Source organism: Hibiscus syriacus, unplaced genomic scaffold, assembly GCF_006381635.1.
Source record: "Hibiscus syriacus cultivar Baekdansim isolate YM2019G1 unplaced genomic scaffold, ASM638163v2 tig00117056_pilon, whole genome shotgun sequence".
In the NCBI taxonomy this organism is placed as follows: Eukaryota; Viridiplantae; Streptophyta; class Magnoliopsida; order Malvales; family Malvaceae; genus Hibiscus; species Hibiscus syriacus.
This window is the reverse complement of record NW_024063539.1, coordinates 3,965,345-4,109,523: the sequence shown is the minus strand read 5'-3', so window position 1 is coordinate 4,109,523 and position 144,179 is coordinate 3,965,345. Positions and strand designations below refer to the sequence as shown.

At 34.4% G+C, this 144,179-nt stretch overlaps 9 protein-coding genes, 1 long non-coding RNA gene and 6 pseudogenes across 13 annotated transcripts in view; 9 read left to right on the top strand and 7 right to left on the bottom strand.

The window, feature by feature from the left end:
* The window catches only part of LOC120198236, a 6,759-nt pseudogene extending 790 nt beyond the window's left edge, over positions 1 to 5,969 (top strand).
* Positions 5,970 to 43,970: 38,001 nt separating this feature from the next.
* Positions 43,971 to 45,471, bottom strand: LOC120198234 (exocyst complex component SEC3A-like). Its single transcript, XM_039199591.1, has 6 exons — positions 45,278 to 45,471; positions 45,078 to 45,186; positions 44,876 to 44,944; positions 44,559 to 44,624; positions 44,389 to 44,478; positions 43,971 to 44,152 (listed from the first exon to the last, which is right to left on the bottom strand). The coding sequence occupies exons 1-6, from the start codon at positions 45,469 to 45,471 to the stop codon at positions 44,042 to 44,044; spliced, it is 639 nt and encodes a 212-aa protein (XP_039055522.1). The 3' UTR covers positions 43,971 to 44,041.
* A 92-nt stretch (positions 45,472 to 45,563) lies between these two features.
* Positions 45,564 to 48,924, top strand: LOC120198233 (annotated as a pseudogene).
* Positions 48,925 to 55,064: 6,140 nt separating this feature from the next.
* Positions 55,065 to 60,110, top strand: LOC120198232 (annotated as a pseudogene).
* Positions 60,111 to 69,856: 9,746 nt separating this feature from the next.
* Positions 69,857 to 73,865, bottom strand: LOC120198231 (pollen-specific leucine-rich repeat extensin-like protein 3). Its single transcript, XM_039199590.1, has 2 exons — positions 73,842 to 73,865; positions 69,857 to 71,281 (listed from the first exon to the last, which is right to left on the bottom strand). Exons 1-2 carry the CDS (start codon positions 73,863 to 73,865, stop codon positions 69,857 to 69,859), a joined length of 1,449 nt encoding a protein of 482 aa, XP_039055521.1.
* Positions 73,866 to 77,076: 3,211 nt separating this feature from the next.
* On the top strand, positions 77,077 to 116,266 carry LOC120198377 (annotated as a pseudogene).
* LOC120198378 (exocyst complex component SEC3A-like) lies at positions 93,324 to 96,641 on the bottom strand. 2 transcript variants are annotated; one of them, XM_039199732.1, is made up of 13 exons: positions 96,509 to 96,641; positions 96,128 to 96,256; positions 95,972 to 96,052; positions 95,819 to 95,893; positions 95,544 to 95,717; positions 95,298 to 95,457; positions 95,137 to 95,201; positions 94,693 to 94,863; positions 94,527 to 94,606; positions 94,242 to 94,323; positions 93,797 to 93,894; positions 93,597 to 93,705; positions 93,324 to 93,463 (listed from the first exon to the last, which is right to left on the bottom strand). In XM_039199732.1, the coding sequence occupies exons 1-13, from the start codon at positions 96,515 to 96,517 to the stop codon at positions 93,329 to 93,331; spliced, it is 1,368 nt and encodes a 455-aa protein (XP_039055663.1). In that variant the 5' UTR covers positions 96,518 to 96,641; the 3' UTR covers positions 93,324 to 93,328. The 2 variants fall into 2 exon arrangements, with proteins under 2 accessions (XP_039055663.1, XP_039055664.1); XM_039199733.1 differs by lacking the exon at positions 96,509 to 96,641 and having other exon boundaries at positions 96,000 to 96,052; positions 96,128 to 96,214.
* Positions 97,039 to 101,379, bottom strand: LOC120198384 (exocyst complex component SEC3A-like). Of its 2 annotated transcripts, none has more exons than XM_039199737.1 (7): positions 100,997 to 101,379; positions 100,650 to 100,720; positions 99,748 to 99,828; positions 99,025 to 99,098; positions 98,751 to 98,853; positions 97,588 to 97,705; positions 97,039 to 97,143 (listed from the first exon to the last, which is right to left on the bottom strand). In XM_039199737.1, the coding sequence occupies exons 1-6, from the start codon at positions 101,229 to 101,231 to the stop codon at positions 97,685 to 97,687; spliced, it is 585 nt and encodes a 194-aa protein (XP_039055668.1). In that variant the 5' UTR covers positions 101,232 to 101,379; the 3' UTR covers positions 97,039 to 97,143; positions 97,588 to 97,684. The 2 variants fall into 2 exon arrangements, with proteins under 2 accessions (XP_039055668.1, XP_039055667.1); XM_039199736.1 differs by lacking the exon at positions 97,039 to 97,143 and adding an exon at positions 98,277 to 98,422 and having other exon boundaries at positions 100,997 to 101,378.
* Positions 103,543 to 104,234, top strand: LOC120198382 (annotated as a pseudogene).
* On the bottom strand, positions 106,009 to 107,138 carry LOC120198230. The gene has a single exon (XM_039199589.1). The coding sequence runs from the start codon at positions 107,071 to 107,073 to the stop codon at positions 106,009 to 106,011; it is 1,065 nt and encodes a 354-aa protein (XP_039055520.1). The 5' UTR covers positions 107,074 to 107,138.
* Positions 107,628 to 113,149, bottom strand: LOC120198376. 2 transcript variants are annotated; one of them, XM_039199730.1, is made up of 10 exons: positions 112,294 to 113,149; positions 111,025 to 112,167; positions 109,746 to 110,894; positions 109,571 to 109,612; positions 109,208 to 109,284; positions 108,887 to 108,971; positions 108,675 to 108,758; positions 108,446 to 108,547; positions 108,219 to 108,317; positions 107,628 to 108,059 (listed from the first exon to the last, which is right to left on the bottom strand). In XM_039199730.1, exons 1-10 carry the CDS (start codon positions 113,050 to 113,052, stop codon positions 107,949 to 107,951), a joined length of 3,651 nt encoding a protein of 1,216 aa, XP_039055661.1. In that variant the 5' UTR covers positions 113,053 to 113,149; the 3' UTR covers positions 107,628 to 107,948. The 2 variants fall into 2 exon arrangements, with proteins under 2 accessions (XP_039055661.1, XP_039055662.1); XM_039199731.1 differs by having other exon boundaries at positions 111,025 to 112,184; positions 112,294 to 112,416.
* LOC120198385 lies at positions 115,199 to 116,164 on the bottom strand. The gene is made up of 3 exons (XR_005523364.1): positions 115,823 to 116,164; positions 115,648 to 115,734; positions 115,199 to 115,559 (listed from the first exon to the last, which is right to left on the bottom strand). It is a non-coding gene; the product is annotated as an uncharacterized LOC120198385 (long non-coding RNA).
* A 6,970-nt stretch (positions 116,267 to 123,236) lies between the features above and the next one.
* Positions 123,237 to 126,344, top strand: LOC120198380 (annotated as a pseudogene).
* Positions 126,345 to 126,771: 427 nt separating this feature from the next.
* Positions 126,772 to 128,615, top strand: LOC120198383 (B3 domain-containing protein At5g42700). The gene is made up of 7 exons (XM_039199735.1): positions 126,772 to 126,844; positions 126,876 to 127,054; positions 127,147 to 127,242; positions 127,320 to 127,351; positions 127,452 to 127,614; positions 128,153 to 128,359; positions 128,515 to 128,615. Exons 2-7 carry the CDS (start codon positions 126,908 to 126,910, stop codon positions 128,554 to 128,556), a joined length of 687 nt encoding a protein of 228 aa, XP_039055666.1. The 5' UTR covers positions 126,772 to 126,844; positions 126,876 to 126,907; the 3' UTR covers positions 128,557 to 128,615.
* A 2,456-nt stretch (positions 128,616 to 131,071) lies between these two features.
* Positions 131,072 to 132,176, top strand: LOC120198381 (BRI1 kinase inhibitor 1-like). The gene is made up of 2 exons (XM_039199734.1): positions 131,072 to 132,090; positions 132,133 to 132,176. Exon 1 carries the CDS (start codon positions 131,173 to 131,175, stop codon positions 132,082 to 132,084), a length of 912 nt encoding a protein of 303 aa, XP_039055665.1. The 5' UTR covers positions 131,072 to 131,172; the 3' UTR covers positions 132,085 to 132,090; positions 132,133 to 132,176.
* An 8,205-nt stretch (positions 132,177 to 140,381) lies between these two features.
* LOC120197926 (protein TIC 22, chloroplastic-like) overlaps positions 140,382 to 144,179 on the top strand; it is an 11,716-nt gene continuing 7,918 nt past the window's right edge. Inside the window, exons 1-7 of the mRNA XM_039199325.1 lie at positions 140,382 to 140,793; positions 140,869 to 140,931; positions 141,068 to 141,142; positions 141,505 to 141,555; positions 141,893 to 141,952; positions 142,061 to 142,132; positions 142,424 to 142,459. Of these exons, the coding sequence (XP_039055256.1) occupies positions 140,416 to 140,793; positions 140,869 to 140,931; positions 141,068 to 141,142; positions 141,505 to 141,555; positions 141,893 to 141,952; positions 142,061 to 142,132; positions 142,424 to 142,459 (735 nt within the window). The 5' untranslated portion in view covers positions 140,382 to 140,415. The remainder of the gene's footprint in view (positions 140,794 to 140,868; positions 140,932 to 141,067; positions 141,143 to 141,504; positions 141,556 to 141,892; positions 141,953 to 142,060; positions 142,133 to 142,423; positions 142,460 to 144,179) is intronic.

Genomic DNA, 144,179 nt, shown 5'->3' with positions numbered 1-144,179 from the left:
TAAATTTTAAATGAAATTCAAAGTTTTTTTACAAGTTTAAAAATTAAAAGTGAAGAGTACAGGGAAAAGGTGAGTTATTCAAATTTATTTTTGGTGGGAGACGGTGTTTGGCAAATGGCAGCTTTCAATTTAAATAATTCAAACTGGATAGTTATTGCAACATGTGTCTACAGTGCATCGGAAAAGCAAAGGCACATATTTCTATTTAATACTTTTTATATTTTAATAAAATATGTCTAAAAATATTTTAAAAATTATTAAATAAAACACTGTTCTTTTTAACACATAAGAAAAAAGTAGTGTCACTTCAATTATATATTTTAAAACGTAAGAACATTTATTGTTCCTAGATTTTATGTTTTTTCTATTTATGGCCATAAGTTTGATTACTTTTCAATTTAATCCTATAATTTTAATTTTCTTGTTTAAATTATTTTATTACCCTTTATGTTGCAATAATTAAATAATGGTATTTATTATTATTTTATTTCATATGAATATATTTAATAATAGTATTTACTTATTTCAATATTAAGAAATTGCAATCTTAACGTAACTGGATGTCCTTTTCTGATATTTTTAAATAAATAAATATCATATTTTTATAAATTATATATATTAATCTATTTTTTTAGAAAAATGTTTTAATATTTATTTATTTTTAATATTAAGAAAAGGATAGTCTTAAAGCAACTAGATGTCCTATTCTGGTATTTAAAAAAAATAAATATCTTATTTATAAATATAAAATTAATATATTTTCTTAAAGTTATACTAATAAATTTAAAATAATATGATTATAAATTAAATATATTGTTGAATTCTTAAATTTCCAATAATAGAGACAAATTATAATTAATGAGTATCAATTTTGGGCGTTATAGGGGTGCTAATTCTTCCCTAAACGTAATCGACCACGAATCTCTTTTTACTAAAGTCTTTGGTTATATGCAGATCCGTTTTATCTTTTAAATTATGTTTTATTCAAAAAAATATTTTAAAAGATTGTTTTTAGGTATTTGACCTACCTAACCAAAAAAAAGGTCAATGGCTACTCCCAAAACATTTTAAATCAAAATTATTTATTTCTTCACATTATTTTTCCCGCCAAGTAAAAATTCGTGCCCGAGCGAAAATGGTTACGACAGTTATGTATTTGAGGAATTATTGGAAGTTAAATTAAAGATCAAGGGCGTTCGAATAGAATTTTTATGGTCGATCATTATGGCACGAAAATCGAGGTAATACTTTACTAGCTCTTTATGCTTTATGGAACATGTTGATATTGGTAAATGCATGAATAAGATAATGTTGCTCACTTTTGTGGATTTATTAATTTCTACACTTGATATGAATACGGTAAAAAGGTTTAGTAATTGATTATGGTTCAAATGACTTTTATAAGAGATTGAGAGATTGTTAGAATTAAATTACAAGTTTTTTTTATTAGTGATAAAAGAATCAACCCTAGATTTGTAACTTATATTTTATATCAACAAAGGTTAAATACTAAAGATACTCGGATGAGAAATTATGAGAATACTCTGGTTGGGTAAAATTACAAAAATACCCTTATGTTGTAAAATGACAAAAATTGTCCCTGGGAGTTGATTAATAACTCTGAAAAGACTTATTGATCTGATAAAACTATAGATGTGTATAAGAAATGCTAGTTTTTCTTGGAAAATTTGGATAACCGATTTTTAACCCCGTGAGGGTTTGTGCAAGATACTAGAAGTCTGTTAAGAAATCATTTCAAGATAAGAGAATGTTCAGGAAAACAATTAACTATATGATCTATAAATTATAGTTATTTTTCGTTAAGAGTTAATACCGAAACTATTTGGTTAAGAAATTATGAAAATGCCCTTGAAATGTAAAAATAGTCCGAGTTGACCTTGAATGAGAAAGTACTTTGAGGGTTCGTACTTAACTCGATGAAGTACAAATTTAATTGTTTAGATCCTGTCTTTGTATAGAAAATTCCTGATAATCTGTTGGTAACTTTTGAGAAGACAATTGACCTGAAAATCTCCGAGTTAAGAATAAATTATCGAGGGTGCTCTTTTGTCAGAATTTTTCGAAAGGTCTGGAAAATATGATACGTTTGAATTAAATAATAAGATCAGATGGATGGAAAGGATTGAAATACATCAGATCTGTCAGAATAGTTCGTTGGGACTGACATAAATGATAAGTTTGAATTTAATAATAAGATCGGACGGAATGAATTATTGCACTACAATGGATCTGTAAAATGACCAGAATACCCTTAGAATGAAAATGACTAAGAATATCACAAAGCTCTATAATGAGTGGATATCCTTGAGCTCTGTAATGATTGAAATAAATTGAATACCAAAATGACCAAAATACCCTTATGGCCTATACTAAGTAAATGTCTTGGATTAATTAAGGAATCCAAATAAGCATAGGTTTTGGACTACCTTTAAAAGTTATGGAACACAACTTAAGTGAGCCGATAAACCTTAATGATAAGTCAGTACCTGAACGATATAGATATTACTTGAATGCGTGTTCGTCTTCTCAAGTTTGACTCGATGATAATTTTGGAAGTATACAGCTAAACTCTAGATCACATTCAGTACTAAGAATTGGATATTTGTTCGAAAAATCAACCACGAAGACCGAACTGAACGAATATACAATATGTATCTGAAATTCAGGAACGTTTGATTTACTCTGGAAAATTTGAAGTAACTGGAATGGACTTGACTGTTAAATGAACTAAGTAACCTTAATGACTGAAAATTTAGTAAATGATTGGATGAGGCTGAGAACACGAATGAACTTGCATGATGTACGGTCCCTATGAGTTATGAACCAAGAATCGAATACGTCGACAATTCTTGATATAGTTGAAACATGGAAATGAAATAAAGACCAATAGAATATCTGTTCATCTCCTTAAGATCTATTCGGTGATAATTCTGAAGGTGATCAATGAACAAGAATTATTAGTATTAAAGAGTGAATACACTGGAAGGGCAGTGAATGGACTTGTCGACATGCAATAGTCTGAGAGTTGTATAACTCGAGTTGTTTAATAATCCGATAGATCAACATAAATTGTAAATGTCTTGAATCTTCGTTTCTACATTTTCATCTCAACTCACTTCAGTCATGTCTGAGCACGCAAGTAACGCAGAAGGGAAAAATTATGAATGGGCTGAAATCCTATGAATTCAAAGTATATTCTTGAATACCCCTGATTGTTTGGGTAATGGAATAACTCTCAGTAAATATGAATCTTGAATTATTCTGTATAAAGGATTCCTGAACACTTTCTTGATGCACATGAATCATAACGGAATTCTAAAGTATCAACCTTAGATATTTGATTAGATAAATTAGTGATTGACTCTCTTCAATAGGACCTTGTTCCTGAAATCCAATCAAATTGCACAAGTTTCATGTTATCCATATTGATAACTACAAAATTCCTCTGAAAAATACCTGGATTCTCTAGTGTGTTCCCTATGTACTACATAATTATTTTATCTGTTTTGAAATACGGTACATTTAAATCTATGGTTTACTATTTATTGATACACCGACTTACTGGTGTTGATTTATGAACTATGACTGATATATGATTATTAGTTTTCACTGATATATGATAACAATGATTACGAACCTAATGTGACTCTACCTTAGGTTGGCTCAATTTTGCTGTGTGCTTAGGGTAAGCCCTACGAACCTAAGGATACGAGCCCCAAAGCCTATCCTTAGGTGGCTTCCTTTTTGCTTTGAGCTTAAGGTAAGCTCTATGGTCGCAGTTCTAGGGAATTGCGGATAGTGTACAGGAGAAAAATTTAAACTACGAGTTTCAAAAGTTAAACTGCATTATGATTTTATGATGATTTACTGAACTATTACTTGTTTGTTGTACCTATTATATTTTATCGTACTGCTGGAACACACTAGACATCCTATTCGACTTTCTGAAATTGTGATACTATGAATGTTTCCTGTGAACTGAGATCTTCATAGCTTCTATTTGATGAACTATCAGTGGAACCCCAAATTATCTTGAAAATTTGTATATGTTTGACTCAATAAGGAAATCATATGGCTTTATATTTATCTGCATGTCCTATAGCATAATCTGGTAGTTCTGTATTACTGAGCTTTATGAAGCTCACTCTATTACTCATAATTGTAGGTTAAAAGAATTGTACCAGTGTAGCTATTGACTTTAGTAAGGGGGTTCTTCCGACGTTATTTACAGAGTATGGTACATGTGATTAGGGGGCATGTAATTGTATTTTGTTTTATATTTGAGTCTGAAAGTCTATTTTATTTCTGCATACTGATAAATCATTTTATAAGTTACATGTTTTAAATAAAATTTTTAAATTTTCCGCTATTTTTACGGTGGGTCGCTCCGGTGGCCCTAATGTGACACTCCGAATCAGATCGAGTTATTCGTATCGGTCTGAGGGTATAACATTTAGTGGTATCAGAGCTGAAATTCGTGGTCTGTGAGCGGCCATCTCCACCTCCTAAGAGGCACCAAACCTTCCCACATAGTCCTCAATGAAATGGTCGACAAATATGGTCCAATCTTCACCATCAAGATGGGTGTTCAAAGAGTTCTGATCGTCAGCCACCATGAAACTGCCAAAGAGTGTTTAACCATCAAAGACAAAGCCTTTTATACTCGTCCATCAACGCTCACGTTGAGTTACAACCACGCCATGTTCGGTTTCGACCCTTATGCAGATCAATGGCGTCAAATGCGTAAAATCACCACCATCGAGCTCCTCTCGAACTACCGCATCGAGTAACTCAGACATGTCCAAGAATCTGAAATCAATACATCGCTGAAAGAGCTATATCAACTTTGGGACGGGAAGAAAGATGGATCAGATAACGTTTTGGTGGACATGAAGAATTTGTTTGAGAATACAACTCTGAACATGATTCTGAGGTTAATCGTAGGGAAACGTATTCTGAGTTCGGGTAAAGATGTTGAGAGTGAGAAATGGAAGAAATCACTGAAAGATTTCTTCAACTTGAGTGGGAAATTTGTTATATCCTATGCATTACCTTATTTAAGATGGTTGGATATCGAGAGAGACGAGAGGTTGATTAAGAACTAGACGAAGTTGTACAAGGATGATTACAAGATCACAAATGAAAGAGATCATCAGATTCATCGAACAACAACAACAACTAAGATTTCATGGATGTTATGCTTTCAATGGGCGTTGAGACAGAGAAACATGAAGTCGATACCATCAACAAAGCCACCTACCTAGTACGTGTATAACTATAGTAAGAATTAAAGTATTCATCAAAAATATGTCATCTGGTTTTCCTTTCATATTGTAGGGTCTAATAATAACAGCTTCTGATACAACAACGGTGACACTGACACGGGCGTTGTCTTTGCTACTCAACAACAAGGTTGAACTCAAAAGGTTACAACAAGAAGTAGACATCCATGTGGGAAAAGATAGGCTCGTCTACCTTAAAGTAATTATCAAGGAAACACTGCGTTTATATCCCGTCGGACTACTTTCGGTGCCTTATAAATCCATGGAAGGCTGCACGGTTAGTGGCTACCATATTCCTGCAGGGACCCGACTGTTGGTCAACCTTTCTAAAGTTCATCGTGATCCACGAGTGTGGTCCGATCCTTGTGACTTTCGACCCCAAATGTTCCTAACAACCCACAAAGATAAGGATTTTAAATGGGGAAATATGGAGCTGATCCTATTCTCGAGTGGTCGTAGAATGTGTCCCGGTGTTTCGTTAGCAGTTCAAGTATTGGAGTTGGTAGTGGCTAGTGTGGTGCAAGGGTTTGAGCTGAAGACGCCATTGGGTGAAGCGGTTGATATGACCGAAGGCATTGGATTGACCAACTTGAAAGCCACTCCACTTCAACTACTCATAACTCCACGCCTTCCTTCTTCTTGATATTGCCTTTTTTTAATGATTTTTATTATGATATCGAAGCATTTTAAAGCATTTTAAGTTATTAAACCCAAAAGAAAAAAATTATGTATATAAGAATTTACCTGAATTCCAACCATTTTTGCTAATACTAGTTGGCATCACATAAATGAGTTTAATAACTTTTGTAATATATGATAATATCGATAGTGTTGTGTTTTTTTGTTAATGTCGCGACCGTCTTTTGGGTGGACCCGGAATTGAGCTTCGACTTGAATTAATTGGGTTAGAGTCGCCATCGATCATTTTAAAAAAATATTTTGGTGGATCATACACCTTCTAACCTGATCTGTATTTCACCAGAAACGAGTCGGGTTCGGGAGTCGGTTACGGTCAAGGAAGGATTATCACCCATGAACTGCCCTTTCGGTACCAATTAATTTGTCGGCTGTCTTTAATTACGAAAAATTGAAATTGAAATTGAAATTAAAATTTAAAAAAAAAACTCGATTCAAATTGATTACCTTTGATTGGTTGGAATTCTTCTAAAAAGGGCCAAAAAGAATGTTAGATTACAAAAATAAAAAGAAATAAAAAAATATGAAAAAATAATTTTTCAATTAAATATACAATCAAGTTTAAAGAAAAAAATAAACAATGAAAAAAATAAATTTTTAAAGAAATAAATAAAATAAAAAATAATAAAAAGATAAATAAATGTTAAATTTAAAAAAAGAGAAGAAAAACGTTTATAAAAGATTAACAATTTTATATTCAAAAACAAAAAAAAAACAAAAAGTTTTAAAAAGAAAAAATTGAAAAGTTGAATAAAGAAAAAGTTAAATAGTTAAAAAAGTAAAAAAAACGTGGAGCATAAAGCTCACGAAAAAATATATTTATTATATATATATATATAAATAAAAAAATGTTTAACAATTATAATAAAAAGAAATAAACTAATATATATATATATAAACATATATAAATAAATATTAATGTTAAATTACATAAACAAAAGAAATAAATACATATATATACATATAATAATAATAAAAATAGAAAAAAGATAATAAAAAATATAAATATATTAGATTAAATAAAATAAATAAAAGAAAGAGAAAAAAAAAGAAATTAATTGCAAAAAAAAAATGTATATACAAAGGATTAAAACGATCTAACATAAAAAGTATATAATTAAATTATAAATACAATAAAGAACAATGACCTATGCTTAAATAAAACTATAAATTAAAGATAAATAGGGACGAAAATACAACTAAAAAAACATAAGAGATTAAAACAAAATATATTAAAAGTTTCCTTCATGACTGAAATAAAATGATACAAACAAAGAAGGACTCTGAATATAATTTACCCATAATCGAAAATGATGCACTGGTCCTTCTCGATACGACGCCGTTTTGATGGCGCAATATAAGGCTGGAAAACTCGCCAAAAACACACCCCAACTCTCATTTTTGCTTCTCTTCTGTTTGAGTGAAAGAGAGAAATTGAGGGAGTTCCAGAGAACTCTCAAAATCGGTGAGCAACCAACCGCCTTATTGGCCACCACTGACCAGCGGCGACTGCCGTTCGTCGGCGCCAGAGGAGGAAACAAATGATATCACCCAAAGAATTTTTTAGCCTTATGTCCATATCTGAGCTTCGTTTGACCTGAAACGGGTTCAAACAACGTAAATCTACAAAGGAACCTCTCGGTTCCTTCGATTCCAACGACCCTTGGAGTTTCGGCTTTGAACGAAAGGTAAGGTTTTTTCCTCGTTTATTATTTGGCTCTCTCTTTGATATTTTCAACCCCAAATGCTCTTTACTCTATTTTTCCTATTTTTCGTGGTTCGACCCCCCTTCGAATGCCCTCTTGCATGTGTATTTATAGTGCTCCAAAAACCCCTTTTCTGTTTGATTTAGAATCATATTTTGACTAAAAATGCTCTTTTATTTTCAGTTTTAGAGTTCCATATGCATTAAACTTCTTTGGTTGTTTGTTTATTTTCATGTCATTGGGGTCGTGGACTCGTTGGGAAACTCAGTCACTTGGTTTGTACGACGCAAGGAGAGGCGGTTGAAGGAGAGAAGAGAAAGCTAGGGTTTCGAACAAACCCTAATTTACATCGGGTTATGGGGCCGGTTCGGGTTCTGCTGGGCCACTACTGTAATGGCCCTGTAAAGAGGAAATGTATTATTTTAAATGAAATGTATAATATAATATATATAATATGTATTTGGACGAAAATCAGTATCCGCAACTGCATCTCTTTATTCTTTTTCGTGGAACGAAAAATAGGACAAAGATAAAAGGACACAAATTTTTATTTGGTGGAGTTGAAAATTGAATCTGATATTTAAATTAAGAATAACTCCCTGTCAAATTAATTTGTTGATGGTTCCTCCGTCGCGAAGATGAGTATATCTTGAAATTATATGGAATTGAAGTCATAGTTCGAAATTTGAATCGGAATGTGACTTCTCGTTGCCAAATTATAGTCAACTTCAGTCTTCTTCTCGATTTAAAGACCTTGGTTAAAAAATTCGACTGGAAAATAGTTCCTTAACTCCATCATGTGGTAGATAGTTTCTCGAAATTGAACTCAGAAATCTTCGTTGACAGATAACTTTTCTCAACTTAAGTTGTGCTGCCGGAAAACGATTTCTTGTCATTAAGGCATGGCTAACCCATGTCTTCTTCTCGACTTGAAAACCTCGACTACAACCGAAAAGTAGTGTGAATGATGTGTCATAGATATAAATGGAATCGAACTCGACAATTTTGTTGACAGACAGCCCTTCTTGCCTTAAGCTATGCTGTAAATTTGATTTGCCTCTAACTTGAATGTAATCAAACTCGAAGGTCTTTTTATGGCAGATATCCCTTCTCGCCTTGAGCTATGCTGTAAATGATATGCCTTTGAGCTGAGTGTAATCGAACTTGAAGGTTTTTTGTTGGTATATAGCCCTTCTCGCCTTGAGTTATGCTGCAAATGATGTGCTTTTGAGCTGAGTGTAATCGAACTCGAAGGTATTTGGCACATAGCCCTTCTTGCTTTGAGCTATATTGCAAATGATGTGCCTTTGAGCTGAGTGTAATCGAACTCGAAGGTCTTTGGCAGATAACCCTTCTTACCTTGAGCTATGCTACAAATGATGTGCCTTTGAGCTGAGTGTAATTGAACTCGAAGGTCTTTTATTGGCAGATAGCCCTTCTTTGAGTTGGATATCCTTCGTCGTGAAGTTGAAATCCAATCTAGAGATGGATGCTTCTTATGGGCACGACATCCTTCGTCGTGAAGTTGAAATCGTGGATGACCTCTTCGTTGTGAAGTTGAGCCTTGAATTGTATATCCTTTATCGTGAAGTTGAAATCCAATCTTGTGTAAGTAGGCATGATATCCTTCGTCGTGAAGTTGAAATCGTGGATGGCCCATTCGTTGTGAAGTTGAGCTTTGAATTGGATATCCTTCGTCATGAAGTTAAAATCTAATATTGTGTAAGTGTGCATGATATCCTTTGTCGTGAATTTGAAATCGTGGATGACCCATTCGTTGTGAAGTTGAGCCTTGAATTAGATATCCTTCGTCATGAAGTTGAAATCCAATCTTTGGTTATGGGCACGATATCCTTCGTCGTGAAGTTAAAATCGTGGATGACTCATTCGTTGTGAAGTTGAGCGTTAAATTGGATATCATTCGTTGTGAAGTTGAAATCCAATCTTTGGTTGTGGGCACGATATCATTCGTCGTGAAGTTGAAATCATGGATGGCTCATTCGTTGTGAAGTTGAGCTTTAAATTGGATATCCTTCGTCGTGAAGTTGAAATCCAATCTTTGGTTGTGGGCACGATATCCTTCATCATGAAGTTGAAATCGTGGATGGCCCATTCGTTGTGAAGTTGAGCCTTGAATTGGATATCCTTCGTCGTGAAGTTGAAATCCAATCTTTGGTTGTGGGCACGATATCCTTCATCGTGAAATTGAAATCATGGATGGCTCATTCGTCGTGAAGTTGAGCTTTGAATTGGATATCCTTCATCGTGAAGTTGAAATCCAATCTTTGGTTGTGGGCACGATTTCCTTCGTCGTGAAGTTAAAATCGTGGATAGCTCCTTCGTTATGAAGTTGAGCTTTGAATTGGATATCCTTTGTCGTGAAGTTAAAATCCAATCCAGAGTTATATTGTTTCGAGTTAAATATCCTTCGTTGTGAAGTTGAAATTGACTCTGAATGAAACTGGAAAGTTGTTTGTTGAGTTCAATATCCTTCGCTGTGAAGTTGAAATTGACTCTGAATGAAACTGAAAAGTTGTTTGTTGAGTCCAATATCCTTCGCTGTGAAATTGAATTGACTCTGAATGAAATTGAAAAGTTGTTTGTTGAGTCCAATATCATTCGTTGTGAAGTTGAAATTGACTCTAAAAGCTGCAAAAAATTATGTATGCAAAAAATGTTGAATGTAATGCTCTTAAGTATGTCTAAGATGTATGCAATATGAATTAGCTCTTGTTTTATCTCCTGGGTGGAGTCTCATGCTTTGTCTACCGATCTGGTCCTTGGAATCGATCATGCTCCATTTCTTCTTGGGTTTCAACTTCAAGGACATTTCATATTTGAGACTTTCCTGTTTGAAAATATTTTTATCCTTTCTCTTCTTTTAGGAGGGAAAAATATATGAGTATATAAAAATTTTATAAAATATTGCTCCTTAATTTAGGCTCGCAATTGAATCAAATCATAAACATGAGTTCAAAGAATATCAAATGAATCAATAGCTCTTTGAAAAATATTCAAGTTGATGAATTGGTTTTAGGTTAACTTCCTATTTTCTAAGGTTTCAGCCATAAAAATGTCATTTCTCGGTCATTGCAACATGCCTTTTTTTTTTGCTTGGCATCTTAATTGGATGTTGACAAAATGACACAACTAGCATGATCAATTACTAGACCTTCAATTTCGGTCCTCTGAAATCTTCCATTTGTTCAAGCTTTGTAGGCTCTTCTAACAAAGACAATGCAAAAATATCGGTCTAAAAATGAAATTCTTGAGTGCTTGTGTGAAATTGACTATAACAGGTGTTCCTGAACCCCCTTAGTCCATTTTATCAAAACTCCTTATTTAGATAATTTTGCCATTGTCTGGCTAGCTAGATCGATAAAACTGGGGCATTTAACCAATTGCTCTAGAGGGACAACTTAATGTTATAATCACCTTTATCAGGCTAGCTGAATCTTATCCATAAAGCTGAGGTGTTTAACCAATTGCCTTAGAGGGACAACTCAAGCTTTATTGTATAGATATTATAATCACCTTTACCAGGCTAGTTGAATCTTATCCATAAATCCAGAGTGTTTAACCAATTGCTCTAGAAGGATAACTCAATCTTTATTGTATGTATATAATATTATAATATGGGTATACAGATCCAATTTCTTAAGTTTGTTAAGGAGAACCTATTATAGTCTATGTGTTATTGAAAGTCAAGAAATCTCATCTTTAGAGTTCAATTTCCAAGCAACTAGCCTGAATTAGATTCACCTACTCGACTATTCCATCTGTAAAGATCATGATCATCATTGAACGTCTTAAACAAAAAGTATAATAATTGTCATATTCAAAAGATGCCCCATGTTGTTCGCACCTATGCACGTCTAAATACTCAACCTTATGAAGGGAGAAGGCTATATTGGTTATTTGCAAGAGAAATGTACGATGTTTGAGCGTATCTTCTGGGTAAGGTCAAAGTCCTATGTTTTATTAATCGGGTACTTTGTCAAATATCAGTAACTTTGAATCATTTACAGAGTTTTTTTAATTCAGCTGATATTCAAAGAATTTCAAGTTGTAAATTTGATTCAATGTTTAGCATAAATTCATTGAAACATTATTAAAAAGTAAAATATGAGAGTTTGAAAGCAAGTTACAAAAAAGTATATGAGAAAGTTAAAAAAACAAAAGCAAACAGGATGCTGTAAAATCGAATAAGGTCTCATTAGGATTCCCTATTAGTTGGATTAGGGCCTTCATCTGCACTTGCTCCTCATTTTTAAATTATTTCACTTGGCATGGCTTCTTTTGAAATACCCTCAGAAGTGCAAATTTTTCTTCGGGAGTGTCTTAGGCTCGAGGCGGTATGTCCAATATTCGTTCCTTTCGATAAGACACACTTCTGTTAGTTAATGCGAATGTAAAGAAATGAACAAAATGAAAAATATGTTTAAATACATGTTGCATGAAATGTTCGAGACATTGATCCAAAAATGTGTCTGTTATTATAAATAATTCTTATTGGGGACAAAAGTGTTACATCTTAGGAGACAAAAAACATTTTGAAGGTATAGACCTCGAACAACTTCTGACATGTTGATTCGTCTTCCGCCTTTTTTCTGACACTGATTGAATACACTGTTGAACCGTTCTGATTTCTCTGGTTAAACTGTGCAAGTGACGAGCTGTTTGCTCCAAAAAGTCTCGAATGATCGCATCTCCGGCTTTTACTCTCTGCTGAGCCTGTTCCTAACGAAAGCGCCATTGGATCCTTCCATCGATAGGAACTATCTGAAGTTTATTTACTTGCTTCTTGAATTTGTCAACAATGGTCTCCAGTTTCAGCTATCGCTTTGTCATCTCGTTCTTGTTATCTTTTAAGAGACTCTCCAGGTCAACAACTTTTTCTTGTCTTGCCCCTGCAACCTTTGCCAACCCGAAAAGTTAACTTTTGGTGTGCACAGTATAAATCTCGGTCCATTCTGGTTATTTTCTGACTATAGCTGGACTTTTGAGCTTTTCATCTATTATATTATAACCCCTTTGTCCATTAATACAGATTATTTACGTTTAACGAACACGTTTTTGGTGTATTGACACCTCTTTTGAATGATGCAAAAAAAAGGAATAGAACAAAAATGTGAAAAGAGTTAGTGAGATAAATCAAAACAATAATGAAAATAAAAGTCCTACCCCACATGATATCTACCCCGCATGTTTATTATTCCTACCCGGACATGATCTTTATCCCGCAAGTTGATTTTGAACAAGTCCTAACCACATATTTTTCTAGTTCACATGCTTCGAACTTGAAATAAAGAAGAAAATAATATCAAGGCTGCCTAGGGTTTGAAATGAGGTTTTGGGGTGGGCTCTAATTCCCTATAGTCTCTCAGTTTAGGTTCTAAAAAGGTACTTGAGTTCTCCTTGCTGGTGCCCCCTTGGGCTTGTCAAACCTTTAGCCCTATGCCCATTATAAGCTTATGTGGACTAAGTTAAACTCGAGAGAAAATATTCCCTTATGCCCGTACGGTGAATAAATTCACACGAAGACATAAGGTATATGAATCCTGAAGGTTACTTGTTAGGCCCGCACGGAGAATAAATTCTCACGAATGCATCACTTTCACCCTCACTTAAAAAGGGTTTAAAGCTCTGGTATAGAGCTTGAGATGAAAATTTTGAAAATTTGAAATCATTGAAAAAAACGTCAGTACAACTATTTATTTGAAAAATAATCAAAGATGAATAATTAGAATCGAATAAATAAATTAAAATTTAAACTTGTAATTTTCGCTAAAAAGATTACCGAAAATTAATTTCTGGTCTGACTTACTTACCTATCCCCAGCGGAGTCGCCAAGCTATCGTGACCATCTTTCAAGTGGGCCCGTAATTGGGCTTCGACTTGAATTAATTGGGTTAGAGTCGCCACCGATCATTTAAAAAAATATTTAGGTGGATTGGACACCATCTTACCTGATCTACATTTCACCAGAAATGTGTCGGGTTCGGGAGTCGGTTACGGTCAAGGAATGATTAGCACCCTTGAAACGCCATTTCGGTACCAATTAATTTGTTGGTTGTCTTTAATTGCGAAAAATTGAAATTTAAATTAAAATTTAAAAAAATTGATTCAAATTGATAACCTTTGATTGGTTGGGATTCCTCTAAAAAGGGCAAAAAAGAATGTTAGATTACAAAAATAAAAATAAATAAATATGAAAAAACAGTTTTTTAATTAAATATACAATCAAGTTTAAAGAAAAAAAAGAAACAATGAAAAAATAATTTTTTAAAGAAATAAATAAAATAATAAAATAATAAAAAGAGAAAAAAAATGTTAAATTTCAAAGAAAAAAAGGAAGAAAAACGTTTAGAAAAGAATAACAATTTTATATTTAAAAATAAAAAAAGTCAAAAAAATTAAAAAGAAAAAGTTGAAAAGTTGAATAAAGAGAAAGTGAAAAAGTTAAAAAAGAAAAGAAAAGGTGGAACATAAAGCCCATGAAAAAATATATTTATTATTATATATATGTTGAGTTAATCGATCGATGGAGTTGGCCAAGAAGGGGGTGAATTGGAAAATAAAACTTTGGTGGAAGCTTTGCAGAAAATTGAAAAGATTTGCACAACGATTTAGAGTAGTGCGACTTTCTCAACCAAAGTCTACGTCCACTACCTTAGCTATTCACACTAAGGATTTTCCACAAATTCACTAATTTGTCTTTCTTTTGAGGACAAAGAGTAACCTTACAAATCCCTCAAGAATTATACCTCAAATTCTTGAGCACACTCTTTTTCAAAGAGAAATACACAAATTTGCAAACATACAAGGAAAACCTCACAAGGTAGATTGTTTGCACAATTCTAGAACAAAGAAAGAACACTCAAGGATAAATACAATAGAGCACAAATGGTGTTCTTGAAAGCACAATGAATATTGAATGAAAAATAGGCTTGAAGTGCTCAAACAATGAGTTTGATGCTTTCTCTTTGATTCTCTCTCAATTCTTGATAATTGTTGTTTCTTGTTTTTTTATCAATGGCTTCTAAGCTTGTTTAAATACACCTTCAAATGATTCTGAACGTTGGGGATGATTAGTGGAGTCAATAGAGCCGTTTTAGTGTGAAATCAATTAATAAAACAGCTTGGAGCATGGGGGAATCGGTTCCCTAAGTGTAAAATTCAAATATTTTGACCTTGAACAGGGGGAATCGGTACCCCCTTGGGGGGGAATCAGTTCCCTCCGAGCATTCTATTTTTCTCGGAGCCAAACCATTCAGGGGGAATCGGTACCCCCTTGGGGGGGAATCGGTTCCACCTGAGCAATCTGAAATTTTTGGCTTTAAAATGGTTCGAAATATTTTGTAAAATTATTTTAAAATTATTTTAAGTTTAAAACTTAATTTTACACTTGAGTAAGGATTAAAAATGACATTTGAAAGATTTAGGGTAATATTTTGATATTCGAATAATTATATCGAATATACTTAGAAAATTTTTTGGAAAATCTTAAAAATCATTTATCTTAATTTGTTATATCGAAATATCAAAATGTTTTCAACAATCTCCCCCTTTTTGATATAACAAAACATTTTAGTAATTTTAAGAGTTTGAAATCAAGTTTTAAAATTACTCCCCCTTACTCTAACACTTCTTCCCTTTAAAACACTTTAACATTTCTCCCCCTTTTTGTTAAATCAAAAAGACCTTTAAAAGATTTTAAACAAGTTTTTGAAAAAAATTTAGCCAATTGATTATAAATAAATATAGCGTAAGCTGCTAAGATCACAATCAAGAGAAACGTTAGCCATTAGTTCCATAATTCAATATTCATAAATAATGTGAAATGACAAAAATTGGTCATAATGCAACTAATATATAAATGATGCAAAAATAAACATTAAGGTTAAAATGAAAGTTAAAACCAAACCAAATATATAAGCATGTAAGTTCAAATATCCAATTATCCAACAAATTCAAACATCCAAAATAAAACAATCCATGAACATCAAAATGTTTCACAATTCAAAGTTCTGAGTTCGGGATGATAAATCTATTGGCCCGTTTCCTTATCCTTTTTCCATCTTGCTTTCTTCAAGAAAGTAAGATTGATTTGGTTTTAAAGAGGGATAGGAATATTAGAAGAGACCCTAAGACCGAGTTTGATAAATAAACTACTGTAATGGCCCTGTAAAGACGAAATGTATTATTTTAAATGAAATGTATAATATAATATATATAATATGTATTTGGACGAAAATCAGTATCCGCAACTGCCTCTCTTTATTCTTTTTCGTGGAACGAAAAATAGGACAAAGATAAAAGGACACAAATTTTCATTTGGTGGAGTTGAAAATTGAATCTGATATTTCAATTAAGAATAACTCCCCGTCAAATTAAGTTGTTGGTGGTTCCTCCGTCGCGAAGATGAGTATATCTTGAAATGATATGGAATTGAAGTCATAGTTCGGAATTTGAATCGGAATGTGACTTCTCGTTGCCAAATTATAGTCAACTTCAGTCTTCTTCTCGATTTAAAGACCTTGGTTAAAAAATTCGACTGGAAAATAGTTCCTTAACTCCATCATGTGGTAGATAGTTTCTCGAAATTGAACTCAGAAATCTTCGTTGACATATAACTTTTCTCAACTTAAGTTGTGCTGCCGGAAAATGATTTCTTGTCATTAAGGCATGGCTAACCCATGTCTTCTTCTCGACTTGAAAACCTCGACTACAACCGAAAAGTAGTGTGATTGATGTGTCATAGATCTAAATGGAATCGAACTCGACAATTTTGTTGACAGACAGCCCTTCTTGCCTTAAGCTATGCTGTAAATTTGATTTGCCTCTAACTTGAATGTAATCGAACTCGAAGGTCTTTTTATGGCAGATATCCCTTCTCGCCTTGAGCTATGCTGTAAATGATATGCCTTTGAGCTGAGTGTAATCGAACTTGAAGGTTTTTTGTTGGTAGATAGCCCTTCTCGCCTTGAGTTATGCTGCAAATGATGTGCTTTTGAGCTGAGTGTAATCGAACTCGAAGGTCTTTGGCACATAGCCCTTCTTGCTTTGAGCTATACTGCAAATGATGTGCCTTTGAGCTGAGTGTAATCGAACTTGAAGGTCTTTGGCAGATAGCCCTTCTTACCTTGAGCTATGCTGCAATTGATGTGCCTTTGAGCTGAGTGTAATTGAACTAGAAGGTCTTTTATTGGCAGATAGCCCTTCCTTAAGTTGGATATCCTTCGTCGTGAAGTTGAAATCCAATCTAGAGATGGATGCTGCTTATGGGCACGACATCCTTCGTCGTGAAGTTGAAATCGTGGATGACCTCTTCGTTATGAAGTTGAGCCTTGAATTGTATATCCTTTATCGTGAAGTTGAAATCCAATCTTGTGTAAGTAGGCATGATATCCTTCGTCGTGAAGTTGAAATCGTGGATGGCCCATTCGTTGTGAAGTTGAGCTTTGAATTGGATATCCTTCGTCATGAAGTTAAAATCTAATATTGTGTAAGTGTGCATGATATCCTTTGTCGTGAATTTGAAATCGTGGATGACCCATTCGTTGTGAAGTTGAGCCTTGAATTAGATATCCTTCATCATTAAGTTGAAATCCAATCTTTGGTTATGTGCACGATATCCTTCGTCGTGAAGTTAAAATTGTGGATGACTCATTCGTTGTGAAGTTGAACGTTAAATTGGATATCATTCGTTGTGAATTTGAAATCCAATATTTAGTTGTGGGCACAATATCATTCGTCGTGAAGTTGAAATCATGGATGGCTCATTCGTTGTGAAGTTGAGCTTTAAATTGGATATCCTTCGTCGTGAAGTTGAAATCCAATCTTTGGTTGTGGGCATGATATCTTTCATCGTGAAGTTGAAATCGTGGATGGCCCATTCGTTGTGAAGTTGAACCTTGAATTGGATATCCTTCGTCGTGAAGTTGAAATCCAATCTTTGGTTGTGGGCACGATATCCTTCGTCGTGAAATTGAAATCATGGATGGCTCATTCGTCGTGAAGTTGAGCTTTGAATTGGATATCCTTCATCGTGAAGTTGAAATCCAATCTTTGGTTGTGGGCACGATTTCCATCGTCGTGAAGTTAAAATCGTGGATAGCTCCTTCGTTATGAAGTTGAGCTTTGAATTGGATATCCTTTGTCGTGAAGTTGAAATCCAATCCAGAGTTATATTGTTTCGAGTTAAATATCCTTCGCTGTGAAGTTGAAATTGACTCTGAATGAAACTGGAAAGTTGTTTGTTGAGTTCAATATCCTTCGCTGTGAAGTTGAAATTGACTCTGAATGAAACTGAAAAGTTGTTTGTTGAGTCCAATATCCTTCGTTGTGAAATTGAAATTGACTCTGAATGAAATTGAAAAGTTGTTTGTTGAGTCCAATATCCTTCGCTATGAAGTTGAAATTGACTCTGAATGAAATTGAAAAGTTGTTTGTTGAGTCCAATATCATTCGTTGTGAAGTTGAAATTGACTCTAAAAGCTGTAAAAAATTATGTATGCAAAAAATGTTGAATGTGATGCTCTTAAGTATGTCTAAGATGTATGCAATATGAATTAGCTCTTGTTTTATCTCCTGGGTGGAGTCTCATGCTTTGTCTACCGATCTGGTCCTTGGAATCGATCATGCTCCATTTCTTCTTGGGTTTCAACTTCAAGGACCTTTCATATTTGAGACTTTCCTGTTTGAAAATATTTTTATCCTTTCTCTTCTTTTAGGAGTGAAAAATATATGAGTATATAAAAATTTTATAAAATATTGCTCCTTAATTTAGGCTCGCAATTGAATCAAATCATAAACATGAGTTCAAAGAATATCAAATGAATCAATAGCTCTTTCAATGCTTTCAGAGTTATAGCTCTTTGACAAATATTCAAGTTGATGAATTTGTTTTAGGTTAACTTCCTATTTTCTAAGGTTTCAGCCATAAAAATGTCATTTCTCGGTCATTGCAACATGCCTTTTTTTTGCTTGGCATCTTAATTGGATGCTGACAAAATGACACAACTAGCATGATCAATTACTAGACCTTCAATTTCGATCCTCTGAAATCTTCCATTTGTTCAAGCTTTGTAGGCTCTTCTAACAAAGGCAATGCAAAAATATTGGTCTAAAAATGAAATTCTTGAGTGCTTGTGTGAAATTGACTATAACAGGTGTTCCTGAACCCCTTTAGTCCATTTTATCGAAACTCCTTATTTAGATAATTTTGCCATTGTCTGGCTAGCTAGATCGATAAAGCTGGGGCATTTAACCAATTGCTCTAGAGGGACAACTTAATGTTATAATCACCTTTATCAGGCTAGCTGAATCTTATCCATAAAGCCGAGGCGTTTAACCAATTGCCTTAGAGGGACAACTCAAGCTTTATTGTATAGATATTATAATCACCTTTACCAGGCTAGTTGAATCTTATCCATAAATCCAGGGTGTTTAACCAATTGCTCTAGAAGGACAACTCAATCTTTATTGTATATATATAATATTATAATATGGGTATACGGATCCAATTTCTTAAGTTTGTCAAGAAGAACCTATTATAGTCTATGTGTTATTGAAAGTCAAGAAATCTCATCTTTAGAGTTCAATTTCCAAGCAACTAGCCTGAATTAGATTCACCTACTCGACTATTCCATCTGCAAAGATCATGATCATCATTGAATGTCTTAAACAAAAAGTATAATAATTGTCATATGCAAAAGATGCCCCATGTTGTTCGCACTTATGCACGTCTAAATACTCAACCTTATGAAGGGAGAAGGCTATATTGGTTATTTGCAAGAGAAATGTACGATGTTTGAGCGTATCTTCTGGGTAAGGTCAAAGTCCTTTGTTTTATTAATTAGGTTACTTTGTCAAATATCTGTAACTCTGAATCATTTACAGAGTTTTTTTAATTCAGCTGATATTCAAAGAATTTCAAGTTGTAAATTTGATTCAATGTTTAGCATAAATTCATTGAAACATTATTAAAAAGTAAAATATGAGAGTTTGAAAGCAAGTTACAAAAAAGTATATGAGAAAGTTAAAAAAACAAAATCAAACAGGATGCTGTAAAATGGAATAAGGTCTCATTAGGATTCCCCATTAGTTAGATTAGGGCCTTCATCTGCACTTGCTCCTCATTTTTAAATTATTTCACTTGGCATGGCTTCTTTTGAAATACCCACAGAAGTGCAAATTTTTCTTCGGGAGTGTCTTATGCTCGAGGCGGTATGTCTAATATTCGTTCCTTTCGATGAGACACACTTCTGTTAGTTAATGCAAATGTAAAGAAATGAACAAAATGAAAAATATGTTTAAATACATGTTGCATGAAATGTTCGAGACATTGATCCAAAAATGTGTTTGTTATTATAAATAATTCTTATTGGGGACAAAAGTGTTACATCTTAGGAGACAAAAAACATTTTGAAGGTATAGACCTCGAACAACTTCTGACATATTGATTCGTCTTTCGCCTTTTTTCTGACACTGATTGAATACACTGTCGAACAGTTCTGATTTCTCTGGTTAAACTGTGCAAGTGATGAGCTGCTTGCTCCAAAAAGTCTCGAATGACCGCATCTCCGGCTTTTACTCTCTGCTGAGCCTGTTCCTAACGAAAGCGCCATTGGATCCTTCCATCTATAGGAACTATCTGAAGTTTATCTACTTGCTTCTTGAATTTGTCAACAATGGTCTCCAGTTTCAGCTATCGCTTTGTCATCTCGTTCTTGTTATCTTTGAAGAGACTCTCCAGGTCAACAACTTTTTCTTGTCTTGCCCCTGCAACCTTTGCCAACCCGAAAAGTTAACTTTTGGTGTGCACAGTATAAATCTCGGTCCATTCTGGTTATTTTCTGACTATAGCTGGACTTTTGAGCTTTTCATCTATTGTATTATAACCCCTTTGTCCATTAATACAGATTATTTACGTTTAACGAACACGTTTTTGTTGTATTGACACCTCTTTTGAATGATGCAAAAAAAAGGAATAGAACAAAAATGTGAAAAGAGTTAGTGAGGTAAATCAAAACAATAATGAAAATAAAAGTCCTACCCCACATGATATCTACCCCGCATGTTTATTATTCCTACCCGGACATGATCTTTATCCCGCAAGTTGATTTTGAACAAGTCCTAACCACATATTTTTCTAGTTCACATGCTTCGAACATGAAATAAAGAAGGAAATAATATCAAGGCAGCCTAGGGTTTGAAATGAGGTTTTGGGGTGGGCTCTAATTCCCTGTAGTCTCTCAGTTTAGGTTCTAAAAAGGTACTCGAGTTCTCCTTGCTGGTGCCCCCTTGGGCTTGTCAAACCTTTAGCCCTATGCCCATTATAAGCTTATGTGGACTAAGTTAAACTCGAGAGGAAATATTCCCTTATGCCCGTACGGTGAATAAATTCACACGAAGACATAAGGTATATGAATTCTGAAGGTTACTTGTTAGGCCCGCACGGAGAATAAATTCTCACGAATGCATCACTTTCACCCTTACTTAAAAAGGGTTTGAAGCTCGGGTATAGAGCTTGAGATGAAAATTTTGAAAAATTGAAATCATTGAAAAAAACGTCAGTACAACTATTTATTTGAAAAATAATCAAAGATGAATAATTAGAATCGAATAAATAAATTAAAATTTAAACTTGTAATTTTCGCTAAAAAGATTACAGAAAATTAATTTCTGGCCTGACTTACTTACCTATCCCCAGCGGAGTCGCCAAGCTATCGCGACCATCTTTCAATTTGGCCCATAATTGGGCTTCGACTTGAATTAATTGGGTTAGAGTCGCCACCGATCATTTAAAAAAATATTTAGGTGGATTGGACACCATCTTACCTGATCTGCATTTCACCAGAAATATGTCGGGTTCGGGAGTCGGTTACGGTCAAGGAATGATTAGCACCCTTGAAATGCCCTTTCGGTACCAATTAATTTGTTGGTTGTCTTTAATTGCGAAAAATTGAAATTGAAATTAAAATTTAAAAAAAATGATTCAAATGGATTACCTTTGATTGGTTGGGATTCCTCTAAAAAGGGCAAAAAAGAATGTTAGATTAAAAAAATAAAAAAAAATAAATATGAAAAAACAGTTTTTTAATTAAATATACAATCAAGTTTAAAGAAAAAAAAGAAACAATGAATTTTTTTTAAAGAAATAAATAAAATAATAAAATAATAAAAAGAGAAAAAAATGTTAAATTTCAAAGAAAAAAATAAAGAAAAACGTTTAGAAAAGAATAACAATTTTATATTTAAAAATAAAAAAAGTCAAAAAGATTAAAAAGAAAAAGTTGAAAAGTTGAATAAAGAGAAAGTGAAAAAGTTAAAAAAGAAAAAAAAAAGGTGGAACATAAAGCCCATGAAAAAATATATTTATTATTATATATATGTTGAGTTAATCGATCGATGGAGTTGGCCAAGAGGGGGGTGAATTGGAAAATAAAACTTTGGTAGAAGCTTTGTAGAAAATTGAAAAGATTTGCACAACGATTTAGAGTAGTTCCACTTTCTCAACCAAAGTCTACGTCCACTACCTTAGCTATTCACACTAAGGATTTTCCACAAATTCACTAATTTGTCTTTCTTTTGAGGACAAAGAGTAACCTTACAAATCCCACAAGAATTATACCTCAAATTCTTGAGCACACTCTTTTTCAAAGAGAAATACACAAATTTGCAAACTTACAAGGAAAACATCACAAGGTAGATTGTTTGCACAATTCTAGAATAAAGAAAGAACACTCAAGGATAAATACAATAGAGCACAAATGGTGTTCTTGAAAGCACAAAGAAAATTGAATGAAAAATAGGCTTGAAGTGCTCAAACAATGAGTTTGATGCTTTCTCTTTGATTCTCTCTCAATTCTTGATAATTGTTGTTTCTTGTTTTTTATCAATGGCTTCTAAGCTTGTTTAAATACACCTTCAAATGATTCTGAACGTTGGGGATGATTAGTGGAGTCAATAGAGTCGTTTTAGTGTGAAATCAATTAATAAAACAGCTTGGAGCATGGGGGGAATCGGTTCCCTAAGTGTAAAATTCAAATATTTTGACCTTGAACAGGGGGAATCGGTATCCCCTTGGGGGGAATCAGTTCCCTCCGAGCATTCTATTTTTCTTGGAGCCAAACCATTCAGGGGGAATCGGTACCCCCTTGGGGGGGAATCGGTTCCCTCTGAGCAATCTGAAATTTTTGGCTTTGAAATGGTTCGAAATATTTTGTAAAATTATTTTAAAATTATTTTAAGTTTAAAACTTAATTTTACACTTGAGTAAGGATTAAAAATGACATTCGAAAGATTTAGGGTAATATTTTGATATTCGAATAATTATATCGAATATACTTAGAAAATCTTTTGGAAAATCTTAAAAATCATTTATCTTAATTTGTTATATCGAAATATCAAAATGTTTTCAACAATCTCCCCCTTTTTGATATAACAAAGCATTTTAGTAATTTTAAGATTTTGAAATCAAGTTTTGAAATTACTCCCCCTTACTCTAACACTTCTCCCCTTTAAAACACTTTAACATTTCTCCCCTTTTTTGTTAAATCAAAAAGACCTTTAAAAGATTTTAAACAAGTTTTTGAAAAAAATTTAGCCAATTGATTATAAATAAATATAGCGTAAGCTGCTAAGATCACAATCAAGAGAAACGTTAGCCATTAGTTCCATAATTCAATATTCATAAATAATGTGAAATGACAAAAATTGGTCATAATGTAACTAATATATAAATGATGCAAAAATAAACATTAAGCTCAAAATGAAAGTTAAAACCAAACCAAATATATAAGCATGTAAGTTCAAATATCCAATTATCCAACAAATTCAAACATCCAAAATAAAACAATCCATGAACATCAAAATGTTTCACAATTCAAAGTTCTGAGTTCGGGATGATAAATCCATTGGCCCGTTTCCTTATCTTTTTTCCATCTTGCTTTCTTCAAGAAAGTAAGATTGATTTGGTTTTAAAGAGGGATAGGAATATTAGAAGAGACCCTAAGATCGAGTTTGATAAATAAATTACTAAGGAGACAACCATAAACCAAGGTTTCTATATTCTTGGAAGGAATAGTGTTTATGGAAACTCATTAAAGATGATCTATGGCAGATTATTCTTCTTTTTATGTTGGATACAGTATATCTACCATATATCTATGTTCCTAAGGGATGAGTATCTACCTTCGGATGGTCTAAACCACCAAGAGATCATATAATGAAGGAATCTATCACGATAAGTTCTTAGGGTACTCTCACTATCCTTAGACTTATAGGGTGAATCCACAGTCCCTTTTTCATTAAACCTGAGTTATCTAGTCCAAAATAGGTAGTGATTGTGCCGGAGTCAATAAAAATGAATTGTCCTAAAAGATAGGAATTGACTCCTATAATTTTAGATCGGCGCTCGTTTTGGACACAAACCATATTAGAATAGAAAAATGCAGACTAATTGATGATAAACCAAAGGTTTGAGTTTAAAGAGTTTATCAAACTTCTAGGATTTAAGAGTAGGAAGATATTGGAAGTCCATATCTTTTATAGCTTGGATCGAAGGAATATGTTCTTCCCGGATTTTGTATGACTCAAAACAAGTATGGTACCTATGATATAGATCTTGTCTACGACCAGGTACGTGAAACTAGAGTTCAGAATTGTCATAATTGGGTTATTTGGATTGGGTGGAGAAATAAAAGGTCGGTTTTGACTTGAGCGACTAGACAATGTCCTAGGTCGTTTACGATTTGACATGGTTTAAGAATCGAAATAGAATATGTAACCTGCAAATTTAAACACATATATACAATATAATCAAACCCAAAACTCAAATGAGTCCTCAATATTTCAAGGTTCTCTAAACCGAATCCTAAAGGGCAATGTTTTGAAAAACTATTTGGAAAATAATGTTTGAAAATCATAATACGTATAGTTTTATGAAAACAACATAATTGAATCAAAAACATCAATTAAAACAACAATTATCGATTTTTTTATTTCGAAATTAAAAGATAATTTTGAAAAATTGAGTGTTTTTGACGAAATTGGTTGTAAAATCATCATATAATCAATCCCCGATGTAACGTTCATCTTAGAACTAATCAAAACTAGTCCTAAGTTCAAAAATCAATGAAATAGAGGATTTTGAAATATTACCTTGAAAATTTGGATTTTATGAGAATGTGATGTTGTTTGCAAGGATTAGAAGTTGAAGAAAGATCTAATTCCGACTTGTATTTGATGATTTTGGCAAAAATGGAGATTTATAGAGAAAGAAATGATGAACGACGTTTAAGATAAAAGAGAGGGTTTTAAGAGAAAAGGTTTTTCTGGATGTTTAATAACCAGAACTCGTGGGGGTATCGATTCCCTAAAGGAGGGAATCGGTTCCCATTCAAAGGGGGAATCGATTCCCCTTCAAGAGGGGTATAGATTTCCTCTGCACTAAAACTGCTAAAATTTGATTTTAAACACTCAAAATGCTAAATTAATTTTCTCTAGTGGTATTGGCAACTCATATTACCAAAAATTAACTATGTTCAATCAATCAAATTTATCATTAAAATTTATTTGAACATATAATCAATTTTTCACAAAGAATCATAAACTCCCCTTAACTAATAGCAAAGAATGCAATCAAATTTTATTATAAGCTTTTCATTTATTCTTAAAAGTGCTAAAATTATTTTAAACACTAAGTGAAGATAGGTCAGTTAAACCTAATTCTCTCCTAAGTGTCCAAAATCTTTCATTGTCTAAAGGTTTTATAAAGATATCCGCTAATTAGTGCAAAGTATTAACAAATTCTAGAACTACATCTTCCTTAGCGACATGGTCTCTAATGAAGTGATGTCTTATTTCAATGTGCTTAGTTCTAGAGTGTTGGATGGGATTTTTAGTGAGACAAATAGCACTAGTATTGTCACACTTGATAGGAATAGTACCTACTTCAATTCCATAATCAAAAAGTTGTTGTTTCATCCATAAAACTTGTGCACAACAACTACCAGCTGAAATGTATTCGGCTTCAGTGGTAGATAATGCAACACAATTTTGTTTCTTTGAAAACCAAGAAATCAGCATATTTCCAAGGAATTGGAAAGTACCGGAGGTGCTTTTCCTATCTAATTTGCATCCTCCATAATCCGCATCAGAAAAGGCATGCAAGCTAAAGCTAGAGTCTCTAGGATACCAAAGTCCTAAACTAGGAGTGTCCTTAAGGTATCTAAAGATTCTCTTAACAGCTAGTAAATGTGATTTCTTAGGGCATGATTGAAATCTAGCACATAAGCAAACACTAAACATAATGTCTGGTCTACTTGCAATTAGATAGAGCAAAGAGTCAATCATTGACCTATATAATTTAACATCCACACATTTACCTCCTTCATCTATTTCAAGCTTTGTTGATGAGCTCATTGGAGTGTCATGAGGTTTCCCATTTTCCAGTCCAAACTTCTTGAGCATATCTTTGACGTATTTAGCTTGATTGATGAAGATGTCATCTTTTCTTTGCTTGATTTGGAGTCCCAAGAAAAATGAGAGCTCCCCCATCATGCTCATCTCAAATTCACTTTGCATTAGCTTAGAAAATTCTTGGCAAAGAACATCATTAGTAGAACCAAATATTATATCATCAACATAAATTTGAACTACTAATAAATCTTTACCTTTATGCTTTAAAAACAATGTAGTGTCAACCTTCCCTTTTGAAAAACCTTTTTTTAATTAAAAAGTTTGAAAATCTTTCATATTAAGCTCTAAGAGCTTGTTTTAAACCATAAAGCGCTTTTGTCAATTTAATAACATGATTTGGAAATTTTATATCTTTAAAACCTGGAGGTTGTTCCACATACACTTCTTCTTTTATAAAACCATTTAAGAATGCACTTTTAACATCCATTTGATATAATTTAAATTCATGAAAACAAGCAAATGCTAATAACATTCTAATTGCTTCAATCCTAGATACGAGAGCGTATGTTTCATCATATTCTACGCCCTCTTTTTTAGTATACCCTTGAGCAATAAGTCTAGCCTTGTTTCTCACTATATTACCACTCTCATCAAGCTTATTCCTAAATACCCATCTAGTACCTACAGTAGATTTATTACTAGGCCTTTCAACTAATGTCCATACTTTACTTCTCTCAAATTGATTTAACTCTTCTTGCATAGCCATAATCCAATGTTCATCATTTAATGCTTCTTTAATATTCTTAGGCTCTATGCATGATATAAATACAACTTAATTACAAATATTTCTAAGAGAAGATCGAGTTGTTACCCCTTTGGATGGATCACCTATGATTTCACCATCCTTGACATAGTTGTACTCTCTTGGGTAAGATACTTCCCTTTCTTCAATGATTGGATTCTCGAGAGGATCATGAGTTTCCTTATATTTCGTTTCTTCCTTTGATGATGATTCTCCAACGTCATGTCTAACGTCATTTGTATTTATAATACCTACATCATCATTCAAGCAAGAATCCTTCCTCGGAAGGAGATTATCATCGAAAACAACATGTATAGACTCTTCTACAACTAAAGTTCTTTTATTAAATACTCGATAAGCTTTAGAACTTAAGGAATAACCCAGAAAAATTCATTCATCACTTTTAGCATCAAATTTTCCAAGATTGTCTTTACCGTTGTTTAAAACAAAACATTTACATCCAAAAGGATGAAAATAGCTAATGTTAGGCTTTTTATTTTTAAAAAGTTCATATGGAGTTTTCTTCAAAATATGCCTAATCATTACTCGATTAATAACATAACAAGCAGTATTTGTGGCTTCCGCCCAAAATTTGGCAAATTGTTTTCACAAAGCATGGTTCTAGCCATTTCTTCTAAAGTTCGATTTTTCCTTTCAACAACTCCATTTTGTTGAGGGGTTCTAGGTTCTGAAAAATTATGACTAATACCATTAGAATTACAAAATTCAGTAAATCCAAGGTTTTCAAATTCAGTTCTATGATCACTCCTAACAATAGTTATAGAGTAACCTTTTTTGTTTTGGATTACTTTTGAAAACGTGATGAATTTTTTCTGATGCTTCATCTTTAGTACTTAAGAATAGAACCCAAGTATATCTAGAATAGTCATCTACCAAGATAAATGCATATTGTTTTCTACCCAAGCTAGTAGTTCTAGATGGCCCAAAAAGATCTAAATGGATCAATTGCAATACTCTACTAGTTGATACATCATTAATAGATTTAAAAGAAGCTTTTCTATGTTTTCCTTTAGCACAAGCATCATAGATTTTATCATTATCAAATTTTAGCTTTGGCAACCCTCTAACCAAATCTCATTGAATCAATCGTTGCAAAACACTCATACGAGCATGTCCTAGTCTCATATGCCATAACCAATTATCATGCTCATCCTTAGCAACTAGGCATAAATTAGTCATATTGATAGAATCTAAATGCAACATGTAAATGTTTCCTATTCTATGACCAAAAAGCATAATCAAAGTAGATGCAATGTCAATCAATTTTGCAAACACTTAATTTAAAAATAAGACATTGTATCTTTTGTCAAATTCATCTAATCGGATTATGCTTTAATCCATTCACATACAAAACATTATGCAATGTTGATTATCAAGATTAAAAGCACATGCATAAAGTTTTTGAAAATGTTATGCATTAAAACCAAAAAAATGCATAAACATTCAGAAAAATTTAAGGTCAAAATTTTGCAAAAACCAAAGTTCTTGAAAAAAAAATCGATATCAATTGTTAAAGATATATCAAAAACAATTTTGACCAAAAATTAATATGATGAACTAGAGTTTATAAAAACATTACCAAAAATTATTATGTTCATCATACAATATTTTTCAATATACATGAGATAAAACATAATCATTTAAAATTATTCAACATTTAAAACCTCATGCATGCATAAACTAAATGAGCAACCAAATAAAATAAAAACATTAAGTTTAGAGGTTACCCATTCCTTTTTCATGTGTGGCTAGAGCATCTTGAATATCATCATCTTCATCACCATTGCTCCCACACACCTACAAGAGACATTTAAGTAGATTTTGGTATTCAAAATTGCTTTGGATCCTTGAACATTAGTTTCAATGCCTCTTGTTCCTTGTGAAACCCATACTTGTCTAATTTTAAATCGTTTTTCTTTCTTTAAAGGACAAGTATGTTCCTGATGACCATGGTAATGACAATGTGAACATATTGTCATTATTGAACTAGATGAATTATTTAAAATGATATCTTTTTCTTTTGTTAAACATTCAAGCTTAACTTTCAAATCGAAATTTTCTTTTTCAATACTTTCAAATTTCATTTTTGAAAGCTCTAAATCCTTCTTCAAGATTTCATTTTGATTTTCAAAATCCATTTTCGTTTCTAGAATAAGTTTGTTTAATTTGAAAATTTCTTTTTCAAAGTTTTCAGGTTTTATTTTTGAAAGTTCTAACTCCTTTCTCAACATTTCATTTTGATTTCCCAAGTCTGTTTTAGCTTTCAAAAGAAGATCATTTTTAGCAATAAATTTAGAAATCAATTTATTGTATTTGGAGTGCATGGTCTCAAACTCCGAAAATAATTCATCATAAGCATCTTGTAACTCATTAAAAGATTTTGAATTTAATCTATTTGAGTTAGAAGATACCTTTGGCTCTGTGAGAGCAAATAGAGACATCACCTTTATTGGTTCTTCTTCTTCTTTGTCTCCATAGATCTCCTCAAGCTTATCCCACATCTCCTTGGCATTTGAACAAGAAGAAACTCCTTTATTTACATTAGGATCAATTGCACAACACAACATGTGCATAGCCTTTGTATTTTGTTGAGCTTTCTTCCGTTCTTGATCACTCCACTTCTTTGCCTTCTTTGTAGGAGAAGAAAATCCTTTCTCGATCATCATCCAAGCTTCCATATCAAATTCTTGGATAAATATCATCATAAGCTTCTTCCAACGACAATAATTTGTTCCATTTAAGTGTGGAGGAACGTCAATTGGTCTGGATTCTTCCATGGAGAATGAACCAGAAGTGGAAACCATCTTTATCGATTTAACTCTTCCCGGATCTACTTTAGAGGCGGTTAAACCTTCAAATGAGTCAAGCTATGATACCAATTGTTGAGTTAATCGATTGATGGAGTTGGCCAAGAGGGGGTGAATTGGCAAATAAAACTTTGGTGGAAGATTTGCAGAAAAATTGAAAATTAATTTCTGGCCTCACTTACTTACCTATCCCCAGCGGAGTCGCCAAGCTATCGCGACCATCTTTCAAGTGGGCCCGGAATTGGGCTTCGACTTGAATTAATTGGGTTAGAGTCGCCAACGATCATTTAAAAAAATATTTAGGTGGATTGGACACCATCTTACCTGATCTGTATTTCACCAGAAATGTGTCAGGTTCGGGAGTCGGTTACGGTCAAGGAATGATTAGCACCCTTGAAACGCCCTTTCGGTACCAATTAATTTGTTGGTTGTCTTTAATTACGAAAAATTGAAATTTAAATTAAAATTTAAAAAAATTGATTCAAATTGATTACCTTTAATTGGTTGGGATTCCTCTAAAAAGGGCAAAAAAGAATGTTATATTACAAAAATAAAAATAAATAAATAAATATGAAAAAACAGTTTTTTAATTAAATAAACAATCAAGTTTAAAGAAAAAAAAACAATGAAAAAATAATTTTTTAAAGAAATAAATAAAATAATAAAATAATAAAAAGAGAAAAAAATGTTAAATTTCAAAGAAAAAAAGGAAAAAACATTTAAAAAAGAATAACAATTTTATATTTAAAAATAAAAAAGTCAAAAAGATTAAAAACAAAAAGTTGAAAAGTTGAATAAAGAGAAAGTTAAAAAGTTAAAAAAGAAAAGAAAAGGTGGAACATAAAGCCCATGAAAAAATATATTTATTATTATATATATGTTGAGTTAATCGATCGATGGAGTTGGCCAAGAGGGAGGTGAATTGGAAAATAAAACTTTGGTGGAAGCTTTGCAGAAAATTGAAAAGATTTGCACAACGATTTAGAGTGGTTCGACTTTCTCAACCAAAGTCTACGTCCACTACCTTAGCTATTCACACTAAGGATTTTCCACAAATTCACTAATTTGTCTTTCTTTTGAGGACAAAGAGTAACCTTACAAATGAGTAACCTTACAAATCCCTCAAGAATTATACCCCAAATTCTTGAGCACACTCTTTTTCAAAGAGAAATACACAAATTTGCAAACTTACAAGGAAAACCTCACAAGGTAGATTGTTTGCACAATTCTAGAACAAAGAAAGAACACTCAAGGATAAATACAATAGAGCACAAATGGTATTCTTGAAAGCACAATGAATATTGAATGAAAAATAGGCTTGAAGTGCTCAAACAATGAGTTTGATGCTTTCTCTTTGATTCTCTCTCAATTCTTGATAATTGTTGTTTCTTGTTTTTTATCAATGGCTTCTAAGCTTGTTTAAATACACCTTCAAATGATTCTGAACGTTGGGGATGATTAGTGGAGTCAATAGAGCCGTTTTAGTGTGAAATCAATTAATAAAACAACTTGGAGCATGGGGGGAATCGGTACCTCCTCATGGGGAATCGGTTCCCTAAGTGTAAAATTCAAATATTTTGACCGTTGAACAGGGGGATTCGGTACCCCCTTGGGGGTGAATCAGTTCCCTCTGAGCAATCTGAAATTTTTGGCTTTGAAATGGTTCGAAATATTTTGTAAAATTGTTTTAAAATTATTTTAAGTTTAAAACTTAATTTTACACTTGAGTAAGGATTAAAAATGACATTTGAAAGATTTAGAGTAATATTTTGATATTCGAATAATTATATCGAATATACTTAGAAAATCTTTTGGAAAATCTTAAAAATCATTTATCTTAATTTGTTATATCGAAATATCAAAATGTTTTCAACAATCTCACCCTTTTTGATATAACAAAACATTTTAGTAATTTTAAGATTTTGAAATCAAGTTTTGAAATTACTCCCCCTTACTCTAACACTTCTCCCCTTTAAAACACTTTAACATTGCTCTCCCTTTTTGTTAAATCAAAAAGACCTTTAAAAGATTTTAAACAAGTTTTTGAAAAACATTTAGCCAATTGATTATAAATAAATATAGCGTAAGCTGCTAAGATCATAATCAAGAGAAACGTTAGCCATTAGTTCCATAATTCAATATTCATAAATAATGTGAAATGACAAAAATTGGTCATAATGCAACTAATATATAAATGATGCAAAAATAAACATTAAGCTCAAAATGAAAGTTAAAACCAAACCAAATATATAAGCATGTAAGTTCAAATATCCAATTATCCAACAAATTCAAACATCCAAAATAAAACAATCCATGAACATCAAAATGTTTCACAATTAAAAGTTCTGAGTTCGGGATGATAAATCCATTGGCCCGTTTCCTTATCCTTTTTCCATCTTGCTTTCTTCAAGAAAGTAAGATTGATTTGGTTTTAAAGAGGGATAGGAATATTAGAAGAGACCCTAACACCAAGTTTGATAAATAAATTACTAAGGAGACAACCATAAACCAAGGTTTCTATATTCTTGGAAGGAATAGTGTTTATGGAAACTCACTAAAGATGATCTATGACAGATTATTCTTTTTTTTATGTTGGATACAGTATATCCACCATGTATCTATGTTCCTAAGGGAGGAGTATCTACCTCCGGATGGTCTAAACCACCAAGAGATCATATAATGAAGGAATCTATCATGATAAGTTCTTAGGGTACTCTCACTATCCTTAGACTTATATGGTGAATCCACATTCTCTTTTTCATTAAACATGAGTTATCTAGTCCAAAATGGGTAACGATTGTGTCAGAGTCAATAAAAATGAATTATCCTAAAAGATAGGAATGAATTCCTATAATTTTAGATCGGCGCTCGTTTTGGACACATACCACATTGGAATAGAAAAATGCGGACTAATTGATGATAAACCAAAGGTTTGAGTTTAAAGAGTTTATCAAACTTCTAGGATTTAAGAGTAGGAAGATATTGGAAGTCCATATCTTCTATAGCTTGGATCGAAGGGATACGTTCTTCCCGGATTTTGTATGACTCAAAACAAGTATGGTACCTATGATATAGATCTTGTCTACGAACAGGTACGTGAAACTAGAGTTCAGAATGGTCATATTTGGGTTATTTGGATTGGGTGGAGGAATAAGGGGTCGGTTTTGACTTGAGCGACTAGACAATGTCCTAGGTCGTTTAGGATTTGACATGGTTTAAGAATCGAAACAGAATATGTAACCTGCAAATTTAAACACATGTATACAATATAATCAAACCCAAAACTCAAATGAGTCCTCAATATTTCAAGGTTCTCTAAACCGAATCCTAAAGGGCAATGTTTTGAAAAACTATTTGGAAAATAATGTTTGAAAATCATAATACGTATAGTTTTATGAAAACAACATAATTGAATCAAAAACATCAATTAAAACAACAATTGTCGATTTTTTTATTTCGAAATTAAAAGATAATTTTGAAAATTTGAGTGTTTTTGACGAAATTGGTTGTAAAATCATCATATAATCAATCCCCGATGTAATGTTCATCTTAGAACTAATCAAAACTAGTCCTAAGTTCAAAAAGCAATGAAATAGAGGATTTTGAAATATTACATTGAAATTTTGGATTTTATGAGAATGTGATGTTGTTTGCAAGGATTAGAAGTTGAAGAAAGATCTAATTCTGACTTGTATTTGATGATTTTGGCAAAAATGGAGATTTATAGAGAAAGAAATGATGAACGATGTTTAAGATAGAAGAGAGGGTTTTAAGAGAAAAGGTTTTTCTGGGCTTTTAATAACCATAACTCGTGGGGGTATCGATTCCCTAAAGGAGGGAATCGGTTCCCATTCAAAGGGGGAATCGATTCCCCTTCAAGAGGGGTATCGATTCCCTCTGCACTAAAACTGCTAAAATTTGATTTTAAACACTCAAAATGTTAAATTAATTTTCTCTAGTGGTATTGGCAACTCATATTACCAAAAATTAACTATGTTCAATCAATCAAATTTATCATTAAAATTTATTTGAACATATAATCAATTTTTCACAAAGAATCATAAACTCCCCCTAACTAATAGCAAAGAATGCAATCAAATTTTATTATAAGCATTTTTCATTTATTCTTAAAAGTGCTAAAATTATTTTAAACACTAAGTGAAGATAGGTCAGTTAAACCTAATTCTCTCTTAAGTGTCCAAAATCTTTCATTGTCTAAAGGTTTTATAAAGATATCCGCTAATTAGTGCAAAGTATTAACAAATTCTAGAACAACATCTTCCTTAGCGACATGGTCTCTAATGAAGTGATGTCTTATTTCAATGTGCTTAGTTCTAGAGTGTTGGATGGGATTTTTAGTGAGACAAATAGCACTAGTATTGTCACACTTGATAGGAATAGTACATACTTCAATTCCATAATCAAAAAGTTGTTGTTTCATCCATAAAACTTGTGCACAACAACTACCAGCTGAAATGTATTCGTCTTCAGTGGTAGATAATGCAACACAATTTTGTTTCTTTGAAAACCAAGAAATCAGCATATTTCCAAGGAATTGGCAAGTACCGGAGGTGCTTTTCCTATCTAATTTACATCCTCCATAATCCGCATCAGAAAAGGCATGCAAGCTAAAGCTAGAGTCTCTAGGATACCAAAGTCCTAAACTAGGAGTGTCCTTAAGGTATCTAAAGATTCTCTTAACAGCTAGTAAATGTGATTCCTTAGGGCATGATTGAAATCTAGCACATAAGCAAACACTAAACATAATGTTTGGTCTACTTGCATTTAGATAGAGCAAAGAGTCAATCATTGACCTATATAATTTAACATCCACACATTTACCTTCTTCATCTATTTCAAGCTTTGTTGATGAGCTCATTGGAGTGTCATGAGGTTTCCCATTTTCCAGTCCAAACTTCTTGAGCATATCTTTGACGTATTTAGCTTGATTGATGAAGATGCCATCTTTTCTTTGCTTGATTTGGAGTCCCAAGAAAAATGATAGCTCTCCCATCATGCTCATCTCAAATTCACTTTGCATTAGCTTAGAAAATTCTTGGCAAAGAACATCATTAGTAGAACCAAATATTATATCATCAACATAAATTTGAACTACTAATAAATCTTTACCTTTATGCTTTAAAAACAATGTAGTGTCAACCTTCCCTTTTGAAAAACCTTTTTTTAATTAAAAAGTTTGACAATCTTTCATATGAAGCTCTAAGAGCTTATTTTAAACCATAAAGCGCTTTTGTCAATTTAATAACATGATTTGGAAATTTTAAATCTTCAAAACCTGTAGGTTGTTCCACATACACTTCTTCTTTTATAAAACCATTTAAGAATGCACTTTTAACATCCATTTGATATAATTTAAATTCATGAAAACAAGCAAATGCTAATAACATTCTAATTGCTTCCATCCTAGCTACGGGAGCATATGTTTCATAATAGTCTATGCCCTCTTTTTTAGTATACCCTTGAGCAACAAGTCTAGCCTTGTTTCTCACTATATTACCACTCTCATCAAGCTTATTCCTAAATACCCATCTAGTACCTACAGTAGATTTATTACTAGGCCTTTCAACTAATGTACATACTTTACTTCTCTAAAATTGATTTAACTCTTCTTGCATAGCCATAATCCAATGTTCATCATTTAATGCTTCTTTAATATTCTTAGGCTCTATGCATGATATAAATACAACATAATTACAAATATTTCTAAGAGAAGATCGAGTTGTCACCCCTTTGGATGGACCACCTATGATTTCACCATCCTTGACATAGTTGTACTCTCTTGGGTAAGATACTTCCCTTTCTTCAATGGTTGCATTCTCGAGAGGATCATGAGTTTCCTCATATTTCGTTTCTTCCTTTGATGATGATTCTCCAACGTCATGTCTAACGTCATTTGTATTTATAATACCTACATCATCATTCAAGCAAGAATCCTTCCTCAGAAGGAGATTATCATCGAAAACAACATGTATAGACTCTTCTACAACTAAAGTTCTTTTATTAAATACTCGATAAGCTTTAGAACTTAAGGAATAACCCAAAAAAATTCATTCATCACTTTTAGCATCAAATTTGCCAAGATTGTCTTTACTGTTGTTTAAAACAAAACATTTACATCCAAAAGGATGAAAATAGCTAATGTTAGGATTTTTATTTTTAAAAAGTTCATATGGAGTTTTCTTCAAAATAGGACTAATCATTACTCGATTAATAACATAACAAGCAGTATTTGTGGCTTCCGCCCAAAATTTGGCAAATTGTTTTCACAAAGCATGGTTCTAGCCATTTCTTCTAAAGTTCGATTTTTCCTTTCAACAACTCCATTTTGTTGAGGGGTTCTAGGTTCTGAAAAATTATGACTAATACCATTAGAATTACAAAATTCAGTAAATCCAAGGTTTTCAAATTCAGTTCTATGATCACTCCTAACAATAGTTATAGAGTAACCTTTTTCGTTTTGGATTACTTTTGAAAACGTGATGAATTTTTTCTGATGCTTCATCTTTAGTACTTAAGAATAGAACCCAAGTATATCTAGAATAGTCATCTACCAAGATAAATGCATATTGTTTTCCACCCAAGCTAGTAGTTCTAGATGGCCCAAAAAGATCTAAATGGATCAATTGCAATACTCTACTAGTTGATACATCATTAATAGATTTAAAAGAAGCTTTTCTATGTTTTCCTTTAGCACAAGCATCAGAAATTTTATCATTATCAAATTTTAGCTTTGGCAATCCTCTAACTAAATCTCATTGAATCAATCGTTGCAAAACACTCATACGAGCATGTCCTAGTCTCATATGCCATAACCAATTATCTTGCTCATCCTTAGCAACTAGGCATAAATTAGTCATATTGATAGAATCTAAATGCACCATGTAAATGTTTCCTATTCTATAACCAACAAGCATAATCAAAGTAGATGCAATGTCAATCAATTTTGCAAACACTTAATTTAAAAATAAGACATTGTATCTTTTGTCAAATTCATCTAATCGGATTATGCTTTAATCCATTCACATACAAAACATTATGCAATGTTGATTATCGAGATTAAAAGCACATGCATAAAGTTTTTGAAAATGTTATGCATTAAAACCAAAAAAATGCATAAACATTCAGAAAAATTTAAGGTCGAAATTTTGCAAAAACCAAAGTTCTTGAAAAAAAATCGATATCAATTGTTAAAGATATATCAAAAACAATTTTGACCAAAAATTAATATGATGAACTAGAGTTTATAAAAACATTACCAAAAATTACTATGTTCATCATACAATATTTTTCAATATATATGAGATAAAACATAATCATTTAGAATTATTCAACATTTAAAACCTCATGCATGCATAAACTAAATGAGCACCCAAATAAAATAAAAACATTAAGTTTAGAGGTTACCCATTCCTTTTTCTTGTGTGGCTAGAGCATCTTGAATATCACATCTTCATCACCATTGCTCCCACACACCTACAAGAGACATTTAAGTAGATTTTGGTATCCAAATTGCTTCTGATCCTTGAACATTATTTTCAATGCCTCTTGTTCCTTGTGAAACCCATACTTGTCTAATTTTAAATCGTTTTCCTTTCTTTAAAGGACAAGTATGTTCCTTATGACCATCGTAATGACAATGTGAACATATTGTCATTATTGAACTAGATGAATTATTTAAAATGATATCTTTTTCTTTTGTTAAACATTCAAGCTTAACTTTCAAATCGAAATTTTCTTTTTCAATACTTTCAAATTTCATTTTTGAAAGCTCTAAATCCTTCTTCAAGATTTCATTTTGATTTTCAAAATCCATTTTCGTTTCTAGAAGAAGTTTGTTTAATTTGAAAATTTCTTTTTCAAAGTTTTCAGATTTTATTTTTGAAAGTTCTAACTCATTTCTCAACATTTCATTTTGATTTCCCAAGTCTGTTTTAGCTTTCAAAAGCATATCATTTTTAGCAATAAATTTAGAAATCAATTTATTATATTTGGAGTTCATGGTCTCAAACTCCGAAAATAATTCATCATAAGCATCTTGTAACTCATTAAAAGATTTTGAATTTAATCTATTTGAGTTAGAAGATACCTTTGGCTCTGTGAGAGCTAATAGAGACATCACCTTTATTGGTTCTTCTTCTTCATTGTCTCCAAAGATCTCCTCAAGCTTATCCCACATATCCTTGGCATTTGAACAAGAAGAAACTCCTTTATATACATTAGGATCAATTGCACAACACAACATGTGCATAGCCTTTGTATTTTGTTGAGCTTTCTTTCGTTCTTGATCACTCCACTTCTTTTCCTTCTTTGTAGGAGAAAAATATCCTTTCTCGATCATCATCCAAGCTTCCATATCAAATTCTTGGATAAATATCATCATAAGCTTCTTCCAACGACAATAATTTGTTCCATTGAAGTGTGGAGGCACGTCAATTGGTCTGGATTCTTCCATGGAGAATAAACCGGAAGTGGACACCATCTTTATCGATTTAACTCTTCCCGGATCTACTCAAGAGGTGGTTAAACCTTCAAATGAGTCAAGCTCTGATACTATTTGTTGAGTTAATCGATCGATGGAGTTGGCCAAGAGGGGGGTGAATTGGCAAATAAAAATTTGGTGGAAGATTTGCAGAAAATTGAAAATTAATTTCTGGGCTAACTTACTTAACTATCCCTAGCGGAGTCGCCAAGCTATCGCGACCATCTTTCAAGTGGGCCCGGAATTGGGCTTCGACTTTAATTAATTGGGTTAGAGTCGCCACCGATCATTTAAAAAAATATTTAGGTGGATTGGACACCATCTTACCTGATCTGTATTTCACCAGAAATGTGTCGGGTTCGGGAGTCGATTACGGTCAAGGAATGATTAGCACCCTTGAAACGCCCTTTCGGTACCAATTAATTTGTTGGTTATCTTTAATTGCGAAAAATTGAAATTTAAATTAAAATTTAAAAAAATTGATTCAAATTGATTACCTTTGATTGGTTGGGATTCCTCTAAAAAGGGCAAAAAAGAATGTTAGATTACAAAAATAAAAATAAATAAATAAATATGAAAAAATAGTTTTTTAATTAAATATACAATCAAGTTTAAAGAAAAAGAAAGAAACAATGAAAAAAATAATTTTTTAAAGAAATAAATAAAATAATAAAAAGAGAAAAAATGTTAAATTTCAAATAAAAAAAGAAAAAAAGGAAGAAAAACGTTTAGAAAAGAATAACAATTTTATATTTAAAAAAAAAGTCAAAAAGATTAAAAAGAAAAAGTTGAAAAGTTGAATAAAGAGAAAGTGAAAAGGTTAAAAAAGAAAAGAAAAGGTGGAGCATAAAGCCCATGAAAAAATATATTTATTATTATATATATGTTGAGTTAATCGATCGATAGAGTTGGCAAAGAGGAGGGTGAATTGGCAAATAAAACTTTGGTGGAAGCTTTGCAGAAAATTGAAAAGATTTGCACAACGATTTAGAGTGGTTCGACTTTCTCAACCAAAGTCTACATCCACTACCTTAGCTATTCACACTAAGGATTTTCCACAAATTCACTAATTTGTCTTTCTTTTGAGGACAAAGAGTAACCTCACAAATCCCTCAAGAATTATACTCCAAATTCTTGAGCACACTCTTTTTCAAAGAGAAATACACAAATTTGCAAACTTACAAGGAAAACCTCACAAGGTAGATTGTTTGCACAATTCTAGAACAAAGAAAGAACACTCAAGGATAAATACAATAGAGCACAAATGGTGTTCTTGAAAGCACAATGAATATTGAATGAAAAATAGGCTTGAAGTGCTCAAACAATGAGTTTGATGCTTTCTCTTTGATTCTCTCTCAATTCTTGATAATTGTTGTTTCTTGTTTTTGATCAATGGCTTCTAAGCTTGTTTAAATACACCTTTAAATGGTTCTGAACGTTGGGGATGAATAGTGGAGTCAATAGAGCCGTTTTAGTGTGAAATCAATTAATAAAATAGCTTGGGGTTTGGGGGGAATCGGTACCCCCTCATGGGAAATCGGTTCCCTAAGTGTAAAATTCAAATATTTCGACCATTGAACAGGGGGAATCGGTACCCCCTTGGGGGGAATCGGTTCCCTCTGAGCATTCTGTTTTTCTCGGAGCCAAACCATTCAGGGGGAATCGGTACCCCTTGGGGGGGAATCAGTTCCCTCTGAGCAATCTGAAATTTTTTGCTTTAAAATGGTTCGAAATATTTTGTAAAATTGTTTTGAAATTATTTTAAGTTTAAAACTTAATTTTACACTTGAGTAAGGATTAAAAATGACATTTGAAAGATTTGAAGTAATATTTTGATATTCGAATAATTATATCGAATATACTTAGAAAATCTTTTGGAAAATCTTAAAATTCATTTATCTTAATTTTTTATATCGAAATATCAAAATGTTTTCAACAATATATATAAATAAAAAATGTTTAAAATAATAATCAAAAGAAATAAACTAATATATATATATATATATATATATATATATATTAATGTTAAATTACATAAACAAAAGAAATAAATACATATATATACATATAATAATAATAATAATAATAGAAAAAATAATAAAAAAATATAAATATATTAGATTAAATAAAATAAATAAAAGAAAAAAAAGAAATTAATTGCAAAAAAAAGAACATGTATATACAAAGGATTAAAACGATCAACATAAAAAAATATACAATTAAATTATAAATACAATAAAGAACAATGACCTATGCTTAAATAAAACTATAAATTAAAGATAAATAGGGATGAAAATACAACTAAAAAACATAAGCGATCAAAATAGAATATATTAAAAGTTTCCTTCATGACTGAAATAAAATGATATAAACATAGAAGGACTCTGAATATAATTTACCCATAATCAAAAATGCTGCTTTGATCCTTCTCAATACGGCGCCGTTTTGATGGCGCAATATAAGGCTGGAAAACACGCCAAAAACATGCCTCAACTCTTATTTGTGCTTCTCTTCTGTGTGAGTGAAAGAGAAATTGAGAGAGTTCCAGATAGGGATGGCAAAAAAACCCGAACCCGATTGGGAAAATCAAAAACTGAATTAAATGGGTCGGGTTCGGGGATGATAAACGAGGATGGAAAAAAATTGTTTATGCTAAACGGGGACAGGGATGGGTTTGGTAATCCCCGCCCCGATTACCCGGCCCGTTAAATATTAAAAATAATTATTTTATATATATATATATAATATTAATAAATTTAAATTAATTTAAATTAAAAAATATATATAATTTTTATATATTTAATTTAAATATATATACCCGGCCCGAAACCCGACCCGATACCCGTTAAAATAATCGTTTATGCTAAACGGGGATACCCGTTTCCCCACTGTTTTCCCCGATTACCCGATGGGGATCCCCGTTTAAATCCCCGCAGTTTTTTAAGCGGGGACGGGTACGGCTTTTTTAAACGAGGACGGGGACGGGGACGGGGATGGGGGGACCAATACCCGGCCCGTTGCCATCCCTAGTTCCAGAGAGCTCTCAAAATTGACGGGTAACCGCTTTAGCGGCCGCCCCTGACCAGCGGCGACCGTCGTTTGCCGACGTCGGAGGAGGAAACAAATGATATCACCCGAATAGTTTTTTTAGCCCGGAGTCCATATTTGAGCTTCGTTTGACCTAAAATGGGTTCAAACGATGTAGATTTACAAAGGAACCCCTCGGTTCCTTCGATTCCGACAACCCTTGGAGTTCCGGCTTTGAACGAAAGGTAAGGTTTTTTCCTCGTTTATTTTGGCTCTCTCCTTGATATTTTTCAACCTCGAATGCTCTTTACTTTTCTCCATTTTCCTTTTTTTTTGTGGTTTGATCCCCCATTCGAATGCCCTATTACATGTGTATTTATAGTGCTCCAAAAACCCCCTTTTTCAGTTTGATTTAGAGTCATACTTTGACTCAAAATGCCCCTTTATTTTCGGTTTTAGAGTTCCATATGCATTGAACTTCTTTGGTTGGTTGTTTGTTTTCATGACGTTGGTGCCGAGGACTCGCCGGGAAACTCGGTCACTTGGTTCGTGCGGCGCGAGAAGAGGCGGCTGAAGGAGAGAAGAGAAAGCTAGGGTTTTGTACAAACCCTAATTTGCACCAGGTCATGGGGCCGATTCGGGTTCTGATGGGCCACTGTTGTAATGTGCCTGTAAAGAGGAAATGCATTATTTTAAATGAAATGTATAATATAATGTATATATATATATATAATATGTATTTGGACGAAAATCAATGTCCACAGTTAATATATTATATTTCTTCATATTACATATTAATTTTGTAATTGTTAATATTCGATCTCACCCCATAAATGTAAGATCACATTTTATTTCTTAGACTTTCATGGTCTGAGAGAATCTTGCAATTTGGGATAATATCTAATTATCAACCTCCTAGTTATTTAACATGATATTCAATCAGAGTGATAATAAGTAAAAAGATTGGAAATATACACATGCATGAATTAATTTAACTATTGAACATGATATATTGATAGAGATGGATGTAGGTCATATATAACAATCTTCCAAGAAGTCTGATACAAAGCTACATCATCCATGGCCTCATCCCCATTAGAAAGTTATAAACTTGCATCATACTCTAACGAAGTCATTCTCTTTTTAATACCAATAAAATACTTGAAAATGCATAAATCTTTTATTTATTCAAAATAACCTTGAGCTCATTTACAATACCACAATCACTATAGATGTTCAAAACATCATCGACATATATTAACATAGTCATTAACTTATTACATAATAATAATAATATAATAAGATTAATATACAGTTGATTAATGATAAAGTATTTTCAATAGACAAAGATATCAAGTTAATGTATATATGCATGTTAGAAAACATCGTGCTGAATTAACCCATTATAGGAATGCTTTTAGGATTAGTATATAACGGTCACAACAATTATCATAATGATTTAAGAACAACAATATTATCACTTCTTAATTTAAGAAGATTTAGTCATATCATTCATTCAAATAACTAGGGTGTGTTATATTTTTTTCTCTCTTTTTTTATAATCGTTGTTAGTCTCTTTTCTTTTTTATCTTTGTGATCGACGTCGACACCAGTCTTAGTACTGATTGCCGACCATTGATATTCATCATTTTTCATTTGCTTTACTATAGGGTATATTTGTTTTTTTATTCTTCATAATTCTGCATTTTTGGCACGTATTCTTCTTTTTTTTAGTATGTTTTTCTCTGTCTCTATGACACGTTTTTGGTTGTTTGGTCGTTGTTTTTGTTTTATTTTTAGGGTTGGTTTTGATATTGCCACGACTGATCAATATGACGTTTATTTGTTATCATGATGATATTCCTGTTATATGTTTAATTTACAGTTGTGGTTGTAAATCTTTATTGTAATTTTAATATTTTCTATTTTTAATGGAATCATTTTTAATAAAATTAGAGGATTCCATTAAAAAAACCATAACATTCTAGTGTAATCAATGAAAAATTGTTTAAAAATTATATATACAAGATGGATCGAAGGGAGACATGTGGGGATAGTCATGCTTGAAAATTTTAAAATATTAAATATTTTAGATATTTTCTTTGAGAAATATATTTTAACTCTTTGAGAATATTATAAGTTTATCCCTTCCTAAAATTTTAAAAGTTTGCTCTCTTAGCATAAAATTTTGTGCCTGTCCCTATATATATATTAATAAATTTAATCATTTAAAATAAATTAAAAGCATTAAAAAAAGACAAATGATTCGTTCCAAAAAATAAGTACTATTGACTTGTATAGTATAGGTGTGTCTCGAAAACTAATACACTCAATTTCAATGTTTTTATTTTGTTAAATTATTCTTAAAATATAGATGAGGAAAGTAATAAATTTATGTATTCAAAAGTTAATGATACAACATTACCTAAGTGGTGCTTAAAAGTTGAGTTGTTAAATGCAAGAATTGAATGTGATATTTAAAAGTAGAGCTTCATATAAGCTTAATTAATGATAGGAAGAAAAATAGTTTGTTTGTTGGCCCTCATGACTTTACCCTGTTTCACAAGGTCAAACAAAACTCATCTAACATGCCAACTTCATAACACAGACATCAACCTCTCCTCCTCCTCCTCCTCCTCCTCCTCCTCCTCCTCCTCCTCCTCCTCCTCCTCTCTGAAAATTGTCTATTGCACCTCTTACTTCAAATAGAACCAAAAAAAGATTATGCCGTGCAGAAACATGCTCTCCCTTTACATGGAAGCAAGAAGCTCTCTCATTTCGTTCACCGACGGGATGGTTTCCGAGGGGTAAATTTTAGCACAAAGCTGGGCAAAGCTATCATACTTTTCCAGAAACTCCTTCTGTCAAATATGTAAGATATAAAACTTGTTAGAAACTGGTAATGTATCACTAAATCAGCACCTATGAAATTCAAGCAACCTCAAAACTTCCTCTTCCCTTAGTCCCGGCAACTCATCCGGGATTTTGCATTGCTCTTTCTCGTAGCATTCATCGATGATCCGCATCGCGCTCCGTTAACTACTTCGGCAAAGTTACTAAAGCCTTGTGCAGTTTTTGGAAATAGAAGTTAGCTTACCTTGCACTTGTCCCACAAAGAAGGTAACAATTCCTCGGAGGTCAAGTTCTTCTGCAACTTCTTATACATTGCAGCAATAGACTTGTCAACCTGTCAAAGACAAGTCAAGATATTGATTTCATCAATTTAAACCATGCTTACCATCTTCCTAAAATTGTTCATCAACTCACCCCGGATAAACTGGATTTTAACGTCTTCCGGAGATCCATTTTAGACAATCCAAGCTGGAAAGGTATCTGAAATTTGTGATGGACAGAATTATTCATTTGTTAGCAATTCACAGAAGTCTGAAGAAAATTTTGGCACTAATGTCATTATAGAAAAAAAAAATTGATTCAATTTTTATCAAAGGATTCTCTAGCCATGTCTAAAGAGGGGACGTGAATACCATCCACATCAAAGCCTTGATACTTATCAAAAACTATCTGATGAAACTTGATGCATAAATTAAGAACTCGCAAAATACTATCATTAGCATGATGTTAACCTCTTCTGGTGGAATAGTAAACATTAAATCCTCAATCTTTTTAGCAAACATGAAAAGTCGTTCAAATTGCTGCAAAAATGAAACAAATATTAAAAACTGTGTCATAAACATAAAACGTTCCAGTATTTCCACAATGACATAGAATCACTGCTTAACAGTAATGAATAAAACAAAGAAAAAGCCACCAAGGTGGGTCACTTACAAAGTATATTATCATGCTGAGATGACGTTGGCATGCTTGTTCATATGCTTCACTTGCTTGGTGATAAAATTTGGCCAAAGTCTGTACAACATTGGCCAGGTCATATAAGCTGTAACACGAAAGAAGAGGAAAAGATAATTGCCATCAAGGAAGCAGGAGAAATATTGTATCCAGTCAATCATGGGAAAGAAGATACAGACCTGTTCTGAAATGCGGCATAGTTTTCTAGAAGAAATACTTCAGCATATTTTGGTTCAGTTTGGGCAAGTTTTTCAAGAGTCACAAACATAATGGTAACCTGCCAAACAATATTTCCTATGTGAATATTTTTTTCAGTGACAGAGACATATTCAGAAGATATAACATAGAAAGAAAATGGAGCCAATTGAATCATTTTTTACGATGCTGATAAAACTGTATCGTCCACCACTAGTTCACTTAAACACATTATAAAATTAATCAAAAATAAAAAGGACGTCAGCAGGGATGGACCAAGGGGGCTGGCGAGGATGGTCATCCCCTCTGAAAATTTCAAGTTCTCATATAATTTATATTTTTCTTGATATTTTCTATTGATAATTTGTTTTCGCTCCCAACATAAAATCATACATTTATCCCTGGACACCAGGCTCAAAATAGGACTTACAAATTTGGTGTATGCGAGATCAACCAAGTCCCTAGATTATATCAGAATATATGAACAGTTTAAAATCGAGGTTCAACCTTATGAGCAAGTAAATAATAAAGCATCGCCTAAGGACACTAATTGAAATCTATTATATCATTAATTGAAATCTATTATATCATTTTTTTCCCCTTTGCCGTTTTATCAACTTGGTTGCAAAATTGCAATCTCTGAATTCTCAGAAAAGCATTCACTTTACCGAGGGATGTATGGTAAGACCCCCATCTGTCGAGTATTACGCTCACTTCTTTCAATTTGATGACAAGCCTCGTCAACAAACTACAAATTTAGTTGCAGCTTAAACATGTTAGATTCATGCAAAATGCAAAAGGATAATAAAATCTTCAGTTCCCAAATGAAGTTTTTGCGGTATTGCCTTATGGATTGAAGTTTTTATCTTGACTCCAACAATCCTTCTTTAAGTGACACTTCTTTCCACAGTTGTAGCACTTTAAATTATTCTTGCTTCTCGACTTTGATCTACCATGTTTGTGACTGCTGCTTTGACCATGTTCTGTTGATCTCCCTCTCATCGTTGTCAATATTTCTGCTTGTTGCAAATTTACTTGTATGCCTTCCTTGTTCTTGCGTCGATTTTCTTTTGTAGAACATCAGCTGCAACGTCATCGAATACTAGACTAGTAATATTACTGTTTATCAAGTTGATGAGTTGATCATACGAATCAAGTAGACTTTAAAATAGAAGTTCAGCACGTTTTTGTTCTCCTATTGTACATCTTAAGGATGTAAGTTGAGAAAATAAAGTGTTCAGTGTGTTTAAGTGCTCCGTCACTGAAGTAGATTTTGGCATCCGGAGAGTATACAATTTCCTATTAAGGAAAATTTTATTGTGCAACGATGTGGCATCGTACAATTTGGTGAGATGATCTCATATCTCCTTAGCTGTTTTTTTCTCCTTGATGTTTGACAATACTTCATCTGTTAATGCTAGATGAAAGTTTGCCATAATATTCTCGTCCACTTCTATCAATTTGTTGTTATCTGTGAAATCTATCGATCTTCCACTGATAGCTGCTAGACAACCGTTTTTCCTCAGGATGGTCTTCATCTTTAATTTTCACAATGAGAAATTTTTCCTATTTAACTTTTCAATATCAAATTCCACTGTCATAGCTTCTAATACAAATAGCTTTCACTATTTCACTATCTTGAATAGTTCTCTGGAACCTTAAAAAAAATAGGTAATACATTATTGCTTTCTTATGTTAGAGAATCCACCTTTTAGTGGCAACCACAAAGACAATAAGTAGATATTACACATATTAATCTGGCTCTGATATCAATTGTTACGAAATACGACTATCGAATAAAGCAAAATTGCAACTGATAATTTGAGAAAATAAAAATGAAGATAAAGAAGACACAAATTTTACGTGGAAAACCCCTAAATAATATAAGGTAAAAATAACGGGCAGCGGTAGAAGAATTTCACTATGAGAAAATAGGAATTACAACTTCTCTCGTTCTAACAAGGAGAAAACAATAATAATTCTCTCTTGATAAAAAAGAGAAAACAACTCTCAAGAAAACTTTTTAAATTCTCTAGTATTGAGAGAAAGCTAGAATGATATGGAATGATTTTGAAACTAAATGAATTAAGGTATTTATAATTAAAGCTTAAAGATTAATTTATAAATACTCTAAAATTCAGGAACTAAATATTCGCACCATGTGTGTTCTGTTTTGTTTTCTAAAACCAAACCATAAAAGCTCGTCTTTTAAGGCTTCTATCTAAAAAAACTCCACTTAGTCTCATCTATTCAAAATCCCCATGGTACGAATATTTCCATGGTCTTTAATCACTATTTTGGTTTGCTTTTGCCTTCCTATGATCATGAATAATTAAAACCAGTCTTGTACATGAACTGTATAATTCTTATTGTTAATAGATTCCAATTTCTGGGTTTTCCTTTTGTCATTTGTTAATCATCTGAGTTTTGAGTTTGCAGATCTGTGTGGTTAGAGCAAATGTAAGATTCATGCAAAGACTGTAGGAACTGGGAAGAGGAAATCTTTTGGACCCATTTTCAGTCCATTCATTTCTCCCAATTTCTCCATGGTGATTTCCTTTAGCGCTTGGTAAGTTGTGTCTTTGCCAGTTGCCACAACCTCTTCTCTCGCTCTCCATGGTGAGTTTTATTTACCCTTTCTTTGTCCTGTGCTGCAGGAAATACCGGAAAATTTTCTAAAAATGTCAAGAAAAGGCTTCCAGAAACTGTGACTCTTAAAGGTCCCAGTGGTGTCATATGGGATGTAGGACTGACAGCAGATGATGATGTCTTGTTCTTCGATGGCGGATGGACAACTTTTGTAAAAGACCATTCGTTGATCGACAATGACTTTTTGATCTTCAAATACAATGGGGTGTCTCATTTCGACGTTCTCATGTTTGATGGCAAGAGCTTGTGTGAGAAACCATCTTCTTATTTTGTGAGGAAGTGTATGCATACGGAATCCCACTGTAGACACCAAACCAAAAGGAAAGCGAGTGAAAATCATGATGAAACTCTTCTCGGTGTGACCTTGAAAGCAGTCCGGAAAAATCCACCAACAATGACACCGACGCCAGGCCATCCACGAAAGCTATGGAGTACGCGACTAGTAATAATAAGAAGAAAATCCAAAATTCGGATTCTGGTACTCGGTCCATCATGACAAAGAGGAGCCTTAGAGGCAAACAACCTTCTACTTTTCCTGTAGGAGTGAAGGTCGAAAGACTCGAAACTGGTAGGAGCACTTGGAAGACGTAATTCTAAACATAAAACCTGCGTTCCATGGTTGAATTTGTTAAATTATTATACTAGTAGCTAGGTATGGTAGGGGAATAACTTATAAAATTTTAGGGGTAAAAATAGGTTAGAAAATATCTAAAATATATGAGAAGAACCTGTCACCTAATGTTATGATCACTCCCTATGCATGACTTGCTTCGTAGCTCGAATTGGGTGAATGATAATTGTACTCTCTTTTCAGCCTTAAGATGCGCATGATTCAGAGTATGAACATACAACAGAGTATGAACATACGACAACAGATGGCGATGCCTTCGGCTCATTGTGGCATGTAACAGGTAAAAGGGTTGCGACCCGAGCTGAGAAAATGAACATCCTTTTTAAGGCACAAGAAGCAGTAACCGATTAATGTTTTATGGTAGTTATGAATCCTACACATGTTGACATAAATTTTTATATGGTAAACTTAATCCCGAGCTCGATCTTGATTATGGTTTTTGTGTATACATTGTTTATCCAATCAAGTTAGACAATGATATTAAAGCTCAGCCATGTTTATTGTCTTCCTTTTCGGATTTTTGCAGTTATTAGGATATATCAGCTTGATGTATTAGCTTGCATTGTTGTTTGCAATTAGTTAGTTATCAGTTAGCTCAGTTAGTTCAAGTTAGTTTATTAGTTAGCTGATTAGTTAGTTGTTGTAATTCAGTTTTTTGGTTAATCTTATGGTTGTATATAAACCAGCCATGTAATTCTTCTTGTGAATAAGAACAAGCATTATTCATTTGCACCACTCTTGATCGTTATATGGTATCAAAAGTTTTGTGTCCATCTTCTCACACTTCATCATGGCTGAATCACTAAATGATAGTTTCGACAATGAGGCAAATCCTTATTACTTGCACCAGTCTGATAATCATGGCATGATATTAGTAAGCCAGTTGCTTTCCAATGATAATTTTCACAGCTGGAAAAGATCAATGATGCTCACCTTATCTGCCAAGAACAAACTCGATTTCATTGATGGTTTCATTCAAGCTCCTGGCCCATCTATGGTAAACCAATTCAATGCTTGGACACGAGCCAACAATCTGGTCAATTCTTGGCTCCTTAATTCAGTCTCCAAAGACATTGCTGTCAGTTTACTATACCATACGACTGCTACTGAAATATGGAAAGATTTGGTCGATCGTTTCCAGCAATCGAATGGACCACGTTTGTTTCACTTAAAGAAACGATTGTGTGAACTCACGCAAGATAAACTGTCAGTAAGCAATTACTATACTCAGTTAAAAATTGTTTGGGATGAGTTGTTTTCAATTCGACAGTTATGTAGTTGTCTCCAGTGCAATTATTGAGGAGTACAACGCGTGCTTGCTAAACAGCAGCAAGAACAAGTTATTCAATTCCTAATGGGGCTAAATGAATCTTATGCTCATATAAGGGGACAAATTCTTTTAATGGATCCTCTTCCTCCCATTTCAAAAGTTGTTTCTTTAATTGTTCAATAAGAGAATCAAAGAAACATGCAATCTCTTCATCCTATTTCTAAGCCTGCCTTTGCTGTCAAAGCTCATCCTAACACCAACACTCGCAAGAACAAACCCTTGTGCAGTCATTGTAACCTCCTTGGTCATACAAAGGACATATGTTATAAATTGATTGGTTATCCACCTGGTTATAACTCCAAGAATTGGTATTCTTCGAATTCTTCTCGTGGTAAAAATTCTCAAGTCATCCATACCAATTCTGTGGTTTCTCAATAAGGCTCTTCCACTATCACTGAAGCCTTTACTCTTGAACAATGTCAACATTTGATTGCCATGCTTACCTCTTAGCTACAATCTACATCCTCTTTGGACATTCCTACTACTTCAATCAATACTGCTATGCAAGGTAAGATCATATCACACATAACTGCTTCAAATGCTGGAATATCTGATTACTGGATTTTAGACTCGGGAGCTTCAAGACATATATGTTGTTCAAGAAACAATTTTGAATCATTATTTCCTATAATGAGTTGTTCAGTTACTTTACCTAATGGATCCACCATCCAAGTCAGCTTTGCAGGCACAGTTCGGTTTTCATCCGATTTTGTGTTACATGATGTAATGTTTGTTCTAGATTTTCAATTCAACTTGCTTTCAGTCAGTGCATTGTTGAAATTCTCTGACATTAGTGTGTTGTTTTGCAAAACAGGCTGCTTAATTCAGGACCTTTATCAAGTGATTGGGAAGGGTGAGCTGGTTCAAGGACTCTATTTGCTGAAAATATCCTCATTCAAAACTAATATCTCATGTAATAATGTTTCTAGCATTTTGTCTAGTGACTGGCACAATAGGTTGGGTCATCCCAGTCTTCATGTTATGCATCTTCTCAAAGATGTTTTGGTTTTAAAAAATATAAAAATGAAAGTTCCTTGTCAAGTTTGCCCATTGGCCAAGCAACAAAAGTTGCCATTCCCAATTTCTTGTTCTCATACTACACAATTATTTGAGTTAGTTCATTGTGACATATGGGGACCTTACAAGCACAAAACATATTCTGGTAAGACTTCCTTTTTAACCTTGGTCGATGATTTCTCACGATCTACCTGGGTCTATTTGTTGCAGCACAAGTCTGATGTCAATACAATTATACCCCCTTTATATCAATGATTAAGAAATAATTTGAACTTGATATAAAGTCCTTCAGGTCTGACAATGCTCATGAATTAAAATTTACTGAATTGTTCATTCGCTTGGGTATACTTCATCAATTCTCATATGTGGAAACACCTCAACATAATTCTGTAGTTGAAAGAAAACATCAACACTTATTGGTCATTGCTCGTGCTTTGTATTTCCAATCAAAGGTGCCAATCAAGTTTGTGGTGATTGTTTACTCACTGCTACATACTTAATTAATAGACTTCCATCACCTGCATTGAGCAATAAATCCCCCTATAAAGTCTTATATGGTCATCTACCAGATTACAGCAGGCTACGAGCTTTTAGTTGTCTTTGTTTCGTTTCTACATTGAAATCCCAACATGATAAGTTCTCAACTCGATCTTTACCTACGGTGTTCCTTGGATATCCTCCAGGTGTAAAGGGATATCGTGTTTATGTGCTGCAAAGCCAGAAGATTGTTACTTCTCAAAATATGGTATTTCATGAAGGAATATTTCCTTTTCGAAATACAAATATGTCTGACCATTCTGTTGACCTTTTTCATGATTTTTGCTTACCAAAAGTTGTACATGTCATGGTTGATGTTTCACGTGTACGTGGAATTGAATAAGTTCCTCTTGAACCCACTGCCTCGAATGATGGTGCTTCTCTTGGCTCCACTGATGGTGCTTCTTCTGAATGTGCTGATTCACATGATGATGTTCCCTTAGAACCTACTGACTCTAATAATGGCACTGCCTCGACTAATGTTATTTCAATACCAATTCGACGTTCTTCTCACACCACTCAGAAGCCATCCTACCTTCAGCAGTATTACTGTAATAATGCTTCATCCAAATGATTATATCATATTGAAGGTTTTCTTTCTTCTTCAAAACTCTCAACCGAGTATGGAGCTTTTGTTGCAAATATCTCATCTGTTGCTGAGCCATCTTATTATCATCAAGCTATGAAGTCTCTAACATGGAGGAATGATATGAGTGATAAACTTTGAGCTATGGAAGATCTTAAAACATGGACCATTGTTCCATTACCTGATGGAAAGAGTGTTGTTGACTGTAAATGGGTCTATCAGGTGAAGTACAATGTTGATGGCTCGCTTGACCGTTGTAAAACCAGGCTGGTTGCTAAGGGATTCACACAGGTTGAGGGAATTGACTACATGGACACATTCTCACCTGTTGCGAAGATGACTTCCTTTCGAGTCATGCTCTCTCTTGCAGCTACACGTAACTGGCATTTGTTGCAATTAGATGTAAACAATGCCTTTCTCAATGGCGTATTATATGAGGAAGTTTACATGAAAATACCTCCTGGATACAAATCTAAGATTAAAGGGTCTAATTTGGTTTGTAAGCTTTACAAATCCATTTATGGTCTGAAGCAGACATCCAAGAAATAGTTCACTGCATTTTCTAATGTTGTAATTCAACATGGCTTTCAGCAGTCCCCATTTGAACATTCTTTGTTCACAAAGGGATGTGGAAATGAATTCATTGCTCTCCTCGTATATGTAGATGATATCATTTTGGCTGGGAAAGACCTACAAGCTCTTTATAAAATACAAAGCCTTTTACAAAAGCATTTCAAACTAAAGGATTTGGGACCCCTGCGTTATTTTTTGGGCTTTGAAATTTCTAGGAATAGCTCTGTAATTATTCTATCCCAGAGGAAATATGCGTTACAACTGCTAGAAGATACAGGTTGCTTGGGTGCCAAACCAGTCGAATCACCCATGCCTTCTTCCTTGAAGTTAAGTGCAAACGAAGGAACGTTACTCTCTGATCCTCAGAAGTATCGATGGTTGATAGGTCGTTTGTTATACTTGACCAATACAAGGCCAAACATCGTTCATACTGTACATTTATTGAGCCAAATTGTTTCTTCACCTCACCTGCCTCATATGATTGCCTTAAAACATCCTTCTGGCATACATCAAAAGTTCTCCTGGTCTCGGCTTATTATTTCCAGTTCGATCCACCAATCATCTAAGCATATTTGTTGATTCAGATTACAGTTTCTGTCTTGATACAAGACGCTCCACGATGGGTTTTTGTGCTTTCTTTGGTCATAGCCTGGTGTCCTGTAAATTGAAGAAACAAGCAGTTGTTAGCTGATGTTCCTACGAAGCTGAATATCGAGCTATGGCTACAGGTGAGTTAGTTTGGCTTGTTTCCTTTCTATCTTCATTTCATGAGGATGTTGATTATGCAAGATTATATTGCGATAATCAGGTTGCAATTAACCTTGCAACTAATCAAGTGTTTCATGAGAGGACAAAACATATAGAGGTTGATTGTCATTTTGTACGAGACAAGGTAAAGGTTGGGTTTTTGAAGTTGTTTCATGTTCGATCCTCAGATCAGTTGGCTGACATCTTCACAAAAACTCTTCGGCCTCCCATACATCGTGCCTTTATTGCCAAGCTGGGTCTCCTTAACATACATGCACATCCAGCTTGAGGGGGTATTAGGATATATCAGCTCGATAAATCAGCTTGCATTATTGTTTGTAATTAGTTAGTTATCAGTTAGCTCAGTTAGTTCAAGTTAGTTTATTAGTTAGCTGATTAGTTAGTTGTTATAATTCAGTTTGTTGGTTAATCTTATGGTTGTATATAAACCAGCCTTGTAATTCTTACTGTGAATAAGAACAAGCATTATTCATTTGCAACACTCTTGATCGTTATAACATTCTATCCCTATTGCATGGGTGGTTAAACATCTCATTAAAACAATGACAGATGTGATTCTTCGTATGAATGAGCGTACATGGAGGACCCGATTTTATTATCACCGAAGTCGCAAAAGAGGAGGGATTTCAGGTGGATGGAGGAAGTTTGTGAACGACAACAACATAGAAGAACACGATGTGTGTGTATTTGAGCCTGCAAATATAGGAAGTAAACCAATCATCCTGGATGTTAGCATCTTCCGTGTTCTCCTAACTACAGTTCCTCTGAGACGGGTAAACCTTCCCCCGAGCTCACCACCGGACATAGTTGACTTGAGCTCGACACCAGACATAGTCAAGGTAATCGACACATCATCATTACGTGCTGGAAAATATATATGTTAAAGTTTTTTAAACACAGTTAATATGGTTTGCTAGTAGTAGCCTACTAGAAAACATGACCAGCTGTAAATCAAATTCTAAAACAGAGAAACACATGAAGAGAACCATGAAGATTTACGCCCGAAGAAGCTCATTTCATCTTAAAACAAGAAAGTAGGTTCATTTAGTTATTCATATTCGTTCATTTAATTTCTTAAATCTTTAAAATTAAACAAATGAATATGTCCGTTCGGTTCGTTAATTATTTATCTCGTAAACTAATCTCTCTCCTACACGGTACACGAAATGAAAGAACCATAGTGTATTTAAATTTCTAATTGATAATATTTTTTTATTAATTCTAATTGATATTCACTTACTTTTAATAGGCTACTTTCTTTCCTACACGACACGACACATGAAACTAAAGAAGTATAGTCTATTTATAGTCGTGCTAAGCAAGTGTGTTTATTTGTTGGTGTACAATGAATCGCCACTTTAAGTATATAGGTAAGTGTAGAAATAAAATTAGATAAACATTGAGGGATATATCTATAAGATAAGTTTGAGAGAAATATTCCACCGAAAGAAACATCTTTTGTAATTGATTGCATATTCATATAACCGTTCCTGTTGTAATTCGAATTACATTGGATAATTTTAAGTTTACAAACTAATTAAATTTAATAATATTTCAGTTTGATTCGAATTTAACTCATTTATAACCTTAATATAACACACACACATACATATATATATATATATATATATGCATACACACCGCTGCATGATACTTTTCTGAGACCATCTCAATGATCAAATGGATCTTTCTCATTCATTCTCGTTCATTTCATCGATTTTCGCTTTCTCAATCCTTCTTTTCTCACTCATTTGGATATTTAAACACACTTTAAAGGTCATGAACAAAAAGAGAGAAGCACCCGAAGCTGGAAATTCATGGCCTGTGATCGGCCATCTCCACCTCCTAAGAGGCCCCAAGCCTTCCCACATAGTCCTCAACGAAATGGCCGACAAATACGTCCAATCTTCACCATCAAGATGGGTGTTCAAAGAGTTCTGATCGTCAGCGACCATGAAACTGCCAAAGAGTGTTTAACCATCAACGACAAAGCCTTTGCTACTCGTCCATCAACACTTACCATAGAGTTGTTGAGTTACAACCACGCCATGTTCGGCTTCGCCCCTTACGGAGATCAATGGTGACAAATGCGTAAAATCGCCACCATCGAGCTCCTCTCGAACTACTACCTCGAGCAACTCAGACATGTCCGAGAATCTGAAATCAATACATCGCTGAAAGAGTTATATCAACTTTGGGACGAGAAGAAAGATGTATCAGATAACGTTTTGGTGGACATGAAGAAATGGTTTGAGAATACAACTCTGAACATGATTCTAAGGATGATCGTAGGGAAGCGGATTTCGAGTTCGGGTAAAGATGTTGAGAGTGAGAAATAGAAGAAATCACTGAAAGATTTCTTCAACTTGAGTGGGATATTTGTTATATCCTATGCGTTGCCTTATTTAACATGGTTGGATATCAGGGGAGACGAGAGGTTGATTAAGAAAGTAAGAAAAGAACTAGAAGAAGTTGCACAAGGATGGTTACAAGATCACAAACGAAAGAGATCATCGGATTCATCGAACAACAACAACAACAACAACAACAACGAAGATTTCATGGATGTTATGCTTTCAATGGGCGTTGAGACAGAGAAACATGATGTCGATACAATCAACAAAGCCACCAGCCTGGTAAGTTTATAACTATAGTAAGAATTAAAGTATTCTTCAACAATTTATCATCTGGTTTTCCTTTCATATTGTAGGGTCTGATATTAGCAGCTTCTGATACAAGAACGATGACACTGACATGGGCGTTGTCTTTGCTACTCAACAACAAGGTTGAACTCAAAAGGTTACAACAAGAACTAGACATCTATGTGGGAAAAGACAGGTTGGTCGAAGAATCAGACATTAAGAACTTGCTCTACCTTAAAGCAATCATCAAGGAAACACTGCGTTTATATCTCGTCGGACCACTTTCGGTGCCCCATAAATCCATGGAAGACTGCACGGTTAGTGGCTACCACATTACTGCACGGACCCGACTGTTGGTCAACATTTCTAAAGTTCATCGCGACCCACGAGTGTGGTTCGATCCTTGTGAGTTTTGACCCCAAAGATTCTGAATAACCCACAAAGATAAGAATTTTAAAGGGGAAAATATGGAGCTGATCCCATTCTCGAGTGGTCGTAGAATGTGTCCTGGAGTTTCGTTAGCAGTTCAAGTGTTGGAGTTGGTAGTGGCTAGTGTGGTGCAAGGGTTTGAGCTGAAGACGCCATTGGGTAAAGCAGTTGATATTGTTGCGGAATACGACTATCAAATAGAGTAAAATAGCAACTGATAATTTTAAAAAATAAAAATGAAGATAAAGAATACACAAATTTTACGTTAAAACCCCCTAAATAATATAGGGTAAAAACCACGGGCAACGGTAGAAGAATTTCACTATGAGAAAATAAGAATTACAACTTCTCTCGATCTAACAAGGAGAAAACAATAACAATTCTCTCTTGATAAAAAGGAGAAAACAACTCTCAAGAAAACACTTTAAAATTTCTAGTATTGGGAGAAAGCTAGAATGATTGGGACGGTTTTAAAGCTAAATGGGTTAGAGTATTTGTAGTTGAAGCTTAAGAACTAATCTTGTAAATACTCTAAAGTATAGAGATTAAATTGGTAATTGTCCAATTTCAACAATTACAGCTCCACCAAATTTGACCATCTAATTGTCGTGTATTTTGACATTTTTCATTCTTTTTTTTTCAACATGCACTTTCGGTGCATTAAGACTTTTCAACAATCTCCCACTTGAAGATTTGATTGAAAAAATCATATCTTCACACCATTCTTTCTACCTTGTATCGTCATGTTGCTTACATTTCTGACAGACCACAAGATGATCGACACTGAGTAAATGTATCAGCATTTACCATATTTGTCATGAAATCCTACTATGTTGTATTTGATATGAATTTTCTGCATATCTACTGTCTCTTCTTCCACCTTTTCACGAATGAAATGGTACTGAATTTGTATGTGCTTTGTCCTTGAATGAAATGTTGGATTCCTTGCTAGATGCAAGGCGCTTTGACTGTCACAAAACAGAGAGACATACTCTTTATTGTGCTCAAGCTCCTCTAATAGCATCTTCAACCAAATTGCTTCTTTACTGGCTTGTGTAGCTGCTATATATTATACTTCTGTTGTGGATGTAGCCACAATTGACTGCAATTTTGAAACTCAGCCTACAGCTCCACTATCAATTTTAAGCATATATCATGTAGTATATTTTCTTTTATCCAAATCCCCTGCATAGTCAGAATCGACATACCCATTGATAAGTAAGTTTGATCCTCCGTAATATAATGCAATATTTGAGGTCCCTTTGATGTATCTTAGGATCCTCTTTAATGTATTCCAATGTTCTTTGCATGGATTTGTCATGTAATGACTAACCACTCCCACTGTTTGTGCAATATCTGGTCTTGTGCATATCATAGTGAACATTAAACTTCTCACTGTCGATGCATACGGTACTCGAGACATCTTCATCCTCTCTTCTTCACTGCTAGGACTCATACTCGAGACATCTCCATCATCTCTTCTCCTCAATGCTTGACAATACTTCATCTGCTAATGCTAGATGAAGGTTTGCTATAGTATCCCCATCTATGTCGTTCCATTTGTTGTTATCTGTGAAATCTACCGGCCTTTCACTGATAGCCGCTAGACAACTGTCTTTCCTCTGGATGGCCTTCATCTTCAATTTCCACAATGAGAAATTTCTCCCATTGAACTTTTCAATATCAAATTTCGTTTCCATAGCTTCTATTACGGATAGCTCCCACTATTTCATTATCGTGAATAGTTCTCTGGAACCTTCAAAGAATGGGTAATAACTTCTTACTTTCTTATGTTGGAGGATCCACCTTTTGATGGCAACCACAAAAATAATAAGTAGATATTACACACTCAAATCTGGCTCTGATGTCAATTGTTGCGGAATACGGCTATCGGATAGAGCAAAATCGCAACTGATAATTTGAGAAAATAAAGATTAAGGTAAAGAAGACACAAATTTTACGTGGAAAACTCCTAAATAATATATGATAAAAACTACGAGCAAAGGTAAAAGAATTTCACTATGAGAAAATATGAATTACAACTTCTCTCGATCTAACAAGGAAAAAACAATGGCAATTCTCTCTTGATAAAAAGGAGAAAACAATTCTCAAGAAAACTCTATAATTCTTCTAGTATTGGGAGAAAGCTAGAATGATATGGGTTGATTTTGAAGCTAAATGGGTTAAGGTATTTATAGTTGAAGCTTAAGGACTAATCTTATAAATACCCTAAAGTATAGAGACTAAATTAAGTAATTTTTCCTTACCAATTTTCCACCATTTCAGCTACCAAAATTTAACCAGCGAATTCAAATTTGACTGCAGCTAAATTTGACTTTCAACAAATTTAATATATCCTAATGCGTGACTCAATTTACCGTAAATATGAATTAAATCTAAATCATATTTAATTTGACCAGAATTGAACTTAAATTATATAGTGTCTAAATCTAAAACAATCCAACACAAATCCAATTTGAACGACCCAGTTATCACCTCTAATAAAAGATAACTATCAATGATTACCGTATTTTATTTGTTTATCAATCCAATATCCGGTTTTATTCATTCGAATGGACTCTGAAAAGGTTATTTAAGTATAAAATGGAAAAAAGATTAATATATTTTTAATATATAATGAAACAAATGTTCAGATTAAATGAAAAATAATAATAAAAGTAAAAGGTTTCAAGATGTGATTGAATTTGATCTCACTAGTCAACATATTTAATTTAATCTTATAATATAATCGAGGAGGTAACTTCAAGCAAGCTTTACCTCCTATCTAACTATAACTTCAATTTCACCAGATAAATTAAAAAGAAAATTAAAAATAGAAAACTTGAAGAAACAATACTATTGCCAATATTAACGACTTTCTAATATGAGAAAATAACTTTAGTGATCGAAAATACCTTATAATATACGATTTTAACCAACTTTTTTTGGATTTGCGAAAATGACCAACAAATTCGCAACGCGAACTCCAATTTCGCAACTCAGTTTCCAAATTCGCGTTGCGATTTTACGAATTCGTGTTGCGATTTTCCAAATTCGCAACGCGATTTTCAAATTCGCAACGCGAATATGTAAATCGCAACGCGAATCTGTAAATCGCAACACAGAAGTCAAATTCGCAACGTGATTTACAAATTCGCAACACTGAATTTCAAATTCGCAACTCGATTTCTGAATTCGCAACTGGATTTTCGAATTCGTAACACGAATTTTAATTTCTCAACAGGTTTTATTTTCGCAACACAAATGTTTTTGGTATATAACTACGCAGCAGCAACAACTCATAACCTAAATCCCTAAATCGCAACTCATTCCATCTCCATCTATCACTCTCTCCGGCGACATCCGTTCCTATATCCAACGACATCCTTCCCCATCTCTATTTTTTTTAGATAATTTTATTTCTATATAATTTTTCAATGATTTCTCTCTCAAATTATCAACTATCAACTTAACAAAGGTATGTTCTTCTCTAAGTTAGTGATGATATGTAGTTTATAGCTCGTTTGTTTAGTAAATTAATTTACAATTTTTAGAATGAAATCATCTAATGTTGATCATGTTTGGATAGATTTGTGATTTGGAGGGTCATAGGAGAATGTTCATGGCGTTTTACGATATATGCCTTTACCCATGAATCTTCAACTAAAACTGTCATTAAAAAAGTTAACTTATGAAACTCTAATGTTACGTGTTGCAAAGAAATTGAATTTAGAGCCTCTAAGTGGATTTAGGCTATCTTATCAGAGAAAAGGTAAAGTTTATTTGTTAACCGACAATGAAGATGTTGAACGATCCATTGCTTACATTAGTGTTTCACAAGAAGATGATGTTACATTGTATGTTGTTGAACCTAGAAGCAGTGAAGTTGGGTCAGTAGCGGGTAGTAATCAACTAAGTTCTTCAACCCCAGTTTATGGTGCTCACAATGTACAACGTTATTATCAACCTCAAAATTTAATGGTTCCACCACAATTTCATCACCAAGAAAATTTTGTTTCACCACATTTCCAATACCAAACACAATATCAAACATAATCTTAAAACCCACAGCATTTTCCTAATCCAAATCTCAATCAACTTTCAGCACCAAATTACAGTTTTCGTATTAACCAGTTAGACAATGATGAGCCAACAGAAAAAATTGTGAGTACTAGTCAGTATTCGAAATTTGTTCTTGGTCAATACCCGGACTTTGATCTTGGTCAATACTCGGATTTTGATGATGTTTCAGAAGAAGAAACAGACCCTGTGTGTAATAATTTTGATATTGGTCAATACCCGAATTTTGATGATAAAACAGCCGCTGCTGAGGAAGATGTTGTTGATGATAATGAGGAGGAAGTTACGACTGTGAATGAACATGTTGAACATCCATTCTGTAATTCATATAACCCTAAAAAAGAAAAAGAATAAGAATAAGTCCCCGAAGAAAAGAAAAAGAAGAAAATGTCACGGGAGTATAACTGGAATATGTCATAATTACTTCAGATACCGGAAGAAGAGTTGGTAAAGATAGCAATTGATTGTTACACAAAAGTTATTCGTATCAAGAAAGATGATTGTTTTAATACAAATGAAGACTTGAAGATAGCTTTGTATACGAAATGTGTGGAAGATGGCTATCAACTAAAAGTTAACAAATCAAGAAAAGATCATTTCGAAACAAGGTGTATGATTGACAAAAACTGTACGTAGCGTATGATTGCAAAGAGGATAAAAGATTGTGAAATGTTTCAAGTTAGGACTTTTATTGATAAACATACATGTTCAAGAACCCAAGTTTTTCCCCACCATAGACAGGCAAACAAAAAGGTGTTGGGTGGTTTTCTGACTGAGTTAATGTTTTTGAATGGAAGGGTATATCGGAGACATGAAATTATAACTGACATGAATGATGGGTTCAAGATTAGTATCTCATATTCTCAAGCTTGGAGAGCCAAATGTTACGCCTTGGAATTATTGAGGGGGTTGCCAGAAGCATCGTTTGCCCAACTGCCGGCTTATTGTCACAATTTAAAGCTAAAAAATCCCGGGTCAGTAACTCGTATCAAAACAGATAGAGATGGATGCTTTGAGTTGTTGTTTATTGCCATTGGTGTTGCGGTTAGTAAATCAATATAATTTTGTTGACTCATTTTTATTAGTTACATGCATTTCACATTTAAATGATTATATTTCTTGTGTATATTATTTTGTAGATTCGTTCGTTTATTACTTGCATGCGCCCAGTTATTATAGTTGACGGAGCACATTTGAAAGGTCGATACCTTGGAGTAAACTTATTAGTTGTAGCCATGGATGCTAACAATGGGATATTGCCAATAGCTTACGGGGTTGGCAAATATGAAATCTCTGTTTTATGGACATGGTTTATGGGGCATCTTAGGGATTGCATGGGTCCTATTAGCAATCTGACAATCATATCCGATAGGGCAAACTCAATTGACAACGTTGTTAGAAGGTGTTTCCCAGATGCTTTTCATGGACTTTGTGGTGTTCATTTGTATAGAAATCTAAAATCAAGGTCTATTGGTATAAAAAATCACAAATGGACATACTGAAAGGTTGTAAAAGCTTATCGGGAAGTGGATTTTAATAAACATATAAATTGTTTAAGACGTGTTTTGTCTCAATGTGCTCAAACACTGGAAGATTTCGGGTTTGAAAGATGGTCAAGAGTACATCAACTTGGAAAAAGATATGGTTTCATGACGTATAATAGTGCAGAATCAATCAACGCTCTAAGTCGTCATTCCCAAAAATTAATCATTACTATGTTAATGGAGTTTTTTCGAGCCTCTATTCAACAGTGGTACTATAAGAAAAGAAACCATGCAGATATTATTTCTTTAAATTCGTAACTTATCATATTTAATATATATTTTACTAAGTATTATTTATTTAAATTTATAGGAACATTGGAACGTCGTGTTACACCATGGACTGAAAAAAAGATAACGAAACGTTTTGTGAAGTCAACGTCATGGAGAGTTGAACCATGTTCAAACACTTTGTTTGAAGTATTGGATAATAACTTAAATGGGCTTGTCGATCTAAATGCAAAGACGTGTAGTTGTATGAAATGGCAAACATCTGGTTATCCGTGTGGCCATGTTATAAAAGTTGCTCTTCATCTAAACCAAGATGATTCAAGCGCATACGCTATGGATTGCTACACTACAAAAGTATATCGACTGACTTATGTTGAGATTGTCTACCCTATTTCACATCCTTCTGAGTGGGATATACCATATGACTTACAAACAGTTTTCCCACCAGTCATGGACAGCAGGCTACCTGGCCGACCAAAAAATCACGATCGTATACCGTCTAAGGGTGAAGAGAAGAGGATATCAACATGTAGTCGGTGCAAGGAAAGTGGTCATACAAGGTTGACCTGTGGATCACCAGTGCCATCACAATCATCTTTTCCTCTACCAAAATATGGATCCTCGTCAAAATCCAAAGCTCATATGGTGCCAAGCAAAAGGAAATCAAAATCTCAATCACAACCGGCTTCACCTTTTGGGACTTATTAACTTAAGGTGATTTTTAAATGCAAACGTTGTATTATTTGTATTTTATGTGTGAATGCATACATTTTCAGTTAGACGTGCATTAGTAACTTGAGTTTGAACATTGCTATGATCTGTTCAGTTGTTATCACTTATCAGATTGTTGTCTTTTATCTTTTTCAGTTGTATTTTATGTAGTCAAATATGCAACGTGAAAATCAAATTCGCAACGCAAAAATCGCAATGTGAATTTGACTTTCGCAACAATCACAACGTGAAAATCGCAACGTGAATTTTACTTTCGCGTTGCGAATTTAACTATCACAACAATCGAAACGAGAAAATCGCAACGCAAATTTGACTTTCGCGTTGCGAAAGTGTACCTTCAACATGTCTTTTTTACCTTCAACATAATGCAGATTGAAAATTAAACAACAAATCAATTAAACATTGTTGTGGGTACATTATTTGAACATTGTTATGGGTACATTATTTGGAAAATAATGTTCCGGACTTCGTTAGAAATAACCCTTTTTCATCGGATTAATTTCTTTATTGTGGGTACATTATTTGAACATTGTTATGTATAAATTTGTTATGTACGTATGTTTTGGTTTGATTATATTGTATGTATATTTTCATTCAGATGGGATGGGATGTGCATAACAAAACAATATATCTCTTTCATGTGAGTACTTTATTCCTACCACGTGACAAGTGTAACAACCCCATCAACTCACAACTCAGCTTTGAACTCAATCAATATTGTCTTTTAGCTTGATGGTTCATAAAGCATGTTACTTGAACAGTATGAATCAATTATGCAATTTCCATGTTAAATTTAACATTGTATTTCAAATTCATTTCATATGTAATTGGAGTTTGAATTTAAATTTCAATTTGAATTTGAATTTCAATATGAATTTCGGCTCCACTATAAATATTAGCCCGAGCCTTTGTTTCATCCAAACAACAACTTACTCAATGGAATAACTTAGCAAATATGCATGTTATCATTTATTATTCCTAATTTCCATTGTTTTTTTCCAACTTTAAACGCGAGGGAAATCCCGACCATCGTAATTTTTGGTTAACAAGCAGGAAGATTGGATATCCGAAGAATGCCTTTCGGATACTATCCATTTCAGTCATCTCACTGAGGTAGGTTAACCCTAAATTAAAACTATCTTACCCAAATATACTTGATGTAGAAGCAGCTGCAGATTTAAAATCTCAATGGTGATGCATTTGGTTCTCAAACAGTTAAAGCGTCAGAAACATTTCGGACGTATGATTTGGGTGGTATACAGGAAATACAACAAATGGCAACTAAAAATCCTGATAATTGAGGGCTACAACTTGTAATAATAACAAAAATAACTGAAGGGTACACGTGTATAAACTATCAATACTTTGCTAAATTAACAATGTAAACGGTAAAATTCTACCGGTGCAATGGTAATAGGTGTACATGAAAAGCGTCTCAACTTGTCATTTACGGCTATTTTCATTATACCAGAGAACTTTTAGACATTTACATTGTTAATTATACCGGTACTTATGCTTTACGTGTGTATCTTCCAGTATTTTAACATTATTATTAAAAGATCTAGCATTTAATTCTCGAGAATTTTTTTATGTATTTTGTTGCATTACCTGTGTACCACCCAAATCATAAGTCCGAAATGCTTCCAATGCTTTAAATGTTTGAGAACCAAATGGATCGCCTTCGAGATTTTAAATATGCAGCTGCTTCTACATCAGCTATGTTTCTCTCAGACTGTTTTGGTTAACGGTTATCCTATCTTCATGAGCTGAATGAAATGGATAATATTCGGAAGGCATTTTTTTTACATAATTTTATTTCTATATAATTTTTCAATGATTTATCTCCCAAATTATCAACTTAATAAATGTATGTTCTTCTCTAAGTTAGTGATGATATGTAGTTTATATCTCATTTGTTTCGTAAATTAATTTACAATTTGTAGAATGAAATCATCTAATGTTGATCATGTTTGGATAGATTTGTGTTTTAGAGGGTCATGGGAGAATGTTCATATGGTGCCAAGCAAAAGGAAATCAAAATCGCAATCAAAATCAAAATCTCAATCACAACCGGCTTCACTTTTTGAGACTTATTAACTTAGGTGATTTTTAAATGCAAACGTTGTATTATGTGTATTTTATTTGTTAATGCACAAATCAACTTTTACAAATACATCAATTTCATGCAGACATTTATTTATGCACAAATACATCAATTTCACGCAGCTCACTTCAGGATCAGGATTAACCTGTAGAAACCAAACATTTGCTCAAACAACACTTTCTACACATCTAAAACCAACAAACAGCAAATTATCTAGGTACTTAATCAAACATTTTCAAACCAACAAAGAGTATATATGTTAACAACACTTGCTCAAACTTACCAATTTGTGTTGTTTATACACACTTTCAGCACGCGGATGCAGGTAGGCAGCGTCTCGCATATATCGCTCTAGCCATAAAATGTCGAAACCACAAGCCTACTGCACCTCTATCTCTATCTGTGGGAGGTAGAAACTGTTTACTTCCTGTCGTCAAACATTCCAAGCACATGCATACGAGAGGACCACAATCCCCTCTGGCTCCATGCGTTTGTTGTGGCGCGGTCTCGTCTCTGATCATTGTAACTTTGAACTTCTTTGGCTTCTTGTTTCCAAAATTAGTTCAATAATCAATCACATCCAAGTATTTAGCCAAATGAGTGCTCCATCCCTTACAAATAATATCTCTCAAATCAGACAATGGTATGTAATTCAACATGCTATCATATACCATTGTCTTCAGGGATGAGAGCTGAAGCTCAACGAGAAGCCAATGATGACGTTTCAAAACAGTGATAAACACCTGCAATCATAAATAATAATTCAATTGCGCACATCAAATTTTTATTTATTAACACCTTTAAAATATTCAAAAATAAATACTAACCTTATCGACCTCCCACCACGCAGGATAAAGTTTAGCTTTTCCATTACTCAACACATATGAAGTATCTATCTGATCCTTCAAGTGAGATACGTGAAAAGACGTTGGCATAATAGTCCATTGCGTATTTTTTATTTTCTTCAATTTCCTTATTATCAGAAGACGTGACACTCATGCATCAATATGTTGTTTTATAAAAAATACATATATTAGTGAATTTCATAAATTTAAAAAAAATTAATCAAAATGCAATATAAGAAGAATATAAGACTTACCCCCCATTGAAATAGTCATTATCTTTAACCCCTAATAACAAACCCCACCAAGACCGATCAAGAAACAAATGTATGTCATCGTCGAGTTTGCATATGTCAGTGTAACACCCCTGGCTCCGCTCATGTAGATAAAAATCAACTGCGGTCTTAGCCCAAAGGGTATTATCCAGAATTGTGTCCGGTAGTGTTCTCCTCTCCACTTCAGATACTGGAATGGTACTGACCTGTAACTCATACGAAAGGCAACTCTCATCCATCATGTCGGGCACTTGAAGGGGTTTATCAATATGTCGACATATTATGCCATGTGAATTGGGCTCTCGAACGGTGGGAGGGACCTCTTGAACGATGACATGGGCCTCTTGAACGGTGGGAGGGGCCTCTTGAAGGATGATAGGACCTCTTAAACGATAGGAGAGGCCTCTTGAACGATGATAGGTGCTTCGGGCTTCTTCTTATAGAGTCTTGGCACTATTGGGGTGAACGGAGACGTAATGGCACGTGTACGACGTCTGATGCGTAAACCCCGTCGTGCAAGAAAAACCCGACGTAAAGCATCTACCTTATCTGGCCGCTAAAAATAAATTAATACATAAATCAGTAAATAAACAAATAAATAATGCCGAAAAAATGTTATTTGCATTTTTAGTATAGTATTAAACAAACTTACCTCATTGCGTAGAGTATGAACCTCATTCTACAACGATGCAATAATCTCACGTAGAGCGGCTATCTCATCACATAAAGTAGATACCTCACCACGTAAAACACCATTGTCATCGCATAAAACCTCTACCTCACCACGTAAAGACCGTACCTCATCACGCCATGCACCATTGTCTTCACGTAAAGTACCGACCTCCTCACGCAAAGCATTGACCTCATCACCTAACTCCCCTAACTCATCCCGTGGAGGTAGAGAATAAGGAGATAAATGTCATGGCATCTTTTCCAGTCGCCTATCATGAGGTGATGGTGGAGAAGAGGCTCGATGATGTGATTGAATAGTTGATGACTCTCATTGTTGAGGTGTATAATCGGCTTGATCAGGTGATGGCTCTGGGTGAGGTGATGGCTCTCGAAGTGGGGGTTGCTCATCATTCGTGCCATCAAAAAAATGCTTACTAGCTTGCCACCAATCAGTGGAAAGCTCAGCCTATGTGGGTATCAGCCTCTGTAATGGATAGTTGGCCTCCTAACAATATAAAAGATCAAACAAAGTTAAACGTCTACTAGTAATAACTTGTTTATATATGGTAGTATTTGTGTTAACTTACCTCATTCATCGTCGTATATGGTAGTAACTCTTCTCAATCCAACAGTCGGATCCTCCTCCAGGAAATAACCCTAGGAATATCATTTGAATTTTTGATTGCATATGTCTGCATGCTGGGAAAAGCCTCAAATATCCAAATCTACAAACAATATAATACACAAACATTAGTAATTGTTACATAATTAATTATAATTTTGGAAACATTATATAGAAATTCTTACCTTAAAGGCTCAAATAAAGCCTGCAAAAGTGTATTTGGAACCATGGCCACGCAAACATTTTTGGTCCTCAAAGGCAGATGACAACTTTTTCCAGGTAGCTTTCCATAGATATGAACCCCACGGAAATATGTTCTATGTATTTAGGTCCTCTACCACTCAGAAATAGGTTGTCTGGCCTCTTTGCCTAAAAAGCCGGCATGCAAAAGTAATAAATGGCATACTCGGACAACATCGAGGTCATCCATCTGAGTAAAACCATCTTTAACAAATAATCTCTTCAAGTCATCGACGTGTAAACTCGGTTTCGCCTTTGCCAGCTCAGGAAAAACCCGAGATAACCATGATGGGCGGGAGATATGACTAGTGTACCGACCTACATCATCGTGTCCGAAGCGTAGACTAGTGATTAAGTAAAACTCCTCCCGCCCAAAACAAGTATACGCCGGAGGAAAATGAAACATATCTCTTCATCACCACGTTGTATCCTCTCGGGTAGATTGTTAGTCATGGTTTAAAGAAACAAATGGGTCAACATAGTATCTCCACCCAGATGTTGTACTTTCAGCCATGGCCCGAAGCAAGTATCCTCAAACAATTTTCTTTGTACAGGTGTAAGCGTCGACGCAATTGTAGTGGCTAGGCTTAATTTATTCATTAAGGTCAATGAAGCCGAAAAAAATTTCTACAAAAACAATAAACATACCAAGTTAGATATACCAAAAACTACAAATTATACACTATAAACAGACATGATATTAAACAGTGAAAACAAAGCCAAATATGTTTCAAACTTGCACAGTATTCACCCAAGTCATTATTCTATCACAGTTCACAAAATGCATCAGATAAAATTCCAGAAGTAAGCACTTATATAAACATTTAAAAGGACAACATATAGGTTTAGTGCAGGTTCAAGGACAACATAAAGAGTAGTAGTTTATTCTTGAAACTTAAATTCGCAACACTGTGAAGTTAATATTTGTCTTTGTTTTTTGGTTGGAGTAATGCAATTCATTCAAGTTTCAATTTGCAGAAGAATAATAGTTTCTGAAACTTAAAATCGCAACGCGAAATGAAAATCGCAACGCGAAACTAAAATCGCGTTGCGATTTTTATTTTCGTGTTGTGAATTTAAGTTTCAAATAGTCTTATGCAAATTGAAACTTGAATGAATTGCATTACTTCAACCAAAAGACAAAACAAATACAAATACTAACTTCACAGGGTTAAATATTAAATAGTTTAGCAGTATTTGCAGCAACCGAATGAATTTACTAAGAAATCTAAGTGAAATGGTTAATCTATTACTGAAATTACCAGTAAATTTATCATCAATTTAAATATGAAAAATCTAATAATAATACAAAAATTTCAAAATAAAAATAATTAAAAAAACTAACCCTCCATAGTTGATTTTCTATTTTTGACCGTGAATGGTTGTGAGGGTGGCTCTGAGAGATGGAGATAGACAGATTTCGCCGGAGATGGGGACGGATTTCGTTGTAGAGAGTGAGAGATGGAGATGGGACTGAGTTGTGATTTAGTGTTTTAGGTTATGATTTGCGATTATAGTGTGTATATTTGTGTTGTGAAACTAATATTGTGTTTCGAATTCAAAAATAAAATTCACGTTGTGAAAATAAACGCGCTTTGCGAATTTGACTTCTGTGTTGCGAATTTGACTTCTGTGTTGCAATTTACAGGTTCGCGTTGCAATTTACAGATTCGCGTTGCGAATTTGGAAACTGAGTTGCGAAATTGGAGTCCGCGTTGCGAATTTGTTGGTTATTTTCGCAAATATAAAAAAAGTTGGTTAAAATCGTATATTATAAGACATTTTCGGTCACTGAAGTTATTTTCTCTTTTAGTATTTGCAGAAATGCATATTGAATGGAGGGAACCATAAATAATCTCTTTTTGGAATGGTTAGTGGCTATAAACTAAACAGCACTATGCTTATGTTGTAACATTGTAGAACTACTAAAAATTGTGGAAAACAAGTGAAACCCAATATGTTCCCATTACTATATTGGGTTTGAAACCGATATTAGGTGGTAAAATTACTCCTTTTCGAAGGGCAGGTGGCGGAGAATGCACCGGAGGAGGCGGAGGGTGGACTAGTGGTGGTGGTAGTGGTGATTGAATTGGAGGAGGTGGAGAGTACATTGGTCGTGGTGGAGGGTGAACCGGAGGTGGGGTGAACAAACTGGAGGTGGAGGAGAAATAACTGGCGAGGGAGGGCAGTGGATAGGAGGCTTAACAACTGGTGGAGGCAATTTTTTTGGTGTAACTGGAGGCCACTGCCTTTTAACAGGTGATTGGTCATAAGGGTCATCATCATCCGTTGGTTTAGGCATAGGAGGTTGTTTCGGTTTAGGGGGTAGTGGCTTCGGTGGTGGTTGATCGCCACCGCCACCACATTTTGACTTACCGCATTCGATTGGTCGACTTACCACCTGTTGACATTCTTTAACTGACTTCTGCTTAGGCCTATCGGGAAAACAATTACCAACATCGTTGAAGACAATGTCTTTCCCCTTCAATTGTAGGCATGATTCAACCTCGCCATTGAAATAGTTGTAAGAAAACCGAAATATCTTTATGCTCGACAACCAGCAGACTTCATCTAACACGAAACACGTCAACATGTTATTTGTAACATCAAGTTCTTCAATTTTGCCTAGCCCTTTAAATGTCTTTGCCAAAACACCGTTGAAAATATTCGAAGCGATGTCCAAAACCGTTACATTTCCAAGATTCCCAATCTCCATTGGCAAGCAGCCCGTGAGATTGTTGTTTTGGAAGACAATCTCGTTCAATGTGTTCTTAATCTTGCCGATGATGTTCGAAATACAACCAGAAAACCTATTATTGACAACAACGATGACAGAGGTAGGAGAAGAGCCAAACATCTCTAGGATGTTTGATACAAACCGATTATTGTTCAAGAACAATGAATCTAAGTCCTTCTCGAACAACTCTGAAGGCAATTCTCCTTCGAAGTTATTGTACCTTAAATCAAGGTACTTAAGTAAGGGTATTGATATAACAACTCTGGGAAAATGACCAACGAAACGATTGTTAACATCTAATTCATGTAGAAGAGTAAGCTTGGAGAAACTCTTGGGAATGATCCCACAAAATCGATTAGAGTTTATATGCAACAGAGACAAATCAGTCAATAGGTCTAGCTTAGCAGGTAGATATCCAGCAATGTCGGTATGGTTAAGATCGACACTGATAATGACTGTCGACTTGGGATCACTCAGGGATGGTGCACAGAAGACCCCTTTGTAATCACAAACCTTGGGACCAATCCAATTCTTTGTGGTGTTAAAAGGGTCCGAATATATGGCAATTTTCCATGCTTGAAATGCAATGTAAGCACGACAAATCCCGGAATTCTCAAACATGAAATTAAGCTTCACATGTGATTCATAACTATCGTTCAAATCATCACTTTCGTGAAGATTCAAGTGTTGGCATCGTGCGATGAATGCAATCTCTGAATCAGAAAGGGAACGAGTGGAAAATGAAAACAACTATGAAGACTAAGGAAGGAAAGAAGCGATCAAGATAAGAGCTAGAAAGTAGCTCGACGTCTCCCGAAGAAATGGTAGTGTTTTCAAGGCGGTCATGTTTGGTGCCTTGGAGTGAACCAAGGTTGCTCATAAAGAAGAATTGTTTTAGAAAATTGAAAGATTATGATGTTATTATTATTATTATTACAAGAAAGTGAAACAAACTGTTAGCGGCTAGAGGAGAGTTTGTTAGTGTTGGGATTGTGGAAGCTCGAGTCGACAACCGAAAGGGTTCGCTAAGAGGGGTCGGATCGGTTTTTGTGTTTTAGGGAGTAAGGAGATTGAAATATAGAAAATTGCACAATGATTTATAGTGGTTCGACTTCTCAACCAAGTCTACATCCACTACCTTAGCTCCTCACCAAGGATTTTCCAATAAATTCACTAATTTGTTCATTCTTTTTACAGGACAAAGAGATAACCTTTACAACTCCCTAGTTTTTCACGGGCTAAACTAGAACCTTATCCCTAGATTTTAACAGGCTCAACTAGAACCAAAACCCCTTTACAATGAAAGGAAATGTAAACAAGAAAACCTCACTAAGGTAGGTGTTTACAAGATTTAAGCTCACAAGAACAAAATATTTACAAGAGAAAGGAAAAATAAGAATCAAAAGCTCTTCTCTTGTGTTTGATGGTTTGGATATTTGTTCTATTTCTTCTTCAAGTGTCCTCAACTTGTTTTTATAGCTTGTAATAAGTTTGAAGTCATATCTAGCCGTTGGGGATTAATTTCCTGCAAAATAAGGTTGTCCAGAATAGGAAGTATCGATACTCCTTCATAGGGTATCGGTACTACCTTTGTTAAATTCAAATTTAACTAGTTGTTACTAGCCATTGGAGCCTTATAGTATCGATACTGCCTAAGGGGTATCGGTACTACTTTGTATTATGGTATCGATACCCATTTTGCATTCGATGTTTGAGCCTTCATAGTAGCATATGTACTACCTTGATGATCGGTACTACCTCTTCCTATGGTATCGATACTACATAAAGGGTATCGATACCCATTCATGTGGTATCGATACTACATGAAGCAGTATCGGTACTTCTTTATATTTTTACTCAAATTCAAATTTAATGGACTTTGAATTATTTTTTAAATCTTTTGAAAACTTTGAATAAATTCAATTCAAGTCCAAAAACATTTTGCCTTAATTTGTTATATCGAAACATAGTTCTACAATCTCTCTCTTTTTGATATAACAAAACATTTGTAAATTTGTTTTTGGCAAAATTCCCCCTTAATAATTTTCATTAAGAAATTGAATTTTTCAAGTCATACTTCTCCCCCTTTTTGTTTTATAAAAAATAATTCAATCTTTAAAGTTCAAAATAACATTGGAGAGTAAGTAATAAGTTTGACATTTAAAAAATCATTTGAAACATCAAAGCTCCACCCTCAATAAATGCATTCCAAACAAAATTTAGTTTTAAGAGCTTGACACTTAAACAAAATTGAATTTCAACAAAGAATAACAAACATGTTAGTAGCACATGAAATTCAATATATTCAAGTCTAAAATACTTTATGCAATATCAATTGTTGAAATTAAGTGCATATGCATAAAGCTTTCCAAAAATGTTATGCATTTGAAAATTTTGATATCAATTGTTAGATAGATATCATTTTTATTTTAAACCACATGCATAAACATTCAAATTTTAGGTCAAAAATTTAAAATTTATAAAATCAAAGTATTTAAAAAGTTGATATCAATTGTTAGAGAGATGTCATTTGAATTTAAAACTAATTTTGACCAAAATTTATTATGATGAACTAAAAATTATGAAAAATCATTAAAACTTTAAAATGTTCATCATAAACATCGTTTCAACATACATGACATTAAAACAATGCATAATATTTAAAGTCAAAACTCATGCATGTCTAAATCCAAATAAGCAACCAAATAACTAAAATCAAAAGCATTAAGCTTAGAGGTTACCCATTCCTTTTTCATGTGTGGCTAGAGCATCTTGATTTCATCATCTTCATCACTATTGCTCCCACACACCTACAAGAGACATTTATTTTGATTTTGGTATCCAAATTGCTTTGGATCCTTGGACGTTAGGTTCAATGCCCCTTGTTCCCTTAGGAATCCATACTTGTCTAATTTTAAAATGTTTTCCTTTCTTCAAATGACAAGTATGTTCCTTATGACCATTATAATGGCAATGTGAGCATTTTTCCATTTTTAAACATAATGTGTTGTTTTTAGAAATTAATTCTTTTTCTTTTGTTAAGCTTTCAAGCTTAACTTTTAAATCAAAATTTTCTTTTTCTAAATCATTAATTTTGACTTTTGAAAGCTCTAAATCATTTTACAAAATTTCATTTTGATTTTCAAAATCAACTTTTGCTTTCAAAATCAAATAATTTTAATTTTTAAGTTTTGAAATTAATTTCTTATATTTGGAATTCATGGTCTCATATCCCAAAATACAAAACATTATAAGCATCTTGTAACTCATCAAAATAACATGAATTTAATTCATTTGAGTTAGAAGATACCTCAGATTCTTCTTCGTTGGCCATGAGGCATAGGTTGACTACTTCATCATCATCATTGGATTCATCTTCATCACTCTAAGTTGCAACAAACACCTTCTTCTTAGATGATCCCTTCTTTCTTAGAAGGGAACAATCATACTTGACATGCCCCGTTCTTTGAAAATTGAAGCACACCGGGGGACTCTTCTTCTTGGTTGATTCATGTTTCACTTCCTTGGGAGTCATGAATCTTTTTAACTCTTTGAAGAGCTTGCCCATCTCATCTTCTTGTTCAGCATCGTCTTCATCCACCTCATCACTTGAATCTTGGTAGCTTTCATTGGTGGATTTTGAGGCAATGTCTACCTCATTCTTTTTCTTGTTTTTCTTTTCTTCACATTTTTCTTCTTCCTTCAACATCATCTCATGAGTGACAAGGGAACCAATTAGCTCGTTGAGAGTGAGAGACTTTAGGTCTCTAGCTTCGATAATGGTCGTCTTCTTCGATTACCACGACTTTGGAAGAGAGTAGATCATCTTCCTCACAAGCTTCTCATTATGGATTACTTCTCCAAATCCCCTGAGACCATTGACAATCACGAAAAATCTATCTGTCATAGCTTTGATGTCTTCATCAGGTTTCATCTTGAAGTTCTCGTAGCTATGGTTGAGAAGACTCATTTTTGTTTCCCTCACTTCGTTGGTTCCTTCATGAGTGACTTGGAGCTTATCCCAAATCTCTTTGGCACTGGAGCAAGATGAGATTCTTCCATATTCATCTGGGTCAAAAGTATAAAAGAGATTGTGCATAGCCTTGTCATTATGCTGAAACTTTTTCTTCTCTTCATTACTCCAATCATCCCAATCATCTATCTCACCGGGTGGAGTGGAGTAACCTTTCATGATTGAGTTCCAAGCTCCTAGATCGTAGGCTCGAATAAATAACGTCATCTTATTCTTTCAATAGGCATAATTTGCTCCATTGAATAAGGGTGGCTTGTTGACCTAATGTGAATCAACAATAAGTGAATCTTCAATATAATAGGCACTGAAGGTTGAAGCTATTTCTTTATCGGTTGAGTCAGAAATTGGTAGAGCTTCTTCGAGGATCGTCTCAAGGATGTGAAGCCTTCTAACGAGTCAAACTCTGATACCAATTGTTGGTATTTGTGGAAGCTCGAATCGATAATCAAAAGAGTTCGCTAAGAAGGGTCGGATCGGTTTTTGTGTTTTAGGGAGTAAGGAGATTGAAAGATAGAAAATTGCACAGCGATTTATAGTGGTTCACATTCTCAACCAAGTCTACATCCATTACCTTAGCTCCTCACCAAGGATTTTCCAATAAACTCACTAATTTGTTCTTTTTTTACAGGACAAAGAGATAACCTTTACAACTCCCTAGTTTTTTACAGGCTAAACTAGAACCTTATCCCTGGCTTTTAACAGGCTCAGCTAGAACCAAAACCCATTTACAATGAAAGGAAATGTAAACAAGAAAACCTCTCTAAGGTAGGCGTTTACAAGATTTAAGCTCACAAGAACAAAATATTTACAAGAGAAAGGAAAATAAGAATCAAAAGCTCTTCTCTTGTGTTTGATTGCTTGGATATTTGTTCTATTTCTTCTTCAAGTGTCCTCAACTTGTTTTTATAGCTTGAAATAAGTTTGAAGTCGTATCTAGTCGTTGGGGATGTTTTGGAGCCGTTGGGGATTAATTTCCTGCAAAATAAGGTTGTCCAGAATATGAAGTATTTGTACTCCTTCATAGGGTATCGGTATACCTTTGTTAAATTCAAATTTAACTAGCCGTTGGAGCCTTGTAGTATTGATACTGCCTAAGGGGTATCAGTACTACTTTGCACTATGGTATCGATACCCTTGCATGGTATCAGTACCCATTTTGCATTCGATGTTTGAGCCTTCATGGTAGTATCGGTACTACCTTGATGGTATCGGTACTACCTTGATGGTATTGGTACTAACTCTGCCTATGGTATCGATACTACATAAAGGGTATCGATACTCATACATGTGGTATCGATACTACATGAAGCAATATCGGTACTTCTTTGTATTTTTGCTCAAATATGAATTTAATGGACTTTAAATTTTTTTTGAAATCTTTGAATAAATTTACTTCAAGTCCAAAAACATTTTGCTTTAATTTGTTATATCGAAACATAGTTCTACAGTTAAGCACTGCAAAAATTTCTCATTTGGTGTTTGTTGGTCGCCATAAGTTTTCGTTTTTATGTTCTAACTTTGCTCCACTCCCTTTGATATCTCTCATCTTTTCTAGAAAATTTTGTGATTGAAATGCCGTATCACTTTTGCCTAAATTTGATTCATGTATAGTTAATAAAAGAAGTTAACGTAACAAATAAACTTTAACACTATTATTCTTCTAATGATTATATCAATATAAATACATAACCTCTCAAACACCTTATGTGTCAATTGAAAAACAAAACAAAACAATTAATTTCATCTTTTTTTGTAATATATGTGTGATTTCTTTCATTTAAAAAATATTATAAGTCAACGGTTTTAATTTACTTGATGTAGCTACAACGCATGTTAAATGTGGTAAGACTATTATTTAGGCATGATATATAAATTTTCTTAATATTTAATTAATAATTTTTTAGAGTATATTGACCCTAATATTTTATTCTAGCATAAAATGTTTAGATAGAAAAATTAATTAATTAAAGGTCAATATTTTCAAATATGGCAAAATTTATATATCCAAAGAGATGATGTAATGATGACACATGTCCTATACAAAAAGCGAAAGAGAAAATGAGCACATCAATGAGAGAGTTGAGTTGATGGGGCGAGGTGCAAAACTGTGCACTGAAAAAGGTGAGGTTTAATAATGGTGGACGAAGGAGAAAGGCAGCGTCTCAGTGCAAGAATGTTCGTATTAACCTCCTCTAATTAGCGCGGGAATTGATTGAATTCAAAGGCTCGGCCTTTGTATTCATTTTATTTTTCTTAATGAGCATCAATTTCTTCTTTGATACCATAAAAGTTCTTAGTAATCTTAGTTTAACAATCTTTGTTTTGCTGTTATTTTGAATGTTTTAGGCAATAAAGTAAAAGGGCTAAAGCTTGATTCTGAAACAAAACATACACAACTTTAGCTTTCCGCTCTCGTTTTAAACTTCTCTTTTTTGCTTTTGTTTCTAGGCTTCTTTGAATTGAACAAGCAAAAACTCTGGTTCCACGATTGAGTGAAGAGAGGCAGCCATTCATGCATTTTTCAATTTGGAATCCGATATCCCACTGTGCAGCTCTAGTGGCGGATAGGAAATCCAAGAGGAGAAATGGTTCTGGTTCGAAACAAGTGAAGAGAAAGCATTCCATGCTTCGTCAATTGCAAGAAACCAAATTCAAGGAAGCTCTTGAGGAAGCATCCGAAGACGGCTCGCTCGCTAAATCACACGATACCGACTCCGCATCTTTGAACCAAGAGGGAAGCAACAATGGAGGTCGATCAAGGTCATCACTTGCCAAACTTCGGGCCCAAAATGAGTTCTTGAATGCCGCCTCCATTGTTGCAGACCGAACCTTTTGCGACGAGGACTCCATTCCAGACCTCCATGATGCCTTTTCTAAGTTCCTTGCCGTGTACCCCAAGTTTCAAGCAACCGAGACCGTCGATCATCTGAGAGTCGAAGAGTATGGCCATTTATCTGAGCCTTCAGCTAAGGTATGCCTTGATTACTGCGGTTTTGGGCTATTCTCTTTGAATCAAACTCAACATTGTTGGGATTCATCATCATTTACTTTGTCTGAAATAACTGTAAATTTGAGCAATCATGCTCTTTATGGAGGGCCCGAGACCGGTACTGTAGAACATGATATAAAGACTAGGATTTTGGATCATTTAAACATCCCTGCAAATGAGTATGGCCTTGTTTTCACTGTAAGTAGAGGGTCGGCTTTTAAATTGCTCGCCGAAGCTTACCCTTTCGGATCGAATAAAAAGCTTTTGACCATGTTCGATCACGAGAGCCAGTCGGTGATTTGGATGGCTCAATGTGCTAAAGAGAAAGGTGCTAAGGTTTACAATGCTTGGTTTAAATGGCCTTCCTTGAAACTTTGTTCAAAGGAACTGAGGAAGCAGATTTCGAACAAGAAAAAGAAGAAGAAAGGCCATTCGAATGGTCTTTTCATGTTTCCGGTTCAGTCTAGAGTTTCCGGGGCTAAGTATTCTTACCAGTGGATGTCGCTAGCCCAACGTAACAATTGGCATGTCTTGCTTGATGCCGGATCATTAGGTCCCAAGGACATGGATTCACTTGGCTTGTCTTTGTTCCGACCGGATTTTATTATTACATCGTTTTATAGGTTGTTTGGATGTGATCCAACTGGTTTTGGATGCCTTTTGATCAAGAAATCTGTGATGACAAGCTTGAAAAACCAATGTGGGCATACTGGGTCTGGAATGGTGAAGATCGTTCCCATATATCCCCAGTGCCTGAGTGAGTCCATAGATATGCTTGATGTTTTAGCCGAACTCGAAGATGAAACTGCGAAACATGATGAAGAATCATTGCCAGAGAGGAACAGTGGATCGCATATGCCTGCTTTTTCTGGTGTTTTCACTTCCAATCAGGTCAGGAATGTTTTCGAGATCGAGATGGATTGTTGTAATAGTTCGGATCGTGATGGAGTGAGCACCATTTTCGAGGAAGCAGAGACTTTTTCGGTTGGTGATCTCATGAGAAGTCCGATTTTCAGTGAGGATGAATCATCTGATAATTCGTACTGGATCGATCTCGGTCAGAGTCCATTCGGTTCTGATGATTCAGGCCAACTGACCAGACATAAAACTGAAACAACCTTGCCCCCATCATGGTTTTCTAGGAAGATCAGAAACAATAAGGGGCTGTCTCCAAAATTGACATCAAACATGAGATTGCATGAAGATCCTTGGCTGTCTTTCGATGCAGCCGTGTTGCCAGCGTCACATGTGCCGGACCGGTTTAAGGATATTCATGAAGAACAGCCTGTTCACACGGACCCTGCTTCAGGAGATGATGGAAAGTACGGTGGTTTGCGGTACTTTGGGGAGATTCAAGAAGAATTCGATATCGAAGACGGTGTGCTCGACAACACTCTGGCCTCTGAAAGTGCTATAAGGAGAGAGACCGAGGGCAAGTTCAGACTGCTCGGGAGACGGGAAGGGAGTAGGTTCGACAACAGAAGATTCTTCAGTTTGGAAGAGGAAGATCCAGCGGCAAGTACAAGTACACGTCTTTTAGGATGGAAGATCACTGCAATGAAAATCGAAGCCTGTTGGAGACAGGAGAAGTGTCTTTGGCAACCTTGGTTGATGATGAATCCAGTACCGAAGAAGACTATGATGGTGAACAAGAGTGCAGACGAAAGGAACCACAGATAATTTGCAGACATCTTGATCATATAGACACGTTGGGACTCAACAAAACTACCCTTAGATTGCGTTATCTGATCAATTGGCTTGTAACTTCATTACTTCAACTTCGGCTACCGAGTTCCAATCAAAGCAAGGGACCGCATCTTGTACAAATATACGGTCCAAAGATCAAATACGAACGAGGTGCAGCGGTAGCCTTGAATGTACGAGACATCAAAGGAGGAGGACTAATTGAACCAGAAGTAGTTCAGCTGTTAGCTGAAAAGAGTGGCATTTCTCTTGGCATTGGTATACTCAGTCACGTACGAGTCGTGGACAATGCGAAGCAACGATATTCCAAACATGAGCACGAAGATTGGGCACTGCATCAGCCGATGTCTAATGGTTACCAAGACGGTAAAAACTTATATTTTCGAGTAAAAGTCATCATTGCATCACTTGGTTTCCTGACCAACTTTGAAGATGTGTATAAGACATGGGCCTTTATGGCCAAGTTTCTCAATCCATCATTTGTTGAAACCAATCATTTATCCTTGATATCTGAAGATTCGGAAGCATAGTTCTCGGGGGAGGCTCGTAAAACCGAAAACCAGACTATGGACCTTCAGAAACACCTTGCAAGTTCCCCCATGAATGATATCTGCAACTGAAATTGATGATTCGAGATGATGAAACCAATAGGAAAGCATGTAGAAGTATGGTACTGTGATGTCTCTTGTTTCTGTTGGTGTTCCCATAGAGAGTAATTCCTTGTGAGAAGATGGATTTCTTTTTATCTATTTTTGTTTTATATATATATATAACAGTATTACATATTTGTGTATAACATTTGTGGTGCATACAAGTGTATGCTACTACAAAATTTTTATCTTTTTTAATTTTGATCTTTGTAAATTTTTTAAAAAAAATTAGTCATTGTAATTCAAACAAAAATTACAATCAAATAAAATTGTCAATAACTATCATTATCTCCAACAATATCATAATTAAAGAAACAAAATTAAAAACTTAAAATTATTAATAAATATCAAAATATTCAAAATTAAACATGCAATTTCAAACTTTGTGAACTCATTTCATTTTAATCACTGTAATTTTAATTTTTTTAAAAATTTATAATATAATTATAATTCAAAAACTAATATGATTTAATTTCCTTTTTATACTCATTGTTTCACTTAAATAGATCAATTTAAAAAAATCATTTTTATCATTATAATTTCGTTTTCTTTCGATTTAATTTCAAAATTATAAAAGAAATGGACCATAGTCAGTTGCCAAAAACTTTTAGGTGTCGTTTGGTTCGCTGGAATATTTCTGAGGGAATTGAAATCTGTGAATGATTTGGAATCTGTCAGGAATTGGAATCCAATTCCATATTCTGTTTGGTTGGCAGGAAATTGAATTGGAATCTAATTTCATATTCTGTTTGGTTCGCAAACATGTTAGATGAATTTGATTTTAGTAATGTAAAATGATAGGATTGTCCTTCTTGTTTTTTTTTGCTTAATTTTAGTTTGTTTTATAAATTACATGTAGCAATATATTATAAAAATTTAAAAAATATTAAATTTTAATTTTATTAATTGATTATTCATTTCAATAAATTATAAAAATCATGATAATAAACATTATAAGTTAAAATCATCCCAATTAGAGATGGTCATGGGTCGGATTTTTGGTCCATCCGACCTGACCCGAGAACAAGGAAACCTCCATCCGAGACCCGACCCGACCAAAATAAAGTTTCACCCGACCCTTCCCGAATATATGAATTAGAAACCGGACCCGACTCGACCCGAAATAATAAAAAAATTATTTTTATTCAATAACAATAATGATTTAATTGAAAAAAATTATATATAGAGGGGTAATATTGTAATTATTCTTAAATATATAAGGTAAAATTATATATATTTTCGGGTCGGGTCAGGTCGGGTATTTTCACTCTAAACCGAACTCGACCCGACCCGAATATCACACTTAAAAAAACCGACCTGACCCGACCAAAATAAAGTTTTACCCGACTCGACACGAATATATGAATTAGAAACCCGACTCAACCTGAAATAATAAAAAATATTTTTATTCAATATATGAATAAGTTACCAAAAGATTGATGATGGTAGTATGGTCAAATTTCAATTCTCTCCAATAAGGTAATCGAATGAATGGAATTCACTTTCCCTAATTTGATGGAAAGTTGAAGTCATGAGGTATTTCAATTCCCTTTAAAAACTTGAATCAAACATAAGAAAATGGTAGAGTTGAATTTCAATTCTCCCTAATTTTAAGGAATTCCTACGAACCAAATGTCATTTTAGTGATATTATTCAAATCAAAATTGATCTCTAAATAATTTGTTAGATGAATATTTCCTTCTTTTTTTCCCTACATTTCCCCCCTCAATTAGCCTAAAAATTGAACCTTGTAAAAGTTGTACATATAAAACGAAACGATTAGGAGTTGGAAAAAAAAAAAAAAAGGAGAGTAGAGCAATGTACACAACAGGACCAAACACAATGGGGTTGATGGAAACCAGAACAGACAGCACAGTCCCCGAAGCTGAAACGTGGGAAGTTTTAACTGTGTGTTGCCATGTGTGTTCCACATGTTTTGTTTTCTAAACCAAAACCATAAAAGCTCGTCTTTTAAGGCTTCTATCTAATAAAATTCCACTCAAGCTCAGTCTCAGCTATTAAAATTCCCTATGGTACGAACATTTCAATGGTCTTTAATCACCATTTTGGTTTGCTTTTGCCTTCCTGTGATCATGAATAATTAAAACCAGTCCTGTACATGAACTGTATAATTCCTATAGTTAATAGCTTCCAATTTCTGGGTTTTCCTTTTTGTCATTTGTTAATCATCTGAGTTTTGAGTTTTGAGTTTGCAGATCTGTGTGGTTAGAGCAAATGGAAGATTCATGCAAAGACTGTAGGAACTGGGAAGAGGAAATCTTTTGGACCCATTTTCAGTCCATTCATTTCTCCCAATTTCTCCATGGTGATTTCCTTCAGCGCTTGGTAAGTTGTGTCTTTGCCAGTTGCCACAGCCTCTTCTCTCGCTCTCCATGGTGAGTTTTATTTACCCTTTCTTTGTCCTGTGCTGCAGGAAATACCGGAAAATTTTGCTAAAAATGTCAAGAAAAGGCTTCCAGAAACTGTGACTCTTAAAGGTCCCAGTGGTGTCATATGGGATGTAGGACTGACAGCAGATGATGATGCCTTGTTCTTCGATGGCGGATGGACAACTTTTGTAAAAGACCATTCGTTGATCGACAATGACTTTTTGATCTTCAAATACAATGGGGTGTCCCATTTCGACGTTCTCATGTTTGATGGCAAGAGCTTGTGTGAGAAACCATCTTCTTATTTTGTGAGGAAGTGTATGAATGCGGAATCCCACTGTAGACACCAAACCAAAAGGAAAGCGAATGAAAATCCTGATGAAATTCTGCACAACTCTTCTCGGTGTGGCCTTGAAAGCAGTCTGGAAAAATCCACCAACAATGACACCGACGCCAGGCCATCCACGAAAGCTATGGAGTACGCGGCTAGTAATAATAAGAAGAAAATCCAAAATTCGGATTCTGGTACTCGGTCCATCATGGCGAAGAGGAGCCTTGGAGGCAAACAGCCTTCTACTTTTCCTGTAGGAGTGAAGGTCGAAAGACTCGAAACTGGTAGGAGCACTTGGAAGACGTAATTCTAAACATAAAACCTGCATTCCATGGTTTAATTTGTTAAATTAATATACTAGTACCTAGGTATTGTAGGGGAAGAACTTATAAAATTTTAGGGGTAAAAATAGGTTAGAAAATATCTAAAATATATGAGAAGAACCTGTCATCTAATGTTATGATCTCCCTATGCATGACTTGCTTCGTAGCTCGAATTGGGTGACTGATAATTGTACTCTCTTTTCTGCCCTAAGATGCGCATGATTCAGAGTATGAACATACAACAACAGAGTATGAACATACGACAACAGATGGCGATGCCTTCGGCTCATTGTGGCATGCAACAGGTAAAAGGGTTGCGACCCGAGCTGAGAAAATGAACGTCCTTTTTAAGGCACAAGAAGCAGTAACCGATGAAGGTTTTATGGTAGTTATGAAGCCTACACATGTTGACATAAATTTTTATATGGTAAACTTAATCCCGAACTCGATCTTGATTATGGTTTTTGTGTATACATTGTTTATCCAATCAAGTTAGACAATGATATTAAAGATCAGCCATGTTTATTGTCTTCTTTTTCGGGTTTTTGCAGTCTATCCCTATTGCATGGGTGGTTAAACATCACTTTAAAACAATGACAGATGTGATTCTTCGTATGAATGAGCGTACATGGAGGACCCGATTTTATTATCACCGAAGTGGCAAAAGCGGAGGGATTTCAGGTGGATGGAGGAAGTTTGTGAACGACAACAACATAGAAGAACACGATGTGTGTGTATTTGAGCCTGCAAATATAGGAAGTAAACCAATCATCCTGGATGTTAGCATCTTCCGTGTTCTCCCAACTGCAGTTCCTCAGAGACGAGTAAACCATCCCCCGAGCTCGCCACCGGACATAGTTGACTTGAGCTCGACACCAGACATAGTCAAGGTAATCGACGCATCATCGTTACGTGCCGGAAAATAGACATGTTATAGTTTTTTAAACGCATTTAATATGGTTTGCTAGTAGTGGCCTACTAGAAAATATGACCAGCTGTAATCATATATGTTAATTATATGCGTGTGTTCGCTTTTAGCAATGCATGTATTGTGCAGTATCCAATTTCGTAGATAAACGTTTTAGTAAATCAAATTCTAAAACAGAGAAACACATGAAGAGAACCGCGAAAATTTGCGCCAGAAGAAGCTCATTTCATCTTAAAACAAGAAAGTATGTTCGTTTAGTTGTTCATGTTTGTTTTTTAATTCCTTAAATCCTTAAAATTAAACAAATGAATATGAATGCCTTCGTTAGGCTCGTTAATTATTTATATCGTAAACTAATCTCTCCTACACGGTACACGAAATGAAAGAACCATAGTATTTAAATTTCTAATTGATAATAATTTTTTTATTAATTCTAATTGATATTCACTTACTTTTAGTAGGCTACTTTCTCTCCTACACGTCACGACACATGAAACTAAAGAAGTATAGTCTATTTATAGTTGTGCTACGTAAGTGTGTTTATTTGTCGGTGTACAATGAATTGCCACTTTAAGTATATAGGTAAGTGTAGAAATAAAATTAGATAAATTGAGGGATATATCTATAAGATAAGGTTGAGAGAAATATTCCACCGAAAGAAACATCTTTTGTAATTGATTGCATATTCATATAACTGTCCCTGTTGTAATTCGATTTACATTCGATAATTTTAAGTTTACAAACTAGTTACATTTAATAATATTTCAATTTAATTCGACTTAACTAGTTTACAACCTTAATCATATCTCACAAACACTTATATATATATATATATATATATATATATATATATATATATGCATACACATCGCTACATAATAATTTTCTGAGACGCTCTCAATGATCAAATGGATCTTTCTCACTCATTCTCGTCCATTTCACCGATTTTCGCTCACTCTTATGGATATTTAAACACACTTTGAAGGTCATGAACAGAAAGAGAGAAGCACCCGAAGCTGGAAATTCATGGCCTGTGATCGGCCATCTCCACCTCCTAAGAGACCCCAAACCTTCCCACATAGTCCTCAACGAAATGGCCGACAAATACGTCCAATCTTCACCATCAAGATGGGTGTTCAAAAAGTTCTGATCGTCAGCGACCATGAAACTGCCAAAGAGTGTTTAACCATCAACGACAAAGCCTTTGCTACTCGTCCATCAACCCTCACCATATAGTTGTTGAGTTACAACCACCCCTTGTTCGGCTTCGCCCCTTACGGAGATCAATGGCGACAAATGCGTAAAATCGCCACCATCGAGCTCCTGTCGAACTACTGCCTCGAGCAACTCAGACATGTCCGAAATCTGAAATCAATACATCGTTGAAAGAGATATCAACTTTGGGACGAGAAGAAAGATGGATCAGATAACGTTTTGGTGGACATGAAGAAATGGTTTGAGAAGACAACTCTGAACATGATTCTCAGGATGATCGTAGGGAAACCGATTCCGAGTTCGGGTAAAGATGTTGAGAGGGAGAAATGGAAGAAATCACTGAAAGATTTCTTCAACTTGAGTGGGAAATTTGTTATATCCTATGCGTTGCCTTATTTAAGATGGTTGGATATCGGGGGAGACGAGAGGTTGATTAAGAAAGAAAAGAACTAAACGAAGTTGCACTAGGATGGTTACAAGATCACAAACGAAAGAGATCATCGGATTCATCGAACAACAACAACGAAAGATTTCATCATTGTTATGCTTTCAATGGGCGTTGAGACATAGAAACATGATGCCGATACCATCAACAAAGTCACCTGCCTGGTACGTGTATAACTATCGTAAGAATTAGAGTCTTTTTCAACAATTCGTCATCTGGTTTTCCTTTCATATTGCAGGGTCTGATATTAACAGCTTCTGATACAACAACGGTGACACTGACATGGGCGTTGCCTTTGCTACTCAACAACAAGGTTGAACTCAAAAGGTTACAACAAGAACTAGACATCCATGTGGGAAAAGACAGGCTGGTCGAAGAATCAGACATTAAGAACTTGATCTACCTTAAAGCAATCATCAAGGAAACACTGCGTTTATATCCCGCCGGACCACTTTCGGTGCCCCATAAATCCATGGAAGACTGCACGGTTAGTGGCTACCACATTCCTGCAGGGACCCGACTGCTGGTCAACCTTTCTAAAGTTCATCGTGACCCACGAGTGTGGTCCGATCCTTGTGAGTTTCGGCCCCAAAGGTTCCTAACAACCCACAAAGATAAGGATTTTAAAGGGGAAAATATGGAGCTGATCCCATTCTCGAGTGGTCGTAGAATGTGTCCCGGAGTTTTGTTAGCAGTTCAAGTGTTGGAGCTGGTAGTGGCTAGTGTGGTGCAAGGGTTTGAGCTGAAGACGCCATTGGGTGAAGCGGTTGATATGACTGAAGGCATTGGATTGACCAACTTGAAAGCCACTCCACTTCAACTTCTCATAACTCCACGCCTTCCTTCTTCTTGCTATTGCCTTTTTTAATGATTTTTAATATGATTCGAAGCATTTTAAGTTATTAAACCCAAAAGAAAAGAAAATTTCATATATATATATATATATATATATCATAAATTAGGTTTTTTTACAATAAAGTTTAGATCAGGGTGATTCTCTCGGTCCAAAGCCATGACATACCTAAGATCTAATTGAGATTTATATAAGAATTTATATATTACCCACCATTTGTAGGATTCAAATATAACCTTACAAGCTCAAATTCTTGAATCCAAACCATTTGTGTCAACTGTCATTTTCATCGCATAAATTAGTTTAATAACTTTTGTAATATATGATAATATCGATAGTGTTGTGTTTATTTTGTTAATATATTATATTTCTTCATATTACATATTAATTTTGTAATTGTTAATATTCGATCTCACCCCATAAATGTAAGATCACATTTTATTTCTTAGACTTTCATGGTCTGAGAGAATCTTGCAATTTGGGATAATATCTAATTATCAACCTCCTAGTTATTTAACATGATATTCAATCAGAGTGATAATAAGTAAAAAGATTGGAAATATACACATGCATGAATTAATTTAACTATTGAACATGATATATTGATAGAGATGGATGTAGGTCATATATAACAATCTTCCAAGAAGTCTGATACAAAGCTACATCATCCATGGCCTCATCCCCATTAGAAAGTTATAAACTTGCATCATACTCTAACGAAGTCATTCTCTTTTTAATACCAATAAAATACTTGAAAATGCATAAATCTTTTATTTATTCAAAATAACCTTGAGCTCATTTACAATACCACAATCACTATAGATGTTCAAAACATCATCGACATATATTAACATAGTCATTAACTTATTACATAATAATAATAATATAATAAGATTAATATACAGTTGATTAATGATAAAGTATTTTCAATAGACAAAGATATCAAGTTTGTTAGGAAATATAACGAGAACAAGTAATTTCCCTATAGCCAGATTAGTGAGAATACGAAATAAAAGCGGAAAAATAATACCCGAAAAATTGATAACGGAGTTCAGCCAATTGTGCTTACGTCTCCGGACTGCTGCAGATCTTTTACTGAAGAGAAAAATTACAAGTGTTTACAAAACACACTTGAGAGAGAACTGGAAGATTTTGGGATGATTTTGAAGCTAAATGAGCTAGGGTATTTATAGTTGAAACTTAGGGACTAATCTTGTAATTACCCTAAAATACAATGGCTCAATTTGGTGATTAACCCTTGCCCAAATTCAACAAAATTAGGCAACCTAATTATTGTTGAATTGTGTAGCCGCCCATGCATTGAATTTCCACGCCATGTGCTTTTGAATTTCAACAATCTCCCACTTGAAGACTGATTTTAATCTGTCTTCACACCTCGATCAATGCAGCAGCTTTTCTAGTCTTGTTACTCTAGCATGCCAACTGAAGTTGAACACAACTTCAGTTTGTCTGTGGTCACCGTCTTTGTCAACATGTCTGCCGGATTTTGAGCTCCGCTAATCTTTTCAAGTTTCAAAATCCAATCTTCCAGAAGAGACCGGATAAAATGATATCGCAATTGTATATGCTTCGTCCTGGAATGAAAAGACGGATTCTTCGCTAGATGGATAGCACTTTGACTGTCGCAATACAAGACATTATTTTCTTGTTTCTTGCCTAACTCTTCCAAGAAACTTTGGAGCCAGACCATCTCTTTGCTGGCTTCCGTAACAGCGACATATTCTGCTTCGGTTGTGGAGAGAGCAACTATCTTCTGTAGTTGAGAAACCCAACTCACTGCGGTTCCTCCTAGAGTATAGACATACCCTGTAGTGCTTCTTCTGATGTCAACATTTCCGGCTAAGTCAGCATCTACATAGCCTGTCAGTATCGTATCTCCACCTTTGAAACAAAGTGCTTTGTTTGTGGTACCTCGCAGATATCTGAGGATCCATTTGACTGCTTCCCAGTGTATTTTGCCTGGATTATTCATGTACCTGCTAACAGCTCCCACTGCTTGAGCAATATCTGGTCTGGTACAAACCATGGCATACATCAGACTTCCAATTGCAGAGGCATATGGCACCTTCACCATGTGTGCACGTTCTTCCTCCGTCTTTGGTGACTGTTCTTTGGAGAGTCTGAAATGAACACCTAAAGGTGTATTTACTGGTTTAGCATCTTGCATGTTGAACCTGGAGAGTACTTTGTTGATGTACTCAGCCTGTGATAACATCAAAGTCCCCGACTTTGTGTCTCTCTTGATCCTCATCCCAAGAATCTGCTTTGCAGCGCCCAGATCCTTCATAGAAAACTGCTTCGACAATTTTTGCTTTAAGTGTATAATCTCTTGTATGTCTGAGCCTGCAACGAGCATGTCATCAACGTACAATAATAAAATAATGAAGCTGTTGTCGAACCTCTTGATGTAGCAACAATGATCTGCTTGGCATCTGGTAAAATCACTGCTACCCATGAAACTATCGAACTTCTTGTACCACTGTCTAGGAGCTTGTTTTAAACCATACAAGCTCTTCTTCAACCTGCATACCAGGTTTTTCTTGCCTGCCTCTATGAAGCCTTCTGGCTGCCTTATATAGATTTCTTCCTCCAAATCACCATGAAGGAAAGCTGTCTTTACATCTAACTGCTCAAGATGTAAATTTTCTGCAGCTACAATTTTCAACACCAGTCTGATTGTAGACAGTTTCACGACTGGAGAGAAAATTTCATTGTAATCAATACCTTCTTTTTGCTGAAAGCCTTTGACAACCAATCTTGCTTTGTAGCGTTTGCTCCCATCGTGCTCTTCTTTGATCCTGTAAATCCACTTGTTGTGGAGCGCTCTCTTGCCTGGTGGTAATTCAGCTAATTCCCACGTCTGATTTGACATAAGCGAGTCCATCTCATCTTTCATGGAAGACTCCCACTTGACTGAATCCTCCACTTGCATTGCTTCATCATAACACTCTGGTTCACCATTGTCAGTCAGCAACAAGTAGTGTAAAGAAGGCGAATACCGTTGGGTTGGTTTAGGAATTCTGGAGGAGCGTCTCAGTTCTGGTGTGCCTGGTTCTTCCTCTTGAACTGCTTCAGGACTGATCTGAACATCATTTCCAGAAATCTCCTCAAACTCAGCAAATTCCTTTGTTTCAGCCTCGGTATTACTTGATTCTGCGGTTGACCTGTCTTTGTACATCACATTTTCATTGAAAATGACGTCTCTGCTTCTGATGATCTTTCGATTTTCGTAGTCCCAAAAACCGGTAACCGAACTCATCACCGCCATAACCAACAAAGGCACATTTGTTGGACTTAGCATCAAGTTTACTTCTTTCAGCAGAGTCTATGTGTACATAAGAAATACAACCAAACACTCTTAAGTGTGAAAGGTTTATTTCTTTCTTGCTCCAAGCTTCCTCTGGTATTCCGCCATCCAAAGGAACAGAGGGCCCACGGTTGATCAGGTAAGCTGCAGTGTTGATAGCTTCAGCCCATAGAAATTTGGGCAATCCGGCATGTATCCTTATGCTTCTAGCACGTTCATTCAGAGTTCTGTTCATGCGCTCTGCTATGCCATTCTGCTGCGGTGTTATGGGAACTGTTTTCTCCATCTTAATCCCATTGTTTGCGCAGAAATCTCTGAATCTACTGTCTCTATACTCTCCTCCATTGTCAGACCTCAACCTCTTGACTTTCAAACCAGTCTCATTTTCCACCATGGCCTTCCATTTTCTGAAGGTATCAAAGACTTCTGATTTCTTCTTCAGAAAATAAACCCACGCCTTCCTTGTTGAATCATCGATGAATGTGACATAATATAGTGAGCCTGCAAGAGATGGAACTGGGGATGGTCCCCATACATCAGTATGAATCAATTCTAACCTTTCTGCCTTGGGTGCCTTGCCAATCTTTGCAAAACTGACTTTCTTTTGTTTGCCAAAGATGCAATCCTCGCATAGTCCGACATCCACATTCTTTAGATCCGGCAGCTTCCCTTTTGACAGAAGTATCTTCATTCCTTTCTCGCTCATATGGCCAAGCCTTTGGTGCCATAGGTTTGATTTTCCATCAGCATCTGCTACTGCAATGATATTCTCTAAATTTGAGGTTACATAGAGAGTACCAGTCTTCTTACCACGAGCAATGACGAGTGCTCCTTTGATAATCTTCCATTCACAACCTGAAAAGGTTGTACTATATCCTTCTCCATCAAGCTGTCCAACAGAAATCAGATTTCTTTTGAGGCCAGGAATATGTCTCACTCCTGTCAGCTTCCAGGTGGTCTGGTTTGGCAACTTTAGTCGGATATCTCCTTTTCCGACGATCTTCAAGGTTTCATCATCAGCAAGATGAACCTTCCCAAAATCACCACTGATATAGTTCTCCATGATTTCTTGGCATGGGGTGGAGTGGAAAGATGCCCCTGAATCCAAGATCCATGATTCAATCGGACTGTTGACGCTTAGAATCATGGCATCACATGTCTCCTCTGTCACGTTGGCAGATTCCTGTGCATCGGTATCTTTCTTCAGTGCTCGGCAATCTCTTTTAAAATGACCTTTCTTGCCACAATTATAACAGGTAAAATCTTTCTTTCCCATTCTGGATTTTTCCCGTCTGGATTTGGATCTGCCACGATTTGAATTTCTTTCTGAAGTTCTCCCTCTGGACTCCGTGTGCAAGGCTGAGGAGGTTGATGCTTCACCCGATTCTCTCCGTCGAATTTCTTCGCTCAGTACCAGATCCCGAACATCGTCGAATTTCAATTTACTATTTCCCGACGAGCTGCTAACTGCTGTAACAGTAGCATTCCAACTGTCTGGTAGAGATGATAAGAGAATTAAAGCTCGAACTTCATCTTCGAATTCAATTTCCACAGAACTCAACTGGGTTGTGATTGTGTTGAGTTCATTCAGGTGTTGAGCCACTGATGCCCCTTCCGTCATCCGCAAATTGAATAATCGCCTCATCAAGTAAACTTTGTTTGAGGCCGATGGCTTCTCATACATACTGGAGAGAGCAACCATAAGACCCGCCGTGGTCTTTTCCTTTGCTATGTTGAAAGCAACATTGCGGGATAACGTCAGTCGGATAACTCCGAGGGCTTGTCTGTCAAGAAGAGCCCAGTCTTCATTCTTCATGCCCTCTGGTTGTTTTCCTGATAGGGGTTGATATAGATTTTTCTGGTACAGAAAATCTTCAATTTGCATCTTCCAAAATCCAAAGTCCGCACCATCGAACTTTTCAATTTTCACCTTCCCTTCGTCTGCAGCCATCGCTCCCACTCGAATCTGGCTTCTTTGGATCGTTTTTGACAATTTCTGTGAACCGCCGTGTATTAGAACACCTCTGTCGACAAACTCGTATCGCCGACCGAATTTTACTATTCACGAAATTCACTATTCACGTGAATAGTAACCTCGCAGAAAAATTGACAAAATTCACAACCAAAAGCTCTGATACCAGTTGTTAGGAAATATAACGAGAACAAGTAATTTCCCTATAGCCAAATTAGTGAGAATACGAAATAAAAGCGGAAAAATAATACCCGAAAAATTGATAACGGAGTTCAGCCAATTGTGCTTACGTCTCCGGACTGCTGCAGATCTTTTACTGAAGAGAAAAATTACAAGTGTTTACAAAACACACTTGAGAGAGAACTGGAAGATTTTGGGATGATTTTGAAGTTAAATGAGCTAGGGTATTTATAGTTGAAACTTAGGGACTAATCTTGTAATTACCCTAAAATACAATGGCTCAATTTGGTGATTAACCCTTGCCCAAATTCAACAAAATTAAGCAACCTAATTATTGTTGAATTGTGTAGCCGCCCATGCATTGAATTTCCACGCCATGTGCTTTTGAATTTCAACAAAGTTAATGTATATATGCATGTTAGAAAACATCGTGCTGAATTAACCCATTATAGGAATGCTTTTAGGATTAGTATATAACGGTCACAACAATTATCATAATGATTTAAGAACAACAATATTATCACTTCTTAATTTAAGAAGATTTAGTCATATCATTCATTCAAATAACTAGGGTGTGTTATATTTTTTTCTCTCTTTTTTTATAATCGTTGTTAGTCTCTTTTCTTTTTTATCTTTGTGATCGACGTCGACACCAGTCTTAGTACTGATTGCCGACCATTGATATTCATCATTTTTCATTTGCTTTACTATAGGGTATATTTGTTTTTTTATTCTTCATAATTCTGCATTTTTGGCACGTATTCTTCTTTCTTTTTAGTATGTTTTTCTCTGCATCTATGACACGTTTTCGGTTGTTTGGTCGTTGTTTTTGTTTTATTTTTAGGGTTGGTTTTGATATTGCCACGACTGATCAATATGACGTTTATTTGTTATCATGATTATATTCCTGTTATATGTTTAATTTACAGTTGTGGTTGTAAATCTTTATTGTAATTTTAATATTTTCTATTTTTAATAAAATTAGAAGATTCCATTAAAAAAAACCATATCATTCTAGTGTAATCAATGAAAAATTGTTTAAAAATTATATATACAAGATGAATCGAAGGGAGACATGTGGGGATAGTCATGCTTGAAAATTTTAAATTATTAAATATTTTAGATATTTTCTTTGTATTTGTTATTAAAAATATATTTTAACTCTTTGAGAATATTATAAGTTTATCCCTTCCTAAAATTTTAAAAGTTCGCTCTCTTAGCATAAAATTTTGTGTCTGTCCCTAAATATATATATATATATATATATATATATTAATAAATTTAATCATTTAAAATAAATTAAAAGCATTAAAAAAGACAAATGATTCGTTCCAAAAAATAAGTACTATTGACTTGTATAGTATAGGTGTGTCTCGAAAACTAATACACTCAATTTCAATGTCTAAAGAGGGGACGTGAATACCATCCACATCAAAGCCTTGATACTTATCAAAAACTATCTGATGAAACTTGATGCATAAATTAAGAACTCGCAAAATACTATCATTAGCATGATGTTAACCTCTTCTGGTGGAATAGTAAACATTAAATCCTCAATCTTTTTAGCAAACATGAAAAGTCGTTCAAATTGCTGCAAAAATGAAACAAATATTAAAAACTGTGTCATAAACATAAAAAGTTCCAGTATTTCCACAATGACATAGAATCACTGCTTAACAGTAATGAATAAAACAAAGAAAAAGCCACCAAGGTGGGTCACTTACAAAGTATATTATCATGCTGAGATGACGTTGGCATGCTTGTTCATATGCTTCACTTGCTTGGTGATAAAATTTGGCCAAAGTCTGTACAACATTGGCCAGGTCATATAAGCTGTAACACGAAAGAAGAGGAAAAGATAATTGCCATCAAGGAAGCAGGAGAAATATTGTATCCAGTCAATCATGGGAAAGAAGATACAGACCTGTTCTGAAATGCGGCATAGTTTTCTAGAAGAAATACTTCAGCATATTTTGGTTCAGTTTGGGCAAGTTTTTCAAGAGTCACAAACATAATGCTAACCTGCCAAACAATATTTCCTATGTGAATATTTTTTTCAGTGACAGAGACATATTCAGAAGATATAACATAGAAAGAAAATGGAGCCAATTGAATCATTTTTTACGATGCTGATAAAACTGTATCGTCCACCACTAGTTCACTTAAACACATTATAAAATTAATCAAAAATAAAAAGGACGTCAGCAGGGATGGACCAAGGGGGCTGGCGAGGATGGTCATCCCCCTGAAAATTTCAAGTTCTCATATAATTTATATTTTTCTTTGTATTTTCTATTGATAATTTGTTTTCGCTCCCAACATAAAATCATGCATTTGTCCCTGGACACCAGGCTCAAAATAGGACTTACAAATTTGGTGTATGCGAGATCAACCAAGTCCCTAGATTGTCCCTGGATGTACTGTTCCATGCGGGTGGCTAGAGTTGCAAAGCTGTGCATAAGAATATATGAACAGTTTAAAATTGAGGTTCAACCTTATGAGCAAGTAAATAATAAAGCATCGCCTAAGGACACTAATTGAAATCTATTATATCATTAATTGAAATCAATTATATCATTTTTTTCCCTTTGCCGTTTTATCAACTTGGTTGCAAAATTGCAATCTCTGAATTCTCAGAAAAGCATTCACTTTACCGAGGGATGTATGGTAAGACCCCCATCTGTCGAGTATTACGCTCACTTCTTTCAATTTGATGACAAGCCTCGTCAACAAACTACAAATTTAGTTGCAGCTTAAACATGTTAGATTCATGCAAAATGCAAAAGGATAATAAAATCTTCAGTTCCCAAATGAATTTACCCGGTTGAACTGCATTGAAATTTTTGATTCCAGGTCACCAAGAAGGAGACGTACAAATCCTGCTGCATCAGATTTCTGGCCAGATAGATAGCGCTCTGTTATCCCATGCAAGGATACGCAACGTAAAGGGTCAATCTTGTAAGCCCAATCAACTAGAACATAAAAGTCTTCCTGTAATCCAGAAAAACTGGAAATTGAGATTGTTAAACAGGGAGTGTTACTAAGAAAACACCGTGAGGAATCGAAAACAAGAGAACAAGCACTATTAACAAAAGAATAAGAACAAGCAAGCAACTGAAAACAATGAGCATCAACAAAACAAAAGTACCAAAACTTGAGAAAACACTGATAATTTAAAATGTAATTCTGGTTCAGAAAACAAATAACAAACATAACAAGAAGAAACATAAAATCTATCTGCAAAAGACAAATATAATGACATACTTGAATTCCATCAAGCAAATCCTGTAGTGATTCATTTAATGCTTGCAATTCTGGAGAAGTTTTACCTGGAAAAATAAAATAGATTCCATTGGTGAGAGTTTGAGCTATTACGAAAGGAGATAAATTACCACAAACTATAAAGGAACAAGAGAAATTATTACCACCTTTGCCATCATTATCATCAATGCCCTTAGTTCCCTGATCATCATCATCGGCATCATCATCATCATCTTCTGATCCACTCTCATTACCATCCGCATCGTCTCCTTGGGGAAGAAGCCCAGGAATATCAAAGCACATGAAATGTGCAAAGAAAGAACTCTGCAGTTTGAGCCATGAACTTAAAAAATCTAAAACTTAAGAATGTTTGTAACCCCATTTATAAATCGTGCAGGAAGGAATACAACCTCGTCTACAAGTAGTGGAACAAAAATCCTCAGCATTTTGGCATAAGCATCAGAAACTGCAGAAGTGTCTACACTATTCCCACTTTGACTGCCACCTGTGGAAGCTTCCAGCCAGTTAGTTGGAGGTTTTGATATTTTTGTACTAGCACGAAGCTCATTGGCGAATTCCCGAGCCTAAACAGAATTTCAACTATTTATCAAGCACTGTAACAACATCAAGTTTGAATGAGGCATTTGTTCTCTAGATAATTGAATATTTCATTTTGAATTCCAACCTCTCGGTGCAGAAGTAAGTTAAGGGAGGCACAATAAGATTTCCTCAAAGGACCCATGCAATTACTATCAAGATTCTGAGAATGAGCAGTGAAAAAAATATTAGAATAACAGAAACACAATATTACAGATTTAGACTTCATCTGCAATCTGACCTTTAAATGTTGCAGAAGACGGGCATACGTCCTGCATTTATACCGCAATTCAGCATGATCAGGCCTCTTCAACTGTCCCCGCTGTTAAAATAAAGCAGGTGAATGACGCTTAGGAAATTGTTTTATCATCAAGACAAAATAACATGAAGGAAATACCTGAGAGAAATAGTTCTTGTCATTAATCATAAAATCCACCATAGTGGAAAAGTAGTTTCTCAAGATCTCAGAAACTTTACAGACAAATGTAGCTCTTATTAATCCAAGTTCTGCCCGCTTCTCTCTAACCTAAAATATAGGCACAACAGACAGAAAGCTACGTTTTACTCAAAAGACCAAATAAATCCAGATTCAGACAGACCAGTAGCAATACTAATCCACACCAAGTTACTGAAAATAAAAGTTACAGAAAGCTATCAGTTTTAGTGAACATCAAAGTAAGCAGGATGTGTTAAGCTAGTCCTGTGTCTCATAATCACTGGATAATTTGATTAACTACAAAACTGTAGAAACTGTGGGAAATGAGAGAGGAGTCCGTACAGCTCGCATTTTTGCAAAAGTAGAATCCAGGTTAGGTACTTAAGGCCTTGTAAAGCACCAGTTAACCACTCACATGCTTCAACATATTGCTGTATGCTACCCTCATCAAATTCTTCCCCTGTCAGACAGTCTGCATACTACAACCAAAAATAAAATTGTCAGTAGAATCAGGCTGCATACCTTCACTAAAGTCTAAAAGATTTATAGAAATGGATAACATACCTCAGGAGGAATACTGAATCTTTCAACGAGTTTATCAAGTTCTTCAATGATTGCTTTATTATTTACAGATTGCATCTCTAACTTATTGTTGCGGGTTTCTATCTGGTATATTGTGAAAAAAGGTTACGTGCTAAGAAGTCAAGTTACAATTTGAAGGAAATAACATTTAGTTTGCATATTCATTATTTACTTTGAGGGGGGAAATTACCAACTAACTTGAAGTATAAATTACGGAATAATGACAAACTAGACAGGAAGAAAACAGAGGATCCTACATATTAACAGAATGTTGAAAAAAGGTTCCCTACCGACTTAATATCTTCTCTCATATGTCGTAATTTAACGTTGAAGATGCTCAACCACTCATCCATGTCATCAACACAATTTGTTGCTACCTCAAGCCCTTGCAGTACCTGAACAGCCAGGAGCAGAACAATTAGCTTCAGGGGGATAATCATAAGATGCATATTGCTAAGAGGGGTGAACATCAGCATCACCAAGATTAATTACGATTTTTCATATGAAAAACCAAAGAATATCCTAAAAACATAAAGAAATCATGATTTCCACAAGGAACTATTTGGGAGTAGAAAAACGTAAATAGCAGCTGTAAGAGAGGACTGGCTACTAGTCTAGTTAGAGAAATGGTGAACCTGAGTACATCCAAAATGGGGAGAAAATAAGACTGCATAGATTACCTAATAAGTCTGCTTGATACCTAATGCTTAGGGGGATGGAACGAGACCGGGCTAAGCACTGAGTAATAAAGGCCATTGATTTTAACAGTCCCAACATAGTATAGTGCCAGTAAGATTTGAGTAAAACAAGAGGAAAACACAATCAAAAAAGGAAAATACCTCATCTACTAGAGGTTCAGTTTCCAAAATAGCATGTACATTTGCAGCTTCCAAAGCAAGAAGCTCCCGCTTCAACCGTTCAGAAAATGCTTCTGCTTCACAAATGCCCATGACATAGCTGTTTACCATGTTACAATCAAATACATTGGGACTGGATTAAGGTTCTTTAACATTTACAATCAAACACAATATATACATAAGAAAGAATAACACAAAATAAACAGTATATTATTTATCAATCATGCAAATGAAACAGACGGAGAAGAAAGAACAAGAATCATAGACTACCAAGGAACTATGACCACAAGAACCATATCTTCAAACTTTTTAGCTGTTTTCAAAAACTAACCAATATCACTGATCACTGCTGAAGAATAGAACTCTCTCACACATATCATCAGCGATTTGGCAGGTGATACATGAATATTTTGGTTTTTAAAAAAGAAAAATGCAGCTTATATATATTAACATTCTCAGATGATAGATTTCTGGATCTAAGTCAACAAGATATAAACATTTCCACATCAGCCTCAAAGAATTGAACGCGAGTACGCTTCATGTCTTATGTCATTCTAAATTTTCATTAGCTAGAATTCACATATTAAAAAGGTACCTGTACACTCAATTAAGGGTGAAAAACATCCGGCTTTCACTTGACAACCTTAGAACAGATCAAAGGATCAACATACGTGCCCAAAAGAGCCTCCATGTCCTCTTCCTCAGCTTGAGAGACAAATTCCTTTTCAACAGTCACCTCAAAGTCACCTTGTGCTGCTGAAGTTGGAACTGGACCATCTTACTGATTCTTTTGATTAGTAACCGAGGGTGTATTTTCCTAAATACGATATGCAAGTCAAAGACAAGAAAAAGATAAATAAATTGAAATATGATTCTTGAATTTTAGGGAAGTTTAATCTACTTAAAACTCTAATAAAAAAAAAGAATTTGACACTGGGGAATTATATCCCTAAGAATGACCACCAATCCTCAAGGGCATATAATCTAGAATATCCTTAAACTTGGCCACTAGGCATCAGCAACTAAAAGCTTATGTTGCACTCTTCATAATTACAGCTTTCTCTGAGTTTCAAGTAATCTACAGAAATGATTTAGTATCAATTCAACAGTGAAGTACTCAGAAAGAATAAAGTCATCAAATTCACCTTAGCCCAAAGAGCCATCTCCACGACATCTATACCAACAACTTTGGGAATACGACCAAGTAAATCTCTGCAGATGTTTAAGATACATACTAACAGGCGGTTCCTGCAAGAATATTGAAGGACATGGAAATAAATAATTATAGGCAACAACAGTCAATTGTAAGAACAATTAAGAAAAGAAGATAAGTGTTGATTTTGTTAAAGAACCGTAAAATGGGCAAAAACACCCCAATAAGAAAGGTGATATCTTCAGTCCATAGCTATTTCAATTCACCTGTCGTCACAGTAGCGCATTGTCCACTGAGGTGGAGAAAGAGCAACACTTTGACTTCTAAGATTATCAAATCCCTATAAGAAGTTCAGTTAGACGATGAAAAACAAAATTCCGATGCAGAAAATATGTGTCATATATAAATCATAATTTATTTACATGTTGAATATTAGAATCCATTGAACCAATTGTTTAGAATATCAAAATAATAATGTTTCATTTTTTTTATAATCAAGTATTAACAAATTAATTTATATCATTGTTTGTGACAAAAAATAAATTGATATAAATACTATAAAAAAATGTCATATTATAAAAAAGCTTATTTAAAAAATATTTTATTTCTGGACTGAATATTTAAATTATTGAGAAAGGATTACATCCTACCTAAACTAAAAAAATAAAATAAAATCTGACTGAACATAAATCCAAACTTGAAAGGACCGAAACTAAAAAAGTACCCATGCAAAAGTGTCCAGAACCCAAAATAACTCGAAGCTAAAATGACTCAATCCGAACTGCCCGATTGCCACCTCTAAGAGAGAGCATGGAAAAGAAGTTTAAGGTAAAAATATATTATACTTTAGCTCAATTGCTTCATTAAATGACCTAGTCACTAAACAGTGTTTGGCCTACAGGAGTAGACAAAGATCAAAAAGCATACAGAATTCAACGGAATATTCTTACTCAAATAACCAAAAGAAGGGAACAAAAGAAAGGGCTTACCAATGTAAAGGTACATCCACTAGGATCACTAGAACAAACCTCCACCTTTGAAAGATGCTTCAGCTTATATAACTCAGCAGCCTGCACAATTTCAAAAAAATCATGTCAATATATGATCTCAAAAAATCCCACTTCAAGTTTAGTTACTTGAGCTTGAAAGTTAATCAGAATTCAAATGTGAAGACAAGAGAAGCTCTTCGGTTTTGAAACTTGCTTTGAATTTTCTCCCCCCCCCAAAAAAAAAAACCCAATAGAATACCTATTAGTTCAGACTTAAGAGCCTCATCGTTAACCCAATAGTAAACAAAGATATGATCCATACGAATAATAAACAAAGTTCTATCCGACTTTGTCAAGGACATTTTATGATTCTTGATTCAGCATTAACGCACACAACAGACAATTAGTCAAACGCTGATAATTCATTCTAGTAACATAAAAAAAAACTTGTATGACAAACAATTATCAACTATTTTAGCATCATAAAGCCAGAGACACAAGCAAGAGTAGCAGCAAGTCCTAGCAAAAAACTGATGGACCAGCTAAGCCTCAGAGGTCAAAATCTATCACAGGTAAGCCAAATGCAACCTTGTGATGTCCACCCTAATCACTTAAAGTTCAGCTGTTGTAGCTGCCATGTAGTAACACTAAAGCCACGGATGGACCGAAGAAGGGGGGAGGGGCCGGCGAGGGCAGTTTTTTTATATATTTTCTATTGATAATTGGTTTTTGTCCCCTTAAAATTTTATAAGTTCGACCTCCTAACATAAATTTTTATGTCTGTCACAGACTATAGCAATGCTTACTCTATAAAGAACCATTAACTTGTAAGATAATCTTTCTGCACAAGTCTTGTTTGTCCTAACACACGTTATCTTAAAGACTATAATAAGAACAATTACCTCAATAACGCCTCCTGAGGAATACTTCATGACTCGCAAAAAAGCTTTAGTTCGCTGACCCCTTTTTTTAGCTGCAAAAACCACATGAAGTCGTGAAGACAAACAGGAAAACAAAAAATGATCTTATTTTAATTCAAAATCCTTTGGCAAATCATAGCTAATATTCTTGAAGTTGAATTGTTCTACCAGGTTTGCAGAATAAACATGTTCGTAATAGTTAGTTCAGTAACTCAACATTGCATTTAACATAATTGGGCAGTCATAATTTCAAGAGAGAAGAATAAAAAAATGCATCCTAAATCTTAGTAGAGAAAAAGGAAAATTATGAGATCATGGAGAGGGCATACTGCAGATAGCGATGACTCTAGGTTTAGCCATGTTCTTTTGGCCCCCTCCCATGCCCATGCTCATGGCCATTGGGATTGGATTCAATTTGCTAGTAACGTTACTAACACCAGATTTGCTCCAGATCCCCTGGCTTTTAACGACCCGCATCGACAGCAGGACCTTCTGTTTGGTGCCTTCGATTGCGGCGTCGCAAGCTCGCCTTAGCTCGGCGTCGTCCGCGCTCGATTTCGCCATTTCCTACTCCTTGGACCTTTTCCCTTCCTTCTCCAACCTCCGTGAGTATCCCAGGTTCCTAATCTCCGGGAGAGAGCGCGAAATGTGAAAAAATGTGTGATTAACAGTTAACGGAAACGAACCCAACAAATGAAAAAAAAAAGAAATTGAAGACAATGATTTTTTTAAATAATATAAACCGGCTTCTGATTTGTCAGGTTAATGCGCCCCCGTATAAATCGGGTTTGAACTTAGAACTTAGAACTCTGAAGCCTCTAACTTACAACTGTCTCTTCTTTTTCTAATTTAGACACCATGATTTTTGAGAGAGTGAAAACCGTACCAGAATGGAAGAATTTATTATTTTCTAGAACAAAATTATATATTAAACATATAATAATGAATGTTCCTCGTATACCAAAAGAAAAATGGTTTCTGACGATTTATAAATGTCATGAAGAAGCTCAAAGAAATACTGATTACAAAAGATTTTCTACAAAACCAAACAGCAAAGAAATGTATATTTCCAAGTTTCCAACACCCTCTGACGTTTGGAAAACTACGCAGCTTTACGATCCTTCTTTTTTCACTAACCTTCAGCAATAATGCACGAGCAACGCCGATGGAACTTTTATATACTGCTTGAACTTGTTTTTGCCCACAACACTTACAGATTATCAAACATCTGAAAAACTAAATTATTACAGAACAACAGATAAATTTTCCGGTCCCTTCCTGGAGAACTACGCGAGCATTGGCGGCTTGGCGCATTTCCTGCTAACCCACCTGGGAGGCTGGATTTAACGTACTTGTTGAGGTGCTCAACTTTCTGCTATGGAGAGAAACCAAGTAGTTTTGGTCCGGGATTTTGGTAGCTGGGGAATTGAAATGTTGTTTGGATTCCGAGAAATTTGAGAGGAAGGCGACAAAGAAGAAAGGGGTGACGTAGGGGAAGATAGAGAAAGAATTGGAAAAGGATTTTGGTGGGGTTTTCTCACTTTTTGCGACAATGTGGAGACTGGAGGGAGCATCAGCAGGAATTGGAGAAGGATACCGTACGAGGAATAAACAATGATAGGAAATATGATTTTGCGAATCTTCTCTTTGAATGAGACAAATTATAATTTATTCATCTTTTCAGTACCAAAAACATAGATTATTATTATTATTATATCGTGCAAACAAATCCCAATGCTCACAGATGTCATCGAAACAACCACCACTGAAAATTTAGCAAGCAAGCATCTCCAGCTCCAACTTCATTTCATGCTCTCAGACTGTTAAGAACATCATAATTTAAGCTCTCATTTCTTAATTATAACACTTCACATTTAACCAAATTTCAGCTTCCATACAAAGGGAATTAATGGATGAGACAAAGTACACATTTTGACCAGACTTTAACCCATGAGCAAAACTCTTTGAGAATAATAAATAAATTCACACTTTCTCTTTTTCTCAACTAAAAGAAGTCAATTCTTAAACAAAGATATTTCCAACTAGCACTATATGGTAAAAAAACACACCAACAATTAACCACCATCATTCTAATTATAACACTATAGAAAACATTTTATAAATCCATAACCCCAATTAGGGGTGTGCAAATCCGGATACCCGGATTTTCGGGTACCCGATTTCCGGGTACCCGGAACTTTCGGGTCGACGATTTCTCGGCCCGTGTCTCGACCCGGATATTACGGGTACCCGGTAATCGGGTACCCGGATTTTGCGGGTACCCGGTAATCAGATACCCGATACCCGGTTTTTAATTTTTTATTTTCAAATTATTAATTTAAAAAAATATATACACAAATTTAAATGTTCGAAACTTCGAATTACATACTCTAATATCCGAACATAAAATTTAAAAGTTCAAAATACAAAATATAATAATCCATAATATAAATAATTCATTATATTTTATATAATTATATATAAAAAAAATTAAAAAAAATAAAAACTAACCGGGTACTCGGGTAACCGGGTACCCGGAAAAACTAGATTTTGTGACCCGGGCCCGACCCGGGAAATGTCGGGCCGGGTACCCGACCCGGCCGGGTAATTTTTTTTAGAGAATTACCCGATTTTTTTAAATCCGGGTTGGCGGGTCGGGTAATTTTACACACCCCTAACCCCAATGAACTAAATCATACTATTCTTGATCTTAAATTTAATATTTTTTGTTGTATAAATCCATCAATTATCTCTCACTATTCTAATCAAGACAAAGAAAAAGGAATCAAGAATGACCACAATATTATCATGGTGCTTCACATTTGTCATTTGTATGATCTTTCTAATGAAAAATCCTAATTTAATTTTGGCTAATATGAATGTGATCGATAAATGTTGGAGAAAGAACCCTCTTTGACCGACAATAACTGACTAAATGTACTATTGGTTTTACTGGTAAAATGATCAAACAACACCGGTAAAGATGTCATAAAGTATAAGGTCGTCGATTCTTTTGATGATCCTCTATATCCTAAACAAGGGACCTTGCGTTAAGGGACTACAATGATCAAGGGAAAATTATGGATCACTTTCAAAAGTAGCATGCAAATCATACTACGAAGATCGCTTTCTTAAGTAGCTTTACCACCATGACGGTCGCGGTATTGACATCCACATAACTGAGCTGGTTGTCTCCTCGTGTATCGAGCGACTGATATAATCATACATGGGTTACGAATCCACCACTGCAAGTCCCAACCACCTAGCACCGTGATGGGTCCTGACTCAAAGGTGATCCCACTAGGTCAAATGGATAGAGATGCTATAAGATTGGTCACTGCAAGAAAAGTGTGTGGATCGATCATAATACATTGTATACATGTCAAGATGGTCTCATTGATGTCAGTTGAGGTTCTACTGATGTTATCATATCTAACAATTGGTTTAGAAACCAAGACAAAGTTATGCTTCTTGGGCATGATGATGGGCTTTGAGAGATAGAAACATGAAGATCACTGTCATTTTTAATCTTTTATGCCCAACTGCAACCAGACAATGCCAAAGTAAAATGACTTAGCTCTAGGTTTTGAATTACCTTAATTATTTGACTGTTGTATTAATCACATTACAATATGCACGTATCCGAATGAGAAAATATCGATTACTTGGTGTTGATATTTGGCTCAAATTAACAAGAGATGTTTATGTTTTCCTCATGTTTTATTTTAGGTAAAAAAAAAAGGTGTGAATCTTATATACAAGAGAGGGGGAGGGGGGCATATTATTGTATAATATATGATTAAATGCTTATAACTCAAAATGACCCTACTCTTGTTTACTTGAAAGAAACATATTCAAATGGATTTTTGCATTCTTTTTAACCCTTATGTTGTACTATTCCTAGTGGGCTTTCGTGAAAACCCTAAAAATCATAATTGGGCATGAAACCCAGGTTGGGTATTGTACATAATATATTGGATTACATCTGATTCTGATATCATCCCTAAGATTTGGAATTTGTATCCCATATTGAATCTCCAAATCACCAAAAGGATGCTTTGCGATGATAGCCTGGTGACTCGAAGTCCCAAGCAGGAATTTAAATTATGGTTATGATCATATCTTCGATTGCGTTAGTTTATTGTGTGTGAATATGGCGAACATTATTAAGATGATTGTGGGTATCACAATCATGCAATAATGATAACGAACAACATCTCTACTACTATATAGCGCGTGTTTTTACAATCACAAATCGTTATTTAAATCTCTAGTCCCAAGCTACAGTCGGACTAAATACACCTATATATTTACTTGTGATTTAATATTTATTTTTTATTGAAAAGATCTAAGATATGAACTTGCCATCATTAAGTGGCACTTGCAATAGAAGACATCTAACATTGTTAAGTCATTGTGTTGGTCACATCTAGAAGATGACAATTACTTTATTCTCTAAATGTCTTTGTTACGTAAACTTGTACTGTATTTTTGTATGATCCACAATGACGAATTCACAAATTATAAGTCTAAGATTCTAGAAGTGGAAGAGGTCCCCTCTCTCGTTTTATTTTCTTATTTAGTAATTTTTATGATATTATTTTCCCCCCTTGAAACTTGGACTAATTTAAGTGTCTTATCCTTCCATATCCACATCCTTGCCAAATAGATTTCAGATATTAATTTTAATTTGTATCATTCAATGTTTGAATGTGTCGTAAATTGCACATATTGGACATTTTGTCTTTAATTTTTATAGATAAATCTTTATATATTCTTTTCAAATATTCCTAAATATATAATATTTAAGTTTTAGAAGGATGTTTTAGAATTTATGTGTGACGATTTTAAAGTACATTTTAAAAAATATATGTATAATTTATTTTTTTCTGGAAATCAATTGTTTTCTTTTATACATTGAATTAGATGATTCCACTTCATTAAAAACAAAATTATATATATGATTCACATAGCTTTTGATCTAGTTCATTTGAATAAATTTGTATATATATTAATTTAATTATTGATATTTGATATGTTGATTGACTAATTCGAAAATTCATCCTATTATAGACTAAATATATATTATTTAATTATTGATATTTGATTTATTGATCGACTAATTCGAAGATCCGTTAAACTTCTAGATCAATTAATTGTTGATGAATAAATTTGTATTTGATATATGTGAACAAACCTCAATTATTTCACAATTAAAAAGCTAATGGAAAATTTAAAGAGTTCCATTGATTTCAAAAGCATTCTACTTATAGCAATAATTATGAAACAATTACTATTTACAAAGACAGAAAAGAAACACATGAAAATGGAGATGATGAAATCACTTGGCATTGTTATATGATGGAGCAAGCGTTCCAGAACCAATGGAATTGAAAGAAAATTTTCCCAGAATTCCTTGTTTGTACGGCATGAAAGTTTTCTTCTTCATATTCTCGGACGCTGCTTTGTTCGTCGTGTAATGTAACTCGTGAGCCGATACTTTTCTCTTGGACGTGTCTTTGGATTTAAAACTAGAATTCTTGTTATAATTATCTTCAGGTTTTCTGAAAAACGACGAATATTTCCTAAACGGGTCTTTATTATGCCCCTCCGATGCGCTTCTAAACAAGAGCAGATCTTTTAATTTCCATTTTCCTGAAGAACCCTTTGAGGAAGACGGAAGTTTCCAACTCAAAGACGATTGATTACTGCCTGTGGTTTCGTTGTTTTGATCTCGCCTCACTTTTTCTTGTTGTTCTCCCAATGGAAGTTCTGAGACTCTGTAAGGAGAAAGTGATCTCGTTGTTCTTCGAGTTGAATTCTTTGATGACGAATCTTCAACTCTTCCTCTTCCGTTCTCTGTGTTTTCTACGCTTCTTTCAATGGCAGTTTCAAAAGGTTCTTTTTTCTTTCTCGGTGAAAAAGCTTGGAAGATCTTTTTACCTTGTGGTAATGGCGATTTTGACGACCTCGGGGATGATAAAAATGAGGTTTTTTCATCATTTCCATTGACAACCCGTAACCGCGGTGGAGGTTTCAAGGGCTTGATTTTGCCACCGTCGAAGAGTTCTTCAGCTGAAAGCTGGAGAGTTTTGCCCGATGGCTGACGAAAATGAAAAGCAAAACCATCATCATCGTGACGGATCTTTGTTGTTGGTAATGATTTTGGTGTGCCAGTTCTGTCTTCCCAATCAAAAGGAACCGCCAAAGAAGTGTTTCTCATACAGCTTTCAGTGATTTGAGTATCATCCATCGTCGACAACCCATCAAATTCACAATAAAAGTCGGACAACCGTGAGGGGCTCGTGGGTGCACTAAAGAAACATTCGCCAAATCGTCTAGGCGAAGAAGGAGCGCTGTTGAAATCAAAACTCAGATTCGGAGAAGTCGCTTTCATTACCTCCATGGTTTATTTTCTCTCACAAAATCTCAGCTTTCTTCAGAATTTTCAATTTGTTTATAGACTAGATGTCTGATCTTCGATGTTCTCTGGGTTTTGTGTTTATTTGGCAATTGAACGTGTTCTGTTTATAAATAGTAATTTAATTTTGTATTATTGCGGTAAGGATGGATGTGTTATGGTGACCCACCAGTGTTTGAATTTTTTGGTGAAGCAGAAGTTGACATGAACCCACCTGTATTTGTACATTAAATAAATAGCTGAAACATCAACTTTTCTACTTATATTATATTACATTAAAGTCATCATTTGTGGCCTAGGATATCTATCTCCCTTAAAATAATTTTTTAATAAATATTTAAATTATATTACTTTATACTTTGAGAGTTAAAAAATTTTAATCGAATTTTTACATACGTGACATGAAATTGAACACTAATAAAATTTTGGGCAAACTCCTAAGAGACGTGTTTTTCTGAAAGTGAACAGAAGCTTATTCAAGAACAATGAACAGCAGCATTAAGGATCCATTAGTCTAATATTTGAACAATGTGTATTCCTCTTTTATTAGCAAATGTGTGTACAGTATTTTAAGAACCCATTCATTGGATGGGTTTCTGCTTCCTAGAGATACAAGTAAAATGTAAATAAAAATAAACAAAAGGATGTACAGAAAGCTGCGACACAAATGTTGATCATATGCAAGTATATACTGGGAGGTGCTAACTTTTACCTAAAGGTTAGTTACTTGATCCACTCCTAATCATAAAAGTTTGAATCCGCCAACCTCCAAGAAAAAAAAATCAGACATAAAGCCAAATTCGGGGGAAAAAATGAGAAAGAAATGATGCCAATTGCCGAGTATAATGATAAACTTTTCTTCATGTATATTGAGCTTTGAGTTTTCGCAAGAATTCTAATGCTTCTGTGTATGAAGGATCTGATCTGCTGAGCGGTTTGCATGAATTTATATGATCCGTAGAATCTAATACCTGTTTCGCAGTAGAAACAAGAATAGATGTTGGGGGGTTAGAACCTTTTACAGAATCATATGATGTTTACATATTTGTTTGTCACATCATTGTGAAAGGATCCAGAGTTTTATCATTTAAGAAAATATTAGGCATCAATGTCGAAAGATAAACACTTACAACAAGTTCACCAAATCCGGGATAGGCTGATTCAATTGGCACGATTTCCATACGAAATGCCCATCCTCCGTAACCTTCAACTATCGGAGTGACCTTGGTCTGAAAGATAGCAAATTAGAAGCTCATATCAAGCTTGCAAAGTGATAAAACTAAAATGAAATGCAAATGCGCACAATGATGCAAGATTCTAGGAGGGTGACAATAGATTATAATGAATAGATGCTTACCTCACAGAAACTAAGGACTTGGAGCATCTGTTTCTTGTGAAGGCGACGAAGAAAGTCATTAAGTTGCACAAGTCGAGGAGAACCACTTCTCAATTCCCCTATCTGTGAAAGAAAAGCAGTTAAAAAGGTCCGGTGTCAGATTCTGGATTGAAACTATTGTAGGAGTCCAAAATTCCAGAATTACAGGTATGTATTGATTAAAAAAGTTCATAATTGAACATATACTAACAGTTGGAGCTGGACGTAACACAAGCCCCATTCTCCAGGGCATATCGGCAAGCTTGCTCCCAAAATGTGGGCAGCTATAGAACACCTGGAATTAGATGAAACACCGCGATTATTGAACTTGCCACTGCAAGTTCAAATACATTAACAGCACACCTCAAGGTTCCTTCTCTAAACCGGGGTATTTGGAATAAAATAATGGAAATAGCAACTTACAACTCCAACGGTGTTGTTCACAAGGTTGTCCATATTTTCTGTCTTTGCTTTATATAGCATCTGCTTGACCACCAGACCTCCCAGGCTTCATATAAGAGGAAATCATGCATCAAACAAAAAGGGAAATTTGGAACAATTAAAGACTATCTTAAGTCACAAGAAGAGTTTTGCACCAAAAGACACCGACTTAAACTTTTATTTTCCAACACGAAGAGTAACATTAGCCATTCGATGTCAAATAATAATCATGTCAAAATACCAATTGCACCAGAACCCCCAAGCCAAAAAAGGAAAAGAAAAGAGGAGATTAAATTGATTAACCTGTGGGTCACAAACACAACAGGCCGACTCCCAATGCCTGCAGCAACCAGCTTCTTTAATAACATGGAACTAACTTCCTGGAGGTCAAAATGAGAAGTTCATGAATAATGTCAGAAGAAAAAGAAATTGATACCCAAATGTTTGAAGATTTCTGTCACACCGACATACATCTAAGAAATATGGAAGCGTATAACACCATAAATCGAGTTCCAAATGATGTGCTCATTGTTGCATGCTTTTAAAGAGAACTCATTACTCAAATAACATGCATCTAAGTATTTCATAAATAAATAAATAATGAAAGAACAAGAGTAACTGAAGCATAACAAAAAGTGACAAACTAATAAAACAAAAGCAGCAAACCTGAAGAGGCAGGGAAGCTCCAGACCACTGTGTTAGGTTTGTCTGTGTAGCAAATAAAACAGATTTTGGAGTATGAGAGACAGTCACTGAAGACCTCAAAAGTACAAGAAGTGAACAGCTTGCAAAAAACCTAGTAATTAAAATTTCTTAAAGCTACCACCAAACTAAAACAAACCTTGTACTTCAGGGAAAACAAGCGAGCATGAGGAAAATCACCCGAAAGCCATTCACCTGGCCAAAATGTTCCAAGCTTCCCTGCTTCTTCATCAATTTTCTCTACCAAGCCAGACTTGGTTGAGGATTTATCCTCAGATATGCGCCAAGTTTTATAAGGTCCACCACGAAGCCCATGTACAAAGACGATATCCATTTGAGGAATTTCAGAATCAGAATAATTATTAGGCACATTCGAAGAATTGGATGAGTCAGCAACATCTGAAACTTGGGTTACATTTGTACTATTACTATTCATGGAATCAACCTCATTTGAAATAGACTTATCTTGCTGCACAGAGGATTGGTCTTTTCCAGGAGGACCAGGACACTTCCACTGGGGAAGTTCAGGGTTTATTAAGAATATCATATCATCGTAACTTGGGCAGTTGTGTGTACCATCTCTGCTACCATTTCCAGGATCACTATTTACCGAGTCAATACCAATTTGTTGATTGCAAAATACATTTAACAGAATCGCCCTAGCATAACTTCGTATCTTAAGATCATTGATGCTTGATGTCTTCCCATCAGCACAATCCTCAAGCCACTTACACAATGTTTCATCAGCTGCAATGACTTTCTGGACTTTTGGAAGGAGTGAAAGAATGGTTAAAAGTCTAGCTGCATGCCTCCGAATGTGAGCAGTAGGTGGAACTCGAACACTAGATGGATTATTCGTATTTGAAGGTGATGACTCACTACTATTACTTGAAACCCTTTCTTGCGCCTCAGGTGCTCTAGATGCAGCATAAGCCTCTATTGCAGACAGTTTCTCATAATCATCACATAACAAATAGCGTCTTAGCAAACATAAGACCCCCAGATCCGTAATTTTATCCTGCAATAAAGAATCTTCAGCACAAATTTCAGTCAGTGCTTTGATCCCCTTGAGGGTTGCCAATGCAGAATCTGCAACATCAAACTTTGGAGGATTATCTTTCTTTAGATTTTTAAATGGTCCAGTGAAAGGTTCAAGAGAAAGAAGATCTGCTAGGGGGAAGGTATCAACAGAACCGGTCAACTGATTTCCAGCCAGATTAACAACTGCAACTGCTAATTGATTAACAGTCTGTCCAGCTGAAAGAATGTTAGACTGATCAATCTGAGTCTGCAGATTTCAAAATATAGTGAGTTGAAAATGTAAAATTTTATTCTTAGATTCCAAAACAAGTGCATAATGAGGTTAAGCTTGTTAATAAAAATGAAAGCAATAAAAAACAAAAGGTACATACTCTAACCTTCACTTTGTCGGTGCCTTCTTTAACAGATGATGCCTTGCAGGAAGCCAGGGTATCATTTAGCAGAAGAGCTAACCATCCTTGAGAAATTGGAACAGAAGATGGGCCGTGGTCTTCAAGAATACATGAAAGAATTCTTATGGCAGAGGATCGAATTCCAGTGGAGGAAGATTTTCCAAAAACCCAAGAAAGCAGAATACGAGACCACTTTTGACTTTCTTCAATAGATAAATGCCAATCCTCAGTTGAGAGCAATTCCAAAGATTTTGCCAGAGCTTCTTGAACCTGCTGATGCTTTGCAGTTCTCTTTGCAGTGACTCTCATCAACTCCAGACCCTTCTCCATTACAGTCCTCCGTGCTTCACGGCTCCTCTCAACAGCAACTATAAAAGCCGATAAAGCCATTTGAGATAATAAAATGTCTTCATTTTTACTTGCATGTGATGCAGTAGAAAGAAGAGTGGACGCCCAATCAGAGATAGAGTCATTTAAGGTTAGATTATGGTCTTCCAATAACAAACGAGCCACCAAGCTACCATGCCATTTCACAGATCTCTCAGGTGCTAGTAAGGCACTCATGACAGCCTCCCCATCTCGATCCAATTCTTCAATATGAGATCTATTGGTCTCCGATGCCATTGCCCAGTTGGCTAACGCCCAAGCAGCAAAAGGCACAGCAACATGCTGAGTATGCAAATCATCCCAAAGACCTGGAACAACAGCAGCTGACAAATTGGCTTTGTCCACGGAACTATCATGCTTATTCAACAATTCAAGTGTTTTCGGAGCATCCCTCTGTAATGCTGAAGGGGTATCATTTGAGTTATCTAATGGCATATGCTCTGCGGTTCTCGACAGCCCTAAAGCAGTCGTTCCTTCAAGAATTTTAATCCCAATCCCTTTCATACCTCTTCCACCATCATCATCTTCGTCCTCCCCCTCATCTAAATGCATATCACCTTCTTCAATAACTTGAACAGCTGCTGCAATATCTCTCATCTCAGCATTCTCAGGTAGCCAAGGCTTAAAAGATTCCTTCTCTACACTATTACAATCGGATGTAACAATATCCATTATAGCAGCAACAAGCATACTTCTACCTTTCAAAGAATCAGAAATATCGAATGAACTACGACCCGAATGCTGCTCCCACACAAAAGATATTTATCAATGGTAAAACAAAAAACTTAGAAGCACCAACAAGATTCGGGTGCAAAAAAGTTGCAATTTCATAATCAGTTGATAAACAAAAGAAATAAAACAACGTACCCTTTTGGATTTATTTTGAGGTTGACATGAAAAAATGAACCTCAACAGATAGGAAACAGCGCCTGGCCTTCCAAGCACATCTCTACGCACGTCAGGATCAGCAATTAGATAAGCCAACGCCCTTGCAGCCTCGGCCTGAGTGCTGCAAACATCTATCTTGCCGACAGCTACCGTCTCCAGCAGCCAATCGACTACCGCGCCGCCATTGGCGCTCACAATGGCAGCCCTGCGGCTCGCATTGGCAGCAGCAATGTCCGCGAGCAACGACGCCACGCGTAGCTCGAACCCCACCCGAACTTCATGGTTCGCGGACGACATCACCGACCTCAACGATTGCCACAAAACAGAGGCGGCAACGCTGGTTTGTTTAGCCTGGTGGACGATCCTCCTGAAGGACTCATTCGATTTTTGAATCGAATACTCAATCGATTCGTAAAGAGGGCTTCTTCTAGGGTTAGGGTTATTATCGTCGGAGGCTTCATTGCCTTTATCAACAAGTAAAACGGCGACGGAAGCGACAACAGCGGAGAGTAGAGTGGCGGAGAGGGCCAAAACGGAATTTCGAGAAAGAGAAACGGTTCTGGAAGGGACAGTTGAAAGATGAGTTTGAAAATTTTGCGGCGGCGGCGATTGGGAAGGTTCGGGATGTCGATTATTAAAATTATTAGGGGATTCAACGGGGTTTGAAGAGGAGGAGTAAAACCGTCGCGAATAATGAAGAAAGAAACGCCGACGAGATCTTAAACAGTGACGAAGCATAATTTAATTGGGAAAACTATCGGAAAAGATTAGGAAATTCCGTTAAAGACGCTGTTTAAGAGGATGGCGGGAGGAAAGTTGGAAGTTTAATATTGATGGTAAAGGACGGTCTATGACAATGGAATTTTCTAGCCGTATATGCCTACCTTTCTCTTCTTTGCAACAAAGGGCCTCTGAATTTTATTTGTTTTCATATTAGTTTTCATGGGCCTAATTATTCTGAATTAGCCTCCTCAATTTATCAAATTAATTTTTCAGTCCGAAATATAAAAATAACCTATAAATAAATGGATTATTTGTAATAAATTTAATATATAAATATAAAAATAACCTAATTATACTAAAGTAGCCTCTTCACGTTAAATTTGATATATATATTCTCCCAAAAGGCAGAATTAACAACCATAAAAGAATGAGAAATTTTTTAAACAAATAGCTAACAAAAGCAAATTGTGTTTTATGAAAACCGACCATATTCCCCTGGGTGCAATTTATAAACAAAAACAAATTTAAGAAAACCTTTAAAAATATTTGGTCAATTAAAAAATTATTTTCAAAAAGACCCTTCCAAAAGGTGGATGGAATTTATAAACAGTGAGAGAGGTAAAAAATGAATTTAAAAAATAATTAATTGATTAAAAATCAAATTATTTTTTATGAAATTCTAATACATTCCCCAACAAGTGACTGAAGTTTATATGATTTTTTAATTATTTAACAAAAAGACTTAAAAAGGAAAAAAGATTGATTATTTTTTATTTATTTTTTTACATAAAGAGTCTGAAAAATCTCCTATACTAATGTTTGAAAATTATTCAAGCTACCCCTAGCAACAAAAAATCATTGTTTTTAAACAATGGAATTAATTAAACTACAAACAATAGCCTCCTAAATTCTCAGCATGCCGTTTACAAAAACCAATATGCCTTTCGTGATACAAAAAAAAAATTGGGTTCTGCTAATCAGATGTAAATGTAGCATTCTAAAGAGTCATCAGCGGGATCTCGGAATTGACTGCCGACGATCATGTCTTGTTGCTTGAAGTTCAGACGCTAATGACATTGGGTACCCAAGGAACGATAACAGGCGCCTTTGGGTTCTGTATTCTTTAGAGTATCGGTCCTTAAAGTTCAAAGTCGGCTTCTCTGACTGCAATTTAGTTTTCTTTATTAGCTTCGAGTTGCAAACAACTTCTGGTGGATGCTAAAGTGCCATGAAATGGTTAATGGATTGAAAAACAACACTTACGTATTTCAGCCAGTATTCCATGAGTTTGTGTTCGTATTTATATGGGGAATAGCAACCGGACTCGGAAAGACAATAAACCCATATGCAGGGTTTCAAATCACGGTCGCGGTCGCGTTTTCGGTTATTTCGGATTTACCGTGATTGCGGCCGTCGCGGGCGCTATTGCGGCTGTCGCGGATGCTATTGCGGCCGTCGCGGGTAACTCGGACGGCGGCGAAACCGCTATATCGCGGCCGAAATCATGGTCGCGGACCGTTTTTTAAAACCCTGCCCATATGTTGCATTTCTTTTCATCTGGTTTTGCGGATCTCGCCTGATCTATGCAAGCCTGGCAGCAATCACCAGCATTTTCTTTGGGATTGGAAATACCCCATCGAACACAATCACCATCGTAATCAGTATGAAGTTCAGGGTTGCATTCCGTTGGGAGAGGCCTCCCCGCTAAATTTTGTTCGTCATCTTCTGTACAAGAGTATTAGACCTCACTGACAGCCATTTCTAACCATTACATCAACTTAAAATATGCATGTTATCTTGACCTATGTTCTCCAACTCTTTAGTTTTCCTAAACCTGTCTCCGAACATTTGTATACGGGGTATGTTCCTCGATTATAAGAAAAAACAAAAACTTCGATAAAATATTGAACATGCCCGTGTTGGATCGGATACGTTCGCATTATCCAACACTCACTCCCAAGTTTGTGGTTTTGATCAACAGGAGAAATTGAACAATTACCGGTATCTTCCACACCCTCAGGGTTATCATCATGTTCTCGATTCTTAATGTCAGTATCGCATTTCTTATACCTCAACACATCTGCAAGTTTCCGTAATAAGAATGTAGCTAAGACTGTGATTTTTCATTAATAGATTATTAATGGACTAGCAAACTCTGTAATCGTTGGCTTATACAAAGATTACAATCTTCAACTTTACGGAAAATAGTCTTATCCTAAAACATCAGAAATGCTCAATCCATGTATAACTACACCACAATAGAACACTAGTTACCAAATAAGAATAAACAGAAACACAACATCGTGTTCACTTGAAACTGTAAGCTAAATCACCCGAATCAGTCAAAAAATGAAAAGCTTAGGCAGACACCAACCTCGCTGCTAGCTGGCAGTAGCATTTCGTCTCAAACTTCTCAATCTTTGCAGTATCTCATCAGTTATCTTATTCTTAACTGCTTGTGGCAGTTCAGCTACACCCGTTGACTCTTCTTCACCCCAAAATTCAAGCTTTAATCGCTTTACCTTTATTTACAGATATCAACATTCAATACTACCACCACAAACGGGGGAAAGAAAGAGAAAAAAAGGAACAATTGGATAATTTGCATACCAATTTAACATGATCTATAGGTTCATTGGCTCTTCGAATTCTAAGTGATTGTTCCATTTTTTATATGATCTGGTGTATGCTTTACAACTAAAAAAAAAAAGCAACTCCAGAAAATCAAAAGACTAATTAACAGAATTTTTCCAGAAAAACCGAAGGCAAGCTAATATAAACTCACCACCATGATCTTTGTTGGGATAAATGTAGAGAGAATGGAGACAATAGAGAGTAATAAAAATGTTAAGGGAGCAAACAATCAGAGTGATTCTTCTACACGGAGACAGACCCGAACCCGAACCACCCCATTCCGGTCCTCTGCCTTCTCTAGCCATCTCCAACCTACTTCGCCCACTGCCTCATCCCACCATGTTCTTTCGCTTCCCTAAACAAATGGATCAAATGGGTTTCACCAGATCGCGTTAATCAATCAAATTTGCTTCTAAATACGGAGGAGCCCCCGCTCCAGTGAACTGTTGCTCTCTTGGATTTTCCCTTCTCTCTCTTCTATTAGCTTGGCACCCGGAACACTCTTTTTTTTTTTTGGATTTTAGGAATGCTTGTAAATTTTATTATTTATAATCTATTTTATGATATTCATATTTTATAATTAGTCAATCGATTATATTCTCTTCAAAATGTAAAAAAAAATGTAAATAAGATAATATTTTTTTAATTAATCGGCGAGTATAAGATAAAATAATTTTTAATTATTTAACATTAAATGTTACACTTATGAAATTCATAGTGTATTATTTGAGATATCTCAAATAATAACAATAATTCATTTATCATCGATTAAAAATTCCGAAGAGAACAATTAACGAGTTCAGGTGCATTTTGTTTTGTAATACCTAATTATTAATATGGATTTGATAGACATAAATCCCGATTAAAAAATGTTATTATTTAAATCAAATTAAATGAAATTTTATTACGAAAAAAATGAAGTAATAATTTTGACTGTTTATTTTTTATAATTTGGACGAAGAATCTCAAACAATAATTCTATAAAAGAGAAAGAACAAAAAAATTAAAAAAATTACACACAATGAAAGAGATTTTAAGAGGGAGCCCCTATTACCGAAAGTGAATAGTTTGCCACTACTTTATTATGCAGATTAATGATCCCCTAGCAACTCATTTCTTCAATATATCAAGAATATACCTCAAAGAAAAAGCAAGAAATATCACAAGAAAAAAAATCAGTAAATTGAAAAATCACTGTAATCTCATCTCTCTTTTCGATAAAATTATTCTAATTTTATTTAATACAAGCATATTTATTTCTATAATTATAAAATCTATCATTATTACAACACTTCTTTACTTAATATTTGGTCATTGAATCAGAGCTGGAAACAGACCTTTAACATGCAAAAATTAAAAGTCTCAAACCGTTACCAGATCTGTGGTCGGCTTCAATGTGTATTGTATCTTAGGTTTATGGGCTTAAACATAGTCTTGTATAAATTATAAGCATGGGGATCAAAATATAGTTTATTAATTATCTAATTAGTCCATGATCATGTGAAACGTACCACGCACTGCTTTCACATGCATTTGCTTTTTCTTAATCAACAAAAAAATTGAAAAGCCAGTCCTTAATTAAAATTAAATAGTATGTATCGACTGAGATTAATTCAAGTGATAAACAATTTAATTAAATTATATACAATACGATACGTCACATAAATAAATTGTAACATCCCAAATTATAGGTTAGTGACTAAATTGTAAAATTTCAGAATTTGGTGATTAAAGTGGAAAAGTTGGAAAGTTCAATGATTTATGTGGAGATAATCCCTGGAAGTTTTTAGTAATTATCCAAAGTAGTAAAGGGCAAAATGGTCATTTGACAATAAATATATTTTTTATCACCTTTAATAGGAGATTGAAACGTGGAAGATGAAAACATTTCATCTATTCTTCCTTTCTTCTTTCTCCTCCCGTAAGAGCTCAAGGGCAAAGGTAAATTCTTCATTAGTTGATTATTTGTTCAACTAAAGGTTGGGTGTTGTTCATTGGATAGTAATTAAGCTTAAGGAAAGCTTAATTGGTTATAAAACAACAAGATGAAAGGTATAGGAGAGATTAAAGATTTTGAGTTTTTGAATGAAATCTTGAAATAAAGTTGATAAGTTGAATTTGACTTGTCAATAGTTGAATTAAGAGATTTGGAGTGATAGAAAGGAATTTAGAACATGTTGAAAATTGAGTATAATTCTTGAATTTCATTAAGAGGAGAGGATTTTGAGAATTAAGATGGATTAAATGAGTACAAATGGGCTTAAGTATGTGTGTTTGAGTTTAGTATATAGGAGAGGTTGAAATATGAAGTGTTTAAGATGAAATGAAGTAAATTTCGTGCTGAAAATATGATTTCTGGGCAAGGGGAATCGGTACCCATTCAAGGGATTCGGTACCCATTCAATGGGGAATCGATACCCCTCAAGCGAACCAGAAATTCCAGAATCTCATAGGGGAACCGATTCCCCCACAGGAGGGAATCGATTCCCCCTAAAGGAAAAATGTGAATATTGGTTTAATAAGTTCGTTTAAGTTGCTAGTATCCAATTACAAGGTGTAGGTATCTAATGATTGCCTCAAAATGTACATTTATGTAGATTCTGCGCGTAAAGCAATTCCGGAACATTTGGCAAGTAAGATCGATCAATGGAAAGATAAGAGATTGTAATTGACTAGCGAGGACAAGGTGAGTGCATACTAGTGATATGTAGTGTTTAATGGAAATAAGACTTGCGATGAGTCTATTTCCTAGAGTAATATGCATGAAGTCATGGACAAAATTATGTGTTGTTATAATTATATGTGATTATCTGTATTACATTGATTGTATGTATGCATGACTAAAGATAATGATATGCTTTGTATATGCTATATGATTTATGTAAAACTTTATTATGTAATAATGGAAAAACATGGAATAAGTTATATGATAGAGTCATAAGAAATGAAATGAACACGAGAGAATAAGATAACCAAGTATAAGTCATATGATATGGTATAAGTGATTATACGAGAAATGTTAGGAGACTCTAAGAGAATAGTATAAATTCGAGGGCATAAATAAGGATACATAAGTTATATAGGGAAGATTGATAAATTAAAGGAAACTATGGTTTATGTATTATAGTGAAGAGCTACAAAGTTTTATTAAAGAGTATTGTGGAAGTCATGAGAAATTGAACTAAATAAATAGATGGTTTATGTGAGTGGAAAAGGAAAATGATATTAAATAAGTGGAAATTATTTATAAGATAGAATGAGACTAATTGAACCTGTAATATAAACTTTATAAAGGAGTATTTGGGTAAAATCATTATATGATACAATTATAGAGTATTATTATACAAATTATATTAAAATATGATATATGAGAATATGAGTAAGTTTATAGGTTATTGATAGGACATATAAGAATATATAAATGTATGATGATATGAAAAATGTAACTAAGTTTAATGATGTTGAACTCTATGAGTAGAAGTTATGTGATTATAAGTAACATGATTATATGATCACAAGATATGATACATGATATGAGATATATGAAAGAGAAAATATATGTTATATGAAATATTATATGACTATGCAATTATATGGAAATGTTCTACTCGTAAGTGAACCATGGGTTCATATGTATATGTGATATGTGATTTGTATGACGATGAGCTATGTGAAAGAACTACATGACTATGTGTATATGTGAATGTATGTTAACATAAATATTAATGCCCATGTTATGTGTCATGAGAGCTAGGGGTATAGTTGGCATGCCAAGAGTAGAGGGTCTACGCGGTCCTTCGGGACATATATGTATTCTTTGGAACATGTGTGAAGTCTGGTGAGACACATACTTGATCCTTGGCATATGTATATGATTCTTAAGGAATGATATGTGGTCCTTCGGGACATATATGTATTCTTTGGAACATGTGTGAAGTCTGGTGAGACACATACTTGATCCTTGGCATATGTATATGATTATTAAGGAATGATATGTGGTCCTTCAGGACATATATGTATTATTTGGAACATGTGTGAAGTCTGGTGAGACACATACTTGATCCCTAGTATACTTAAGGAATGATGTGTGGTCCTTATGGACATTATTATATGGCACTACGGTGCAATTCTATACGGCACTCCGGTGCAATTCTACGTGGCACTCCGGTGCAATTATACGAGCTGTGGTGACAGCATAGTGCACAACCTCTATAGACTCACATATCTATAGTTCTCACATGTGTACATGGGCTTTGAAAAGAGAACATAATTTGATATAATGATATGTGTATTTCTCATGACATGGTAGAAGTGCATATATGTCATGGTGATATGAGATGCTATGCGTTTATGTATTATATGATTATAGAAATTCGTAATGTATTGTGGCATATTAAAATATATATAATATGTTTATATTCATTATATGCTCATATGACGGAATTGAAGTAATGACAAGGGAATTAGTAAGGATAAACAGGTTGGTGATATGAGAACAATGTATGTGATATATGTATATGATGTGTGATATGAATTGCATGATATGATATATGTGTGATAGGGGTTATGATATATGTTACATAATATACATGAATATATGTTGATGTATATGTAAATGAGTTGTATAATTTGATAGCATAAAACAGTCATGCATGATTAGTGGGTATGAATTCCATTAGATGTGTTTTTCTTTATGCCTCACTAAGTCATCGACTTAGCGTGTGAGTGTTTCACACGCAGGTTACAGAAAGTGAATATATAAGTTGTGAGGAGCAATACAGGTCAGCATCTCCCTTACAAGATTTCAGATCAGAAAATAGATGAGTTAAATGATTTTTGTTATTTTGAATATAGTTGGCATGTACTAATTGATTGAGTTAAATATGCTCTGATCGATTTTGGTTATTGTGGTCAAATTATGTAACTAAACTGCTTTTACTTTAATGAAAGCTTTAAATATTCTTTGAATTTTGTCAAGAGTCAAAGTTTGAAAAGTCAATGTGACACCTCAGACTCGTATCCGGGTCGGGGTACAGGTTAGGGGTGTTACATAAATTATACGAGCATGACATACATATACAAACATATTAAAATGTATGTTAAAGAATTATAATATTTTGGGGGGGGGGGGAAACAATACAAACATAAAGATATAAAAAATAGCATGAAGTCAATACAAATGTACGAATATAATTAATTTATTAAAGTGTAAAAGAAAATAAATTTGATGAGATTATAAACTATTATGTTATGTATGTATTTCTTGCAAGTTTTCGTTAAAAGTTAGTACCATATTGAGAAAGCATATATGACGTGTTGAAAATGATAACAATTAACAAATACTAATTAACAACAGAGATTAATTAAGTACACGAGTCATAATTATTTTTAAAAAATAATATTTAATAATTTTTTTAAAAAAAAATGGTTATGACATATGTTTATCAATTATCCATTCCAATATAAACTCTGACCGAATAAAGTAAAACTAAATGAAGTGTGGACAAACTAAGATTTACAACCATTTTATAGTTTGAAAGAAACTTTAAACTACAAGCCATTACGATTTTGAATGTGAAATAAACAATTTTTAAAATATAAAATAAATAATTAGTTAAAATAATCCTTACAAGTATTATATGTATAAATAATTATGAATTTTTTAATAGTTCAAATAATTACAAGATAATATTTAATCATAATATATCGTAGTTATTGACAATAAGCACTACAGATATAATTGCTCGAACTCAAGACCTCAATGAATAACAATACCTCATTAAACTGTTAAAGTCACTTAATAAACTCTACAAATAATTATTTATTAATATCGTGTTATATAATATATTTTAATCAGTTTCACATGTTACATATAATATATATACAAAAAAGCAATTAATTATTTAGTCAAATTAAATCGTATATACGAGTTAGAAAACATTAATGAGAATTTAAATGTTATATAACATAAATCAAACGACTTTAATATTTAAGAGATGATTGTTATCTATAAAGGTTTTAGGTTCGAACACGATATTTTTAGAGGTATTTAAGCATTAATTATCAAATGATGAAAAATCTTTCAAACATATACTACTTTATAATCACTATAAATTAATAAAAATTGTTATGAATATAAAATTCATCATCTAATTATGATCACTAAAAAATATTATTTTATTTGAAAATATCAAATTGAGTTAGAGATATGTTTCCATGATGTCACTTTTGAAGCCATAACTTTGATTTGGTCATGGTAATGGATGGACTCGATTGCTCATCCTAAGATAAGGACAACAATAATACAACCTCTACTTTAAAAAAAAAAATCCAAAAATATAAGGAAAATAAAAGAAAACGCAAAAGATGGGAGCCATTCTCCTACGGTTCGCTGCATTTTCACATTTGTGAGCACCCCAAACAGAAGAAAACTTTGAAAGTTAGCATATCTAGTCCTCCAATTATTAACTGACACGCAAGGGCTAAGAGTGGTATTTCTGTCATTTTGAATTTTTATAAATGATTAGCAAAATAATCCAAAATTGTGGAGTTTTCTCAAGATCAACTCGAGCTAAATGTGAGTCATTTAATTAATTTTGTATTATTGTAAGAAAAGTAAAAGTTTTCAATTTATATTTAAAAAAATCGGTTTATATAAGTTTCGAGTAAATTTATTTTATTCTAAATTAAAAAATATCTAGTTAACTAAAATTGTAATTAATTGTTAAATAATTTTAATTTTGATTAACATTAAATTTTAATTTGGATTCCTTATAATCCCTCCTTTCTTTATAAAAAATTTTGAATATATTTTTTATTTTTCATTTGAATCATGATTTTGTAATAATTGACTCTATTATAATTTTGATATGTTATTTGTAATAACACCAGTTATTGCAACTTAAAAAATGAAAAATAAAAAATAAAAGGTTAAAATGTGCTTCAAGTTCTTATGCTATTTGTATATTTATAATTTAGTCCTATTATTCTTATTTATAGGAACTTAATCCTTTTACTTTTAGATTTTAATAGTTAATTTTTTTAACAATTTCTACTTAGGGGAGGGATTTAACCACTTGCCTTATAAGTTGTTGACTAAATTATAAATGTTAATACTATAAAATCTTTTATTAAATTCGTTGTGACGGTGTAGAATAGAAAAAAATAGTAATTTACCAGTCATGTAATAAAAAAATCGACACTATTATTCAAGGTAAATCCATTTTTTTAAAGGAGTAAAAATGAAGTCATAAAAATATGATAGAATTTAAGAAATAATTTTAACAATACTAATAATCGGTGTTAAAATTGGGAAGTAGATGATTAAATTTGCATAAACAAAAGTAGAACTAAATTTCATATACATAAAGAACACAGGGACTTGGAGCATACTTTACTGAAATAAAAATAACAAAACAAAGCGTCTTGTTGCAACCTTGACATCCCCGGTTGCTAGATTTATATGGTAAAACCAATCGCAGGAAATCAAACGGACTTTTCGTTCACGGTTCCCTATAAAATGCGGACCAAAAAAAAAAAATTCACACTTGCATTATTAATCTAATTCATATATACGATCGAGAGATTGAGTGAAATTCTATGCGGTTTCTACCTTTTTTCTTGAGGTGCAGGGAGCTAAGAGAAGCTTAATTATTGCTTGGTACTTCGAGTTGAAGAGGTAAAGGCAACGAGAGGATGTGGGGATTTGGGGGCAGATTTTATTGGGGAAGAAAAGATAGGGTTGAAAGAAGGAGAAACGGAGGAGGTATAGTTGTGGTGTTTGCTTGGATGTCCAGTCAAGAGAAGCACTTGAAGAACTATGTTCAGCTCTACGCTTCTTTGGGTTGGGATTCTCTCGTTTGTCATTCAGAGTTCTTAAACATGTATGTGTTTGTTTAAGCTAATTTTGGGGTTTGATTTGCTTTTTATTTAATCGTTTTTTGTTGGTTGGTGGATGCTTTTGAGTTACTGTAGCACCTGATTTCTGTTCTGTGAATTGGTTTCTTTTTTATTGTCGAATTTTATTTATTGCCATTTTTTTAATGCTTTGATCTTGAATTCTATGACGATTTTGCATTTCTGATTAAAAACGAATGGTTCTGCACTTACGCTATTCTTATGGATTATGAAATTGAGGGATATTTGGTTTGAATTGCTGTATATGGTCACGTGGCTTTGATTGTTGCTTTTGAACTGAAATTTGATGTTCATCTGCTTAGCGTTGACTGACGTTGGAGGGGGATTTTGATGTTTTTGGTAATCTGTACAGGTTCTTCCCAGAGAAGGCTGCTGCTCTAGCACTTGATCTTCTTATAGAGCTTGTTCAGGTAATTCTGAAAACAATCTCAATCTCGATGCTCGGACTCTTTAATCTTGCTCTAGTGTTTCAATTGGCTAGATTGGAACACACCCTCTGATGGAATTTTATGCTTTTGTGTATTGAGTGAGTTTTCTCTTTCTGATTTTTTTTATGCAGGAGCTGAAGATGAGGCCATGCCCCGTGGTTTTTGCATCTTTTTCTGGTGGTCCGAAGGCTTGTATGTACAAGGTTCTTCAGGTATCCACTTTGAAAAACCCAATTTTGTTTATACCTTTTATATGTTAAAGGCCTGTTTCGTTTGTTGTGGTGACATAGTTTTATATTTCCTTGTTGCAGATGATCGATGGATTGTGTGAAGTACAAGTAAATCCGGTATGTTGCCTCTCTATCAAGATGCAAACATTTTACTAACTACTTAAATCATGCCACAGCAATCATTCTTTCCCTTCTTCTTTATTTCTAAATATACAAATGGTGTTAGTGGGGCTATTAAGGTATCGATACTGAAAATTGTTGCTTCTCTTTTTCGTATGATATAAAAAACAACTAATGGTGGTATAATGGCATTTGCTGAAAAATGTTCTCCTTGAGTTATAATCAATATTGTTTATGAACATTATTATAGATATTTAAGTTCTATTTGCATTCTAAATATTATTTTACTTCTGGTGAAGGATGATCTCCAACTGGTGAAGGATTGTTTTTCGGGACATATTTTTGATTCTAGTCCGGTGGATTTTACCAGTGATCTGGGTGCTCGATTCGCTGTTCACCCAAGTGTTCTCAAAATATCTAATCCACCCAGAATAGTATCTTGGATAGCAAATGGCATTTCCTCCGGTCTTGATGCTCTCTTCCTCAGCAGGTTTGAATCCCACCGTGCTGAGTATTGGCAGACTCTATATGCTTCAGTTGTAAGTGTACCATAAAAAATGTTATTCAAGTTATTACTTCCATTTTTAATATTTTATTTACAAATAGAAGTCTTTTGCAGAAAATGGGGGGCCCTTACCTCATATTATGCTCTGAAAATGATGATCTTGCTCCTTATCAAATTATCTGCAATTTCGCTCAAAAGAATGCAACAACTTGGTGCTGATTTAAAACTTGTGAAGTTCAATGGTTCACCTCATGTAGGTCAGTTTCTAAACTTATGAGATATATTAAGTTTTAACCATGGTTCAGTTAAACATATTTAAACTGAAGAGATTGGATGTAAAAGTGGAGCCTTACATATAATGCAAGTAGTCATTTATTCATCTTCAAACACGCATCACATGCTCTGCAGCCACCATCTTTTCTTGTTTTAGCTAACATCATGAAACATATGGTTTTTTATTGCACAAATGCCGGTAGCAATGGGATTTTACCATCTTTTTTACCCAAAAAAAAGGCTTAAACAAGAAGCTTCGGAAGGATCTCATGTTTATGCTATACATTTGAAAGAAACTTTTTATGATCCAGACCCATTTATTTGCATGATACAAAAGGTTGTACAGTTATCTTAAACATAAACCTGGCTGATGCAGCAGTAGAGAAAAATTGACAGAAATAACAGAGATGCGAGAACAAAGAGATCAAAGAGAGAATACCTAAAGAATAGAGATTTTTGAAGGCTATATCTTATTCAGGCAATAGCATTGACTATTCAACTTGTGCCAATTAATGGTATTTGCAGGTCATTACCGTCCTTACCCAATTGGCTACAAGGATGCTGTGACCGAGCTTCTTGGTAAGGCAGCTGCTTTATATTCCCGAAATATTCAACAATTCGAGGGTGAACGGATTGAATCAGAAGGGGCGCAGGATGAAATCTCTGAGTCGATCTCCAATATCAGCAAAATAGCCTTAAGCCCAAGCAAGAGTTTCCGGGGAACTCTGCTGCAAAATGATAATTTCCTCTTGCCGAGTTCAATAGAATATTATGAAGGAAGAGATTTCGGGTCTGTGCAAGACCAACACAAGGAAGGTTTGGTCCCATTGCCTCACCCACCAAGCATTAATCTTCACGGGGTTCTTGGTCAGATCCTTTTCGACGCATGTGTTCCGAAGAATGTTGAAGGTTGGGATCTAAAGTCATCAGATTCCTCAAGCCGACACCAATATACCTCTCGGCGGAATTCCCATTTCAATCCAATCAAATGCATTCGAAGATCCAGGCTATAATCATATCTTGTTGACTACTCTTGGCAGAGGCTTGTTCATCGGAAGAAGGAATGCTTTGCAACTCCTAAAAGGGGGGAAATATGTGATTTCTGATTTTTTTTCTGTTTTGTTGAACAATAAATGGTTAATGTCATGCTTTGAGCTGTTAGACCTCTGTTCTAACATAAATTGTATAGAGAATTTACTAGAAAAGCTAACTTATGTATAATTTGTTTGAATAATAGCCTTCTTTCAACAAAAAAAAAAATGCGTTTATAAATTAATTTTTTTTACATTTAATTTATGTTTCTATAAGAAATTAATGCTTTATACCTTTCTCCTTTAACAATATTCTTTTTCCTTTCCCTTCTTTGAAATGTGGGATGTAAAATAGCACTAAGAATGAAAAGTTTCCTTATTATACCTATACTCGATTCAAGTTTCAAGATCAACTGCATTTTCTTCAGCAGTACTACAAGAAAGAAGACGCGGAAAAATTAAAGGAAAGACGAAATTGTCAACACTCATTTCCATTTTGAATTTGAATATTTGTTCGAATGGTGGTTCAATCGAGGAAAATAATAATAATAAATAATAAATAAAACCCATTTAAATCAATACGTGGGAACCCAACGGTCGAGTGTGTTGCTTTTAATCAATGCGCCATTCCCATTTCCCCAAAGTTCTTCTGATTTTGATTTTAAAAAAAATACTTCTTTTTATTTTGATTTAAAAAAATACTTCTTTTGATTTTGATTATCGCCAACAACAATGGTGGTGGCTAAGGAGAAGATGTTGTCGTACGAGGAATGCCGTCGAAAACGAGTGGAAGAAAACAAGAAAAGAATGGAAGCTCTCAATCTTCCTCAGCTCTCTCAAGCTCTTCGTACCCCATCTTTCAAGCCCTCTCCGTCTCCGGTTCCATCTCTCTGCATTTTCTCCTTCAATTCTTGAAATCATTTTTTACTAGTCTGAAGCTTAATTTGGATTGTTCTTTTGATCCCAAACAGAGAAAATCCTCAAAGCATCGGACAGGCGAAAAACAACTGGTGGTGGTTAGGAGATCGGGTCGTGTTGCCAACAAACCCGCCCCGGTTTATAAAGAAGTGAGTGGTTTCCTCAATACAGTTCTTGGGTTTATTAAAAAATCTGACATTTATCTTGCCCTGATCTTTTCCAATAGATTCTTGTGGACAAAGTGATGATACCTAGAAGGTAATGTTTGTTTGGGTTTTTTTATATGCTTCATTTTAGTTGTTTTAATGTTTTTTTATTTCTTTTTTATTTTATTTTTTTTTGCGTGTGTAAAATTTAGGGTATCTAAGCACAGGGATTTGTCGAATCGGGTGTATGCTTCAGATGAAGCTAGAGCAGAAGCTTTGGAGAAAGCAGAAAAATTGGAATCTGATTTAGGCCCTGATTTCCCTGTCTTCATCAAGTCCATGCTTCAATCACATGTTACTGGTGGATTTTGGCTGGTTGGTTTGCCAATCCATTCATTGTGTTTTGCTTTTTGTTGTTGCTTATTCAATCTAATACATGGTGGTATACCAATGCTTGACATGAAAACTCAAAAACGGCCAATTTTTTTTTTTGTAACACCAATCAAAATTCATGTACATTATAAAATACTTTAAACATGATTATGATATGAACATGCGCTTTCATGCTGTAGCGTGTGTTATTCAAGGAAATCATTTGGTGTTTTTGGTAGGGAACTAATAATTTGGAAAGGTTGTTCGATGTCTATACTTAAGGTTGGTATTCGGCTGATTTGGTTCATGATTTAAACATAGGTTATGGGATAGACCACTGCTGCTGTTATTGATGGTTTCTGCATGTTTCACTGCTAAGATAAATGATTGGTTTGTTAATTTAGAAAGAACTACATTTGCACTAGACATTGATCATTTGGACTTGAGAAAGAAATAAGAAGGAAAAGGAGTAGGTTCCTCATATTAAGAATTGTGTTAATTTATCTCTCAACCAGTACTATTTTGTGAAAAACGACAACAGGGCCTTCCAGCGCACTTCTGCAAGACATATCTTCCAAAGCGTGACGAGGTTATGACTTTAATTGACGAAGAAGGCCATGAGCATCCAACTGTATATTTGGCTAGAAAAGCAGGACTTAGCGGTGGATGGAAAGGATTTGCAGTTGCTCACAAGTTGGTCGATGGGGACGCAGTGGTTTTTCAGTTAGTTCGACATACAGCATTTAAGGTGTTTTGTCTCTGTCTTTAAAACATGGTCTATGTTTACTGCAGACTATCCCTTTCTGATATCATTGGAACTTTTGTCTATGTGCATAAACTGTATATTTGTTATGCTTCCATGTTTTCAGTAAGTCATTCTTCACTTTGTTCCCTTATTTCTAGGTTTACATTATAAGGGTGAACGGTTCCGAACAAAGTAACTAGCTATTAGCTTCGAACAATTCGGATTGCTGAGCCATAACAGCAGTATCGTTCAGGTAATCACTTTAGATGAATACTGCTGAAGTTTGATAAGGTGTTGGTTTCAGGAACTATGCTTGTTTAGCAAGAGATTGTAATTTGTAGGAGCTATATTGCCTATACTGAAGTGAGTGTCGTATACGGATATGTTTTGGGAACAAGTGCACATGTCCGACCATGTATCGGATATTCTCTTCAAGTGCTGTCAATATTCTGTTTCTATTGTTTTGCCATCTGTTTTTGCCATCTAACTTTCCTATGCTCCAGCTGTTATGCCTTTATGATTAATCAATATCGTATTCACTTGTTTTTGTTTTATTAATTTCAATGTTGCAGGTAATACATGGTTCTGCAATGATTTTGCCATTTTAAGATTTTCTTGGAAGCATATGATTGAGAAACTAATTACCCTTTTTGTTCATAGATTTACTTGACACCAAGACCTGCAATGGATGTATGTATTCCAACTTTAATCTAATTTATTAACTGTATGATTGTTGAGTTATTATTGCGGCTGTTCCATGTTCCAAGTCCATGTTACGAGAATTTAAAATTTTCAGGAATACATCTCCCTATCCATCCTGATTGGAAACTGAAATCTTTGTTTTATTTCGACATTCATGGCTTTGCTTACCTTTAGAAGAGAGAGTCCACCAAAATAATGCCACCATGATTGGGATGTTCACCTTAACTATATGAACAAAATTCCTCACCTCTTTTACACCTTACACGTGTGTGGGATCAACCATCTCACTTAACTCTTGAAAAAATTGCTTCCCATTCTAAATCCTCACTCATGTTAATGTTAAGTCTGATTTATACATTTTGTATATTTAAATTTGGCTGAACACAAATTATACAACTCAAATGTTGATTAAGCTCACATATATTTGTAAATGATTAATTAAATTTCAGTTTAGTTTATTAATATTATTATTTTATTTTTAATTTAAAAATTAAAAAAATATAATTTCTCTTTCATTAATGTATTTATTTTGTTCTTGTATATATAGGTAACTTAATATATTTTTAATTTGTATGATGATATATTATAAATTCCATTTTTATGTGATATTAAATACACAATATATACAATAAAATTATAAACATATTATCAACTTACAAAATGGGCTAGCCAGGGTTGAGGCTTTAAAAGGAATACTTTAAGTCTAATATTTTTACATTTTTTTTAAAAATTTCAATAAGACCTTTTGATTTAGATAGATAACTTGACTGTTGAATAAGTCTGGTCAAAACTAAACAAACTAGTTTAACTAGTATACGCCAAATCTATTGATAAAATAAAATAAAAATATTAAAAATCAACTTTTAAATTATATATATATATTCATTATTTTTCTTTAATTGATTGAATAGAAAAATGAACACAAATTTTGTTAAGAATATTATATAAATAAATTCGTAAAATTTCAAGCCATGAGAGTAGACTCCAACTTCTTCAAAAACATTCATGACTCTGCAAATTCTTCGTCAAGATAATAAAAAATGATAGCATATCAGGTAAGATAATGATGGAATTATAAAAGAAACATAGTCCAATCTGTTATCATAAAAAAAAATCAAAATGATAAGATGGAAGTTTAGTAGGTCAAGTCATAAAAGTAATTTGCTTTATATTGCGGTTCCAACTTTGACCGATTGGAATTGAAATGAATGCACATGTTATACTGTATGTGTGGACATGGCCCTAAGCCTTTGAATGGCACAACTATGGTGATAGAGAGAGGACATGTATCCAAAAATATATAAACTATGCATTTCACCGTGACTATTGCCATTCAGTCCATCCGCCTGTTGTGCCCAAATTTGTATGTTTCTAATCTAAATTTCTTTTGATTAAATTGTTAGATTTTGACAAGTGTATTTATATTTTAGGAAAGTGGTATATATATATATATATATAGAGAGAGAGAGAGAGAGAGAGGGAGGGAGAGAGAGCATATGGATAATTGTTTACTATAAATACTTTACAAAATAATTTAAATGACATAGTTATTTAATTTTTTTTAAATTAAGTTGATATTAATTTAGTTTTTTTTATAAGTTTATATTTTATAAAACAATCAAATGATATCCTTTTAAATAAAGAAAAGTTGATGGTTTAATTTGATTAGTTAGACTTAACTGAATACAAGAATTTATAATAATTAGTAATTGAGATATGTGTGAATAATACTTATCCTAGTAATTAGACATGATTTTTTAAATTAATTCATTATTTTTTAAGAATTATATTTATAAATATTATTAACAATTGATTTTAGATATAGTGATAAAAGGGTTATATATAAAAAATTATCATGGATTTGAATATCAAGTGAAGAATTTAAGTTGTTTTATTTAAATATTTGTATAATTGAAAAAAAAACCAATTGGACTTTTCTTTGGTCTGATACTGTAGAATAATGCAAAACATATTAGCAAATATATATGTTTCATTTGTACCAAACACATTAAACCCCAAACTCCATCTCTTTATTTCCCACTCTTACACAATAATCAAACTTTTGAGAAATTTCTTCAGATTTTTGTACTCTGAAGGCAGCTTTAGTTTCAATCATGGATACTCATCATCAGCAACATGAAGAAGAAGAAGAAGAAAGCAAGTTAAAAGAGGAAATAAAAGAAGGGTCATCATCAATACTATCCCCTGTTTCAGCTCCTTCACCCTCTCCTTCTCATGATTTCTCCTTCACAATCTCTCTCCGTTCATCTTCCGAGTTAGTCTCCGATTATAAAACCGAAACCCCATCTTCGATCGCCGCCGATTTGTCTCCGGCCGATGTCATTTTCTTCCATGGCCATTTGCTTCCCCTTCATCTCCTTTCTCACCTCCCTGTCCCCCCACGTTTATCAACAAGTTCATTGGACAGCTTCAACGTTCCGGGGAGAGAGTTATTCGATGATCCAAGACCTGTAAAACCCATCAGCAAAAGCGACGGCAATATCCGGAAGCACGTAAGGGTTAGCCACAGTCATCATCATCGTCATCAGAGCCACACCATTGAAGCAAAAGTGAAGAACAAGTCAAAGTCTTTCTCTTTGTTCAGTTCAAAAAGACAGCAGAAAGGGGGCGTCAACGTTAGAGAAACAGAAGAGAAAGAGAATCACAAGAAGAAGATTAGATTCGATGTGAGTCATGTGTTGAAGAGGTACATGAGGATGATTAGGCCATTGTTACTGTTCAGAAGAAAGAGAGAGAATCACAATATCCATAGCCAAGCTTACTCCTTTTCAGGTGATTTGAGCTCGAGGAACAAAAAACCAGGGTGGAGAGGAAGGAGAGGAGATTATTATTCAGCTCCTTCTTCAATGAGAACATCACCTACACATAGTGGTCTTCTTGTTGCAAACAAAGGGTCTCCTTCTTCAACCAGGGATAGCACCATGGAAGAGTTGCAGGCTGCAATTCAATCTGCAATTGCTCATTGCAAGAACTCCATTAAAGGGGAAGAAAAACTTAAATGCTAGGACTAGTTTTGATTTTCCCCCTTTTCATTTTTAATCAACTTCTATGAGTTAGATTACTGCCTTTTCTTCTTCTTTATGCATAAAATGGTAGGGGTACGGAATTAGTTTAAAATAATTGAAGACTGCTTTAATAAAATTTTCATCTTAAAAATGAAAATTTGTTCTGAATCTTTCTTGCTTTTACCGTGAAGAATATGCCATAGATTGGCGACAAGTAAATATTTTGAAGGATATTATTTAACATCTATATTCAACTATGTGTCCCATGTTAAACATAAATTTCTGTAATAACATCAACTTGTTCCTACCAAAATGCTAAATCATTTTCTTTTTCAGTGAAGAGATGAAGAAATCATTAGCACAAAAGATCTAACTTAATTTTCCTTGAAAATTCTCTTCCATTCAGCATTTTCCCATGAATCAAACAGTGTTTGTAAGAGCTCACATGTAAAAAGAAGGCAAAGCTGAAAAATAATACAGTGACTTTTTAATCTTCAGTCCCAACTGGGAAAAATGGCAAACAGAAGAGAACAAAAACCATACAAGAAGTGACATTAATGGAGGACAATCATGAAACTGAAAGCTTCAAAATTTTCACATAAAAAAAGGGTACCAAATAGAATAAAAATGATGTAGCTTAATATCGCAGACATGATTATGAGGTTAATGATAGCTTACACTCTACAATGATGACTGCAATTGAATAAGTTCCCTTTTTCCTATTCTTCAGGCTCATCTTCATTAGCAATTTCCTGGTAATATTTTGTTAACAGTACTCATTAGAGTTACTAAAAAACAATATCTTGTTCAATATATTAAAGAGTTACTAAAAATGGTGCATTAAGAAAAAGAGTTACTAAAAATAATATCTTTGTTCTATCGAGTACTACAATTAATACAATATTCTTATTATGCATAACATAACTATTAACTTTAAAAAGTTTCTTAAAGCATTTCAGGGGAGAAAGATACACCCTTTTTGCAGCATGTGTGCATGAGTTTACACGCATGCATTGCTGAAATTAGTTAAACTAGTATTACATGGTTGGTATTTTAGATACACGATGATTATATGTAATCATGGAATCAACCTATGCTTCTCAAATTCGTGTATAATATCATTTGGAAGGTCTTTAAAGAGTCACATCTTCGTATTCATATATATAAATATAAATCTTATGTATCATAAGTATCAAGACACGAACAATTTAAAAATGAAAAATAATACCCCCTAGATCATTCCTTTTCTCAAACAGCAAAGAAATTCAAAAGGAACCTCAAGTAAAGGGGATGGCTGAAGGGCTCAAGATAAAAAGAAATGAACTCCCATGATTGGAATTCTAAAAAATCATTATGTTTCATAGCCCAGCATTCCATGCAATGTGAACTTTCTTTTCCTCAAACCCAAAGTGAAGATGATTAAAAAAGAACAAAATTGTTTGTTTACTTCATTGTCTAATATATTTAACTTGAGAAAACAGTTGCAGAAGGTACAAAATCCAATAAACATGAAATGGATAAGAGCAAGGATAACACCTGATTGTGTGTTGGTAAACTTTCCCATCAATTATAAGGGTAGGGAAAGGGGAAACAGACACTGAGACTGCTTTGATCATATGATATCTCTATCTGATTAGACCAACAGGAAAAAAATCCCATATCTGCAAAAATCATGAAAAAAATGTGAGAACATTTCATGGAAAGTTTCCATTTCACCATCAAATTCAACGTGATTGTGTGTATTTTCTTGAAGTTCCAAAAATGTGAAAGACAAAAGGGTAGGGTTCAGTTGATCATTTCATCAAACATAAAACACATTTTAAGAAGATAAAATTATGAATCAAGTCAAGAAGGATAAAACTTTAAATTTAAAAGTTCGATTTTTCGAGTCGAGTCGGATTTTACTTACCGTAAAGACTATACATCTAAACAACATAAACAAGTAGAAGTAGCTAGTGCCAGCTATGGTACTGCTTCCATTATTATACATATACCTTTTTCCTTTAACTGTAAATATTGGTAATTATCTAGTTTGCTTTTAGGTTTAGATATATATTGAAAACGAACGCAATAGTGTCAAACATTGAGTTACGTGTTCAACATGTCGCTAAGGCATCTTTGGAGCTACATTATTGAGTGGGGAATATCTTCTTCTTCTTTCATTAAACAATGTTGAAGAAACAAACCCATATGATCCCTATATCATGGAAATTTGTGAATATAAAAGTTAAAGCTTGTTTATTGTTTATGTATAGGACTGAGTTGTTAGATTTTAATATAATTTTTATTTATTAAAATTGTATTTGGACTATGAATTTTAAATTTCTGAAGATTTTTAAAACATTAGCATTTTGAGATTATCATTTAAGATTATTTTACATAGATAAAATTTTCTAAAAGAATAGATTATTAGAATTTTATGAATTTAACAAATAAGTATAAAATGAAATTATGATATTAATAATAAAAAATATAAATTGTGTACAAATAATTTTAATAATATAAAATATTTGTTAGAACCTAATAAAATAATATTTTGAAGTTTAATGTTTTTATTAATGGTTAGGTTTGTTTTCTCTATAAATATAGAATATGTTTTAAAATTTAGAATTATGTGAGAGAATTATTTTATAAAGATATAATCTTTTATGTGATCTTTATAATTATTGAGTTTATGATGTAAATATGAATTTTATAGAGACATTGATAAAATGTTTTAAGATATACCGAGTTTTATATATATATCATTTTTAAGGATGTAAGAAATTGCATGTATTATTTGTGATCTTAAAATTTAAAATAAATTATGATTTCTATCCTTATATTAAAAGTAGATAAGACTAAAGCATATTAATTTCATCTTTTATATATATATATATATATATATATATCTTTTCCCTACAAATTCTTAACATTATTAAACTTAAAATTCTATGTAAAATAGAAAATAAATCGAGATACGATAAAAAAATATAATTAAAACACAACATCACGTAAATAAAATAACGTGAACATTTATTCTAATATATCAACTCACAAAAATCTATATATGACCAATTATTAATACATATGAAATTATATTAAAAATCATAAATACATTTCATTCGTGCTATATACAAGATCACACAAATTCTCTATGAATTGCATGAAGATAACAAAATAACATTAAATGAATCTGTTTTGGACATCACATTAAATTAATTAAGACAGAAATATAACATAAAACAATTAAAATATAACAACCCAAAAGACATGACATAAATATAAAAATTATTAAAATTTTACGCTTAAGAAACTATTAAGTATTAAAATATAAAAACTTAAAAGGTATGATAGGAAGATTATGATTATAAATTTTTATTGTAATTTAATATATTTTTTGTTTTGAATAAAATTAGTGATTTCTTTCTAAAAAATATTAAACAATTTATAAATATATAATATTTTAAGTATATATATATATATATATATATATATTATTTTCCTTTTTATAACATGCAAAATAAATATATTAAAATAATGACTAATAGATGTGAGATGTCTTCCTCTAGCAAATATGTATCCATATATTTCTCATATTACTAAAATTTACATTATAAAGCTACATCATCATATTACATACAAAGCCTACGAACAGCACACTAGAAGAAAATAAGCATCTAAAACCCTAAAAGAAACACATGTTAAGATTAATTTACATTATCTGAGCTTAAAGGGAAAAACAGCCATGGCAGACATCATTCTCAAACACCACTCAGCACCTATCTATTCTACAATGGAAGAACAAAGTAGCTAGCAACTATATATCCAGAACACCTTGGCCTAATTGATTTTGTAACCACTTTTCAAAGTATACTTAACAAGCTTGTCGAACTCAGCCTCGTTGATGAACCCATCACCGTTGACATCCGCATGCTGCAACGCTAGCCACGCTCGGACACCGGGCATACGTGAACCGAGGCAGGCGAAGGCCTCCCTCAGCTCTTCCTTGCTGAGAAGGCCATCTTTGTTGGTATCACAACGGATGAAGATACCCCTCAGCTGATCCTCGGTTATCCGCACCGATGCACGCTTCGGCCAAGTAGACCTTTGGCAGTATTTGTCTATGCATTTGGGAACAGAAGCATCGCCGCCGAGCCCGAGCATGCTGTTTAGTGTTTTGAGTTGATCAGTGTAAAAAGAAACTTATATTCAAAGGGAAACGGTGAAAAGGAAGTTTTAGAAGATCGTTCGCTTGATGTTGTGGATGAACAAGGAGGATATATAGATAGATATATAGTACTTGGGAAGTATAACACTTTTTCAGATGCCTTCAAATTATTTAGGAAAAAGAATATGGAATAAAGGATGAAAAAGTTTATTTTTTAAAAGAAAGGTTTAAACTAGACCAAGTGTTCATTAGGATAAGAGTTGTATATATGTTAGTAGTCGCAGGCCCATATCAAAGAGAGGTAGGTCAGTCCGCACCAAAAAGAATTGAACTTTTTTCTATAAATTTTCCATATAAAAAAATTAAAATCACTTAAAAAATTAATATCATTAATTTGAGAATCGTGTTCGCATTACCATTAAAATAATAATAATAGTTATTTGAAGTTAAATCGTAAGTATAAAACCTTATATAAAAACCTGTAACCCCCTAGACCCGGCCTATGCGTTTCGACTAAGTCTAGTAGATCACATTATGATTATTAAATACATTTTTCGAAACCGTTACTTCATCAATATAAAATCACATTATAAATAACCTGAAATTATAAACAAATTATAATATCAAAATCCAACTCGTAAATATAGTACCAATAAATAATAATGTAATTTAAAACATGTCTTCAAATTCAATATCACAATAAACCGAGCAGTATTAGCAAAAGAGTTATCATTATAAAATCCGATATTTTAAAATAAGGTCCATGTCACCAAAATAAAGTCAACTTGCCAGATAAAAACATTACAATCTGATTTACTTCAAGAGATATGTTGATCTTCCAAGTGCTCGAACCAAGGTATCTAACCAACAGTATCTGAAATGGGAAAACATTTTCAAAAGGTGAGCTAGGCTCAGTGTGTCCCAACATTTCCATAAAATCACAATAGGTACAAATCATAGTCCAGTAATCTCACAAATTCGTAAAAGAGTTTAACTTTTTGAAAATCATAGTTTAAACCCTTTTCCTGTACACCATCAGTAGTTCCCAAAATTATTTTCCATATAGCTTACTTTATGCACATAGCAAAAAGAAAGCCGACTTAAGGATAGGCTCTGAAGCTTGTATCCTTAAGCCCAAGTCAATAAGTCCATATAGCTTACCCTAAGCACACAGCAAAGGAAAGCCGACCTAATGAAACATCTTGGGGCCCTCAAGAGTCACATTAGGCCCAGTTAGCTTGATCAGAGCTATTCCATCGTAATTCAATTCCAAAGTTCAATTGCACCGTGACACAAATTCCATAAATCCAAAAACATGGTAATCATATACCAGTTCAAAACAAAAATTAGATAGCAGCCATATTCCATGAATTGTCACATTAAATTGGTGCATCAATAAAACAATAACCAATGAATTCGGTGTACCACATATTAAAACCAATAAAACAGTTCAGTAATAAGTAGGGAACACACCTCGACAATAGATTCAAATAACAAATCTACTGATTGCTGGTTTCACCACGCTCTGCTATAGTTTTCGAACGGGTGAATACTGGTACACGTGGTTTAACTGATCTAGAAGAGCTGGGTCGAGCTGTCGAACGATCTGGAGAGTCTCTTGTACCTTCAAACAATAATATTTATCAGTCCCAAATCCTATTTAATTGTTCAAAGCTAAACTTCTTAAGTATATAAGCATTTTTCGGGTTTGACTATCAATTTGAGGTATTTCGAGTCTGAATTTGGCCAAACGGATTGCGGAATCGGAATCAGGGAGTCGAAAAACATAAAGTATGACTTTTCGAAAATTCAAATTCTTGGTCAAAGTCAAAGTCAACCACTTTGACCGTAGATTTGGAGACCTTCGGATTCGAATTTGACAAAACGGACCACGTAAACGGATTCGGCACGTCGAAAACTATCAGGATAGGTATACTCGGAAAAGATTAACGGTCGTTTAATGCTCGGTCAAAGCCATTTTAAGTTTTGGTCAAAGAAAGTCAACGGTCAACGGTCGGGTCGGGTCGGGTCAACGGTCGGGTCGGGTCAGACCGGTCAAACCGATTCAGACCGGTCAAACCGGTTCGAACCGGTCAAACTGGTCAGAACCGGTTGAAAACCGGTTAAACCGGTTTCCAGCAGCCACACGCCTTGCGGTGGCGCGTGTGACGCGTGAGGCGTCCTCCGGGGCCCTAAAAATCCCGGAAAAATTTCTAAAAATTATTTTGAGCGATTTCGAGATACTTACAACGATCGGTTCAAATTTTTGAACGGCGGAGAGCTCGATTTCAAATCGGCCGAATCTTTGACTGCACCACCTCCTCACGCGCCGCCTTCTACGGCGGACAAGGTTGACACCGGTGAACTCGGAACGGCACAAGGAACACGATGGTGCGGGAGGTGTCGTAAACGGAGCAACGATCAGCGGTGAATTTAAGATTTCCTCGGCGATAGAGCTAACAAAACCGTCGCTACTTTGACTGGAAATTCCCGACGTTTGGCAGCGTTTCACTTCAATTAATTTGAAGGGTTTGTTCCTCGCTTGATGATGAACACAACGGTGGTTTCAATTTTACGATTGAACGTCGAACGGCGTCGGAATCGACTTTGAAGTAGAGTGCGGGAGGAGGAATTTCACAATTGTTTTCTGTTTTGAAAACAGAAAACCATTCATACGTTTATATTAAATTTTCTGCCGACACTAAAAGGAGTAATGCAGGGCTTGGTCCCTGAATTTCCTTTAACTTCTAAAATGGCCTACAATTTTGAAAACTTCCGATTTAATCCTCAAAATTTGCCAAATTACTTAATTAAATTTTTTTTTCTCTAAATTTTATTCCGGGTTGTTACAAAACCACTTTTTAATATATTTTATATAATAAATTAATTGGATTTGGTATGGCTAAAAAGTTATGGAACATGAATATTCATTAATTATTAGGGTTTAGCTTTTCTCTTAAAATTACTTAAAATATGAAAAGAATTAAAGAAATCAGACCCAACAAAAAGAAAAGGCAACAATTATAAAAAAATGAATTAGGTATTGGTGGTGGATGAGTATATAAAAACACTATGGTCATTTCACTCGTTTTACACAGATTGGATTTGTACTTTAGATAAGATATTATTTAAGTTTATATAAATATTATTATAACTTTAATGAAAATAATTTTTCAGTAAATCACAAATTAATTCAATCCAGGCAGACAAAATATTAAGAATAACAACATTTATATCAAATATTTAATGTTTTTTAATTATTAAAGACTTTAATTAAACTAGAAAAAAACATTGTGTTAGTTAATCCATATATCTGATGATAATAAAAAAAAGTATTTTATTTACGTAGACCCGAGTAAAAAGTTTCTCAAAACCATAGACTAAGAAATTTGATCAGTATATGATGTTTGATGTAATTAACTAGATTTTATTTAAAATATTAATATTTTTAGAAAAAAGTCCCTTAAATTATTTTTATAAAATTAATATTATTTTAATAAATGAAATATTAATTTAATAATAAATTTCAGGATTTTTTAATTTTAAAACCCAAGTTTTATTAAATATGAATTTATGTAAAATAATTACGATAAGTTGTCCAAATGGATCTCGATTGCAAAATGTAAAAGTCTTCTTTTATCTGTAAACTTTTCAAGAAATAAAGTAGGAGGTGGCTTTTGAACATGGTTGATTAATTTTAGAATTTTCATAAGTGTGAAATTAAAAAATTGACAAGAGTATTTTATTATATTAAATTGTTTTTAAATGTATGTTTTATTCCTTCTAATCTCAATGGTAGGTGTACTACTTTTTTATTTTATTTTATTTTTTAAAAATGTTTTAACATATTTTGAAAGTGAAAGTTTATTCCTTCTAATCTGTCTAGTAGAATTTAGAAACTTTGTTAAGTAGCATTATTAGCTGAATTATAAAAGGAATAATATCACAAATGATCCTTGATTGTTTTTGAATCTCTCAATTCTTCCGTCGTTTTGGAAGTTCAAGCTTTTTCGGACCGGCCCATATGGGTCAGGCCACTGGCTTTGGTAAGTTTTGAAATCCAAGAGTCTTGAATCGGGTCGAAGTTCGTATAGCCGATTGGACCGTTGAAAGCATCCGATAAACAAAACAAATAAACTTTCAGGCTCATATCTGCAATTTTCTTTTTCCCTCGGAAAGAAATGGAATTCCCAAAACCACCTCCACTTCCCTCAAACCCCCTCTTATCCCTCTCCACTTTCTTCCACAGTCTCGGCGCCGAGCTCGCCACCCGCCTCCACCACACCAACCGTCTCGCCGCCAACTTCGCTTCCGGTTTCTCCCAGTCGGCTACTTCCCACCATCGTCCGCTCTTTGCTTCGGTTTCTCAGCCTAAGGCTGCGGTAGCGGCGGCTGCCACGTTGAGTCCCGAGCAAGTTGTGAAAACTCTAGCCGGAACTGCTGTGTATACGGTGAGCAACTCCAACAATGAGTTCGTGCTTATCTCTGATCCCAATGGAGCCAAGTCTATTGGCTTACTTTGCTTTCGCCTCGAAGACGCCGAGGCATTTCTCGCTCAGGTTAGCTAAAATTTTGAATTTGGAGATATTTCCGAAGCTTGTTTATGTTGATTTAATTCATTTTTCCGTTCATAGGTTCGACTACGTAGAAGAGAGCTGAGAAGCAATGCTAAAGTAGTGCCGATTACACTTGATCAGGTGACTATTTTTTTCTCTAATTACTGGTTTGTCATTTTTCATTTGTGTTCAATAAGTTGAAATATTAACTAAAATTGGATTGCAAATAACAATAGTGATTTTTATGATTACTGGTTTTGTATTATATATGATACAGGTATACTCTCTGAAGGTTGAAGGAATTGCGTTTTGTTTTCTGCCGGATCCAATTCAAATAAAGAATGCATTAGAGGTTAGTGTTTAATTCAATTTGGTTTGAAGGTTGTTCTTAGAACATGTTCTTAAGGTCTTAGAAGTGTTAAATGGAAAATCATTATCCCAAAAATAGCTGAACTTTCCTACTTAATGCCGTTGACTTATCACCATTTTCTTATAAGAAATTTTAAGGCAATGAAGGTAAGATGAAAAAAGGGTTTCAATTTTGATTTAGGAGGATGAGAGATGCGTGGGTGCCAATTTATATGTAAACTGCATGTTTGGTACTTAGAGAAGATAACCATACTTCAAATGAAGTCATGACCATTATTATTTCATACTTGAGGTCGGTTGGAGAATTCTGCACCATTACTCACAGTAATTTTTTATGTCTATTAGCTGAAAGCCAGTGATATCAAAAGTGGATTCGACGGAGTTCCAGTTTTCCAGGTGTGTTGACATATGATCTCCCTTAGAAGACATTTGCAGATCGGAGAAGTTTTTTCAATATTACTATTGCATACAGATTATCACATGGACTTTTAGTGGCTACCAAAAGCTTATTTATGCAAATCTATGGATACATGGTTTTAGTAAGCAATTCTTTTTTCTGTATCAGCTTAGAGTAAAGAGACTTTCTTGAATTGTAGCTGTGAATAGGGACACTTTCAATATTATCATAATATTATTACAATTTAATGAATCAGGAGATTTTCTCTCTCCACAGTTTCTCAAAACTATGTTACCACAAATTAAGGTTATATTTTTTTAATGCCTCCATGTACAGTCTGACCTTCTTGTTGTGAGGAAGAAAAACAAGCGCTTTTTGCCAATATATTTCGATAAGGTTTGCATCACCTATCAAGCTATAGATTTTTTTTCCCTTTTCCTAAATGAATTTAAAGATAGTTATTGAACATAACTTTGTTTATATTATTTTTTTACTATTGTATAGGAAGATGTCGAAAAAGATCTTTCAAAGGTTTCAAGGGCATCAAGAGGACCTGGTGGTTCTCAACATATCATGGTATCATGTGTTTGTGTGTGTACACACACACACACACGCATATATATATGATTTTGACATTCACATCGTGTATGCATGCATGGATGAATGATTACACATCAACCCCCTCCTCCTTTCCCTGATGCTTTCAATTGTTCCAGCATTGTATGCATGTTTTACTACTGGTATAATTTTCGGCTTTGCTTTTGCTTTTCTTACATTTGATCTGATATGTTGGAGCAGGTTGGAAGCTTTGAAGATGTTCTGCTTTGCTTTTGCTTTTCTTACATTTGATCTGATATGTTGGAGCAGGTTGGAAGCTTTGAAGATGTTCTGAAGAAAATGGAGGTAGCTTTGAAGATGTTCTGAAGAAAATGGAGGTAGAGGATCTTATCGACAAGTAGTTCTATATAAGATGTACAATAGGGAATCAAATCTGATTGTTGTCGGAACCGTCTTTCGGTTGGGCCCCGGAATTGGGCTTCGACTTGAATGAATTGGGTTAGAGTCGCCACCGACCATTTTAAAAACGTTTAGGTAGGTCGGACACCATCTTACCTGATCTGCGTTTTACCAGAGATGTGTCGGGTTCAGGAGTCGGTTACGGTGAAGGAAGGATTAGCACCCTTGAACCGCCCTTTCGGTACCAATTAATTTATCGGTTGCAAAAATTTGAATAATTTAAATTAAAATTTAAATACCCGATTCGAATTGCTTACCTTTGATTGACTAAAACAATCTCCTAAAATGCTAAAGATGTTAGATGAGAAATAATAAATAAATATGAAATAAATCAAATGAAAAAAATTAAAATAAATTAAAATTAAAATAAATTAAAATTTTGAAAGTACTAAAATAAACGAAATAAATAAAAGAAATGAATACATAACATTTAAAGGATCATAAGGAGAATTTACCCAAGATTTAAAACCATTTTTGTTTCACGCCAAACAAATGCAATTACATCTCCAGTACTTTTAGCCACCAACGTACATCATTCCACTCCACAGCGTGATGAGCCTCCACAAATCCGAGAACTCGTACACCGGCAATGTCAACCATAACCATAGCAGCACCGAGAACATGCCCAGCAGTATAGCACCAAAACTTAATGCCATTTGCTTCCACGGTTTGATAAAAATTAATAATCTCGATTTTATCCATGGAGCGGTTAATGTCCTCGGAATGTGGTCTTCTCCGAGTAAGCAAGATGAATTCCACATTCAAACAGTATAGTTTTGCTTTTGTACGTCATGTAAACGCAAGAACGACCAACTTCATTGCCGCTCCGATCAAAGCCTCAATCCAAATAGCATAATAAAGTTCCCATGAGTTATGTCGATTATTGACATACGCCCACCGAAAGCACTTACCGGATTCATCGGAGCTCCAGTAAAATTGGATCCCGTTATAACCAAGATCGTCGTCATTACAGTTACTAACCACTGCTTTATCGGGTTGTTTCTCGGACCCTTGAATATTATCATCAACAAAGTAAAGCTTCGCATGAATGTGAACACTCCTTCAACGACGGCACCGGTGTGTAAATCCACTTTTAAAGAAGGTCCGGTCAGGTTCTTGTTGTCTTGACCCGGGATGAATTCTAGGGTCGTTACTCCACCTGCGGCCTGGGCCGGGAAGCGGACTGCCATGGAGTGGAATGAGGCGTTTTCCCGAGGCCGGCAGCGTGGAAAATGAAGGAGGCGGCGGGGTTGAAGCTGGCGTCGTCGAATAATTCTCCAATGGTGGAGAAGGTTACGACTAGAATGTTGACCAAGACGGTGGAGATGAAGAGAGACGCCAAAGGAAGCGTTTGGACGCAGAGGAACTTGGCTGTTTCGCCGGTGAAGATCATTAGGACGGGCATGGAAAACACCCACATGGAGGTTAACCGGGCGTCTTCAATGGCTACCTTCATCACTCCCATGGCTGCTGCTGATGTCTTTTACAATGTCGGTTTTGATGAGTTGGGCATGGATTTTTTTTAGGACTTTCTTGGTGGTGCATTTTGTTTCGAGTAGAGAAAGGTACATGTAATCCGATATCAATTTGATTATGGAGTTTGGAG

Bases quoted from the DNA above. Each gene is read 5' to 3' on its own strand.
- LOC120198378 (XM_039199732.1), bottom strand. The intron at 95,718-95,818 runs GTTGGAATTCAA...AATTCTGTTTAG, and splicing joins ACTTACTTCTGCACCGAGAG to GCTCGGGAATTCGCCAATGA. The intron at 94,324-94,526 runs GTAAAGTGAATG...TCTTATGCACAG, and splicing joins GTCTTACCATACATCCCTCG to CTTTGCAACTCTAGCCACCC.
- LOC120198234 (XM_039199591.1), bottom strand. From the start codon at position 45,471: ATGATTCAATTGGCTCCATTTTCTTTCTATGTTATATCTTCTGAATAT. The intron at 44,479-44,558 runs GTGAGTTGATGA...TGTCTTTGACAG, and splicing joins TAAAATCCAGTTTATCCGGG to GTTGACAAGTCTATTGCTGC. The intron at 44,153-44,388 runs GTAAGCTAACTT...CATATTTGACAG, and splicing joins CTTTGTGGGACAAGTGCAAG to AAGGAGTTTCTGGAAAAGTA.
- LOC120198383 (XM_039199735.1), top strand. From the start codon at position 126,908: ATGGTGGTGGCTAAGGAGAAGATGTTGTCGTACGAGGAATGCCGTCGA. The intron at 127,055-127,146 runs GTTCCATCTCTC...GATCCCAAACAG, and splicing joins TCAAGCCCTCTCCGTCTCCG to AGAAAATCCTCAAAGCATCG. The intron at 128,360-128,514 runs GTGTTTTGTCTC...CCTTATTTCTAG, and splicing joins TTCGACATACAGCATTTAAG to GTTTACATTATAAGGGTGAA.
- LOC120198381 (XM_039199734.1), top strand. From the start codon at position 131,173: ATGGATACTCATCATCAGCAACATGAAGAAGAAGAAGAAGAAAGCAAG.
- LOC120198230 (XM_039199589.1), bottom strand. From the start codon at position 107,073: ATGGAGGTAATGAAAGCGACTTCTCCGAATCTGAGTTTTGATTTCAAC.
- LOC120198384 (XM_039199736.1), bottom strand. From the start codon at position 101,231: ATGGCGAAATCGAGCGCGGACGACGCCGAGCTAAGGCGAGCTTGCGAC. The intron at 99,099-99,747 runs GTAAGCCCTTTC...AACTTCTTATAG, and splicing joins GTGGATGTACCTTTACATTG to GGATTTGATAATCTTAGAAG. The intron at 98,854-99,024 runs GTGAATTGAAAT...ATATTCTTGCAG, and splicing joins ATGCGCTACTGTGACGACAG to GAACCGCCTGTTAGTATGTA.
- LOC120198231 (XM_039199590.1), bottom strand. From the start codon at position 73,865: ATGGCCAACGAAGAAGAATCTGAG. The intron at 71,282-73,841 runs GTATCTTCTAAC...TAGTCTTCATAG, and splicing joins CCAACGAAGAAGAATCTGAG to TTGTTTTCATTTTCCACTCG.
- LOC120198376 (XM_039199730.1), bottom strand. From the start codon at position 113,052: ATGCTTCGTCACTGTTTAAGATCTCGTCGGCGTTTCTTTCTTCATTAT. The intron at 109,285-109,570 runs GTTTGCTGCTTT...TTTGACCTCCAG, and splicing joins GAGCTTCCCTGCCTCTTCAG to GAAGTTAGTTCCATGTTATT. The intron at 108,759-108,886 runs GTAAGTTGCTAT...ATCTAATTCCAG, and splicing joins TGAACAACACCGTTGGAGTT to GTGTTCTATAGCTGCCCACA.